This window comes from Chlamydotis macqueenii, chromosome 1 (assembly GCF_036417535.1).
Source record: "Chlamydotis macqueenii isolate bChlMac1 chromosome 1, bChlMac1.mat, whole genome shotgun sequence".
Taxonomy (NCBI): Eukaryota; Metazoa; Chordata; class Aves; order Otidiformes; family Otididae; genus Chlamydotis; species Chlamydotis macqueenii.
The window spans coordinates 56,887,866-57,009,761 of record NC_141556.1 but is presented as its reverse complement, the minus strand read 5'-3'; the positions used below and the strand labels follow the sequence as shown (position 1 = coordinate 57,009,761).

Below are 121,896 nucleotides of genomic sequence, written 5' to 3'. Positions count from 1 at the left end.
AAAACCAGCCTGGGAGCCAAAAAAGGTCAGACGCTTGCGGGAAAAATAGGAGCGCGGTGCAACAGAGGCACGGCAGCAGCCTGTGCGTGAGCTGTGTGATAGTGCGTGCGCTGTACTTATTGCCCTTTAGCAGCATATCAGGCTCAAGGCTGCACCCAGTACGATCCCACTGCCGCTTCCAGCATTGTATTCCAGAAATGAACTGGGGGGAAAAAAAAAAAAAGTTACTGGGAGAGTGATAAGCACTTTTGGGGACTAATGGAGCTGAATGACTGGGGTTGTATGGGACAGACAGGTTTGAAGAGTGGATTGCGAACTGCCTTCAATGGGTGAACGAAAAGTGAAATTAAACTTTTTTTAACGCTCAGCGGGACCGGGAAGGGAAGGAAGTTGGACGGCAGCAGGAGCAATGGGGGCCAGAAGTTAAGCGTGTTTCACGAGGAATAGTGACAAAGGCAGAGATGTGAGGGCGTAAGGCGAGGGGGGGATGAGCCGCAGCCCGGTGCCCCCTCCCCAGACCCAGCCTCCCTAAAGCCCTGGGGCCGCCGGGCCCGGTCCGGTCCGGTCCGGTCCGGTCCGGTCGATCGGCCGCCCGCTGCCACCGACACGTGGGTGCCCGCGCCTCCGCCAGCCACTCAGAGGGCGATATTCAAATCACTGCTGGGTGGCAGCCAATGAGGGGGAGGGGGGGTGGTCTTCCCCCCCCCCGCCGTTCTCACGGGCAGCTTCATTGAGGGGGGAGCTCGGCGGGCGGCGAGGTGCTGTGAGCCATAGGGGACCTGAGGTACTGGGGACACTGGGAGGTACTGGGAGCATTGGGCATGGCTGCATGCATGCATCCATCCATCCATCAGTCCATCCATGCATGCCAGAGGCTCTAGGGATCACAGCATTATCCTGGCAGTAGGCCCTAAGGGATGTGGGGAGCAATGATTTGCCCATCAGGCAGTGGGGTGCTGTGGGCTCCACTCACGAGTGGCACTCCGTGGGCAGGGGTGGGCAGCCGTGTTGGGGTGTTTCGTGCTGCATCCCTGACAGGTGAGTGCTTAGGCTCTCGTCTGGGTTTGGGTGTGAACGAGTCACAAAACCATGCCCCAAGGCGAGGATGGAGGCTGCGAGGTTGGCACCAGTGCAGGTTGCTGTATTGCAAATAAGTGCACTGACAAACAAAAATTAGAGCTTGGTTTTGGCATTGACAGTTGGCCCTGGTTGTTTTGGGGAGCAGCCATAGCCTTGATCAGCTGCTCTGACTCCAGTGTCCATGTTTAGGGGAACAGTGGATGCTGGACTCATCCCGCACTGATTTCCTGTCCTTCTGTTGGTGCCTCCTCCAGACAAATTAAGCGAAGCCCTCCCAGCACAGATCACAACCTCAAATCCAAGGACTCACTCTCAAACCCTGCAGGAAGGAGGAGGTGATGGTGGGCAGGATGCTTGCGAAAAGCCAGGACAGAAGTGTGGAACCCAGCTGTTGTGCTAACAATGCTTGTTGCCTCTCACAGTTTTGCAATTGACTGTCCTTCAGATCTCAGAAATTTTAGAGGGATCAACAAGTTTAGGAAAAGTCTCAGAGGGTTTCCAGATTTCCTAAGCTGCTTATAGCTATCCCTTTATGAGCAGCATAGTCAAGAAGAAGGGTTTCCTTTTTGTGCCTTTTAAGAGAGCTTGAAGGAAAAAAAAACTTTCATCAAACAAAATAGCAAGATGTGAGCATCATTCCCGCTGTTCGCAGGGACTCTCAGATTGGGGGGGGCTGTCAGCAGTCATTTGAAGGTGCAGTGCAGTGCTCCCATCTAAAAGAGCTCTGTGCTGGAGCATACCCTTTTATTATCTATAATTGTACGGATCTGACTGACAGCCTTGCACCTGGATGCCTTTCCAGTATTGCCAGCTGAAAGCAGCAAACTTCAGTCTGGGAATAACATTCCTGCTCCCACAGGAGCCTGAGGCTGGGGAACCAAAAGCTCTGGTCTTCTGCTGCTCTTGCTTCCTCCTTTTCCTCCTGGCTGTGCCCTGCCAGCAACCCAGCAGCCAAAGATCTTCGTCCCTGCTACGGACAATGTCTGGTTCGGTAGATGATGTGCCCTGCATGAACTTTGAAGCCAACATATTTGCAAAGAGCCTGTGCCAGCACTGCTTCCGAGCCGCAGGGGATCACCAGCACGCTATCCAGGTGAGCTCCTCCATCCTACCTGGAGGCTATGAATACTTTGTTAAGGGCCCCTTTGTTCCACCTTGGAACTCCATGTGCCTTTGTAGAGAAGGAAATCCCTAACAAAGGCTCAGCCAGGCTTTCTAGGTGTCTTTGGGGGAAGGTCACATGGGGAGTGAGTCTTGCCAGGCATGGGAATCATAGAATGGTTAGGGTTGGAAGGGACCTTCAAAGGTCATCTAGTCCAACCCCCCCCCCAGCCACCTTTGGGGGAAGGGCTGCACATTTGGTACAAGGGGCTCGATAGATCCCGGAAGGGAAAGCAGGGGTGTCACGGATGCAAAGTTATGAGGAGGGAAGAGGAAACTAGCTGATCAGGGACCCACCCTGGATGAATCTCTGCTTGATGCCTCCTGGCATTTACAGCCTGCCTCACCTAAAAAATGGTCCTGGTGGATGTTCCTGTGGCTCTGGGCTATTGTCGTAGGGCTGGGGCTGAGTCCTGTCCCTGGGGCAGCTGCACTGAGCTGTTCCTGGAGGGGAAGGCAGGAGGATAAATCTCAGGGGACTTTGGGCTGCTGAGACCTCGATCCAACACAGTCCCTTGGCTCAGGGCTGGATGCACAAGCTGCTTGGCTGCCTCTGACCGGGCAACAGCCGGTTTCATGTTCACGGAGGGTTTCGTGTTGTTTGCCATCCTCCAGGAGTGACTGGCCAGAGATGATGAAATAATAATGAGCCTTCCTCTCTCCTTGCCCTCTCCCTCTCTCCCCCTGGCCCCAGGCCCTCTAAGGTTACCTCAGCCCTTCGCCTGTGATCTGCTCAGAGCTGTCACCTCTGAGCGAATCCCAGTGCGGGTGAGACACTGGAGGGAAGGCAGCGCAGACGCCAGCTCCTCAGAGCCTCCCCCACTGCTGCTCATAAGCCCCACAGGTAACGGGGCTGGGGAGGATGCTGAGACGCCTGCAAGCCCTGACAGAGAGAGGCAGCGTCTGGGGCTACAGCTTCCTCTGCAAAAGTCTCCCTCTCTCTTGGCTCCATTGCCTCTCCCTGGGCTGTCTGGGTGGCGAGGGAGAGTGGTTGCCAGCAGCGTCAGCACTAACGCTGGGGAGAAGTTTCCCTGAGCTCTCATCCACGTGCACTGTCTCTGGGATGCCTGCAGCATTCAGCATTGAGTAGGAGCGTGCTGGACCTCTCTGGTCTCCTGAAGTAGTAGAAAAATCTCAACGGTGGGCTGGGAGACGCATCAAGAGCCCCAGACGCCAAGCTGCTCTCAGAGGAGGTAGAAGAAGCAGGTGTTTCCGAAGGGCGGCCTTCCTCCTCATCCTTGACGTGCTGACTGCACCATTCCACCCACTTCTTCCTCGCAGGAGCATGCTGTGGAGGTCACAGGGCACGATGCTGGCAGTGACGCAGACCCAGGTGGGCCTTGGGATGCCCTCCGTATTTTAGCCCCACAGTGTGAGGTATATGTGTGCGTGGGCCCAGCGGAGGGGACGGAGAGGTGAGTACCAGCCGGGAGCGGCGCTGCTCCAATGAGCCCCCTCGGTGGGAAAAACAGAGGAGGGGGAGAAGGAAGCCAAGCAGGGGGAAATCAGAGGCTTCTCCCTGCTGCTCTGCACACCAGTGCCTGGGAGAAAGGGCTGAGCAACCTGCACGCCATGCCCACTAAATGGGTTCTTCTTGGCTGTCCCATGAGAGGTCAGGGGGCCACCAAAAGAGTCTCCTTCATCCTCACTGCCTCTAGAGCAAGGCTGGTGGCCCCAGGGTGGGCTCTGCCAGCCTCTGTCCATCCCATCCAGTGGAGAGAGAGCCGGTGTGGCTTGGGCTGCCGGCGCTGACACCCGCCCCTGAGCTCTGCGGGCTGTGCTGACCACCAGCTGTCCTCTCTCCCTGCCCCACAGCTGGCACCAGAGCAGGGGATATCCCCCGCTCAGCTCCGGAGCTGAGGCTGAGCACAGAGAAACCGGCACCGACCCCAGCGCCTGTGCCAAAGCCAACTCCGCGCTTGCCAGGGTGAGATGGGGATCTCTCGTGGTTTGGGTTATTTTGGTGTCCCCAGTCCCCTCAGCCCTTCAATGCCACTTCTGCTGGGGATCAGCTGGGGGGGATCAGCTGAGACCCTTAGTCCCCACAAAGGAGGCTCTCTCCCAAAAGAGCACATGAGATTCACTCTTGTATTCTCCCATGTGGATTTCTCTATGTTGTTTCTTGCAGTGCCCATTGATGTTGGGTTGGGGTCATCTTATGGTCACCCAGCTCCTCTCCTGGTTCCTTTTCACCAGCAGGTTTGGGCTGAATGGCCTGTAACTTCTCATATATGCTCTTAGCTCCGTTCAGCCCACAAAAGCTACTGGTCCCCTTTGCAGAGATCTGCCCTATCTTGTCTCCCAGGACGGGGAAATGACCCGATTGTGGGACAACACTTTGGGATCAGGCAAACGGGACATGATGAGCTACGTGGGCTACAAGGAGGAGGTGCGTCTGCGAGCCCCGCAGGCAGACAGACCCAGGTGGGCTCAGCCCGTTCCCTCTGGATCCTGGGTGAGAACCGAAGCCCAGGGCTTTAGGAAAGAAATCTGCCCACTGAAAGCAGGTACACTTGGTTTGCTCCCATGTGAGATCCTAGTTCTGGTTTGTTTTTCACCCGAGGGTCTCTGAACTTCATGGCAGATCTCTACTTAGATTTAGCATCTCTTTACTCAGTTCTGGTCCCAGGAGGCGTTCAACACCTCCATGGGTGCCCTGCGAAGGCATGAGACCCAGAGTCTGTGAGATGGCACCTCTGTGCTGACCATGGACAGTGGGTCTTCTGAGTGTTCTCTGTCTGCATGGTGTGGTGTGCTCTTGGCTCACAGTGCTGTGTCCCAGCACTCCCACCCCACCTGAAGGGAGTCTGGGTTTTATCTCTGCCCTCCCGGACCATTTCTAGCTCTCCTCCGAAGACCTGCTTTGCTGTGGACGTGGTGGCATCCCGTGTCGCTCATGCCTCCCCCAGTAACAGCCTTCTCCCCGTCTCAGAGCGCCGTGCCACCAGTCAGAAGCCCAAGGAGAGCTGGCCGAAGCACCGCATAGAGAGTGGCTATTTCTCCCTGGAGCGCCGGAAAACCGACCCTCCCTGGGCATCCACTCCGCCACGTGCCGCCGCCAGCTCCTCGCTGGCCCACAGCCACCCGCTGGGCAGCGGTGGGCACCTGGCCAGCTCCCGGGTTCGGGAGCCCGGCGGGCACCCCGGCAGTGGGGGTGCAGAGGGGCGGCACGGGCTGGAGAGGCAGGAGTACTCGGTGCTGGCAGACCTGCCCAAGCCCAAGCGCCTCAGCCAGCGGGATGCTGTTGACCGCTGCGGCTCCCGCACGCTCAGCCCCGGACGGGTGGAGGTGGAGAGGATATTTGGCTGCGAACGCAGGTGAGAAACAATGGGTCTCCACAGCGGTCAGGGTTGGGGGATTGCCCTGCTATGCTGTCAGGGGGCCCCCACCTCCTAATCTCCATGCCTCAGGGAGAGAGCAGGGCTAGATGGCAAAGCTCAGCTTTCAGCTGTGCTTAAATTTCCCTGAAAGCAAGGGCTGGGTTTAGGCTCGGTGCCTCCCAGCCTGGGGAGTTCCCACATTGCAGCACGCAGGCAGCTCAGGCCATTGGAAAGGTGGAGCAAAGCTGCTCCACTGGAAGTGGAGGGAGCAGCCCACCCTCCTCATCCTCACACCTACCTCCTGGAAGCTGCAGGACGTGCTGCAGAGCAGGGCAAGTCACGGACAGGGGGAAGGAAAGAGGTGGTCCCCAGTCCCAGCGTTGGTGGCTCCCCAGGGATCCAGCGTGCACTGTAGGAGCTGTTCAGGAAAGGATGGGGGATGCCAAGCAGTACCCAGTGCTGGCTGGGTCTTGGCTGGGGAAGTGAGAGTGGCTCCAGCGTCGGTAGCACAGAGCAGGAGGGGACATAAATGGGGACTAAGGAAGTGTCCTGGGCAGGTAGGTGGGATGTGAAGGACCAGATGGAGGGAAGCTTAAGGAATAGCGTGAAGAAGATACAAGTGAGGCAGCAGGACACAAAAAGTGGGGTGGTTGAAGTGATGGGGACAGGGAGAGCCTATGGCACACACGGTGTGGGGCAGGCGGAGGTCTGCGGGGTCAGACTTAGGTGGTGCAGGGTCTGCAGGGGCTTTGCCTCTGAGCTGAGCCTGGCAGCAGCCAGACAAACTGTGTGTGCCCACAGGAAAACGGAGACCCTGGAGGCCTTCCAGGCCCTGGAGGAGGGCCGCTTGGACCGGCTCGATGGCAAGACTCCGGTGCCACCCAGCAAAGGCTGCCTAGTTCGGAGGCAGTCCAGCCCCAGCCTGCCCAGGGAGGTGAGGCTTGGCTATGTGGCAGGACACCATCCCAGCTCCCCAGACTGGGTTGCTTTTCCCTACCATGTTTTTCCTCTATTTCTGCCACATGCTTCTCTCTTCCATTCACCTGCTCCCCCTTCCCTCTATTCCCAGCCCTCCCCCTGCCATGGACTGGGACTCTTGGCCCTTAAATGGCAGCAGCCTTTTCACCCTTTGGGTGCAAGAGGCTGCTCTTCATTTCGGGCTGGCTCCACACTCGGCGGTGCAATTGCTGTCTGAGGAATTATTTAACCAAACCATCTCCCATCCTGTCCTGTTCCTGCTCACTGGTATTTATTTTTTTTAAGAGGACTCTCTGCTCTCTGCCATGTCCCTAGGGTCGTCAGCTCTCCTGGCACCTTGAGCAGCGCGGCAGAGACCCCAAGGAGCCCTTACGTTCCCCCAGCCCGGCTCGGCACCCTGAGAAGGTCAGCAGGCACCGTGGGGACCCCCCGCGCCCCCCCAGCACCAGCTGGCTGCTGGAGAGAGGCAGCCGGAGCCCGCGCTCCACAAGCCCAGCGCGCCGGCCAGAGAGGAAGGCAGGGGAGCCTGCCAGCCCACCATGGCGCTCGGAAAAAAGCTGGAGGAGCCGAGGGGAGCCTGGCCACCCCCCAAACTTGGAGAGGGGCCGAGCCGCCTGGCAGGTTGGGGGTACAGGGCAAGCCCTGGAAAGGAAGAGCCGAGGGGACTCTCTGCACCCCGCGAGCCTTGGGAAGAGTTCACGTAACAGTGGGCTGAGCCGAGCAGGGCCACCGCCACGGTCCCTTAGTCCTGGGAGACGTACGGAGAGCATGTGGAGAAGCCAAAAGGAGATCTCCCCTCCCAGCCCAGTGCGGGGGCCTGAGAGGCAACAGGTGAAGCCGAGGGAGCCACTGCACCTTGGGGGGCCCGCGAAGCCATCCGAATCCAGCTGGCAGAGCATTCAAGAAAAGCTGCCACCCTCCCACCCCGGGAAGGCCACCGTCAGTGACTGGAAAGGCCGAGGCAAGCCCCTGCGCCCCATGAGCCCAACACAACCACTGGAGCAGAACTGGAGGGGTCAGGGCAATGCCCACCAAGCGCAGGAGTGGGAGAAAGACTGGAAGTGCCAAGAGAAGCCCGTGTACCATGCAGACTTGATGCGCCAGCTGGAAAGGGACCGGAAAAGCCCCACTAGGTGTCTGGTCGTAGGACTACGGCCTGATGACAGCTGGAAAAGGCCTGAGAGTCCAGCACAGCAGCTGGAGGACAACTGGAAGGGTCCCGAGCATGCCCAAGACACAAACAACCCAGAGAAGCCGTTGGAAAGCGACTGGGGGAACAAGAGGCTTCTCATTTCCCATGTGAGTTGGGCAGGAGCCAGAGGTGATCGGGACCCTGCCAAGTGTAAAACTGGCAAGCACAGAGTGGGTGGGTCCACTGGGTCGCAATTCTGTGCACCCCAGCTCCTCCAGAACCCCTGCTTCTCCAGGGGAGCCGCGCTGCCTGCCTGGCACTGGGAGGGGGGAGGATGCTTCCCTGCCAGCCCATACTGGGAGGCAGATGCTTGCATCTGGGACACCCAGGTGAGGACTAAACCCCCATGACTTCAGCTCCTACTTTCTCCCCCTGCAGCCCCAGCTGAGTGGAGGCGCCTTTCCACCGCAAAGCCGCACCGGCTCCTCGGGAAGCCTGCAGCCACGTTCGGATGCCAGTGGGAAGCGCAACAAGGTATGGGCTAGGCCCTGGGAATGGTGTTCCTGGAGGTTGCTGTGGGCAGCACCTGGGTCTCCAGCACTTGATTTGAGCAGGACCAGCACGGTGCTGCCTTCCCATGACCTCCTGGGCACCTCGCTCACTAACACTCCCCTTTCCCTTCATCCTTTGCCCATTTCTCAGGTTGGGAAACTCTGGCACAGAGCCTTTTTTTAAAGCCAGAGAGGGGTGAGCAGTAGACCTGGAACTAAAATCTCAGCGTAGCTTCTTTCCTTCTCTTTATTATTGCCTGCTGCTATGATGGCACTGAGGGTTTCATGCGCATGGAGCTTTAGTGGCATGAAAGAAGATACGGCAATAGTGTTGGCATTCCTAGGATACCAAAAATGGCACGAGAGAGGCTTTGGAGGGCTGCAGAAAGCATCCTGGGAGCCCGTGTAGCTGGCAGCTGCACCCGAGTCCCTGCCTCCGTCCCGCTCGGTGTGCGTCAGCCGTCTCGGCCAGGTTGTCCCCTGCTAGGGCCTGGCTTTGTGCTTTATACAAGGACAAACCGCAGCCGGGCAGGAGGCTCCCAAAGGTCTCTGAAACTTGAAACAGGTGACATCCCTTCCCTCGCTTCCCTGCGCCAAGCCAGAGAGGAGCCCAAACCTCCGAGCTATCCCTGGGCAACTGGGGCTGGTTCACCCCCGCTATCCCAGGTTTCTTCGGCACCGAGCTCTGGGGCAGGCACCTTCGCTTTGCCTTGCGGTGAGAAGCATCGCCTCGGTGTAATTGCACAGCGCAGCCTGGCAGTTTGTGATGCACAGCCCCCCTTTCCCCTGTTCCTTTGGGACCCTCTCCAGGAAGCCCCCGTCCTCATGCCAGCTGCCTTTCAGGGGGCGCAAGAGGGGACCCGCTACCACCTCTGCTAAGATGGCAAATGGCTGCGTTAGGGGTTCATTTGGGGAGGAGTGGAGGATAAAACCAAGCAGCTTTAGGAGTGGAGGTAAGGACCCTGCTGTGTGCACACAGATGATGGGACTGCTGCAAATCCCTGCCTAAAAAAAAAATATATATTAAAAAAAATTCCCTTCATGAAAGAAAACCCTGCCTGGATAAGGGCTGGGCTCCCGCCCGTCCCTTCCTGGGCCAGCAGCGGCTCAGCCCGTCCCTCCCTGGGCTTCAACTTTGCCCGTGCCAGCGAGAGGGAGACGCGGCTCAACCCCAGCGTCGCCCCCATCCCCGGGCCGCCCCCGCCCCCCCCTTTCCGTGCGGCCCCGGCGGCTCCATTGGCTGCGGGCGGCCGGGGCGGTGGCGGCTGCTGCCATTGGCCTGCCCGGGCCCTCCCAGGAAGTTTGGGGGGCAGGAAAGAAAAGTTTTTTTGAGTTGGGTTTGGTTTTGTTCCCCCCCCCTCCTTTTTTTTTTTCTTTTTTCTTTTTTTTAATTAAAAAAAAAAAAAAAGAAGGGAAAAGGCGAAGCGGGGTGGGCGGCGGAGCGGGCATGGTGGGGCCGCGGGAGCCGCCCGGCCGCTGAAGCCGCCCCGCCGCCCTGGCTGCCAGCGCCCGGCCCCGCCGCGACCCCGGCCCCGGTCCCGGCCCCGCCGCCGGCCGCGGCGCCCCCGCCATGACGGTGAGTCGGGACCGGCCCGCGGGGTGCGGGGTTTGGGGTGGGGGTCGAGGGCGGGGGGTGGGTGCCCCTCCCCCCGGCCGCTCTCCTCCCCCTTGGCCAGGCCTTGGGGGGTCCCCAGCGGGACCCCCGCTGTCAGCCACCCCGGGGTCCCTCCGCTCCCTGCCCGCCCCGGGGCACCGCTGCTCCCCCGAGGGGCTCCGGCCCGGCCGGGTGCTCAAGGCTGTGGCCGAGGTTTGGTGCCTCTTTGCCTCCCTTCGTCACCGCCGGGTTCCCCTCCTGGGCTCTTCCTTGGTCGTTCATTAGCGTCTCTTCATTAGCGGGCAGACACCACCCCACCTACACAGATACCGGTAACGCCGCATGTAAGCGTGAACCGAGCTGAGGCTTGCCAAACTCACCACACTGATGACCGCAGTCAGATGGAAAATCTGCATCCCCCCCACCCACCGCCACCACCCCAGGTGTGGGGAGCTACTTGCTCCCTGTGGGAACCAGGTGCGGTTTGGGGACAGGGAGCGTCCCAACCCTGGGGCGAGCCTTCCTCAGTGCGGACATCTGCCGGCCTGGAGAGGAAGGCTGTTGAGCAGAGTTGGGTAATGGAGGTGACAGGCCGCCTGTGCCTGCTGGCGTTTCCCACGGGGATGGTGGGAAAGGGGGAGCCTGTCACCCGCTTGCTTTTTCGGGCACGTATAGATTGGGGAGCTGCTTGCACGCTTCAGCCTGGGAGCAGTTTTGCTTTCACCAAACTGAGCTGGAGAGGTTTTGCTTTGTGTTTTGGCCTGGGGCCTGCTCCTTGTGGAACGGGTTCCCTTTTTGGAGGAGAGGAGACATTGTGCTTTCCGGGAAGCCGAGAGCCCCTCGCACCATTTCAAGAGGTGAGAGAAAGTGGGGCTTCGGGACCCGCGGTCCTGAGGAGCTTTTGGGAGCGGGAAGAGCGGGAGGCAGGGCAATGGCAGAGGCCAGCGATGGAAGGAGCACAGCTGACCATTCCATCCTTTTCCTCCGACACCGAGCTTTTTTGGCCTGCGGTAGCTTCTTCTCTTCGGCTTCTCTGTCTCTGTGCCACCCAGGAGCCATTCTTTCGCTCCCACCCGATCCCCTTTCCTTCTTTGGTGTTTACATTCTTCAGATACTTGCAGGCTGTTATCACCTCCCCTGTAGCCCTTCTTCAGCCAGAGCAGGCAGCTGCCTCTCCTTAACCTGCTATTGTGAGCCAGTCCTTCCAGATCCCCTTCCAGTCTCCTATGTCCCCCCGGGTGCTTGGGACACCCTCCCGTGCCTCCATCTGGCCAGCTGCAGGGCTGAACATGTAACTCCGGTGGGTACGGATGCAAGCAGGCAAAATTGCTGCTGCCAAAGCCTCGCCATCTGCAGCCCCGAGCCGCCCTGCGTTTTGCCGCGCTGAGTTTCGCTGGGGGTGCATCCTGCCACATCCTCGCATCTCCGGCACCCGGATCTCTCCCAGCAGTTCGGCTTTCCTGGACGTTTCCTCCTCCTGCTCCAGGGCCATTTCCTCTGGATGGGGAGTTCGGTTTTGAACCCTGCTCTCTTCCCTGCCGGTATCTGGAGCTCTTTATGCCAATATGAGGAGGTTGGATTTGGTTGTGGGGAGGGGGAGAAAATTGGCTTTAAGTACTTTGTGCATCAACTGTTGCCTCATCCTATGGTACTGGCCCCGCGATGGCAGGAATAGTTCAAAGCCAGTTCCAGAGTTACAGCTCTGTGTCTGGGGTGGCAGAGAAAACAGCCGGTGGGGAAAACAGGAATCCTGTGCAATTCACCCACTTGGGAGAAGCCCTCCAAGGGGATTTTCTGGCCCCAGCACTGCATCGGGGGCAGCAGTTCTGGCAGGACTCGGTGCTGGTTTTCCCAGCAGCATACATCCTGTTAACGTTCATTATTTGGTACCTAATGCTTCGGGATTGTAAAAATGTTCAATAAGACAAGACCCAGCTGATCTGTAGCACAGTGCCAGCCAGGAATCCTTTTGCTCCCTCTCTCCCTATATTGTTTTTCGGCCTCCGCGGAGCCTGCCCGGCTCTCTTCTGCTGAGCACACGTGCGTCCCAGGAGGGGGGAGGTTGCGCTTTGACGTTTCGCCTCCTTTCCTTCCCTCCTGCCGCTCCCAGTTCGGAGCCGGAGCTGAAGTCACTGGATTGGAAGGGATAACGGGAAAAAGGGTGGAGTTGCTGCCATGGGGAAGGAATTAATTTTCGGGGTGCTTTTTCAGGGCAGCAGCGGGGCCAGTGGGACGTCCGGGTCCGTAGGGATGGGGATGCGTGCGTCCCCCTTGTGTCCGAACTGCTGGCAGTGCCCGTCACCTCGGCAGGAGGTGAGGCATGGGAGCCTCTTGTGTCCTTTCACTCGGGTTTTCCTCCATTCCTGGGCAGCTCAGAACACTTCTGGCTGGTCTGAAGCCGTAGCAGCCAGTGACCCTCCCCTTGGCGGGCCTCCCTGTGCCTGTTCAAACCAATAGCGGGAGCGCCGGGGTGGGCCGGCCGTACTGGGCTCTTGCTGCCCCATAACCTTGGGTGTAACCCAAGAGCGGCAGCTTAGGCAGATGAAAGCAAGGGAAAGGCTTGGCCTGGCTGTGCAGCCAGGGAGCTGGGCTCACGGGGCAGCTGCCAGGCTCGTTTTGGGGGTGCAGAGCGGCCATCAGCTTGCCGAGCCACCCTTTCTCACCAGCTGGGTCTCGATGATGGTTTTGTGGCGTGTGGGAACCACTGGTGGCTTCCACACAGCTGGCAAGTCTGGTGCAGACCCCACTGAGAGGTCCAGCTCTGGCACTGTCACCTCTGCGGCACTGTCCCTGCCCAGTTCAGCTGCAGAAGAAGGGACAGATGGCCAGACTGGCTTCCTGGGGAGAAGAAGCTAAATTATTTGGTGGTGCAACTTCTCTGGAACCAGCAGGGTTGGGAAGGAGGACCAGCTCGAGCCTGTTTGGCTGAGGGCAAAGCCAGGGAGAGCGATTCCCCTGAGTCAGCTCTCCGGCGCTCTGCCTTGAGAAGAAGATAAACTGGTTGGGATGCCGCACCGGTGGCATGAGATTAGGAGGAGGTGGGGAGTGGAGGGAAGCTTCTTTCTACCATGGGGTGGTCTGGGTGAAACTCTTTTTCCTCATCTTTGGAATCCGTGGCCGAGGCTGGACGAGAGCAGGCTCTGCAGTGGGAGGGAGCAGAAAGGGCTGAGCTGGAACAGAGGAGCCCCCAGCACCTCGGAGACGATTGAGTCTTTGAGATGGTTGAGTCAGGGAGAGGATTGCGCACTGGTTGTGACTCTGATTTCATCTCTACCCTGGGGCGCATCGTTTAAAGGCAACGTGTTTTCACAGCTGTTGAATTGCCTCCTCTATGTTTGCGGTGAGGGCTGTTTCATAGAGAGCTACTGGTGTCTGCAATAAATGGTCAGTGTGAAGTTACCTGAAGTTACTGGAGGGTTATGTAGCTCTGGGACACCAGTGGCCAGAGTTCGGACGAGGTGTGTCTGGTTCTTTGAGACTTTGCCTCCGTCTCCAAGGCAAGCCCCTCTGGTGGCGGTGGAGCACTCCCTTCTGCCTGCTCTGTCCCTGCCTCCCCCTCTCTGAATAAACACCTCCAAGGCACCTTGTGGAGACCTCTCTGCTGCATATTTTCCTTTATTTTTTTTTTTTAAATCTCTTTCCTTATCTCCTGCTTCCTCTTACAGGAATGACTGCCTGCTGCTGAGAGCTAAATCCAGTTCTCCTTTGCCACTGGATCCTACACCCCCATGAGTTTCCTGAAAGCGATGCCAGGCTATTCCCACCATCATTGTGCCACTGGGGACTCGCCTTCGACCCCCTGGCATCAAAAGCCCTTTTGTGGGTCGCTCCCAGACAGTAACCCTCTGTTTTGTCCTTTCTTCTCCAGCCGGATCTCCTCAATTTCAAGAAGGGATGGATGTCTATCCTGGATGAGCCAGGAGAGGTAAGCCTGAGGCAGGGCTCTGCCTGTTCCCTCTACCCTTGCTGCTAGAGATCCCCCATCGAGCAGCCGATTTCCTTCCCTCTCCCTCGCTGGGGTCACTCCCACTGGGAAAGACAGCGAGAAGCCTTTGGTGGAGGTGCCTCCCTCTGTGTGCGGGCACGGAGGTTGACCCCGCGCCCCTCTCCCAGCCGAGGGGCACAAGGGGGAGCGGGAAGGGACGTGGAGGAGGGGGAAGAGAAGGTTGAGAGGTCGTGGCGCAGAGCATCCCTCCATGTTCCTACGCTTCCCCCAGTAACTTCCTATCCGTTTCCCTCCTGTCTTTTCCCTTCCCTCCCCCTGCCTGATCCGCCTGCAGTGGAAGAAACATTGGTTCGTGCTGACCGACTCGAGCCTGAGGTATTACCGGGACTCGAACGCGGAGGAGGTAAGCACGGCCAGCCTTTGTCCAGCCTTCTTCTCCTTCCCAACCCCGTGCACGTGGGGCGAGGAGCACAGCCCTGGTGTGACCAGCACGATCCCGGGAGAAGCGGCAGTGTCCTTCCCTCCTGAAAGGAAACAGAGGTGTTGAGCTGCTCTTTGCCAAGGGGTGACGATGAGGATGGGTGTTGGAAGGCAGGCTGGCAGGGTGGCGAAGCCTGCGGGGGCTGTTAGTGGTGAGAGGTGAGGAGAAGGGGTGGCTCTATGTCTGGGCATCTCTGACGCTCTCTGTCCACACTACCGGCTGCCCCTCAGCGTAAAAGAGGCCGTGTTGTGCCAGGGAACTGTGATTGGCTCCCAGAGAACTATGGGGTGAAGGCAGAGGTGGCCTGCACTTTGGTTAGGGTGCCGGCAGGTGTTTGCACTGACATTCTAGTGGGTGGCTGTGCTTGCAGGCTGATGACCTTGATGGAGAAATTGACCTCCGCTCCTGCACGGACGTAACGGAGTTTGCAGTGCAGCGCAACTATGGCTTCCAGATACACGTGAGTGTCCAGCACCGTGTGGACACAGAGCAGCGGCACCAAGGGACACCGGGTGGGAATGCCTGCTCCCTCTCCGTGCCAAGATCCTGAGAGGCAGGGTGTGCAAACCTTGTGCCGGGACGGTGGCCCGGCAAGGCTGGTTGGTGACACGGGGGTGGCAGTGCTTGGGGACATGAGTGCTGCCTGCCTGCAAAGGAAGGAGGAGGAGGCTTTGTAGGGCTGGCTGAAGGCTGTGCTGGAGGTGGCCCAGAAGCCAAGCTAAACGCCACGAGTGTTTACTTGACCCGTTGGCCAAAGCAGCTTCTCTAGAGCCGCAGGGAGGGAGTGGTGAGCACTGCAGATCTTGGCGTAGCCTGGCTGACTGTGCTCTAAGTAACAACCCGTACCCTGGATCTGGCCCCAATACAGTTCTGTCCTCTGCTACTTGCTGTAGCAGCAGGAGGTAGCTGCTGAGGCAACACAAAAACCGGTATTTCTGTAGGTGTACGGGGTTGGGGACTTCATGGTCTGGGTTTTGCTGTGGCCCGCTGCTCTAGCCCAGCACTGGTGCCCAGCACCTGAGTGGCTGGATTGCACCGGCTCATGTTTGGCCAGTGTGCCAGCAAAGTTTCTTTTGCCTTTCCTTGGAGATGGTCTCATGGAGGATGTGTAACGGGTTTCCCCGCAAAGAGCGTGTCTCCACTCCCGTCCCTCCACTTTGCCCCAAGAGTCTTTGAGACAGTGGGTGGCCTCTCTAATGCTGTTCACCACCCGTGTGAGTGGGTGCCTGGGGGTCTTGGGGAGGGAATGGGAGCTGCCTGCACCTCTGCCAGGGGTCTCCACCGCCTCCCTGTTGCAGACGAAGGATGCCGTCTTCACCCTGTCGGCGATGACCTCGGGCATCCGGCGCAACTGGATCGAGGCCCTAAGGAAGAACGTGCGCCCTGTCAGTGCTCCGGACGTCACCAAGTAAGAGCTGCCCTGTACCACTTCTCCTCTTCCCCCTCTTGCTGCCCCTCTCCCCTAGCAGGCTGGAACTGGGAAGGCCGCTCTGGAAATCTAGCCACTTCTGGATCACCCTGCCCTCAGCTCCTCTTGAACATGGCCTGCATACACCAGCCAGTGGCAGGGGTTGAGAGCCTGATGGCTTCTGCTCGTGCCTCGCCCCATCAGTTTAGCCCGGTTTGTCCACCAGCATGGCTGGAACTGGGGTGAATCTTCCCTACCCCATGGAGAAACCCGTTTCCCAGAGGGATAGGATGCTACAGGCCCAGCTCCATGCTCAGGGTAGGGTTTTGTAAGGCTGGGCTGAGTGAGAGCTGAGCCTTGGGCAGTTGGTGGTGCCTCCATCAGTATCCTTTCCCACGTGGTGCCTCCCCTTCACCAGCTGCTGCTCTGGTTTTCAGGCTCTCTGACTGCGATAAGGAAAACTTCCGAAACTGCGTCCCCCAGAAGGGCTCACTCCGGACAGAGGAGCAGCAGCGGCCGGGCTCGGGCTCTGAGGGGAACTCGAAGGGCGGTCACTGGAAGGCAGATGGACAGCGCCATGCCTTTGACTACGTGGAGCTGTCTCCCTTGCCACAGGACCCTGGGAATCAGGGGTCCTCACAGAGGACGAGAGGGAGCTTGAGGATCTCCGACCGAACTCCCAAGCACGAGGAGCTGGAGCGGGATCTGGCTGTCCGTTCGGAGGAGAGGCGGAAATGGTTCGAGACCCCCGACGGCAGGGTCCCAAACAGCGATGGCCCAGCGGGAGACTCTTCCCGCAAGGTGGGGGAGCAGGACCTCCCCGCTCCCCCGCTCACAGAGGACCAGCGGATTCGCCTGAATGAGGAGATAGAGAAGAAGTGGCTGGAGCTGGAACGCCTGCCCTTGAAGGACTCGCGGCGGGTGCCCTTGACAGCACTGCTGAACCAGGGCAAGGGGGGCCATGCAGACACCAACGAGGTGCTGAAAAAGGAGGTAAGAGCATCCCTCCTCTCTGAAACTGGGATTCTGGTGGCCCCTTAGTGCGGTCTCTGGCAACGAGAGGCTCTGCAGAAGAGTAAGCCAGAGGTGCAGGAGATGTTCATTCTTTCTGGCTCCACTTTCCACCCCTCGAGCACATGGGAGCTTTTGCAACCTGGTAATGCAAGGCTGGAGACCAGCTCTCGCATGCCTGGAGAGGTTCCCCAGGCCATGTTTTGGTCCAGGATAAGTTAGGTGGTGGCACTGCTTTTGTGGAGTCTGTGTTTCCCCAGAGTACATCCGCAGCCTCTCTTCTGTGGCTGTTCCCAAACCTGCAAGTGCTTCACCTGCCAGCCTTTGAAAGCAGCCGTGCACTTGTCTGTCGTCCCAGCTACACGTGCAGCAGTGATTTCCTCCGGCACAGATCCACCTCTGGAAGTTAGGATATCTCCTCGCCTCCTTGCTAGCACTTAGCAGGCTGGGACTGACTTTGCCAGTTTGGTCCCTTGGCAGGCTGCCATTCCTGTGGGAAGCAGGCATCTCCGTTGTCTGTGCATGGTCCTCCCCATCCCTAAGCCCAGAGTTTGGATGCAGCACGTTGGTCGGGTCATGGCCCTTTTCCACCCCTAGCTAAGCATCTCTCTCCCCTCCCTGGCGCAGGTCCAGTCGCTGCGGGCGCAGCTGGAGTCCTGCCGGGCCCGAAATGAGAGCCTTCGGGAGGCGGCAAAATTTCAGGGAGACGGCCATGTGCCCCGGGGGTACATCTCACAGGTGAGCAAGGCACCGGATACAGGACCCTGGGATCGCTCCCAGTCGCAAACTGGGAAATGCTGGGACTCGGCTCATTGCAGAGCAAATATTGCTAATCATTGTGTTGCCATGGTGACCCTAACTGGGCCTACTTGTAATCAATGTTAATTACATAAAGGCTGGTGTGTGTTGCCTGGCTTTAAAGGGGCTGGAGTGTAAACGTGGAGGAGGAGGTGGGGGGGGGGGGGGGGGCAGTGTCGGGGAGAGAGTTAGGGGGAGAGGTGCAGGATTTGTGCCCCACTTTGTGCATGGGCACAATGCTGGCCTGGGCTGAAGGGATGAGCCATCCCCCCTCTCAGGAGTGGGTCAGCAGCTTTCTGCCAAGCGCCCACGCGTTCCCCAGTGGTTTGCAGCTTGCCGCATGTGGTTCTTGCTAACAGGGGCTCCCGAATCCCTTGTTAAAAGCAGTCCCTCAGCTCCTGAGAATCTCCTGTCTCTTCCAGAGCCACCTGAGCCCTGAAGGTCACTTTGACAGCCTAGCGCGTTTGTGTGCTGGGACGGCACATGGGAAAGGCTGCAAAGCAGAGTTTGCTCACCCTCCAGCCTCACACTTCTCTTTGTTTATTTATTTTCCCCGCCATGGACTCGTCCAAAGCAAGTGGGGTCATGTCCCACAGGGACTTCCTAGGGGGAGGCTGCTGTTCCACCATGCTATGGAGATTTCAGGATGTGCCCTACTTATTGAAAGATACTGGAGGGAAGGAAATTTGGGCTGGTGGAGCCTGTTGCAGCAGGTTGGCTGTACCTAGCCCAGATAAAGAAACCCGCAAGTCCCGTGGCGCCCAGCCCAGCCACTTACCAGTCGCTCTGTCATCTTGATTTAATATTTACAGCTCACAGGCCTCTTTATGGTCAAAAAAAGCAAAAGGAGTGGGGAGGAATGGTACCTTATCTCCTAATAACTTATCTCAAAAGGCCAGCGTTTCACATCTGAGGCCAAACTTGGCCTTTCCCCAAAGGGCTTGTTCTCTCTCAGTCTGCCGAGGTTTGCAGGCAGTCCGTGGACAGATCACTGAACTGATCCCTTGCCTTTTCCTCTCCTTTGGTCAATCTGTGGAGCTTCTCAGCTTCACTTCTCTCAGTAGGGAGGAGCAGCCAGCAAGGACTTGCTTCCCACAACGTGTTGTAGCACCCTTTGCCTTAGTATGAGAGGAAGGAACGGGATGGCAAGGGGCTGTCGGGGGACATGATGGTTTCCTGGCTCTCTGCTGGTGTCTTAGAGGCCCTGGCTTTTTAAAATAATACTCTGGCATTGTTTGGCGATGAACAAATCGTTCCTGAGGGGCTTGGGGCAGTGCTGCCAGTACCTGGAAGGAGAGCGGAGGCATAGCTCCAAGGTGGGAACCGCTTTGCTTTGCTGTAACACCAGTTAACCACAGCGCTCAGCTTTGAAAGAACCATCCCCTTGGTCTCAGAGCCATCAGAAAGGAGGGCGAGCTGTGTGAGGAAGATCCCTAACCATTAGGCTTTGGGGAGGGCTCTTTGGCAGCCTCCGTCAGGCCACAGGGCAGTACAGGGTGTCACTTTTCAAGGAGAAGAGGCTCAGTTTTCATTAATTCCCGGGGATGCTGCTTCATTTATAAGGCAGATACCGAGATGTGGTGCCCGCTGTGGATCTCCTCCAGCCAGGCAGTGCAGCCTGGTGGAGGGTCTGGACTGGGGTTTCAGGCGCATTATTCCCAGCTCTTGGCTCAAGAGGAATGCTCCTGTCTTGCTGCTTCAGTTTTAAGAAGAGCAAGAGGAACGTTTCTTTCTCTGCGAAACGCGAGGGGTTTGGAAGATGTGTGGCCCTATCAAATGGTTGTGTTCAGTGCTACCTCACTTTCAGAAGGAAAAGACCCTCCTGGGAAGTGGCCTCACTTCTCTCAAAGTGGCCCTGGACTCGGGTGAGGTTTGCAAAGGCAAACATCAGCCCAGCCAGGCACCTGTCCTGGCTCAAGTCCTTCCTCCTGCCCTCCTGGTGCCTCACCCCCTCCTTTCCCCAATATGGCAGGAGGCCTGCGAGCGCAGCCTGGCTGAGATGGAGTCATCCCACCAGCAAGTGATGGAGGAGCTCCAGAGGCACCACCAGCGTGAGCTGGAGCGGCTGCGGCAGGAGAAGGAGCGGCTCCTGGCAGAGGAGGCTGCGGCGACGGCAGCAGGTAGGAGTGGACACTCTGCTCACCTGGGTCACTCCCACTTCTCCCAAATGTCTCTTGAGAGAAACCGGTCGTCTCAGTCATTTGGAGCCACACTACTGACCCTACTGGTGGGTAGATCCACAGCCTGATCCCCAGTCTCCTGTCGTCCCCCTCTGCAGCCATTGAGGCACTGAAGAAAGCCCACCGGGAGGAGATGAATAAGGAGCTGGGCAGGACGCGAAGCTTCCAGCAGTGTGGCTCACTCTCAGATGCCCTCCAGAAGCAGCACCAGTAAGAAACCACCTCTCTCACTCTCTTTGCCCAATGCTGCCGCCGTGTGCCGGTGTCACTGCACCTCATCTGCAGCTGTAGCTTCCAGCTGTCCCCACTGCCGCCTCCCTGGATGCAGTGGGTGCCCAGTGGTGACTGCCAGGGCTGCTGGAGCTGTAGAGCAGGGAGATTTATCCCCTGCTTGGCCATTTTCCATATAGCACCTCTGTTTTCCCTATAGCTTCTTCCCTCTGTTGGCTTTATGGAAAGCTCTTCTGTTTCTCCTGCATGGCTTGAAGCTCCTAGAAACACCATGCTCATATGCGAAAGGATGGGAACTGAAGCCTTGGTCCACAGAGGACATTATTTTGTGCCAGTGACTGATGGGGGGCAAAAGCTGACCATGACGGGCGGAAAGGCAATGCCAGTGGCCGGCAAGGATTGCGGGGCAGTGATGAGCTGGTGCGTCTTTGACAGGTTGGATGTGGATTCCCTGAAGCGGGAGCTGCAGGTGCTTTCTGAACAGTACTCCCAGAAGTGCCTGGAAATCGGGGAGCTCACCCAGAAGGCGGAGGAGCGGGAGCAGACGCTGCTGCGCTGTCAGCAGGAGGGGAAGGAGCTCCTCCGGAAAAACCAGGCAAGAGAGGGGCTTTCCCTGCCAGCAGAGACCACAGAGTGCATTCTTCCCTTGCACAGCACAGCCCCTCTGTTAAAACTCACGTATTTTTTCATATTTCTTCTGTTCTGAGATTTTTAACATCAGAAAGAAAAAAAATTAAGAGTTAGAGGCTGTAGATGGGCCTGTCTTAAGTATGGTGTTAAATACATCAAGTGTATTCTTTGCTGCTGGTTGTAGGTGCCACTGTTGGGTACGGGCAGGGGGTTGCAAGAAGGCCTCTAAGGTTGGGCAGGGCTGGCATGGAGATGGAGGGGTCAGGACAGCAGAGAGGCCCGCACCATGGCTACCCTGACGTCTTTCGTTTTTTCCTGCAGGAGCTGCAGACCCGCCTCTCGGATGAGATCGGGAAGCTGCGAAGCTTTATTTCATCGCGGAGCTCTGGGGACCGCTCTCCGCACAACAATGAGCGAAGCTCCTGTGAGCTGGAGGTACGGGGGTGCCCCTGGGCTGCCCCGCTGCCTCCATCCCCACCCCGAGGGGTCTCCTCCTCACCATGGTTTAGACTTGGAGCCGGTGGGAGGGGGGTGCCGGATGGAGCGGTGAGGCCAGTGCAGGAAGGAGGTACGCAAGCTTCCCCTCTGCTCCTCTCCCAGGGCGCTGGTGCCGCTTCCTGCCCCGGCCCTCCTGGCCCTTCCTTCCTTTTCCACTGCTGCGCTTGCGCCAGGGCCCGCCAGCCTTTCTGAGGCGGCGGCTCTTGAGTCACCTCTGGTTCCTCTCCTCGCCCCAGGTGCTGCTGCGGGTGAAGGAGAATGAGCTCCAGTACCTAAAGAAAGAGGTGCAGTGCCTCCGGGAGGAGCTGCAGATGATGCAAAAGGTTGGTGTTTTCTGGGAGCCATTGAGAAAGCAGCAGAAGAGGGTGGAGAAGGGAGGGAGGGGAGCACCGGGGCTGCATGTCAGCAGGGTTTGGCTGGGTTTGATAGGATGCTCAGGCCAAATCTTCTTGTCCTCTGTACTCCTCATCCCAGCTTGCTCCCGAGCACATAGCAGCTGCGTGCTCCAAAGAGCACAGGCTTGTATAGACTTGCCTTGTACAAGGGAAATGTCACGGAGACTTTGCCACTGGTTTCATCAGGTGTATGTACATATAAGTGTGGACAAGCCAGGAGCCCTTCTTTCCCAGGTGGGAAGCCCAGATGAAGCCTGCCCAGCACTCCACTTACCCAGCCACCTTCTCTGTCCCCTGGTTGTCCCCTTGCTGGGTGGACATGTTTTGCTGAGCACCATTGCTGGGTGTGCTGCTCCCTCCACTGGCAGCAGCTCCTTCAGAGGGATTTTCAAAGACCCCTGCGAAAAGGGAACCTGAAAGAGGCTTTGAGACTCAGTGATGCTCCAGGAATTTATAACTTTCTCACTTAAACTTTTTGCCATATAAGTGGCTGGGACCAGGCCCTTTCAGTGACCTGCGTCTCTAGTGGGGTTTATTTTTCTGAAACGGCTGGCCTAAAGGCACATGAAAAAAACACATAAAATCCATGTGGCCTCCTCAACGTGATGCTGCAAATCCCTGCTGCTGCAGGACCAGCAACTCTGCCTTGCTCCCCAGCCCAGGGTTTGGGAAGGGCTGCCTCTGCGCTTTTCTGAGTGGTTTCTGCGTGTCCCGGATTGGGATGAGCTTCAAACCCAGGGCTGGCTCTCCCCTCCTCACCTGCTGGCCCTTCTCCCGCTGGGCTCTCCTTGCCACCCCCCTCCCTAATATCAGCCCTAAAACCTGCTGACCCTTCTCCCTCCCCTGGCAGGATAAGAGATTTGCCTCAGGGAAATACCAGGACGTCTATGCAGAGCTGAATCACATCAAGGTGCGCTCGGAGCGGGAGATCGAGCAGCTGAAGGAGCACTTGCGCCTGGCCATGGCGGCTCTGCAGGAGAAGGAGTCGCTGTGCAACAGCATCGGCGAGTAACGGTGAGCACTGGTGGGGGGACCGTGACAACCCCTGCGGGCGCAGGTTGCTGACACCCTGCTTTGACAGGGGGATGTAGCTGCCGGTTCCTCCTGCTCCACTCAGCGCTGGAACTTTTGGCTTAAACTCTTCCTTCTCTGCTTCTTGCATCCTCTCGTCCTGCACACCCAGCCCTCCTGTTGTCCCTGATCTCCTCCCTAGGTCCCCAGCCCTCTTCTCGCCATGCTGCTCTTGATGCTCCTGCAGCCGGCACCAAGTGCTGCTCAACCACACTGGAGGTGGGAGCCGGCCACATGCTGGCCTTCGCCCCATGGTGTGGGTGACAGTCTGGGGGCAGTTACACACTACCTACGTAGGTGATGTTTCTGCTGCATTCACCTTTGAAGTGGTTTCTCTATCACAGCATGGAAATTTTAGGTCTGCATCAAAGCAGCCCTGACAAGACCCAGCCTCCGCCCACATGTGCCCGCAGAGCATCCCTGCCACAGCTGGGGAGGGAGACAGGGTGATGAGAATGAAGGTGTCCTGTTGTCCAGAGCCCTTCTGCTTCTTGCTTGGATGCCGTGGCCGTTGGGGTTGGGGTCACCCTGCTCCGCCAGCACTTGCTGATGGGTGCCAAGCAGTGTCGAGATGAGTGGGTCTGTAGCAGGTCACCAGACGGTCACCTCCCGGGGTGCAGAAGGGACGGTGTTTCTGCACTCAGTGGAGTGTTTCTAAACCATTTCTGGTTTTCTCTCTCTCTAGGTCTGCTCTTCATTTGTTTATTTGTTCTTCTTTTGTATTTGCTCCGTTCCTCACTTGCGGGGAAGGGGAGGTTGAGTCCCATCTGTTACCGCCTTGGCGAAGAATCCAACCCTCCCCCAACCTCCTCACTCCCCTCCCAAAGCTTTTTTTGATGAACCGCTTTCACCTGCATACCTGAGCACATTGTTTGGACTGGCTCCTTACATGCACCTTCTTCAGGATTTTATATGTGAAAATTATATTTTATAGAGGTTTTTTTTTTCCCTGGGGAAGAGGAGGGGAAAAATTTTTACCACACCACCAGCATTTTCTAACCTGAGAAAGAGAATCTGGTTTTCTCCCTCTCCCCAGCCCCGTTGTTCCTGGCCACACAGCCACCTTCGGCACATATTGCCTTTCTTCCAAATGTCTCTGCGGCCCCCCCTGGGACGTACGGTGAGGACCATGCTCCCCTCCCGGCTTGTACCACCCCCAGGGACCTGCGGAGAAGACACATAAGCCATAGGAGGGAGCCTGCTGGGAGGGGCAGTCTGCCATGGACCTGCTTGCCTGGGACTTTTGAAAGAGGAGACCTTGGCAAGAGTCCACATGATCAAGCTCTCTCTGTGACTGTCCACTGGCTCCTTGAAGAACTTGAACTGGCAGAAGCCCAGAGCCATGGGGTCTCTCCTTTTCAGGGAAGAGGAGCTGTGAGGCTGCTGCTGCACCTGCCAGAGCCAACCTCCCCCAAGGTGGCAGCTGCTGCTGCTCTGTTGCACCCTTCAACTTTTAACTTAATAAAATCTTCCCCTTTCGCTGAGGAAAAATGTGTTCATCAAGGGGAACATGTCCCTCACCCAGTGTGGTAGGCAGAGGGTGGGTATTTTTCCAGGTTCCAGGCAAATAATCTGCTTCACCACACTGCTCTGAAAGTCTCGTGTGGACCCTCAGCCCTACGGAGGAAGAGCTGCACCAGGACTGCGTTAGTAAATCCAGTATTGGCGGGGGCAGATGGCACTGCAAATTCCTGGCAGAGTAAACAGCATGTATAGATCCTGGGGGAGATCAGAGGGATCACAAACACTTTCCTCCTGTTTTTGGGCGAAGCACGTTGCTTTTTTGGCAGGGTGGAGGACCCTGGGGGTGACTGCTCCTGGTTCAGCCCCATCTCAACATAAACATGAGCTGCTGCTCTGTAGAGAGACTGCTGGCGATTACAGAAGAGCCCTAATTGCGGGCTCGTGCTGAGGCTGGAGGCACTGTGAAGAGGGGAAGGCAAAGTGCTCAAGGAGGACCTTGGATGGAGGTGACGAATGCATCGGCGGGGAGGTTGGAGTACTGCATAACACAGGAATGGGAGCTGGGCGTAAGGACATGGCAGCTGCAACGCAGAGGGTTAGGGCAGCACGCCTTTGCTTGGCGTGTGATAGCATTTGTGGGCCCTGGGGCCCATGGGGTGCAGATAAATGCAGACCCGCTTCTCCATGGACACGGCTGCAGTGACTGCCTTCCCTTGGTAAGACAAGCTGCTTCGTAAGTCACAAATTCTGGTAAAACTGGGTTGCAGGCTTCTGTCACGTGTGTGAAGCCCTTGGGCAACCCGGTGGATGGTGCAAGAGGTGAGGTGCTGAGCTCAGCGGCTGACTCCCTGTTGCACCCGTGCAGAGCCAGAGCTTGCTCTGGCTGGGGCTTGGCCTCCAGCCTAGAAACCCTCCTATCCCTGCAGTGCCCAAGGTCCAGGCTCTTCCCTCCACCTCCCAGCAGGACATGGGTGTTACCGTTGAGTTTGGGACGGGGCGAACGTCAGCAACTGCTTCCAGGATGCAGGAGATGGTCTTGCCATGGAGGGATTGGTAGGGACCAAGAAAGGAGGTAAAAAAGCAGAATTCAGGGCATTGTGTCATGGGTCAGGGGATGTGTTTTAGAAAAAACAGCCACTGAAACAACATTCTGCATGGGCATACGTACTTCTGGGGCAGGAAATCCCCAAAAGTGGAGCACTGGGGGCAAACGGAGGGTGAGTGAGAGGTGAACCACAGACTGCTGCTGTGCACAGCGCTCGGCATGCTGCTCGCCAGCCCCTTCCTCAAGGGGTTCGGTATCTTGTGTTTGTTTGGGTTGGTTTGTTGGCGTGGTGGGGTTTTTTTTCCCTTCCTGACCGGGGGCTGCTGACCCCGATAAACGTGTCATGTAAGCACGGGTGAAATGTGTGGGCGCCTGACATGCAGCTGAGCCACCCCTCCTCGGGGCTCTGCGGCTGCAAATCAGACGTAGACGGGTAGGAGCGTCCCATCATCCCCGGGTGATGGGGGACTGCCGCCACCCAAACCCACACAGCGTTAATCGGGCAGCCCCCATCTTGCCTGTGGTGGGGCGATACGGTTGCCCTGTCGTCTTAGCATCGCTATCTCCTGGGTGCAGGGGAGCTGGGTGGGGGGAGAGGAGGCGACTAAAATACTCACGGGCAACAGGCACGATGGCCAGCAGAGCCCAAAAAAGCATCCCAAAGCGATGCCTGTACCCCATCCCCTCACTCACAGATGGGTTGGGGCTGCAAGAAACATCCCAGCCTCAAGTGCAGGGAAAACCCACAGCCATGTGGCACCTTGGTTGCATGAGAGCCAGCATCCCCACTCACATAAGGAGCTTCCCCTTAAAAAAACAGATTGTAATTCTTTTAAAACAGTCATAATTGGTCCAGCAGACAGAGGCAATGACCCTTTGCTGTTTATTGACATCGTTAAAGCCCGCTCTGCCATCAGTGACCACGCTGCATGCCAAGGGCTCAGGGCTGAAGCTCTGATGAGCACAACTGGAAAATCAGCTAATTTCCCTGTTTTGCCACTAAAAAGCACTGAAGTACTTGGATCTGAGTGCCAGCGAGGCAGAGTCCCACTGCTGGGGATTTTGAGCCTCTTTGAGAATGGAAACCAGGTAAAATAAAATGTCACTGGCGTTAGTCGCCAGAACAGGCGTCCTGTTACCCGGCGGATCCGTTAGCACATCCACGATGGATGCTGTTTGACCATTTAAGACGAAATCCGCAGCTGGAAGCACGTAAATCCCCACAGGGAAGGGAGGGGGAGGTAAATGGGATTATGGAGAGGATTCCTGTGCTGGGCTCTGTCCTCTGGAGTTGACTGGAGAAGCGGTATTTCCCAATCTCTGCTGCCTAATGCCAGAAATGGGAGGCATGGGAGGCCTGGAGCAGTTAGGTAGCTCTCCTTGAGGAGAAAAAGGGGTGCAGGGGGTAACCCACCCCACCCTGGGCACGGTGGCAGGTTCCTGTGACTGAAAATACAGGAAGAAATACCTCCAAGCCAGGCATGGGGGACTGGGTGGTCCGTGGGAATAATTTTTCCTGCCAGATGAGGCCCCCTCCACGCTGCCTGCAGTGAGATGCTGGTGGTGCTGGATCCCTCTTCCCAGAGGTGGTGGGGCTTGCGTTGCCTTGCAGCATCTGCATCCCACCTCCAGCCCCAGCATCCCAAACTGGGGCCAAAAAAACCCCCTCTTGATCCTGGCCAGGCATGTTAAGGATGCATGGGTGTAGCAGTGCAGGGTTCAAGGGGTGCTTTCCAATATCAATATCCCCCAATATCCCCCCTCCCCATGTACAACACCAGCAGCAGGCTGATGAGCTGTGACCACCCATATGCCTCCCCTCCACCGAGTTGCTTAGGGGCATGGGGTCTTCCCCCTGTTTTGACTGGCTAAAAATTAGGGCGCTAGTCCGGATGAATGAGTCAGAACCCCCACTTACAGGAGAGAGGTGCTTGCCCACCGGCAGCAGCACCCTCTGGAGGAGGCCGAGCAGCCCCAGTCGGTGACCGGCTGAGGTTAGACCCCTAATTTTCAGCTGGCTGAAGTTAGGGAAAGCCTCTGCCCTCTTCCCTCCCTGCCTCCGCCCTGGTCTTGCCTCCCCGTCACTGCGCTGCCCTGTTTTTTTTAAGGCTGGAGGCTCTGTGGTCAGCCCAAGGGGCTTGCACCCCCCTCTCCTCATCTACCCTCAGAGCCCAGCGTACGGGTGAGCCGCTTCTGACGGTTAAAAACTTGGATGCAAATAAAAGCAGATGGTGCCTTATCTGCGTGCGCCCGGGTTGCCTACGTGCAGGCAGCCAGCGATGGCAGTTTATTCCTGGCTCGGAAAAATGAGAGGTCCTCTGGCCGGTCAAAGTGTTGTACAGAGGCCACCAGAGCTCGCCGCTCGTGTGCTCCAAATGGGGGGATAAGCGGTGTTTTCATTAGGGCTCAAGCAAAAATTAAAAAAAAAAAACAACCCAAAACCTAGGGGAGGTGGGAAGGTGGTTATTCCCCTCTGTAATTAGGATCTCTTTCCTCTTAACAAAATGGAGTGGTTTGCAGGTGCTGTGAACCTTTCCCACTGCCCAAACGAAGCGGGGCATGTGAAAGAGTGGCACCGGGGCGGAAGGCACGAAGGGACGCCTGTGGTGGGATGTGCTCCTGCCACCGCTGGGAAAGCATCAGGGGACCGGGTGCCTCCTCCCAGGACAGGGGCACGCTGCCCTCACATAGCATGGGTGTGTGTCAGGGAGAGGGCGTCAAACTATTTTTCTTTTTCTTTTTCTTTTTCTCTTTCTCTCTTCTATTATTTCAATATTTATATTTATTTTTGTTTATGTATCTACTTCCATATCTATTTTACATATACTTCTGTGTGCCCCTGGCCAGTGGTTTTCATGCCCCCGGGCATCCAGGGCACATGGAGGTTACAGGAAGGGGCTATCTGTGTATTTTAATGCCCTGCAGAGGTGCTGGGGGGTTTGGAGTTGCAGAGGTTCACCTCTGAGCACCAGCTGGTGTTTCGGTGGGCACCAGGCCGCTGCACCCCTGTGTTTTTAAGAAATAGGGAGGAAAACATTATCTAAATCCTATGGGCAAGATGATGGTAGTGGCCACATTTAATCTCCCAGGAACAGCTGACCGCTTGCCCAGCCAGCAAAGGATGGCTGATGGTCACTGTTACATGTCCCTGCTCCATCCCCTCATGGAGTTGTGTGTGTCCCTAAAAAGGGGACAGCCTGTTGTTACTTGTGCCCCCTGCCACATGCACGTGAGGACTGAGCTGATGTCCCCGAAGCACCCAGTGGAGAGCAAATGGGGGATGGGGGCAGTGGCATTCGGCTGTGTGGTACTGCCGCTGAGCCTGTTTTGAGCCCAGTACTCCCCCTTTTCTCCTTGGAGTCCCCCCCACTGCATCCCCCAGTGTCCTCCCCTGTGTCCCTCCTTCTCCCCTGATGTTTCTCCCTATGTCCGTCCTTGTGTCCCCCCCAAATGTCCCTCCCTGACCCCCAGTGTCCCCCCTAAGTGTCCCTCCACTTGCCTTGATATTGTTCCGAGTGTCCCTGCCATGTCCCTCCCGGTCTCTCCAGTGTCCCCAAGCACTCCCCAGTGTCCATCCTTGTCCTCACCCAGTGTCCCCCAAAATGCTTCTCCTTGACTCCTCCATACCCCCCCCAGTGCCTCTCCTCCCCACCCAGTGTCTCCCCAAGTGTCCTTCCTTGTCCCTACTCAGTGTCCCCCCCAAATGCTCCTCCATGTCCCACAGTGTCCCCACCCAGCGTCCCCCCAAGTTCCCCTCCCAGTCCCACAGTGTCCCTCCTTGTCCCCTGACATCCCTCCCGGTCCCAGCCCGGCGGGTCGGGCCGGGGGACACGCAGGGACACGCAGGGACACGCAGGGACCCCGGTGGCGGTGGCGGCAGCGAGCGGGCGGGCGGGTGGCGCGCGGCGCGCGCCGCGCGCGGGGCAGTCCTCCCCGCGGTCCGCACCGCGCCTTTAAAGGGCGCTTGCGGCGGGCGCGGCTGCAGAGGCGGCGGGAGCGGCGTCCGGTCTCCAGCGTTACCGGTTGCGCTGCGGTTGTTCCCCAGCCTCTCCCCCTTCCCCAGCCTCTCCACGCCCAGAGGCGGGGGTGGTCCCGGGCCGGCCGGGCCAGGTTTCCCACCGTGAGGGGATAGCGAGGCGTCGCGCTTGACCATGATGGAGAGCCCGGCCCCATCTCCGGCCGCCAAACCCAAGCGGGCCAAGGTGGCGCGGCGGCCGGCGGCCCACCCCAGCTACTCGGACATGATCGCGGCGGCCATCCGAGCCGAGAAGAGCCGCGGCGGCTCTTCCCGCCAGTCCATCCAGAAGTACATCAAGAGCCACTACAAGGTGGGCCAGCACGCCGACGTCCAGATCAAGCTCTCCATCCGGCGCCTGCTCGCCGCCGGCGTCCTCAAGCAGACCAAAGGGGTCGGCGCCTCCGGCTCTTTTCGCCTGGCCAAGGCTGACAAGGCGAAGAAGTCCCCAGCCAGGAAGAGGAAGAAGGTGGCCAGAAAATCCACATCTCCCCGGAAAGCGGCTAGGTCCAGGAAAGCCAAGTCACCGGCAAAGAAGCCCACAGCTACCGCCAGGAAAGCCAAGAAGAAGTCGAGGGCCAGTCCAAAGAAAGCCAAGAAGCCAAAGACTGTTAAGGCCAAGTCGCTGAAGGCGTCCAAGCCCAAGAAGGCAAAGCGGTCAAAACCCAAAGCCAAGTCCAGCAGCCGGAAATCACCCAAGAAGAAGTGAGAAGTCTAGAGGCGTTTCGGTACTCTCCCGTTTGGTTTCTGTAAATAGCTTTTGCCTTTATTTTTACCACTTTCTGTTGCATTTTATAAAGAATCAATCTATTCCTGTCTGGAAATAGCTAAAACAAGGCAGTTAATGAAAGAAAAAAGGAACATCTTTGGTACGGAGAGTTCCAATTTTTAAGAGTTACTGGTCTGGGTTTTTATTTCAACGTCTCAGAAACTTGTGTGTGTCTGTTGGTTTTCTTTTTTTTAACACTGTGCTGCCTGTTGTGTGTTCGGAGTGATGGTGACGCTGTGAGTCTGTTGAGGCCGATCAGGATCTCAATTCCTGATCCTACCCCAGCTCCTGGAGGGTTGTATGTTTGTTGGGGCCGGGCAAAGATTCTGCCTCTGTCAGAGGCGAAGCGGGAACTCATGGCTGCGAGAGCCACAGCCTGCCCAGGAGGAGGAAAAGGGGCTCCCTGCTCCCTCCTCCACCGCCCCAGTCCCCACAGTGGGACGGAGGCGAGGTCTGCTGGGTGTGAGGTCTGGCTGGTGCTGGAGATAACAGGCTGGGTGATGGGGCTGCTTGCCTGCCTCCAGACCCGCTGCGACCTAGCTGGGTGGTGGCAGAGACCTCTGGGGCAGATGAGGAGGTGGAGCAGGGCCAGGCTCTGTCCACATCCGCTTTCAAGGAACTGGAGGTGTCCAACAAGCGGGAAGGGGTTGATTCCCAGGGAGAAGGGACAAACATGGCTACAGATGGCTTTGCTCCCTGGGGAGGCATGGGCCTGAGCATGGTGGTGGGCAGGCACGGCAGGGTGAGGCAGGACTGTGGGGCACGGCCTCGCTGTCCCCTTGGGGCTCTGGCTTTGCGCCCGGCCGGAGCTGGCACGGCTCCTGGCCCTGCCTGGCCTCTGCCAGCGTCTCTCCCTGGGCAGGGCTGGGAGGTCCTGACAGCTGGGGCTGGCAGGAAGCCTGTGGGCCAGCCCTGCTGCTCAGCAGGGCCTGACAGCCTCAGGCAGGAGGTGCCTAATCCCCTTTGGCTAGAGACATCTAAACTCCTTGGACATCACTATCCCCCACTAGCTGGGCCAGCATCTCTGAAATCCCAGGGGCTGTGGGTGCCCAGTCTCCTTGGGCTTGTTGTGCCTAAATCCCATGGGCCCTGGGGTCTTCACCCTCCCATATGGTAGCTCCCAGATCCATTGCCCTGATGATCCTGAATCGCTTGGGCAGATGATGCCTTAGCCTTTTAGCCATTGAGAATCCCAAACTGTGTAGTTCAGGGTACCGAAATCCTTGGTCTGGAAGCACCTAATCCTTTTGGGCTTTTGTTCCTAAGACCCTTGGACCAAAGCCTCCCAGACCACCTAGGCTGAAGAACTGAACCCCCTTTTGAGAGCCTAATCCTCCTGGACATGAGGAACTTAAACCACTCTGGATGCAGGATTCCCTAGTCAGCTCTAGTGGAGGATAGAGATGCCTGATCCAGCTGGACACTACAGTTTCTAAACCTAGTGGGCCTGTGGGTCACAAACCCCTTTGGTCAAAGGCGCTCAAGTTCCCTGGGTTTGACTACCTAATCTTCAGGTGGTAAGTCCTAAACCTCTCCAGACTAAAGGATTCTTGGTCACTTCAGCTGGATGCACCCAAATCCTACAGAATCATAGAACAGTTTGGGTTAGAAGGGACCTTTAAAGGCCATCTAGTCCAACCCCCCTGCAAGGAGCAGGGACATCTCCAACTGGATCAGGTTGCCCCATCCAACCTGGCCTTGAATGTTTCCAGGGATGGGGCATCAACCACCTCTCTGGGCAACCTGTGCCAGTGTTTCAAGGGTAACAGACCCTTGGTTCATTACCCCCTGTGGTGGGCACCTATAAACCACCTAGATGCCAGGATCCAAGCCACCCGTGCTGAGGACCCCAGGGCACCTGATGCTGCTGGGCTCATCGATCCTCAAGATCCATGATGGCCCGTTGCTCCAAAATCCCTGGGGCCCTAGGATGTGACCCTTCCCTATGTTCCCTCAGTCCCACGGATGGGGTTCCCTCAGACACCAGGGATCCCAAATAATCTGTTTTTGGGGTGCCTAAACCCCTTGGGACAGAGCCTTCCCCCTCCTAAAAACAAATAGCCTGAACAGCTCCCACAGAAGGCGCTTGAGCGGCTGCAGGCTCCGGGGCGGGGGGCGGAGCCACAGCCAACCCCCGCCCTTCTCCCTGCCGGGGAGGGGGGCGGGGACCCCGGCGGCCAATGACCATTGGCCGCCGGGGTCCCCGCCCCCCTCGCCGGCGGGGCCGAAGTGGGCGGGGCAGCGCAGCGGGATGTGGCGGCGAGGGGTGGCGCGGCTGCTGCGGGGCGGGGGGGCCGGTAGCCCCCGCTCCGCTTCTGTAGCGGCGGCGGCTGAGCTCCGCCGGCGGTTGGAGAAGGAGCTGGAGGACATCCGGGGCGCCGGCACATGGAAAAGCGAGCGGGTCATCGCCTCCCGCCAAGGGCCCCACCTCCGTTTGAAGGCCGGCGGAGCCGGTGGGTACGGGGTTGGGGTTGGGGTCGAGGGAGGGGGCGGCTTCTTCCCTCCCGCTGCGACGCCCGTGTTGTTTCTCCTTCCGTCCCTCTCTTTCTTCCCGCAGGGATCCTCAACTTCTGCGCCAATAACTACCTGGGGCTCTCCAGCCACCCTGAAGTGATCCGCGCCGCCGCGGAAGCCCTCGAGAAGTTCGGCGCGGGGCTCAGCTCCGTCCGCTTCATCTGCGGTACCCAGGTACTGAGGCGAGCATCCCCATTTTCAAGGGGCTCCTCTCAGACTCCCCTTCTCGGGACTCGCGGGCATGCTCGGCGCCGAGCTACACGTGGCCAGGTGGAAAGAGACGGCCTGCTAGCCACAGGTCTGGAATTACGCCAACATACACCGTTACGGCCCCTCAGAGAGCAAAGAGGTGAAACACCCCTCCGAATTCAGAAGATGAATGTCCGAATTCAGAAAATTAATTTCTTTTTCCCTCCCTTAAAGGTCAAAATTACAGCCGGCCTGACGTGAAACGTCTCTGCCCAACCCACCCCGATTTATCCCCGCTGGAGCCCTTTCAGAGCCCCAGCTGGTGAAATGCAGAAGAAAACTCAGAGCTGCTCCCCCGTGGGTGGGGAGCTTGGAGCCTCCCTGCTGTGCTTTTGGTGTGTGAACCCATAACCACATTTTAGGGATGCGTTTGCAAATGCTTTCTGAGCGCAGCTGACTTCTCCCACGCACCCGCACCTTTTCTGGAAGAAACCTGGCTGGTTCCTCCCCTTGCAGTCAGTGCCTGGCAGCGGCGGGCAAGTGAGAACTTGTGGCTGCCCCACCGGTGACACTCGCTCCTCTCTTCTCTTTAGAGCATACACAAGGACCTGGAGGAGAAGATCGCGCGTTTCCACCAGCGGGAAGACGCCATTCTCTATGCCAGCTGCTTTGATGCCAACGCTGGTATCTTCGAGGTTTGTAGGGCTTCCCTCGTGTTGTGCGTGGAGGAGGGAGGTGGTTGCGGCGTGTGCCCGCTGTGCCTTCCAGAGGCTCTGATGTGAGCTCTGTGCCGCAGAGAAGATGGCAATTGCTTCATCTGCAGGTGATCCCCCAGGCTCACTGGGGAAGGGGAGGGAGGTTTTGAGCTCAGAAGCCACAAGCAAGAGCCTGGCCTAAGGAATTCAGGGGATAAAGTGGCTGGGAAAGAAAGTGGAAAGTTTAGCAGTGCCAGGAGAGATGTGGCAGTTGCAGTCAAAAGCAGCCTTGTCCTCTGCACTGAGAGAGGCTGAAATCCAAGATGTCCATGAGTCAGCGCCCTGGAGCACAGGATGGTTCTTTCTGTTTGGTGCAACCAGGTCCTGCTGACCCCAGAGGATGCAGTGCTGTCGGATGAGCTCAACCATGCCTCCATCATCGACGGGATCCGCCTGTGCAAGGCTAACAAGTACCGCTACAAGCACATGGACATGCAGGACCTGGAGGCCAAGCTGCAGGATGCGCAGGTACGGAGGTCTACCCCCACTGAGATGTGAGGGTGCTCGCTTATCTCTGCTGCCTGCACCATAACTAGCCCCGAAGGGTGGACTCTGTGTTTTCCCGTGCGATAGGCATTGTTTTTGCAGATTGGCATGGGTGGGCATGCATAGGCAAGCAGCTGGTGGGGAAGCAGCTGGTTGCAATGCAAACCCCCCCATCTCGGTTAGATGTATCCACCCCCTACGGGAGTTGGACTATGTCCTGGTCTTCTTCACCGACCCCTCTCCTCAGGGTGATATCTTCACCCCTGGGGATGCCACTCTCCCTCCCACAGAAACATCGTCTGCGGCTGGTGGCTACTGATGGTGCCTTCTCCATGGATGGTGACATCGCACCCCTGAGGGAGATCTGCCAGCTGGCCCAGAAGTATGATGCCCTGGTCTTCATTGATGAATGCCATGCCACTGGCTTCCTGGGACCCAATGGCCGGTAAGGAGTTGTTTTACCCCTGTTTCTCCCCCAATTACCTCTGAGGCAAGGTGGTGATGGCCAATGTGTTTTTGTGTGGGGACTCCTGGAACCACTGTTTCTTGAAGGCTTCACACCCCATCTCTGCCTCAGCCCTCCCCTTCTGATGAGATAATCCTTTTGGGGCAACTGGGGTTATTGAAGGGAGATACTTCAGCACTGGTCCATCCCAACGCAACAGCCACTTCTCTGTGTTTAAGGGATGGTGTGACCATCTCCTCTGTCTCTCCTGGCAAGCAGTTGGACTTCCTGATTTCTGAATCCTTCTCCTCTCAGCTATCACTTTCAAATGCTTGGGTCTTTGTGGTTCCGTGGAGTTAGCTTGCACAGTTTGGTAATTCCCTCAGGGCAGCTTTTTCCTCCATCTGTGGAGATCTTCAAGGTGCTAGGCAGTGCGCCTGCTGCAGGCATTTGCTGAGAACAGACACTTCATGTGCTTGTTTTGTTCAGGCACTTGAGTGCCAGGCGCTCCATTGCATGGTCCTCCCTACTCTCTACTGGAAGGTAGAGACGCACGTGAGCCAACACCTGTAGGAACGAGCAATGGGTCCCTCCTCAGATGGAGGGATAGTGCAGGAGATGACAAGAGGAGAAAGCCATCTCTGAAAAAGCCAAAAGTTGCTCCATGAGGAGCTCCCTTCCAGCTCTCCCCTCTCTAGACAGATCTCATTTGGGAAGCTGGCAAGTCCACATCAAGCTGTGAAATGGGTGAGAAGTGGGAACTAATTCCCCCTTCCTTGGAGCATGGTAGCCATTCTATGGGCTGAGGTAGACCTTGTTGCTCTGTCCCAGTGGGCTCTCTGGTCCCAGCAGCTGCAAAAACAACTGTTTAACTGCTCTGAGGTGTGTAAGTGCACAACGGCTTGAGGAAGAGAGAACGGTTACCGAGTGCTTCATGAGTTATGCTAGTTTCAGGGTGAACCTGATGCTGTTGTCTACAACACTATGTTTCAAGGGAGCAAACAGCGAAGCTGGGTGGCCATTCCCTATCCTGCCTTTTTGGGCTAGAGGACATGAAGCTGCAGAGCGTGTTTGCCACATCTGATTGGTTTCACTAGCATATATCTTGACATGGGTGCTTTTGGCCTGTGGGCATTTAGGACAGCACATCAGTGATGTGCACTGCCCACCTCAGAGGACGTCAGCTGCTCTAGCCAGGCAACGTTTTTTCCCTGGTGCATGCTAATGGTGTGGCATGTCAGAGGCGTGTGCAAGACCTGTGTTGACAGCTAACGCACTGTTTGGACTATTAAACATCTGCGTGGGAGATTTCAGCGCTCTCCCATCTGTAAGGGATGAAGAACCCATGCTTTTACTCAGGAGAACCCAGCTTACCCTTTCTGCAGGAGAAGGGAAGGTCAACACTTAGGCTGAACTACCAGAGGGGGATGTTTTTCCTTTACCAGAAGGAGGGACACCAGAGACCTGGCTGGTGGTGCTTTGTTTCCTTTGAGGCATCAGGTGTAGAGCAGCTTCCCTGGTGTGTGCTGGCACAGCTGACCATGTGACATTCTTTTTTCTACAGGGGTAGCGATGAGCTCCTGGGAGTGATGGACAAAGTTACCATCATCAACTCCACTCTGGGAAAAGCTCTTGGAGGAGCTGCAGGTGAAGACATTTGCCTGTCCAAGGCCCTCTGTGCCCTAAAGAGCGCCACAGCATCGCTTTGATGTTTCCTTCCTCTGCCTAAAGATGGAGCAACAAATACACTTTGTCCTCTTCTACTGATGGCATGAGGATCAGTTTGGGACCCTGCTGCAGGGTCAAGGGAGGTCCTGCCATGTGCTCCTTCCAATGACATCTTCCCTCTGCATTTGCCTTTGGGGTCAAAGTAGAAACTTTTGATAAAAGGCCTCAGCTGTGATTCTTTTAGGCCTGGTTTGTACTGAAATTCCTGCTGTAGGTGGCAGATTGGTTTTATCGAGGGGGCCCCTTTGAACAGGTCACCCTAGAGTGCCTTGTCCATTTCTCTTTCCTCTGTCTGTAGGTGGGTACACAACTGGCCCCAAACCCCTCATTGATTTGCTCCGCCAGCGCTCCCGCCCGTACCTCTTCTCCAACAGCCTGCCCCCCGCCGTGGTGGGCTGTGCATCCAAGGCCCTGGACCTCCTCATGGAGAGCAATGCCATTGCACAGTCCATGGCTGCCAAGACCCAACGGTGAGGGGCCCATGCTGGGGTGGGAACAGGGGGAGAGGTTCATAAGGAATGAGTTGTCCACTTGTGTTGATTGTGTTACACCACTGTGAAGGCAATTTGCAAGTCACGGCCAGGGAGATGCTCAGGGGCAATGGCAGGATGTGCCTGTGTGTGGGACAGGGGTGACAAGGTTTTACTTATCCTCTCATTCTCTTCAACAGGTTCAGAAGCAAGATGACAGCAGCCGGCTTCACCATCTTGGGGAAAGACCACCCTATCTGTCCTGTCATGCTTGGGGATGCTCGGCTGGCTGCAGTGATGGCTGAGGACATGCTGAACCGAGGTGAACTGGGGAGGGAGCTCTGGATGCAGACACATACCTTGAGGGAAAGGACAGCCAGTGGTGATACCACCACCGTCCCTCCTCCAGAGGATGTTCCTGCATGAAATCTGTTTTTTTTCTGTTATCTCCATCTGCAAATGTCCTCCTGATCTCCCCCAGACGTTGCTGGCTTCACCTCCTTTCTCTTTTCGGGTGGGGGGGAGTTTACATTAGCCCTCTTGCCCTGCTATGCTGGACTCCATCCCCATCACTAGCCCTAACCATCATTTCCATGCTTGGGAGCAGATGCCACTTGAAAATTCTGAAGCCTGGAAATGGTTATTGAGAAGGGAGGGAGGATCCAAAAGCCTTTCTACCACCCATACCACCTCAGCCTCCTTCCCTCCCAGCCAGCTCTGACTCTCCGTGTGTTTCCTCCCCAGGCATTTATGTCATCGGCTTCAGCTACCCCGTGGTTCCCAAGGGAAAGGCGCGCATCCGGGTCCAGATCTCGGCTGTGCACAGTGATGAGGACATTGACCGCTGCGTGGAAGCTTTCACCGAGGTGGGACGGAAACACGGAGCACTACCTTGAGGGGCTAGCGAACACCTCCTCCAGCACCCCCCCTCTGCCCACGTCCAAGTGCCTGTGCTGGGGGAAAAGGCTAGAGCAGCACACTGCCAAAAGCAGGACCAGTCCTCAAGATGTTACAGCCTGCAGGGAGGCTGTGGCTGTTGCAGCGTGCTGGCAGTGGCGCTGGCAACCAGCTCTTGTGTCATTAAAGGCGTCCTGCAGTGCAGCGGATATTTGTCTGACTCGTTTTCTCATCCGGGAGCTGCAGCCCATCCCTGTCCTCTCTTGCTGTGACCTGACACTCTGCTGTGTCTTCAATGAAGCTTCAGTCCAGGTGCTGAAGTGCCACAGCTCCTGCTCTCTCCCTATTATTTCTGGTATGCCTGAGGTCACCTGCTTCCTCCACCTGTCCTGTGGGTCCAGCAGCATCACTCCAGCAGATCTACCTGCTCTAGTTCCCCACCAAGGCAGGGGAATTTCCCAAGCCCTTGGCAACCTGTGCCACCGGCATCTGGTTTGAGAAAAAGGGCATGGGCTGGCCAAAGCTCTGGTCCTCCTTTTTCGTCTTCCTGCTTTTGGGTGTTGGGTGCAAGGCTTGCTTGGTTCCCTAGGGCCAGCTCTAATGCTTTGCCCATCCCTGCGGTGCTCTCAAACCTGCCCTGGGAGCTGCACCTCTCCCCAGAGAGGCCACTGGGCAGCGGGCAAGCCAAAGCAGCAGAGACCAGCAGCACAGCGAGATGGCCGGCATCTGCCTGGGGCTGAGGCCAGGGGCAGAGCAGGTGACAGAAACCTGTAATTTTCCTCCATCAGCTGCAATTTTCGCACAGCAGAGAACACAGAGCAGGCTGGGATCTGTGGATTTGTTCCTCCAAGCCATGCTGGGGTAGCGATTTAGCACACGAGCAGGAACAAGTTGGTCCTGGGCATCTCTCAGGATTGCTTTGTTTACATTGGTTTTGCTCCAGATGAGGAATCATGTGTGTCCTGCTGTCTGCCCATGTGCTGAACTGAGTACCAGCTGCCTGCAGGGACAGACTCCAGCCAAAATAAAGGAGTGCCGTGCCTGGGTGCCAGAGCACTGGGTCACCTCAGCAAAGACCTGCTCCGAAAATGCTACCTGCTGTTAGGCAGACAGGGAGCAAGCTACAGGGCGATAATGTGTCTGACCTGAACCAGAGCCACTGCAGAAGATTACAGAAGTGAATCCAGGGTTGCAGGGCTTTACGGGATGCAGAGGGCAGGGCAGAAATGCATTTCCGTAGAAATGCACTGCCGCCAGACCTTGTTAGAGCACCTGGCAGTGTAGCTGTGTGCTGATTTTATTTAATTTTCCATCTCCACAGGGCCCTGAGCTCAGCCTGCTGATAAAGTATGACATGGAGTTCCCCCTGCGTGTGGCCTTCGTGTTGCTGCAAACCCTTTCCTCTTGTCAACAGGCAGTATTTTGGAAATGGGGAATGTCATGGGAGGGTTGTGCCTAAGCCCCTCTTGCAATCTGGAAGAGATGAAGATTCATCCAGATGGGCTCTGGTACAGGGGGTTTGAGTCCCTAAACTGAATCACTAGTGTTCTGAGCCCCATGCGCGTGCACCCCCTTGCCCCCCACCACTTGCACACCTCCATTGCACACCTGTACCATGCTCCCCTCCACCTCCCTCTTGCTGGTTCCCAGCCCAGGCCTCCCCCTCTCCCCATGGCTCCCGCAGGCAGCCCTGCTGACGTCTCTGCTCCGCTCAGGGCAGCCAACCCAAGCAGCTTAACCCTCCTCCAGCTTTTAAGTGCCCCCTCAATGGGAGAACAGCCATATAGATGTCTCCCTGCTCCGCCGCAAGCAAGAGCAGCAGCCGCCTCCCTCCCCTGCGATGCACGCACTTGTTCTTGCTGGCACACGTGGGCTCCCCCTCCTCTCCTCAACCCCTGACCTCCCTCTCCCCTCCATCTCTCCCAGGCCCCCTCGGCAACCAACCCACTCTGCGCTCTGGCTGCCTCTCTGCCCGATCCAAGGCCAAGCTCTGCAGCAGACTGCGGTTTGCATGGCGTGGAGAGCGCCAGGTCCCAGGGAAGGCAGGAAGGTCAGGCGACGGCACGCTAGAGATGAATAATGCAGTGCCCATCCGCTGCAGGCGTCACGTTAATACCGCGTTCCCAGGCAAAGCCTCCAGCTCTTTTATTTCTTCAAGGCTTTGCAAACCTAGGTCTGATCCGCAGCTCTTTGCAGCTTTTAGCCCAGAAAGCAGAGGACTTTTTGCTGGCTGAAATGTAGAGGCAGATGCCACTTTTCAAGGATGCAGTTCTTGCCCCGGGCTTGCACCCCAGACCTGTATGCTGCTCTGCTGTGCTCCCCAGTCCCCAGCTGCTACCCTCTACGCCATGTGGGGTAGGTGTGGGATCTCCATCTCTCCTGTTGTGCCTCAAAGTAGGGGACTGTCCCATCCCATCCCATTTCCATGCACACCCACCCCAACGGATGCTTCCAGCCCTGTGCCCCTGACCCTCCCCAGCTTCTTCCCCCCTCGCCGGGCTGCTCTGTCACAGCCCCAAACCTGCCCCCCTTTCCGCTAACACCCTCCAGCCCCTCTCCATGACACCATGTCCACCTTGAGCTGTAACCCACCTCCCTCTACCCCTTCCCTGCCGGCACCTCTCTGCCCTCGCTCCCTGCCCAGACAGGGATGACCCAGCTTGGACCGAGTCCGCTGGGGCTGATGCAAATGGGGTCCAAACCTGCTGTCAGGTGCCGCAATTTTCCCAATCTGCATCCTTTGCTGGAGATAAATGCCGTGCAAGGGTCTCCACCAGTGCTAATGCACTGGTGGGCAAGGGGCGAAGCAGCCGCGCCCCCCGCCACCTGGGGGCTTTGGTGAGAAACAGCAATGCTTGCAGCCCATCCCCACTTCCTTTCTGGAGGTTTATTTCTCCATTTGGGGGGTTTTCCCCCCGTCCCATCCCCGAAGGGTGAGTCCAGGTGGCCACTCGCCTTTTCAGGCTGTTTGGCTACAAGAATAGGCGCTGGGGGGGGGTCTCTCCACAGCCCCCCTCCCATTTCCCCCTCAGCGGCAGGAGCATTTGCAGGCGGCCACGACGGGGTAGGGGATCTGCCGCCAGGCGCAGTGCGGGGGTCCGGGAGGCCGGGGGGCCCAGCAGTGCCAGGCCAGCAGCTTGATGTGGGTGAGCTGCGCGGGGCGGCAGGTCATGCCGGGGGGCCAGGAGCAGCCAGGGGGGCCGGTTTCGCAGGCGGTGTGGCGCACCCAGCGGGGCCAAAAGACGGGTCCCAGGTCAACCCAGGCGGAGGTGAGGCGGCAGGCGGCCTGCTCCACCAGCCACTGCCGCAGGCGGCGGGCCACAGCCCCCGCCAGCTCGGGGGGCAGCCCCAAGACGGGGGGCAGCAGGGTGGGCAGCTCCAGCCCCTCTGCTTCCCGCCATAGCTTGCGGCGGTAGCGCCCAGCACCTTCCGCCAGATCCCGGCTCAGGGCCTCCAGGTTCTCCTCGGGGACGCTGCCATTGCGGCTTCGGGGCTCCTCGGTCGCCATCCAGAAAGGGTTGAAGGCTAAGCCCAGCAGCCGGCGCAGCCGCCCGGGCCGCAGGTGCCGGGGTTTTGGGGAGTAGTGGTAGTCATCAGGGGAGAGTGAGAGGCTGTAGGGCCTCACCGGGGCCGAGGGGCGGCCGCGCAGCAGGTGGGTAGTAGGGTCAGCGGTGCCAGATGGTGGCGGCAGTGGCTCCCGGGGTTCCTCTGGCAGCGGCGGTGGGCCCAGGGTGGCCGGTGGTGGGAGCAGGCAGAGGAGGAGGAGGAAGCAGCCACGGCGGGGACCCTCCATGACGAAGCGGCACTGCGACAGGCTGTGCCAGGCTGTGGGCTCTCTCGCTCCGCCGCATCCCCCGGGTTATCGCTGCGTCCCAAGGCATGGCCTTCCCCTTTTCCCTGGTTACAGCGGCTGATAGCAAACCGGCAGGGACACCTCGCTCCCTCCCATCAGAGGGACAGACAAGGAGGGGAGGATGCACCGTTCCTCCAGCCAGGCTGAGGAGCGCCACCAATGGGGCCAGCGCCTGCTCCTCCTCCTCCACATCCTGCCCCGTCGTTAGAAGAGGCGTCCAGGACCTTCCCAGTGAAGGGAAGCTGGTGGCCTTTGGGTCTTGCTGGGCCTTCCCAGGACTGGCAAGCTGTGCTCAGCCTCTGCGCACCTGGAAGTCTGCAGGGCACAGGTCCCATCGCGGGGCTGGATACGGTGGCGAGGCAGGAGGGCTGCGTGGGTCACTGTCACCCCTCAGCTGGCACATGTGCTGTCCTAGGCAGTGGTGAGGAAGCTGAACCTCTGGAGATGGCCTCTCTGGATGGCTTGTCCTCCCTCCCCACACTGCAGTGCCTCGGCCCCATCCACTGCTGGATGGAAACCAAAACCTGCTTTCCCCTTCTTCCCCAGGTCAGACATTGTGGGAGAGACATGATCTGCTCTGTGCCGTGCTACTAACAATTAATTAATAAAAGCTAGTAATAGCAATTAATTGCTTGTGCTCCAGAGGGTTTAGACCCATATCCCAAGGATGGAGCAGGGGTCAGGATCACCGTGGTGGAATACTTATGTTCCCCGGAGGTTTTTGGCCATACGTCCTGAATACCCAGCATCGAGGAAATCCCACTGGGGTCCATAGGACCCTGCCCTGCTCCATCCTCCCTCTCCCACCGGAGAGCAGCAGGCTTTTTCTCCACTGCCCCCTCCTCACTGGAGCGGGGAGCAGCTGAGCCTGCCGGAAGGCTGGGCAGAGAGGAGTTAACTCCAAACCCAACCTCAGGGAGAGGGGAAAAAAAAACAAGGAGAGATCAATGGATCGGCAGCAAGAACAGAGGGAGGGAAAAGGGGGAGTCAGAGAGAGAGGAGAGGGGCTCCAGAAGGAGATAGACTGTGTGGCAGCCAGAAGAGAGAGCAGAGCAGTGGAGCAGCAGGCAGGGGTAACAGCGGCACTGCCCAGACATCTTCAGTGGCCCGCGTTCTCCCCACCACCACTGCCTAGACTGGACCGGAGGTCTCTCCCAAGCAAGCAACAAAGCCACAGGCCCTTCCTCGCAGAGGTGAGTGCTGGATTTCCAAGCTGAGAGGTCGCCTCGGGCTCCCTAAGCAGGGGCACGCCGGTGCCCAGAGATGCCCCACAGCCTACGTGTGAGGTGCATGCCCAGAGGGAGACCAAGGTCCTCTGCTCGAGCAAGGAGCTCCCACAGGGCTGGATGGAGGAGCCAGATAGTTACCAGTAGGACAGGGGGGACCGCAGGGCTAGAGAAGCAGAGATGACTTTTTGTTATGATAGACGGGGGCTGCTAGAAAGGAGAAGTGGTGTGAGCTGAGGGATGGGGGGAGCATGGAGTGAAGGAGCTTGCATGACCCAAAAAAGAGTTAATTGCATGTTAACTGTTGCTAGATAACAGTGTCTTTCCCTCTTGGCTGCTGCTCAGCGAAGGACAACTTGTTCTAACGATAGTGCAACCCGGGGAAGGCTCATTAGGAGATAGGCTGCTGGCGCTGAACACGGTGTTGCTCAGGGCTGGAGGAAGTTTTGCAGCAAATCACAATACCTTGAGCTGCGGTAATAATACGCTCCTTCGCAATGGTCATTGTGTTGTGTTTCGGGCAGCCCTGAGGTCTTCCCGCCATTCTCTCCTACCTAGCACCATCCAAGCTGTGACCGCCTCTCAGCATCAGGAAAAGGTGCCCTTAGTCGCCTCTCCTCTGTGGAGCATAACTGCTGCACGGGGAGGAAGGAGCAGCCAGCTCCGGGGCGGAGGTGGCACAGGTGCTGTCTCCCTTTCTCCCTGCGCAGGTCCCCACAGTCAGATGGGGAGATGCCGGGAGGCTGGAATGCCTCCTCTGATAGCCTGGAGCTGCGAGCCGCAGGGTTTATCGTGCCCATCATCTTCTCCCTCATCTTCCTCCTGGGCACTGTGGGAAACGGGCTGGTGCTGGCCGTGCTGCTGCGGAATGGCCAAATCAAGTACAACACCACCAACCTCTTCATCCTTAACCTTGCCATGGCTGACCTGTGCTTCATTGTCTGCTGCGTCCCCTTCCAGGCCACCATTTACACCCTGGACGGGTGGCTCTTTGGGGCCTTTGCCTGCAAGGCTGTGCATTTCCTGATCTACCTCACCATGTACGCTAGCAGCTTCACCCTGGCTGCTGTCTCCATTGACAGGTAAGTGGCCCCTTCCCTTTGAGTCCCTCAGCTCAGGGACAACCTGTTTCCCACCCTTGAGCTAAAGGGTGCAAGAAAGGCCAGTCCTTATCCTGTCGAGTGTTCTGTAAGAAGCAGGTAGGGCTTCCCCAGAGGCGAGGCCAGCAGAGCTAGCCTCTCCAGCTCCATATGCTGTCTCCCAGCACCAAGCCAAGCTCTCAGCCTGGTTACTCAGCCCTGACTTGGGGAAGAGGAGTGCAGGCACATGCTGAGGTTTGGTGTCCACCATGCAAAACCAAGAACAGCAAAAGTTCCAGATCAGCAACACACCACAGGAGAAACACGGAGCCCTCTGGGTCCTGCTCCTGTTCTTCTCTTCCCTGGTTCAAGAGGCATGCTACTTGCCCTTCTTGAGCTACCACAGTAGACTGGGTGACAGAGATCCCAAACCTGCTGTCGGGATGGCCCTGATCTCTATGTGAAGTCACTAACCCTCTCTACCAAGAGGTGGGGAGGGGGAGAGCTGGGTGACTGCATGGAAAGGGGTGCACAGATGGCAGCTCCACAGGGCAGGAGTGATACCTCATCTCACCCATGTTGTTTGCTCCCTCCTTCCCGTTCGCTTCCTCACCAGGTACCTGGCCATTCGCTATCCACTGAAGTCCCGGGATCTCCGCACCTCCCGAAATGCAGGAGTGGCCATTGTAGCAATCTGGTCACTGTCGCTGCTCTTTGCGGGGCCTTACCTCAGTTACTACCAAATTGTCCATTACCACGGGGTGCCCATCTGCGTCCCCATCTGGGAGGACCAGCGCCGGAAGATTCTGGACATTCTCACATTTGTCTTTGGATACCTCCTGCCTGTGACTGTGGTGAGCCTGGCATATGCCAGGACCATCAAGTTCCTGTGGACGTCCGTAGACCCCATTGAAAGGACCTCAGAATCCCGGAAGGCCAAACGTAAGGTCACCAAGATGATTGTGGCTGTGGCCATTCTGTTCTGCCTCTGCTGGCTACCCCATCACCTGGTCATCCTGTGCTTCTGGTTTGGCCACTTCCCCTTCAACCGAGCCACTTACGCTTGCCGCCTGGCTTCCCACTGCCTTTCGTACGCCAACTCCTGCCTCAACCCCATCGTCTACGCCCTCATCTCCAAGCACTTTCGCAAGCGTTTCAAGAAGGTCTTCACCTGTCTCTTCTTCCAGAACAAGACCAGGAAAAAGAAGAGGAGAGTTGGAAAGAAAGTCCATGTGGTCAATGTGGGCAAAGGTTTCACCAACAGCACCAGAGGTTTCTACAGAGGCAACACTGAGGTGACCCAGGTCCCAGAGCAGAACACTAGGAAGAGGGACCCTGAAGGTGCCAGCCATGTCAGAGCATGGACTCACCAGCTACAAGATACCATGGTCTCTGCTCAGAAGGAGCTACTGGAAGAGGGAAGTTTGGCAACACCTGGCCATCCCATAGCCATGACCCCTCCAAGAGGAACTCAGGAGCTTCTGACTGTTCACTACAGGTGAACAAAGTGAAGAAACCTGTTTTCCAGCCAGTGAGTAGCCACTTCATTCCCAAACAGGCAGAACAATGTGGGGCAGAGGGGAATGATGCAGCAGAGCCACCAAAAGATTCTGTGGCAATGGTTAACCCATTGTCCCCACTCACCTTCACTCACTGGCCCACAGCATTCATATAGGAATGGCACAATCCACCCATACAGATGCAGAATGGAGGGAGGGACACATTAATGTGATGCTAGGTGACCTGGGTGGCATTCCTGCAACAGGTTTTAACGCCTCCATTTCCCAGCTCCCCAACTTGCTAATTTTGTGCAGCACCTTCAAGCTCTAAGAGGGAGACAACCAAAATGAAAATGTCCTGGTAGGAAACCCAGGCTGTTAAGAGCACATCAGAGCATGGGTGGGAAGGGTGGAGAGAGCGCACGGGGACCTGAGTGTGAATAGGGTGGCTAGCAGCCTCTCCCTGACAGCCCCAAGCAGTCAAATGCTGTCCCCTGCCCACATAACCTTTTCCCATGGGCTGGGGGCAGCCCTTGTCCCCCTCCATCCCCTTCCCTAGCACCTGCATCCAGATCAAATGACCTTTGCCACGTTGGCTGATGTACAAGGAAGTCAAACATACGTACCAACAGCTCGATGACACGAACTGTGCAGCACTCACTAGTTGTACCCAAATGATTTATGCCACAGCAGGTGAAGATGGGAAAGGCTTGCGTGCTGACACCTCTGCGTGCCTCCCCTCTGCACCTGTGGCTTCTCTGAAGTTCAAGGAGGAAAGGACCATCTGTCCAGTCTCTTCTCTCCACCCTGCCCCACCAGAAGTACTCATCGGAGGATGTTTCCTAAAGCTCTGTCTCACCTAGCTTTAGCTCTTGCAAGCAGATCCTGCAGGACACTGCCCCACTTCCTAACGCCGCTTGCAGTTCAGAAATATTTCCTGATAGCCATCCCCAGTTCTTCCTGAACAAACCTGCTAACTCCTCCTTCCACCACATTGTTCCACCCAATCTGCACCTCTGCTTACTTTCTGTTTGCCTTTGGCAAATTCCTGAGGGATTGCTGCCTCCTCTTTGATCTTTGCTTGCTACTCAGAGTTTCATCCCTTCCTTCTGGGGCGGAAGGACCTGTTGCTCTCTGAGCAGTGACATTATTCATCGATATTAGCCCCATGTGTGTGGTTTACTGACTTGGCCAGACAGTTTTTTCCACATGATGGTGATGATTGTGAGTGAATCGATGACCGTCAGCAGAGCAGAAGAAAGTAGCTAAGCTGCAAAATGAGCTGTGGAGCCAGGTGACAGTTGTGGTAAGGCAAAGGAGAAAGGAACAGACCCATGTGCACTTAGTTCTATCCTACCTCCTCAGTGCCCCTTTCTACCTGATGGAACGGGTTTCTAGGAGAGCATGAGGCCAACACTGCTCAGCAAGCTGGGACATTTTCCAAGATGGCCTCCGCTGTGGGACCCACGTCTGCCTGGAAGCGAAACTTTCCCCGGCTCTGTCCGTGCTGCCCAGAGCAGCTGTGGAGGAGCCTTTGTCTGAGGTAGCAGCTCAACGACACTCGGCAGCGGGGCCAGGCATCCCCGCGACCTGACCATGAGAAGGATGGGAAGTGCCACAGGAATGGCGTGGTGGGACAAAAATCATGTTCACCAGAAAGTGCTGGAATTTCTCCCCTGCTTGACCTGAATAAAACCCAGTAATTTCCTTTCCCTGCTGTGTTTGCTGTGTTCTGGATACAATCTCAGGCTGGTGCAGGGCTCTGCAGTTTGGGCTGGAGGCGGTGGAGGCAGTATGAACCGTCTGACCACAGTCTGGTGGCCCCAAGTCACCAGCAGGGCATCATTTGCTTTTTTTTTTGACTTTGCAGACACTGCAGAAGTGTACAAGAGAAGCAACTCCGAGGCTTTTAAGATGGATCCAGCACTGCTGGTGTTCAACAGAAAGTTGTAGGAGAGGGGGACTGAGCAGACAGAGGGAAAAGGAGGGATGGTGAGAGGAGGGGCAATATAAATGAGAAATGTGTGGGGCTGGGAAGGAGCCATCCACAGGGACAGAAAGCAGTGGTGAGGAGGCAGAGTGAAGTGAGTGGTTAGAAGCAGAGGACAGAAGGAAGGACAAAAGGGCATGAGGGAGGCGTGGAGCAATGTGCTGGCAGAGCACCCACATTTTGGCAGGAGTCTTCTCCCCACCTCAGCAGTGTCATGCTGCTAGGGAGCTGAGGTGAGCATCACTCAGTTGTGTTGGACCCCAGCCCCACGGCAACTTTTTCCAGCATTTTTTCTGCATTTCAGGCTGCCAGAGAAGCCCAGAAAAACACCAGCAAGCAAGGCCTTTGATCAGTGTAGCGCACATGTGAGGGAGGGAGCCGGTGGGATTTGCATTGCTGCAATGCTGTGATTTGCTACGGTGCCTGGCAGAGCCAGGTCCGGGCACGTGGCTGTCTTCACGCAGCTCCCATTTTGTCACGTAGTCATGACACGAGTGGAGAGGGGAGGGGGACCAAGCAGGGTGCTCAGCTTCCCCGGTGTGCCAAGTCCATGTGCCGCAGGTAACCACAGCCACCTGAGGCCGTCCTCCACAGGGACACAAGAGCTTTGCTGTGGGGACACAAGCTGTGTGCGCTCGCCTGGCTTGTGAGTGCAAGCTGGACGGATCCTGCTTTGTTTGCCAGCACAGGCTTAGCCTCTGAGCCTCAACCCTGTGGCTTGGGAGCTTTTGGTGACGCTGTAGGACAAGATCAGGAAGAAGCACTAGGAAGAGGACAAAGACAGGTCACCTGAGAGACCAGGAGGGGGAAAAGGGACTGCTTTTGCTCGCCAGGCAAGCCCTGAGGAAGGGAAAGGGACCAGCCCGTGCGAGGACCTCTGTGGTGAGGGGTGAGGGAGAAGCCTCCCTCAGCATCACATTTCCTGACCACATCCCAGAGGCTTCACTTTCCCCCAGGAGAGGCCAGGATTATCAGGCCTGCATCTTATCTGCACTGAGACAGTTTTCTGCTGGCAGCGAAAGAGATGAGCTCCTTCATTCAGACCCAGTAACGGAGCTCAAGCCTCAAAAAGCTCTTCAGCGACCCCCTCCACAATCCCACAGCCAGGTCTGGGATGCCTCAGCAGCAAATCATCAGACCTCCCACCATCCCAGCTCAATATTTACAGTAAAATTTACATGATTGCAACAGCTCTCCTTTTCCTTCATTACATATGGCGTTTAATTAGTGCTGTGTGGCTCCTAAGTGTGTAACTCTTAAAATGAAGCAGATTTTCACCCATAATGCCGTAAGAGCAGGTGAAAGAGGAAAAGCTTGGCAGAAAGTGTTTAGTGAAAGCAGTGACATTGTGGGACACTCCAGACTTCCACGCTGAAGCTGCAAAATGGTTAGAGACGGTCACAGCAGCAGCAGGTTTCAGAGTGAACATGCTTGCCCTGAATGGGGCAGATGGTTCTCCTTCCACGGCAGTTTGCTTCCCCCCGCCTCACTGTCCCCAGCCACCGTGTGCATGGAGATATCCCTCCTGGAAAAGCCCTACAGGCCAACTTTCCAGGCGGACACACAAGAACTGGGTGCTATGGCAGACTCCATAGCCTGGAAATCCGCGGGGACCGCACTCCTCACTTTCTAACTAATTAAAACAGCAGGGGAGCTAATGGTGGGGAGCCCCAGCTGGCAAAGAGAAGCCATTTACTGCCAGCCCGCAGATCAGCGGGACCCAACTGCCAGCGTGATGCAGAGTCACTGGAGGCTGCGCAGCCCTGTTGGTGGTGTCCTGAGCCCTGCATGGGCTGTGAAATCGCTGACGACCTCACTTGCCTCCATGCACCACGGGACCGGGAAGGCAGCTGGAGGCTGCAGTCAAAAGAAAAGGGTTTTTGGTCCCATCCTTGCCCTTTGATGCTCTCAGCACTGTAGGCATAGTATGGCGGGGCTGGGGGACGTCAGTCAGCAAGGGGCTTGCAGAACTGTGATGTGCAGGAGCAGAGCCATAAACCCCGCCCCCCCATTATTACTCTTCTCTTTCTGTCCCCTGCTTCTGCCTGCGTAAATCTTCCCTTACTGCTGTGTTCTGCCTGCTCCTCAAATTCCCAGGTGACGTGGTATTTCTAACCCTCGCTCAAGCTGCTGCACAGCTTGCTAGAGCTCAGCTGCAAGGACACCCCTTTTCCCGTGCGGAGGCTAGCCAAAGCTCTGCGCTGGGAATTATTTTTCTTTTTCCAGTCAAGCATTCGATGTTGCTTTCTGCACCTTGAGCCTTCCTCATCTCCTATCATTGTTTCTGATCACTCCGGCTCCCTTCCTCTGTGGCGGCTGCCATTTCTCTGCGGCTGATGCCTTTTGGAAACGTGTCCGGCGTGCTTTGCCCACCATCCCAGGGATGGTTAGTCCTGCAGCCACCCTTTGCATGCGATGCCATGGCTGGCGGCCAGCTCGCATGGCTGCAAGCAGCCTCGAGGTGACACTAATATCCGCATCATTTCTGGGTGTGAGACCCCACTTCACAGCCCAAAGTACTGGAAGGAGAAGGGAATGGTGGTCAGAAGCAGTGATGCAGCCGGGCGCTGCCTGTTCTTGCCCACTCGTGGCTGGGCTGTTGCTCACCCCTGGTCCTGCTCCTCCTGGTCCTGGCTTGCAAAGGGAGTGGATGAGGTCAGGACTGACGGCTGCATGTTGGGGTAAAGCCTAAATAACACACGACAGAGAAGACAGGGAGAAAACCTCAGGGAGAAGGTGCATTTAGCAAGGCAAGTGTCTGCAAGCCCTGGCTCCCATCCCTAAGCTCTGCCTCATGCTAAGCCCCAATTTTGGGGAGCACGTGAGCGGGAATGGCAGACGCTGAGCCTGGCTTGGGGAGGCTCTGGAGCCAAGAGGGAATTCCTGTCTACCCAGTAACAGCGTACATGCTCCAGCTGGTTTCACAGCTCAAAGGCAGAGCTGCAGAAAAGGTGTCATGTCCTTGATACAGGACCAGGTTTAATTAAAGCTGAAGGAGCTTGCTTGCTGCTTTCCACACAGCCTCCCCTCCAGACTTATTAGCATTCTACGGTCTCTGCTCCCAGCTTCTCGCCTTAATTAACGACTCCTCACTTATATTTTCTTTCCTACTTGTCATCGCTCTGGCTGACGAGCTTGGCTTTAACTCTGCAGCGGCCGATTTGCCACACCGGCTGAATGTAGCCACACTGGGAGCTGGCACAGGGGGAAGGGGACAGACAAGGGCAGGTCAGGGTTTTGTGGCTAGTGGTTGGTGCCAGTTCCCCCGCAAGCTGGGCACAGCCACCCTCTGAGGAGCAACTTAGTCCTGCCAGTCGCGTGCCGGTTCTGGCGCCTGGCATCTCCTCGGCGTGCAAGCCACAAGGCTGATGCTGCCAGGAGGTCTCAGACCTAGGTCTCAAGAAGTTCATGTGTGCATCTGGTAGCCTTGGTGGGGGTTTCCCTGCCTGCACACACGTGGGGCTGGGGGAGGCAGAAAAATCAGGGGAAGCTGTTACAAAGATGGCTTCTCATTCCCTGGCAGAGAAATGGGCTCAAGCGCTGCCCTTGTGCTCACGGGAACAGACACTCTGCAAATAGGCAGGTCAGCACTGCAAATGCACCTCGTGGCGAGACAGCCTTGCTGGCCAGAGAGATACCGGTGTGACAGGGGTGGCCAGGGCACGTACCATTAGCTATATGGAATGCTTCTTGTTTGCTTTTGGGTTTAGCTGCTGGTTCCCAATCCATGACCAGTCTTAGCGGCTTGCCAGCTGATCATTTTAATTCTTCCTACAACCACATGCTCTCTTCCCCTCTCAGAGGGGAAAAAGCCATTATCTCCTTTATCATCTCCTTAATCACTACTGCTGGCTCTTCCACCTAGTCTCCCTGTGGGCGAGCTCAGGCTGCCCAGGGCTGCTCCCCCATGCTGGCGTGGCACAGTGCACAAAGAAGGCATCTTTCCACAAGTACCTTTCCATGACAGAGGAGAAGAGATCTGTCTTGCTCGTGGAATGAGTGGAGAAAGCAGATGAAAGGGTGGGAGGCTTGCCAGAGATGCTTCATGGGGTTTCTTCAGCAGCACAGACAATTACAGTGATGGATTTGGAGTCTGCTAGAAAGGCAAAGGTGGAGGAAGTAATGGAGTTCAGATGTTAGCTCGATACCCTAGAGTTTAATTATTTCAGAGATTATTGATGTTTGCGCTTACTGCAGTGTGCGCTTTGCATTCGCTTGGATGGGCGCGTGGCTGCTTCAGAGAAAGGCCTTTTGCTTAATAACATCCATGCAGCTTTGTTGGGAGGCTTTGTTCAGGGCTATTGTTTCTGCTTTGGGTCCTCAGTGAGACGCAAGCAGGTTTTCAGTCTCCATTGCCCGGATGAGCCAGATCCTCAACCTGGCTGGTTTTGGTTGCATTTTACAGTACAGCAGTGGCTGCAAAGATGGGGAGGTTGGCTACTGGGTTCAGTAGCTGGAGATTCAGCATATCACTGCAGAGCTGTGCTCTGACTGAGGGGAGGAAATGGGGTGTATGTAGAGGCCAGGCATCAGAGAGGGGGATGGAAGGCCTTGGGTCAAGTCCTGGTTGACATTGTGGCCCCAAGGTGGGGGAATGCTCCACTGCTTGAGAAAGGGACCTGGAAGGTGTGTTTGATGGTGTAGCACAAGGAAAATTAGGAGGTTGGACTCAGTTTAATGGCAAAACAAATAGCAGAGGGAAACTTGTGCTACTGTTTTCTTTCTTCATTACTGCAGCAGACACCTCTGGGAGATGCAGAAAGCTACCACCACCTCACACCTCACCCTAGCTGTGGCCCAGGGTGCTAGGGCAGGGGGAAAAGCTGCTGGGAGAGGCCAAAGACTCTAGGCCAGGAGCAGGAGAAAAAACAGACAGTGCCAGTGAGCAGCTCTCAGCGCAGCGTGAAGCCACACTCTCCTCCCCTGGAACCTTTTCTTTCCTTCTTTCCCCCCTCAACATGTAACTCTTTCGAGATACAGCTGCTGAGCACAGCATGGCAGTCAAGGCTTTGGCATGACCAGCTGACGCAAAGAAACCTAAAACTTTTCTCAGTCCAGTGCCAAACACATGACATGGCTCTCAGCAGCCCAGTGCTTCAATCCCAAGGCAGGAAAGCAGAACCGACTGCAGTGATTCCTACATTATGCTTTCTCCCCCCCTCCCTGAAAACTAGATCCCCTTTTCTCTTTCTTATCTGCTGTACTTGCTAAAGCAGTGGCAAAACTTCCTATAAGCCTGCTCATTTTATTTACCCCAGCTCATTGTGGCAGTCTCTAGGGAATTGCTGTCTCCCTTGGAGACAGCAGTGCTGCAAAAGCAGCAAGGCAAACGCACCTGTCTGGCTGCAGCACCCCCAACATTTCCACTCCAAGCATACAGCCAGGAGCAGTCATGAAAACTCCAGTGCCAGGCAAGACAAAAGCCTGAAGAGCTGTGGACAATAACATCACATGTGTTCAGGCTAAAAGCTTCAGTCTGAGTCCCAGCTAGGTGTATTCTTGGTTTTGAGGAAAGCTTCCAAGCTGTGTCTAGTTAGCAGACAACATCAGCAACTACGGTAACTGCAGCAATAAAGAGCATTTCAGCTGCCTGCTCTTCGGGCACCTTAATGGTCTCCTCAGCAACAAGGCTGTTGTGCGCAGAAGCGGTGACAGACAGGTGTACACAGACACCAAGAGTGGGCTGTGAAGACAGGAAGAAGCAAGATGAGTAAACACTAGATACAAAGGTCACCCACTCCCCACACAAGAATCACCCTGGAAATTCTCTGCCCTGCCCAGGCGATGTCCCTCCCCAGCCCCCTCATCTCCTTGTTATCTCTTCAGAGCACAGCCATTTTATCTGGCACGGGCAAGGCACAAGGTCAGCCGCCTTCTCCCCACCACCTCCATTCTTGTGCGGGAGTGCAGACTGGGCAAGGCTGCTTTTCCTCCTTGCAAAACACCACTAGATTAAAAGTCTGGATTTCTTGGCTGCGGTAGTCAAGATCAGAAGGTGAGTCAACAACCACGCACTTCGATCTGCAAACAGACTGGTGTTTGAATTCAAACAAGTTTGTGTTGTCACTTCTACTTTTGGTACTGGGGTTGAAAGTAGCAGTTACCAAGTCCGGTGCTGTGCCTGGGGCCTGGAATATACGTAAAGACGGAGGAACGAGCCGCTCTGAAAAATGAGGTAGCTTGGCTGAGGAGTCTGAAAAGGCTGACAGCGTTTTACTGAAGTTCAAAATACAAAAGGTCAGATTGTCTCCCACCCCCTCAGTACCCTTTCCATCCGGCACATCATAACCAAGCACAAGTATTCACAGTGACAGCTCCAGCCAAACCACGAGACCATTAGTCCCAGCCATGGCCTCCAGTACCCCATGGATGAACCCATCTAAAAGCCATGTGTATTTCTGGTATCTCAGCTTTGAACACAGAGGTCCACATAGCCTCTTCCTGGACAAGAGGACAGATATTAGAGAGCATGCTGACCTGAAGGTCTCTGAAGAATGCTCCAAACTGTGGCTGTTGTATGGTTAAGCTCAATCCTAAGAATGAACGCTTCCAAACCAGCGATTCCCAAGCTGTGGGATGGGCATTGCCACCAGCATACTGTGTCATTTAAGTGTCGTACACAGGTGGGAACTCAGATTGCTCTTGGGCATGTTCTTGTCACCCTGCTGCTACTCAAACCCTACCAAAAAGATTTATGGATCCCTGCTCCAAAACAAAGCTATCTACATCTTCATCACCAACCACAGTGCGGCAGAAGCAAGAGATTAGCATGGGCAATTCCGTGTCCTTCATAGCTGCATCACTTCAGGCTCCCAGTAGAGGTCACAACTCATTCCTCACACTGCAGTCAAGGTCCTGGAGCAGCACCTCCCCATGACAAAGCAAGAAACATAATATGGGTCAGCTCTGGGTTTGGTTTGAGGCACCTGTAAATCCACCTCCATCGCAGCCCAATAATATGGATGAATACACGCCACCTCCTGTCGCAACTGGACCTGTTACCTGAGACCACCAATACTAGGAAACACAGAAGTCAGTTATGGTAGGGTTTCTTTTGCAAGATGTAGATGTCTGCCTAAAACTGCACTAGGACTAAGTCACGCTCCCCCCTAAACCTTATTCTTGTAGCAGGGCAGCTCTGACCTGCTAGCTGTCTACCTGGGTACTTTTTGCAAGGGTTTCACGGTGGTATTTAAGCGCTAACTTGCAGCAGTGATTTAAAAACCAAGGTCGGTAAAAGCTGTTAGTCTAGTGATTAAAAGCTTTGTAACCCATTTGTAACCAGACAGATTCTCTACCCTCTGACCGCAGGCTCTGGGGAAGGTTAGGATTAAGCCTCAGTGCGTGTTTCTCAAGGCAGTACGTTTGCTCAGCTGCCAGCATGCAGAATTAAGTGCGTGGTGTTCTCGCAGCACAAAGCCTTCTGTTGTCCAAAGCATCCACTTTCTCCCTCATGCAATCAAGTACTGCGGAGGTGGTAAAAGGTGCCCGTTCCAAGCATTTCTGTGACGTTGGCCAGTTGCTGAGTGCACTAGTCAGGGCTGGTGACTGCACATGGCATCAGCCGCCACCTACATCAAGATGAAGAGCTTAGGAGAAGGCAGAATATCTCTGGAAGGGGTCTCCTATTCAGCACCAGCCCATCTGATAAAAAGAAGAGCAGCTTTTTTTTTTTTTTCCCCCAAAAGTCTCAGCTACAGCACTCTGTTGTCTCTGTTGTCCAAAGCTTGCTGCCTCCCCAGGGGACAGCTGTGGCAGCACCCACGGGGACAGTCTGAGCACCACCGGAGAGCAGATCTGGCAGGAACAGCCGCTGGCAGCAATGTTTATTCAGCGATCTGGGAAGCAAGCTTCAGCTTCCTCTTCTTCTCTCTAAGGCTTCTCCTGCTGCATCAGGATGATGATTTGGAAGCCCATTACCTCTTCTCCATCTTCTGCATCTGTAGGCTGAGTGACGTGAAGCTGGCCAGGAGGTCTGTCACCTCATCCACCTGCCAGAAGAATACAGCTGGCCATTAGGCAGGGGAATGCAGCTGTAGAGTCACCCACCACCACAGAAGAAACCCCCACATAGCCGGAACCACCCCTGCACCAGGACTGCCAGTAATGCTCACACTGAGCTTATACTAGGACAGGATCCCTTTGGTCCCACAATTGTGTAGGAGGGCTCCTGTCCTCACAATCAAACAAGTACTAATCTAAAGCAATGGGAGCTTCTCCCCATTCCTCAAAGGGTCAGTGCTTGACCTCCACCTCATGCAATTTAGCCAGTCCTTTAAAATAGAAGCATGTTGCTGCATTACCCAGAACTCAACAATGGTATCAGGGCTGTTTCCTCTAAGCCTGTTTCTAAGCACCAATCTTTTGTAGGGAAAAAAAACCCCAAACAAACAACAAAAAAAACCCCACCAAACGGGCCCTCCAACCCTGTGTGGTTGTGCTGATCCCAGCCTTAAGATGCCCGTGCCCTCAGCCCATCTGATCTTCAGCTTTTCTGCTGAGCTGCTAGGCACAGCGATGCTTTCTGCATTTTGAATTCCAACTGAAAGACATGTCACGAGTCGTCACGTAACTTGCCCACTTCACTCAATGTGAGCAAGAGCACTTCTATAACCACGTCTTCAATGTCACCTTGTTCAAGCAGTTGCATCCTCCTAAACACAGGAGTCACTACACAAATAGGTGAGAGTCACAGTAGCTCAATGCTGCCTACCTGCTCCTTTGTGCTAGTCATCTGCAACCTGGAGCAGAGGTCATCCAGCTGTTCCTTTTGCTCATGCCTCCCCAGACGCTCCAGGTATTCCCGCAACATCTGGATAATCTGAAACCAACAAGCATAAGAGGCAAACTGCTGCACTAGGCTGGGATGTTTTTACAGGAAAGATTAAATTGCAGTTAAATTGCCAAGCACAACCTTGACGCTGCGGTATGTGGCAGAGTCCATGACCCACAGAGAAAAAGACATGCAAAGCAACTGGAGAGCACCAGTGGCAGCATCGGAGCCCAGTGAGTCACCAGAGGCGTTGATCAGTCACAGTTAGACTAGTCGCAATCCCCGTGCCTGGTTTAAGAACACGGAAGAGAGACAAGCCCAGCTGAAGAAGCACAAGCTTTAGCCCTGAAAGCACCGAGCTCTTCTTTATGGCCAGCCAGCTTCCCTCACTGTGAGGAGTAGGAACTTCCCACTCCAGCAGGATCTGCTTGTGCACCAGGGATGAAAAAAATCTTTGTGGCTCCTGTCTGGTTCCTGAAGTGAGGCTCACGCCTCATGCATTTGTGATGCAGCCCCGTGACCGCTTTCCTATCCCTTGCCTCCATGTATTGGAGCAGGGGAGAATGCGCTAGAAACACAGGAATGTGAACACCATGGCTACAGCCTCATGCTGTGGTCCCTCTCCTGCCACAAGGGATCCGTCTTACATGGTGGCTGAAGAAAAGAAAGTGCTCCATACAGCCTGAGAGTTAAGACATGCAATGCATCCTTGGCCTACCAGAGCCAAGAGAGGTCCTGCAAAAATATCAGAGTTGGGAAAAAGAAGGGTCTCTGAAAATAGAAGAAAAAAGTCAAACTCTCCCCAGAGCAGCTACGAGTCTAGAGACAGGTATTTATATAAAGTGTGCAGGAGACTGCCAGGGGCTGCACCACCTTACCACATCATGGGACTGTTTCTTTTACCTGTTTCACTTCAAGGCGTACGGCCTCCAGGCTGTGGGAAAGTCCTTCCTGCAGGATGCTTAACTTTGATTTAGCAAGGTGCAGTGGGGTTCTGCCCGCTCGATCCAAGGCATCAACTCTGGCTCCTGCAAGATGCGTGACAAAGGACAGAAAGTGAGGTCTGTCTTCAAGACTTAGTGTCCCCGGGAAGTATCAACAGGGGCAGGGCAGGAAAGGGAGAGGCTGTAATTGTTATAGACGAAATGTTACCTCCCCGCAGCAGCGTGGTGATGACAGGAACGTGGCTCGTGCAGGCAGCTGGGGAGGGAAAACACAGGAGACACAACTCAGAGGTACTAGAAAGCAACAAAGGAGCTTCTGCTCAAGCGTGGAGCTTGCTGCTTCCTAAAGGGCTCTTTGCCATGGGAAAGAGGAACAGCCCAACTGTCAAGGGTAACCTCACATGGAAGCCTGGTTACTCTCTCTGGAACAGATGTTGTGCTCCTTGGGGCTGCCAGAGGGAGGGAAACGGATTTTCTTTACCTCTGATCCTTAAACCTTCATGAGGAGTGAAGGTAATGAAATGCAAAGAGCCCCTCCTAGGTCCTTAAACCTGGGGATGCATACTATGATGCACAGGAAAGAGGAAGGTGGAGAGGAAAGAAACAGGAAGGCGGCATTCACCTCACCTCTCTGCATGCAAAGCTCACCTGTGCAACACTTACCCAAGTGTAAGGGGGTGTTTCCCAGCCCATCTCTCTGGTTCGGGTCAGCCCCATGGTCCAGAAGCAGTTGTACTGGAAACAAGGAAACAAAGCCAGGTCAGTCCCTTCCCTTTGCCCCACACGTCAGGCCCACACAGGCCACCACGCTGTCTTAGGGATGTCTCTTCAGCTCATCAACTTCCTCCCACAAACAGGGGACAGAGGTTTGTGCAGCAATGTAGAAGGAACAAGCACAAAGCCAGGCAGCACCACTGCCCCTGTGCTCCCTGAGGGAAAGAACTGGGACTAAGGACACACTTCCTTCGGCATGAGTACTGCCCTAGAGCTGGGAGCTGCTGCTCCCTCTTCAGCAGAGGGATGTGGCAAGCCCTGGAGCCAGAGTTCAGCTGGCAACTTTGCCACAAAACACATGGAAAACAGCAATCTCTGTCAGGTGCTGAACTGAAATAAAGAGCATTCTTCAAAATCTCGGCCACAGAGAGGCTGGAAGACAGAACTCCCCCTCCCCACTCACCGATGTGATCGTTGCCATTGCAGGAGGCAAAGTGCAGGGCTGTCCGGCCTTTGTCATCCGCGGCACAGGGGTCAGTTCCATCCTCCAAGAGTTGCTGCACTGACAGCGCCGAGGAGGAGAAGAAAGCAGGTAAGCTGAAGGGGCACTTGATCAGAAAGGGGTAATGCTACCCGCTCTCCTGCAGTTCGAGACACACTCTGCCACTTGCCAAGTCAACTGGACTTGAACCAGCTCCAGTGAGCATCCTCGCTCAGCAGAACCACCCTAGGCAGTGTACCCTCCACTTCCTGTTGCAAGCTTCACCGGCTTCCACATACTGCCATAAAAGATAAGCCAACAGCTGTAATGGCCAAGGCTAAGGATTCATCTAGCTAAACAGTCAAGCTCCAAGGACAATGAGCAGCAAATGCCTACAGAAGAGTATAAAAAACTGGCAAGGGCACAGGGCTAACTCTCACTGCCTTCAGTCCCCTGCATCTCAGGCACTTCTCAAGCCAGGATTAGCATCCTGCTCTTACTGTCCCTCCAAGGGGTTTCTCCGTAGATTTGCCTGGTCTTTTGTTGCATCTGTATAAACTTTTCACATCAACATGGACCCGCAGTGAGAAGCTTCACAGCGTAACCACATGCAGGGAGAAAAACCACCTCTTCACACCTATTTTGAATATCCCCCTTCTTAGATTCATCTGGAACTCCTAATTTTCACCATACTAATGGTGGCTACTGTTTGGGAAGCAGGCATGTGAGTGCACCAACCTGCCAACAGCAGGGCAGATACACCCTCAGGAGATGATGCATTGAAGTGAGCTAGTGACCAGCCCAAGCAGCCAAACCATCATCTGCTCACACTTGTTCCCCCTGCTTTTCCACCCAGTTCCTTCTTCAATGCCACCACTGGCACTTTCTTGCAACCTGAACTACCGCCTTTTCTCAGGTAAGGAGGAAAAACTTGCTCACAGAGAATCTAGCGTGACTCTCCAGTATTGGGTGTAACAAAGGCAGAGAGACCAGTAAAGCTGGAAAAAATTAGGGACGCAAAAGTAGCATCTACAGCAACATGCGTAAGGGTAACTGTAAGGGCTGTTACTCCTGTTGTTTTGAGATTATCCTGGTGTAGTAATCAGTGCGTAAAATACAGCTCATTCCCTAGCTGCAGAAATACTGACAGATTTGCTGTACTTTGAGATCTTTACTAGCATATCCTGCAACTGACCCATATTTGGGACAAGAAACTAGATAGCTCAGACCACTGAAAGTCACCATTCGTCTCAGCTTCCAGAGATCAAATTACAGTCACATTTTAATTTCTTCCTGTACACCTATTGCTTGAAGTGTGGTACAGAAGTGAAAGGAACACCTGAAATGATGGAAGTGGCATTAACAGGGGACGTTTGACACTCCAGAAGAAAGACAGGGAGACTGATAGTGCCACCGGTAAGAACCATTAATGGGGAATGCTTTACCTAGCCCTTCCGCGAAGCCAGCAGGAAATGACGTAACCTCTCCCACCCAGTGCCACCACAGGAAGTAGCAAAGATTTTCACTTGTCGATGAAGACTAAATTAATCGAGACACTTCCTCAAGTTGCAGAGTACACAAAACACAGCAAGATTGTAAACAGGGGAACCTACATATCAAATACAGGTGTAAAACTCTAAGACGGACTGAAACCAAGACTTTCATGAAGCCTGATTCTTTCATTCTTCCTCTTGACTTGGTGACTGAAGCCAAGCCTTTCTGTACTGACAGGTGAACTCTGTCCATCGGTTCAGGAAACAAGGTGCATTGTAGAGCCGAAGGGTGAAGCACGCCCGACAAACCCAAGTTCTGATATACTGGGAGTGTCTGTAAGTCAAACCAGGTTCCAATTCTGTTCACAGAATGGCCCAGTGAACACTTAGGCCAGCACAGCTGAGGCGATGGTACAGTCTAAGGAGGGACAACAGTAAGGGCAGATGATATACACCAGTATTGCTGCTGGACACTTCATATTAAGCCTCACCTGATCTACAGTACAGAGAGATAAAGGGAGTCACAGATAGGCCATGAGCCTTCTCAGAAGCCACTGTGAGAGGCAGAGTCCAGCACTGGTCCTGGTTCTGATCTACTGGGTCACACTGTCTCACTACCGCGGGTATAGCTTAGGCAAGCATAACGTTCCACCTCACCAAAACACTACTCTTTTGCTGCTTACAATAGAGCAAAAGTTACATACCAAAAAAGCTGGGACAGTGCAGTGATGACGTAGCTTGAGACAGCTGGAAAACTAACACTATGAATCAGATGCAGTGAAAAAGTGAATACTATAACCAGCCTCATTCTGCTCGGAGAACGAAACAAGGCTCCAGAAAAGCAATTTCTAGATTTGCAGCATCTAAAGCACGATGTCTGCAAACTATCTCCACCCTCCTCCTCCTCTCCTAAAATAAAGGTCCTTGAAAAAGCTGCCCTTTCAGGAAGAGGTCCCAAGTAGGACTGGCAAAAGTCTTACCCGTGTCCAAGTCGTTGCTATTGGCAGCTTCACGCAGCCTTTTCAGAGCTATGGAGAAAAGAAAGGAATTAGCACAGAGGAAGAAGCAGCGTTTCCCCACGGAAACATTCCACCCTGGCGCTCCAGCCCAGGTGCAGGGCCCAAACCAGGCTGGTGCTGGCTCAGCCCAGGGAAGGGGAAGCAGGAGACCAAGAAGCCAGGTCAGAAGCGCTCACCGTGGCTCTCCTTGCCCGTAGGCCCCAGCCGGCGGTGCAGGCGGGCGGCCCTGCGCAGGCGGCAGGCCGGGATCTTGCCCGCGGGCTCCTCCTGCTGCCACAGGACGTGCAGGTAGCCGAGGGGAGCGCCCGGGGCCACTCCCAGCGCTGGCTCTGGCTCCGGTTCTGGCCCCGCACCGGGCGCTGCCGCGGCCCCGCCGCCGCCCTCCATCCCCTCACAGGCCGGGCCGGGGTACGGGGGGGGGGAAGGGGAGGGTCGGGTCGTCGCTATAGCAACGGGGCGGGCCGTGTCCTCTCGACCAATCGAAGGCGCCGCACCCCTGTGGGTGCAGCCAATGGGGAGTTAGATGGAGCGGGCAGGAGGAAGGCGAGGAGAGAGGCGGAGGCGGTGCCCAGGAAGGGCTGACGGGAAGGCACGCTTTCCAATCAGAGTGGGGGGCGGGCCATAAACGCGCCAGGCCCATCGCAGCTCTGCAGGCTGAAGACAGATAGGTGTTTCAACCAACGGAAGGGCGCAGCCCTGCTACCCAGCCGCAGTCCTTTCCGGCCGGCCGGTCCGAGCCCCGCCCCTGGTCCCACCCCCTCTTCCTGCCCGGTGCGCGCCGGGCCCGCGTTGCCGCCCGGAGGCCTTTCCTCGCCGCGCCGCCGCCATGGCCTACCCGGGGGAGGACTACGACAACGAGGTGCGGGGCGGTGCGGGGGTCCCGGGGTGGGGACACACGAGTTGGGGTCGCGTCTGGGCTGATCGCGGTGACTCGCTGCCGCCCTCTCTCTCTCTCTCTCTCTCTCTCTCTCTCTCCCCGCAGGGCGCCTACGACCCCTACGCTTACTCCAACGACTATGATATGCACACGGGTGAGTGCGGGCCTCGGCCGCGCCGGCCCCCGGGGTGCGCCGGGCCTGCTGGCGCCCGGCTGGGCCTGTAGGCAGGGGCCAGGACGTGCGACGGCTGTTGCCTCACTGCTGCTTTTCCCCCCTGCCCCCCCCAGGGGACCCGAAGCAAGATCTGGCCTATGAGCGCCAGTACGAGCAGCAGACCTACCAGGTGATTCCCGAAGTGATCAAAAACTTCATTCAGTATTTTCACAAGACGGTGTCGGATCTCATTGACCAGAAGGTGTACGAGCTCCAGGCTAGCCGTGTTTCCAGTGATGTCATTGACCAGAAGGTGTACGAGATACAGGACATCTACGAAAACAGGTACAAAGCCATCCTTCCTGCAAGGAGGAATCGCTGTTCAAACTGTGGCGAAACTGCACCCTGCTCTTAAAAGGAAAGTCTGACTGCTACCTGTGGTGTACTAAACTTGAGCTTTCTCTAAAATACAGCATGATATTTGATTTGATTACTGGGGAAAATAACAGATACTTCCAGACCATTAGGTTAACATAAGTATAGGTGAGTTCTGACCTCTCCAAAGAAAAATACCAATCCTGCGCTTAACAGGTCTGGAGGAAGCAAAAAGTGACCTCAGTAGTGCTAGTTAGGCAGTTTGCAGGAAGCTGTGAGGTGTAGTTTTTGTGTTTCTTCCCTGCCTATGCTGCCATTCCTGCTTGTATCTGTGTCACCTGGCCATAAAAGGAATGTGAAGGTAACAGACACAACTGTTCCTGGGGAAGCCTGGCAGAGAGAAGGCTCCAGGGAAACCTTACAGCAGCGTTCCAGTACCTAAAGGGGGCCTTCAAGAAAACTGAAGAGGGACTTTTGACAAGGGCATGTAGTGATAGGACAAGGGGATAATAGTTTTAAACTGAAAGAGTGTAGATTTAGATTAGATATCAGGAAGAAATTCTTTACTGTGAGGGTGGTGAGGCACTGGAACAGGTTGCCCAGAGAAGTTCTGGATGCCCCATCCCTGGAAGTGTTCAAGGCCAGGCTGGATGAGGCTTTGAGTGACCTGGTCTAGTGAAAGGTGTCCCTGCCCAGGGAGGTTGGGACTAGATGATCTTTAAGGTCCTTCCAACCCAAATCATTCTATGATTCTGTGAGAACTCCTCCATGCCTCAGGGATAAATTGAAGACACTAATTGCTTAGTTTGTGATTCTCATTCTTTGGTTCAACACTGGACTTAGTAAAAGGGGATGGTGGAGGTGGTCTACTTCCATCAAGTCCAAGGCCTCTATATTGTGATCTCTAACTCCAAGGCTGTCATACTGATAAATGGTTTCTGATACCACATGTGTGTCTATCTTTCAGCTGGACAAAGCTGACAGAAAGGTTTTTTAAGAATACCCCATGGCCAGAGGCCGAGGCCATTGCCCCTCAAGTTGGAAATGGTAAGTCTTTTACTTTCTTTTGGCTTGTCAGAGAGAGAAGGAACTCAATCACTTTTGATACATGAGTGAGCAGGTGCACAGTGTTGCTGCTGCCTGTGTCAGACCACTCTGGCAACTCCTTCAGCAGATGCCTGGCAAGAAGTCAAACTTGAACGAAGTATCCTTTTCTGCCTCCCTTTATTCCTGTGGCAGGAGGAGCATCACTGGTGTACCCGAGAGATCCAGTTGCCCTAAGCTTTGTGGGTTCCTAATGTCTAGTTCTGTCATCTTTTCCAGATGCTGTTTTCCTCATCCTGTACAAGGAGCTGTATTATAGGCACATCTACGCCAAAGTCAGCGTGAGTGTTTGTCCTGTGTCTTCCTGTTGGTTGCATGCTGGCTTCTCCGTGCCATAAAACTTGCCAAATTTTGCTGCTAGCACAGAATCAGTAGTTCCGTAGTTTTTGCAAGACAGGATTTGATGGATTTATGAGCTATAAGTCAAGTTGCTTTTAGAGTAGCTTAAAATTCTTACCTTTTGTTAGTTTGGTAAGGATTCGCTGACTGCTGAAAAGCGAGAAAGACCTGACTGTCTTTCTGAGGCTCATTAGCTGTTGCCTCAAGCTTTATTGTAATGAGGGTGCAGGTTCCATGGCAGCTTTTATGAATCAGAAGACCTGGTCCCAGTTTTCAGGAGGCTATTATTACTGACATCAAATGTCAGTATGGCTAGTGAATTAGGGAAGAACGAGGTGTTGGGAGGTAATTGAATTTTCTTTTTGATAAAGATGTAGTTGCAAGACCTATAGAACGGTCCATTTTGTGTTTCTTTGTGGCTCTTTGTTTTTCAGGTTAGCAAATGAGTGAGAGGGAGTGTCACAAGAGGAAGGTGCATTATTTGTGATTAAAAAACCACATGGGGTCAGAGTGCCTTGCCGAGAGGGAAACATGGGCACAATAAAGGATACGGGAGAAGGAAATTGAAGGAATAACACTCTATAAAACAAACGAAACCCCACTGGTTTTTCTTAAGCTAATTTGAAGTCAGCAAGAAAATCATAGTAGTTCGTGGTTCTGTACAGAAACAAGCTGAACAGAGGCATGACTTATGGGGTAAATAATAGTAACTGCAGTTTTGCTGTGAACCAGAGGGTGGAGAAGTGGGGACTTTAAAAAGGCTGCTCTGTTAACCCCAGTTGGGCTTTAACAGGAGAGACTGGTTTCTCAAGCTGTGCTGTTAGTGGTTCTCAGACTGCCCTTGAGTGTCTCCAGGTGAAACAAGGAAGATGATTCTAGGAAGAGTGATTCCCTACTGTGTTTTCTGGTCTTTCAAAGCGTTTAGAAATACTGTCCAGAAGCAGAATTGTTGATTTATTAAGGCCTCTCATGAGGGGAGAATGAAGGAAAGCTGTTGAAGGTAATAGGAAGCTCTTAAGTGTCAGCAGCAGAGAGGAGGGTGAGGAAGATTAATGCATCTTACATGTATCCTGTTCACAGAAGGTCTGAATGCTCGGATGTTCTGGGAGAAGCTACCTGTATGTGAAAAATCAGCCCTGTTCTATGGGACAACAGTGATACAATTTGAGATTTTCTGGGTGGTGCTGGTGGGTGTCCTGGTTGAATATTGGCTCTAACTTTTCTGAAATAGACCCTCTACTGCTGTGACTATTGACTGTCCTTTTTACACTGTTGCCCATAAACTCACTGCTGCCAGGCTTGAAACTAAACAGAGTGTGCTCACTTCTCATTGCAGGGGGGACCAACGCTGGAGCAGAGATTTGAATCCTATTACAACTACTGCAATCTCTTCAACTACATCCTCAGTGAGTTGCTGCTATTAATCTCTGGTTTGTGAATTTTGGAGCAGGAGAGTGGATGGAGAGGGCAGAGCTGAAGAAAGGGTCAGAAGAACTGGAACATATTTATTTGTAGGTCATATAGGGAGAAGTAGTCTACAAGCTTTCCATATGTTTGAGGTTATTGAATGTAGAGCACTTTACATCACTGCATTTAAAAGCACAAAAAGCACAAATAGTTTCCAGTGCTTTCTGAAGTACTATTAAGAATAAAACTTATTTAGCTTTCTGTCTTGCTGAGAACTACTTCACCTGTCTTTATTAAAAAGCAAAATGAAGCTGTAAGCTAGAGAAAACTTGCCATGTTTCACAACTGCTTATTGTAGTTGTCTCAGCTTGGAACAAATTCTCTGCCTGCAGAGAATAGATTGGTTAGGATGAACCCCTGCAGTCTGTGGGCAGCTTCTGAGAATCACTGCTGCTGAGCAGTCGCACTCTAGAGATTAACCCCATACACACTCATAGTCTTTAAAAGTGACAGCAGTTGAGATTGCGAAGCTACATACCACCAGCCTACTGGAAGCTTCATTCATCTGCTGCACCTCCCATTTCAGGGAAATTCTTGTGTTAATTTGTGTATTCCTCCAGTTCTACCACTATTCTTGCTCAGAGTGTGAAGCCACTCGTCCCTTACTTTTGTTCTTCTGCAGATGCTGATGGCCCTGCTCCTCTGGAGCTGCCCAACCAGTGGCTCTGGGATATCATTGATGAATTCATATACCAGGTATTTGACAATAGGACTGGGCCATTTTGGGGTGGCCTTGCCTCTATTAGCGCTATAAATTTTCCATCTCCTCCTTCTCTGTGATTTTCATAGCTAGGTCAAAAAACTTTGGTTAGCTCTGTTATTCCTGGGACACCAGGTAAGTGAAGTGAAGTGAACGTACAGATTTTTAAGTTAAGGGAACTCTTTGAGGAGTCCTGGACTTATACTGATATTTCTATTTCAGTTGCTGCCTAGGGGATATTTTTTTAAACTCACTTTCATTTCTGCCTGACTTGTGCAAAGCAGCCTGACTAAAGTCTGCTATCATCACAAAGACCTTATGAAGATACTTCAAACTAGTTTATTGTGTTCTGTGGTTTTACTTTAGTTTTATATTTCTTAGTAGGGCCTTTATGCTTGCTCTGAGAGACTGCTGACCTGAGTTGAAATAATCTATGGTGAAATATTTTTCCACTTGCTGTTCTGAGTGCAGCAATACAGATCTCAAATGCTTTTGGTTTCTTTCTATAGACTCCTTTCTCTGTAACTTTTTGTTATAGACCTGCCTGGAATTCCTCAAGTGCAGTCTTGTCAAGCTTAAGGATGAAAAAGGATGTGTACATCTGTAGAAAAAAAATGTGTGTGTATGCAGAATCTTCTGACTTGGTCACTCTCTTTGCTGCCAGTTCAGACAGCAAATTTCTGTTTAGTTGCCTGTCCTAGTTGTCTAAGAGATCCTTCTCTGCTTCTTTCTGTCATCTGGCATTTTCCCTCTGCACTATATCATTTTTTTCCCTAGGTGCTTTAAAGGTGATGTAATTTGCCATTTTGGTTGCCAGGTGATCTCAGACGAAACTTTTTTCTATGCGACTTGTAGCTGATTGCAGTGCATTTGTGTAATCAACTTGTAAGCTTAGTGCACTTAGCTGAACATCTCCAAACTGGCTTCTCATCATCAGATCTCTGCTTTTTCCTGTAGTTCCAGTCTTTCAGCCAGTACCGCTGCAAGACAGCCAAGAAGTCTGAAGAGGAAATTGATTTCCTTCGTTCCAACCCCAAGATCTGGAACGTCCACAGTGTCCTTAACGTGCTGCACTCTCTAGTGGACAAATCCAACATCAACCGGCAGCTGGAGGTCTATACAAGTGGAGGTGAGCTGGCTGGGTGATGCCAAGCAAGACTGTTGTCTGTGCTGCCTTGCTTTGGTTTGACCGAGCTTGGTTAGCTTTGTTTGAGAGCTGGATCAAACCCTTAATCAGTGGGTGGATTGACTGGGAACAGGTTCTGTTGGCCTTATGTGAAAAGTGGTGGTAATTACACCTGAGGTCTTGCTCCCTTTGCTTGTCAACATAGAGGTGTTGGAAGGAGAGCTTGCTTCCTTGGAGGAAGGCATCATGGTTCTTTTTTTTCCCAAGGTGACCCTGAAAGCGTGGCTGGTGAATATGGTCGCCACTCCCTCTACAAGATGCTGGGCTATTTCAGCCTGGTTGGGCTCCTGCGTCTGCACTCCCTGCTGGGGGATTACTACCAAGCCATCAAGGTTCTGGAGAACATTGAGCTCAACAAGAAGGTAACAGAACATGTTTTAAACCCTCCCTTGCGGTTTTCCAAATGCCTCTCTTCGAGCATGCTGGTGAAGGACTGCTGCAATGACTCTTCCAGCTGAGGAGCTGTTTGTAGCTGTTCTAGTTGTCAGGAATTTGTAGGTGAACACAGCTGGAGCTTTGGCATTAAATCAAGCCATACGATAATGCCTGATGCTGTTGCAGCACAAACGCCTAGTTTTTTAGGAGGTTTGCTGTGTTATGCAAGGCAGTGTTGTTACAGGGAATATTATTTGAACTGTAAGCGGTAGCTAGCTGAACGCATCATTCTCACCTTGGTCAGTGGCTCATTCTTTTATTTTTGATTCTTGTTCTCACTATGCCCACTCCCACCTTGCATGTTTTTGCCCTAGAATTGGGTGCTGCGTGTGGTAAAAGTGGCTAACACAAGTCCAGCTGCAACATGAACTTGGCCCAAGGCTTGGCACAGACCTATGTATGTGCTGTCTGGCACAGGATGTGGAGCGAAATAGGGGGAAAGGGAACTGATCAAAGCGGTGTTAGACACAGTGCAAGAGTCCCCTGCTTGCAGGAAGCTCGAACTGGAAAACATAGGAAATGGGGTGATCTAATAAAACAGTGAGGAAGCTGCTGCAGGGATGGGTGGGAGGTGAGGTATGCTGAATTAACCCTCTCCTTTCTATATTTGGGATGGGAGTGAAAGCAGAGGTGGCTGGATTCTGGGTAATGAGCCGTTTGCATCAAAGCTGGTTGTCTTCCCTCTAACGTAGTGTGTTGATCCTTCTCAGAGCATGTACTCCCGGGTGCCTGAGTGCCAGGTGACCACTTACTACTACGTGGGCTTTGCGTACCTTATGATGCGGCGTTACCAGGATGCCATCCGTGTCTTTGCCAACATCCTCCTCTACATCCAGAGGACCAAGAGTATGTTTCAGAGGACAACCTACAAGTACGAGATGGTAAGAGATAGAATAGGTCTAGACTTCTCAAAAGAAAAAGTGACTGTCTTCTTTCCTGCCCCTCCTCTGTCACCTGATAACTTATGTCTAATAGCGCCACCTTATTTTCCTGCACTATACTGGTGGTGGTGACTGGGAATCCTTTGATCTTTTGCCATGTGTGGCAGTTTTTTCTCTTAGCTGCGTTACTAGTTCCTTTGGTTGTTGACTGTGCAGTTGCCCCAGCTCCATCTGCACTCTCCCTCTAAGCAGTGTTGCTAATGAATATCAGCTGCTCATTATCTTCTTGTTAATGCTTCTTCAAACTCAGTCCTGTTCCTAGTCCAGTCCTGCATGTCAGGTTACTGCCATTGTCGGGTGTATTTCCACTGTCAGATAATCATTCACAGGCTGTTTTAATTCAGCATGGCTGAAACAAAGCTCCTTTCTCTTTCCACCTAAGCTGTCTCTGGTGTCTGTTTTACCCCCTGCTGCTGCTGTCTCCTTTTCATCCTTGTGATTCATTTCTAACTTTGTGTAGCCAAATCCTGCCGTTCTTAATTCCATGACACTTCAATAATTTGGTATGTCTGTTTCAGCCACACAGCTGTCTGTTTCATCCCACACTCATATAAATCTTCCTTCTCAGTCTTTTTTCACCAATCTCTCTGATAACTGTCCCTTACTAGGAGACGGTTGTTAAGCTATCTGCTTTCCCTTCTCCTCTGCACTTTTTTGCACCAAAGAAGTCAAACCTGCTTCTGGCCTTCCAGGTTCCATATGGGTCTGGATACATTCTGCACTTTACTCTTGTCCAGCCCTCTTTTTCGTTGATGAGAGCTTTGATATGGCATTCATCTATCTACTTTGCCCAGAGGCACTGCTTCTTTGTGCTGTGCCCCTTGAGCATTAGAACCATCAATGCTCTGGGTAAAGGGTCTGTCTTTGAAAAATGCAGCTCCCAGCTCCCTCTGGCACCACATTGACAAGCTAACAGGTTCTCCTCTCTTCCTCAGATTAACAAGCAGAATGAGCAGATGCACGCACTCCTGGCCATCGCCCTCACCATGTACCCCATGCGCATAGATGAGAGCATCCACCTGCAGCTGCGAGAGAAATACGGGGATAAGATGTTGCGCATGCAGAAGGGTGATGCACAAGTCTATGAGGAGCTCTTCAGTTACGCTTGCCCCAAGTTCCTGTCCCCCGTAGTGCCCAATTATGACAATGTGCACCCCAACTACCACAAGGAGCCCTTCCTGCAGCAGCTGAAGGTATTTGCTGATGAGGTTCAGCAGCAGGCCCAGCTCTCCACCATCCGTAGTTTCCTCAAGCTCTACACCACCATGCCTGTGGCCAAGCTAGCTGGCTTCTTAGACCTCACGGAGCAGGAGTTTCGTATCCAACTGCTTGTCTTCAAGCACAAGATGAAGAACCTCGTATGGACCAGTGGCATATCTGCCCTGGATGGGGAGTTCCAGTCTGCCTCTGAAGTTGACTTCTATATTGACAAGGTTGGTATCTGCCCCTTGCTGGCTAGGAAATTCCTTCACTGAGGAAATTCTGGAAGTCACAGCACCTGGTTTTGCTCCAGTCCGTGGGAAACATCCCTTCCTTCTTTGCCATGTGAAGGCCTTGGCTGCCCACAGTGAAGCTGTAGCCCTGCTTAATAGAAGTGTCAGTGGATGAACAGTGATGGGATATCGCAGGCACGTTTGGCAGTCATTGTACTCAGGAAACAAAGGTCCTAAATATCTTCCCCGGGACAAAGGGAACTGTCTGTCAGTGTTCTTGGGAGGTGACAGCTGAGTGACAGTGCTGTCAGTGTCTCAGGTGGGATTGTCAGCTTTGTAGGTCTCTCCCGCATCTCTCCTTTGCTTGACAAAGCAGCGATCTTGCTTGATCGTGTTACAGATCCATTTTTCACTGGAGCAGCATTTAGCCCTGTCTGCTCTAGGAGGAATCTAAATACAAGGTATGGTCCTTTCACCATTCTGTCCTTGGAGCTCCAAGCAGCAGGAAGTGCTGGAAAATCTTTTAGGACTTAATTTTTGGAAGCAGATAGCACCTAGTTTCTCGCTAGGAAGCAGACTAGATTGCCCCTTGCCGTTGGTCCTTAGAGCAGATCTCTCCCTGCAAGGTCTCATGCTTTGTCTTCCCTGTTTGTCTGAACCAAACTGACTTCTGTCTGACTGCCCTGCATTGCAGCCTAGCTCTCCTGGTGGATGGCATGACTCTTGGCTGCTAGTAGAGGGAAGCAGAGCATGAACCAGCATTGAGACTGCTGTGAGAGAGACAAAAATAGGCAGAGAGTGCAAGAATGTGGGAAGTGAATACAATGTGAATTTGGGACCCATCCTAGGCAAAAGTGTGGGGAAGGCAGCCCACGCAAAACTGAATGGTTGCTGTGGGACTAGCACAGGTCAAGTACGTGTGATAATGAATCAGAGCTGGAGTGAAGCCCCTTTGATTGCTCCTCACATTTGGAGTGCTTGCTGTCTGTCTGCTAGTGCAGTCCTTTTCCTGACCTCATGCTGTTCCCTCCCCAGGACATGATCCATATTGCAGACACAAAGGTTGCTCGACGCTACGGGGACTTCTTCATCCGCCAGATCCACAAGTTTGAGGAGGTGAGGCCTGGGCAGGAGAGCTGTGTGGCTCTGTAGGAAAAGTGGGGCAAGCATTGGGCTGTGCAGGCGCTGGAGGAGTCATGCTTGTGTGAGACAACTGCGCGATGCATTGCTGGGGTGAGCCTGGGCTCTGCAAGGCACTGGGCGAAGGCAGGTGGTTTAAGCAGCAGCTGCTGGCCTTTGAAGAATGGTATGTTTTTGTGTGAGAAGTGCTCATTTGAGCCACAGTGGAAAAAGAGGAAGGTTCTACTGTCCAAGGGCACTGACTCCATTGTCTCTAGACAATTTTTGTGTTTCTAACAGTAACACAACCAAAATCCTGTCTCTACCCTCCTAACTATGGCTCTAGAAAGCAGCCTCAGAGATTTCTGGAGCACAGATGACTTCAGTGTTGTGCACAGCCAGGAGGTGACGTTCTGTCACTGCTTCAGTCTCCTGAGAGAGGCTGCTGTGCACTGGAAACTTAGGCAGCAAAATCCTGAGATGTGGGGACTTAAGCAGTACCACTGCTAGAATTTTGCACCCTCTCTTCTCCCCACATCTTCCTCTGCTGTCTTGGAGAGGAGGGAGTTTTAGTAGTTCCCCTTCTACTTTGCACGTTTCCTGCACTTGCACGAGGGCTCTTTTTGTCAGCGAGTTGGAGAGGAAGGAGCAGGGGTATTGGATTAAGGATGGTGAGGGAACAGTAGGGTATGTCAGTCACTATGTATTTTTCTGACTTTTGCTTTCTCTAATTCCAGCTGAATCGAACTCTGAAGAAGATGGGCCAGAGACCCTAGAACTTCTGTGAATGCGAAGAAGTGGGTGGGAGAGATTATTCTCTTTGTGGTGAGGAAGGGGAGCTCAGGGTTCTGGCATTTCTGGAATCTCCTGTGACTCCGAAGGGCTTTTATACTTAAACAAGCTGACTCATTTGGCTCAAGCTATCCTACAAAGGACAAGACATCTAATAAACTAGTGGAATTTTCCTGGTGAGCATTCAGTATCTGATGATTTGTTTTTCCTCTGTGGAAGAGTGTAGTTGCATCTGGAGACGCGGGGAGCTGCTGTTGGTTTGTGCTCTCTTTGGTCCGTGCTGTTGCAGGTTACAGTGAGGAGCAGATCTCCTTCTGTGCTCTGTAAAGGCACTGCACACAGCAAACAGGGAAGGCTGCAGAACTGATTAACAGGGAGAAAATGAGCTGTTCCACAGTGTTTCCACAGGATATGGAAAGAGATACAAGCTAGTATTATTCCTCGTAGTTCTTGCTCCGTGCATTGAATAAACCTGAGTTGTATTGCTTTCCTAGAAAGTTGCATTTTTGCCTACCCACCCCTCTTTTTTTTTTTTTCCTCCCAGTTGCTATGAAGTAGAAATGGTCCAAAGTGAATTTACATGTTTTTAGGGGAAGGGGGAGGATTTTTTTTTGTAAACATTCAACTAATAATTAACTTTGGTTCTCTGATGAGATGGCCTTACTGGAGGTTGTGTTTTATTTCAGCACAAGTGGTGCCCAAGTCCTGGCCCTTAATTTAATGGAGTTCAGTTTCTCTAGAAAACTCCTTGAGCGCATTTAATTTATTAAAACCCTTTAAATGCTAATTTTCCCAGCTCTCCAGCTGCTTTGGGTTCTTCAAGGCAAACTTGCAGTGCCTTGAAAGAGAAAAAACAGTTGAAAACTGGCCCTATAAAGGGGAATCAAGGACCGGTAAACATTGGGGACGAGAATGCAAAGAATGAATCGCATCTCCCCTGCCCTCCACACCCTCTTTCCCCTCTCCTTTTGCTGTCTTTAAATAGTTTGATGTTTGAGTGGTAGAAACAGGTGCAAGAGAAAAACCTGCCTGTGTAATAGGACAGCTATACAAAGTGTGCTTCGTGTGTATTGTCTGCCTCTCTGTACCTCTCCCTGCCCTTCCTTTCCACTGAGAGAGGGGTCCTGGCAGTCCAGCTTGGCTTCCTAAGCAATTCTCTTTAGAAGTCAGGAATAATTAGCCTTTGTTGGATTATACACCATGTTTGAGTGAGTGTCAAGTTTCTAGTGTCCTAGATACTGCTCAGAAGTAAAATGTGTTTCCCACCACAGAGTCCTGTAACTCGGGCAGGCAGGGTACAGGCGGCACACAGTGAGATTAAATGGGCAGCTGCTGTTGGCCTTGTAGCTGCTGTCATTGATGTGCATGCCAAGAACTGACTGCCTCCCGTTCTGAAGGGTTTGGGGCAGCCATATCATTAATAAATGAAAGGACTAAGATGCTGCTGCATTGCAGCAGCCCACAGGAGCTGGGTTTGTACCAAGAAAATCCATTCCTTTTTATTTTTAGGGCTGTCGCTTTTGCTTGTGTGTGTTTACCAGCAGCAGCCCTGTGAGCATAGCTGTCAACAGCAACTCTCCTCCTACTTTCTTGTTATCTGAAGCCTAAATCTTTCCCAAAACATGTGCTAGGATAGATATGTTGTACAACAGGAGAACCTCTGGCAGAGCAGTATCTCCATGATCAATTCTAGTTCATAGCATAGCAAAGCCATCCAAGTGCTACTGGGATTTGGTCTGTTTTTAATCTGTGATTGGCATGTTGGAAATACAGACTTTTAATGCATATATGTATCATCTTAAATGCTCCAGCAGTTACAGGCTGTTCTCAGGTATGTGAGTAAGCTGCTGCTCGTGCTTGTGTCTGCCAGAGTGGCTTCCAGAGGATGCACAGAGCCCATCCGCCGGTCTGCCTGGCTCCACGCCTCGTCTGAGGGACCGCTGAAGGTTAACTGAGCGGGACTGGCACTTGGTGGAACAAAGCCAGGAAGAGCTTGCAGCTCTTCCACGGGGTGGAAAGATGGGCTCAGTGAGCCGCGGTGCCTGGCACTGCTTGCAGCTAGAGGAATGCAGGGTGTTCAGCAGCATCAACAGAGCCCCGCTGCTGCTGGAAAGGGAGGCGGGGTGGGTTTGTTAGAGCTCAAGCCTTGCCTGCTGCAGCAGGGTTTGGTTACTGGAAGTGTTCTCAGGCAGTTCTGGTCAAAATGGTTTTATCAGAGGGAACCACAGCACAGGGTTATCTACTCTGTGCCTCTGATGTGAAGTCGTGAAGGGAATGAGTGTGATTATGGAAAAGACATTTAAGAAAACATCCCCTGATCCTGCTGTCCCTTAGGATATGTCAGGAAGACGCTGTCAGGCAGGTCTGGGGGATCCTGAGCAGCCAGCTCCGTCCTTACAAAACCAAGACAATACTTCATTTCCTCTTTCTCTACATAGTAGCTCTTCCAATGATTTACATCGTAGCTTATTTCAGGCACTGAGGGGAGGGGGTTGCACAAACCATTCAGAGAGAATTTGGTTTTCACTTGTAACAGCTCTGGGGCCATGAAGCGACAGAATGAAACAGTGGAGTAGAAGAAGGAGGATGCTAAGCATGAGGTCTGACTGGAGAAAGAATATAGAGCCCATTAAAGAAGAAAAATTTTGAGAGAGGGAACTCTTACTGATTTGGGACTGCCAGCAATAAGCTCAACATCTGTGTGATGGATCAGTCTTCCACAGAGGTAGCTATTGCCCCCCTCTTTGCCTAATTGGAAGTGAAAAAAAAAAGGGTTAGCAAAATAAGGTGACATTTAATAGCGTGCTTTCTCCCTGCCCCTTGTCACACCATCACGCTAAGGATGCAAGCCAGCTCTCATGACAATCTATCTCCGCGGTGTCGTGGGTTCCTGAGATTGTATCGCACTCTTCCTCCACTTCTTCCAGGGCTTCCTGTGAAGTGCTGCCTGCAACTCCAAAAGTCCTTCTCTTCAAAGCCCTCCCTGGCCCTCTGCCTGCCCTGGGAGGCACCTGCATCCCACACGAACTCCGCTGCCTGATGTTTCCACGTCCTCCGCTGCCGCAGCTTTAGGCCCCCAGAACTCCTTCTGCCTCGAGCAGGATCCAGAACTGAGGTTGCCTGGTGGTTTTTTGTTTTTTTTGTTTGTTTGTTTGGGTTTTTTTTTTTTTGTTTTTTGTTTTTTTTTTTCTTTAGCTGAAGTTAAACTTGAGTTCATTCCCAACTATTCTCAGCTCCTGCTTGCAGTCCTCACCCTTCCTTCAGGGACGGAGCCGGGGCGGGGGGAAACAGGCTGCAACTTTTGTTTTGGGCTTTTTGCTGAGAATTCAGCCTTCCCTGGCTTGGGGAGAGCCATGGGGCCGGGCGGGGGGAAGCAGAAAGCCCTGGGGCCTGACCCGTTCTCTCCCCTGTTTCCTACCTGCCCCGCCGGGGCTGCTCTGTCCCTCCCCGGGGACCTCGGGCTGCCCCGGGACCGGCAAGCCCCACCCCCTCACTGGAAGCAACGCCTCCAGGCTGGAGGCCACGCCCCCCCGGAAAGCTCAGCCCCGCCCCGGCCCTGGGCTCGCGGCGGCGGCAGTTGGAGCGGCAGCCCCGATGTCGGGCCCGCGGGGCGCCCTGCAAGCCTGGTGCCGCCGGCAGTGCGAGGGCTACCGCGGCGTGGAGATCCGCGACCTCAGCGCCTCCTTCCGCGACGGCCTGGCCTTCTGCGCCATCCTCCACCGGCACCGGCCCGACCTCCTGTGAGTGGCAGCGGCGGCGGCGGCGGCACAGGCCGCGCAGCACCGGCCTCGCCTCGGCCTCGCCCGCCGGACCGGCTGCCGCCGGGCCCGGCTCCGGCCTGCGGTCCGGTCGCTGGGGGCAGGAGGAAGGGTGGCAGCCCGGTGATGTGGGTTGCGGGGTGGGGCCGGGAGCCCCGTTTCTGTAAGGGTTGGGCCATCCGTGCCCCTTTGCAGCCCTCCCGGGGGGGCTGCCGAGAGGGGTGGGGGACTGGCAGGGAGCTGGGGGAGGTGAAGGCGCTGTAGGAAGCGGCTCCGGGCTGGCAGAGTCTCCCCGTGGACGTGGGGAAGTTCACAGGCAGAAAGCATAGCGGGGGCTCCTTGGCCTTCCAAAATAGTTGGGGTACCGGAATGAAGGATGCCACGTTTTGGTGAGCGACCTTCTGACCTGGGCTTGCAGACCCATTAAGGTCGGGGTTGGCAGGAATCGCATGGTTTAAGGCTGAAGAGAGCACAGAGATGGGCTAGGTCCCTAAACCCAGCTGGGAACAGTGCCTGTCAGGGAGGAGGCATGGTGCTGGCAGCTGGGCGTGGGGGTGTTTCACCCCTGCGAGAGGTGGGCATTCCCACTTCCCGAGAACCAGAGGCATGTCCGGCACCCAGACATTCCCAGCTGCCAGAGGCAGCCACTCTGAAACATGGAGAGCCCTGGACCAGGTCACTTCTCATGTTTGCTTCCAGCTTGTTTTTTGTGGGTGCCACACTGAAAGCAGGAGGCAGCAAATACCATCAGGGATATCGAGCCTTGCAAATGGCTTGGAGTTGAGCTTCCTCCATCAGCCTCCCTTTTGCAGGCTTGCTCTGAGAGGGAATGTGAGTTTCAAGGGGCAGCTGGTGAGTTTGGGATTGCTTCGGGGCACGGTGTCAGGCTGGAGAAACTGGCTGAGCTGCTGGAAAGAATCTGCCCCGACCTGCCACAGTAATCTTGCGTGCTGCAGCGCTGCTGGCAATCCACCTCCCATCTGCTCTGATCTTTGGTGGCCCTTGCGATGTAGGTAGGCATCGCCCCACCTTGCCGTGCCTCCAGCATGCACGCGCTCCCTGCCTGTCAGCAAAGCCCAGCGGTGTGTCACCTGTCACGTTCTGCTCTGAGACTGCTGAGTCTTCCTCTGAGGCTGCCTGAATTGACCAAATCTTCTCTGACCTGGCCTCAGGATAGCCTTTTGTCCTAACAGCAATCTCTAGCAGGCAGAGGGTTGACAGTGGCTCCACTGTGGAGCTGCAGTGTCCATGAGAGGGCAAAACAGGCCTGTGTTCTTACAAGCAGAAGCTGAACAGGTAGGCTAGAAACTGAACTGCTGCCTGCTGTGTTTCAGGTGGCTGCCACAAAACCCTCAGTGTGGCATTCGGGAACCACCGAGAGCCAAGATGTACGGTGGCTTTGCATCGCTGTGGGTCTTGAGGGAGCTATGTGGTCTTGTGTGCGAGCAGCTCCTGGGTGGTATGGCTCGCTCTGATCAGCTAGGATAGAGCCTCTGAAAACACTCCCAGTCGCAAGGCTGGTGGAGGGGAAGAAGCAAGTTAAGGACAGGAACACTTGCAATTACTTTGTTTCTGAAATTTTAATTATTTTTTTTTTTTTTTTGTAAGTGGCACGGTAACTGGGAACTGAAGAGCAGAGGCTCAGCAAAAGCTTACGATAAACACCACTAAAACCACCTGACACTTTCCCATTAACCATATTCACCATCCCATTAGGCAGCAGCCGCTGCTCTTAAGTTCTCAGTGGGCTTAAATCTGCTCCTGGCAGATGTCCTTACTAAATGCTTCACAGGTCTGTGAATGCTGCACAAGCTGTGTTGCAGAGACAAAGCCCAGGGCCTTACAAGGACATGGCATGTTGTAGAAGGATTTTCAGAGAGTGGTCAGGAGAGTAGCATCATTTCATCTGATTCCAGCTTCTTCAGCCTGTCCCGATTTGGTAGTGGGAAGATTGGATCAGAGGCAGTAAATCTCCTGACGGCAGAGGAAAAGTGGTTGCCCTTCTTTTCTTCTAAAGTGCTTTCAGTCAGCCCGGTAATGGGACTTGGCAGGGATCTGCGAGTACGTTTCTGGCCTTGCGTGATCTTCCTTTGTGCGGGGCTCTCCTGGCCTGCATGAGACATCCGCGCTGCTCCCCAAAGGCTGAAGTTCCTCTGTACTCAGCTGCTTCCCCGCTTCCCGCTGGCTTCCCCTTGGGTCGCAGAGGGGAGGAACGAGCACATCCGTAGAAGAACTGAGCTGGAGCTCTCTTCTCTGCCTGTGTGGCACTGCTCCTCTGGGCTTTCTTTTGCTGCTGTGGTGGCTGTTGGTCTGTCCTAATTGTCTGATCCTGCCCAGACTCCCCCCTGTTGCATTGCTGTGCTGGTATGTGATGCACTAGGGAAGAGGCTGTTGTGAAAGGCCGTATGGGTAAGAGAGGCTGAGGACAGTTTTCCACATGACCCCTGATTTGAACAGAATTGTCTTGGGATAAGGCAGGTGGCATCAGAGGGATGCTCCCCTGGAGAGCTTTGGAATAGCTCCTGGAAACGCTAGACGTTTGGGGTTTTTTTTGACACAAGTAAACTGAAAGTCCTCAGTGTCTACTGAATCTGGATGAAGGTACCTTGAACTGACCACCAAGGATGAGGGTCATACCTGTGGGACCTGTGTGTTGAACCATGAAGCTGAAAGTCCCTGACTCTAGCTCCGCTACTGGACACATCTCGCTTGGTTTCACTGCCTCTCTCTCCCAGTCTGGGAAATGGGAAACCTGGGTTTAGCCTCTGACTGCACTGCTGGCTGTGTGATCTCGAAGCGGGACATTTAATCTCTTCTTTTCCCTTGTTGGTTAAGCTGGAGGCATCCAGGACAACTTGACAGTGGACTGTGGGGATTAAAGAGTTTGTTTGCTCAGTGCTCTAGAAATCTAAAGCATGAAATTAGTGTTTACAAGGCATTTGCTGCAGCTTAGTGAAGCAAAAAGCATCTTTCAGCATTCCAAGCTGTGCAGCCTCCCCAGAGCTCAGGGGAGGTTCTTCGCATTTGGGGGCATGAAGAATAAGAGAGCATGGCACGTGTCTTTTGAGTGCTGAGAGAGATGGAGGCTTGAGGAAAACAGCAGATGAGAGCTGTGCCTTAGAAACGCTGTTTTGTGTCCCTGGAGCTGTGGGTTTGGTTACAAGTGGGATCGCAAATCTCATTTGTTCCTTCCCATGTACTGTTTGCATTTCCCTGACAAGACCTGGAAAGCTGAAGGGCTTATTATGCTGCAGTGCCGTTAAAGTACTCATGATTTATATTTGAGGAATCCAGGAATTTGCTCTGGTTTTAGCTGTACAGCGCACCCTTCCCCCTTCCCTGGGTCTGCTGTGCTCCCTGGCAGCTGCCCTAAACCCCAGAGTGCTTAGTGGCTCTGTATGTATCTAATTAGGTGAGCGCTTGGGATGTTATTTGCCTGGAAATACTACTCGGGGATATGCTATGATGCTGGGGTTTGCTGAGTCAAGACAGTTGTTCAGCAGGGATAGCCAGAGTCTCGCCTCTTCTTACATCCAATCCCTTGGACCAGTGTGTTGTCAGGAGAGGAGCCTGAGTGGGGCTGGATGAAAGGCTGCTGAGATCAGGGCAAGGAAATAGTGTAATATAGAATCATAGAATGGTTTGGGTTGGAAGGAACCTTAAAGATCATCTAGTTCCAGCCCCCCTGCCATGGGCAGGGACACCTTCCAGTAGACCAGGTTGCTCAAAGCCTCATCCAGCCTGGCCTTGAACACTTCAGGGATGGGGCATCGACAACTTCTCTGGGCAACCTGTTCCAGTGCCTCACCACCCTCACAATAAAGAATTTCTTCCTGATATCTAATCTAAATCTACACTCTTTCAGTTTAAAACCATTACCCCTTGTCCTATCACTATGTGCCTTTTTCAAAAGTCCCTTCCCAGTTTTCTTGTAGGCCCCTTTTAGGTACTGGAAGGCCGCTATAAGGGTTCCCTGGAGCCTTCTCTTCTCCAGGCTGAAAAACCCCAGCTCTCTCAGCCTGTCTCTGTAGGTGAGAGGTGCCCCAGCCTTCTCATCGTCTTTGTTGCCCTCCTCTAAACTCCCTCCAAGAGGTCCATGTCCTTCTTATATTGGGGGCTCCAGAGCTGGACACAGTACTACCAGGTGGGGTCTCACAAGAGTGCAGTAGAGGGGGAGAATCACCTTCCTTGACCTGCTGGCCATGCTTCTTTTGATGCAGCCCAGGATGTGGTTGGCTTTCTGGGTTGAATCACACATTGCTGGCTCATGTTGAACTTCTCGTCCACCAGCACTCCCAAGTCCTTCTCCTCAGGGCTGGTCTCAATCCATTCTCCGCCCAGCCTGTATTTATGCTTGGGATTGCCCCAACTCATTTGCAGGACCTTGCACGTGGCCTTGTTAAACTTCATGAGGTTCACAGGGGCCCACCTCTCCAGCCTGTCAAGGTCCCTCTGGATGGCATCCCTTCCCTCCAGCGTGTTGACCGCACCACACAGCTTGGCGTCGTCAGCGAACTTGCTGGGGGTGATGTGCAGCCACATGTCACAGAGCTGCAAGATGGCAAGTTCTGGTCTTTCTGCAGAGGAGGCAGTTTGTAGAGAGGAAAGGGGTATGTCTGGGGTGACTTCCCCCATGCCTGAGGGGCCGTGTTCCTTGCACGTTGGTACAGGGAACGTACTCAGAGCTGCAGGGATGCCACGCGATAGCAGCATGTGGGAGTGCTCATGTCAGGAGTGCTGGAGCTCACCGTGGCCCTGCTAGGCATGTTTGGAGAGGGAGCTGGAAAATGCAGCAGAGAGGAAGTGAATAAACTATGATCCCTGGGGCCTCGTGCTGATGGACTTCAGTATCTCAGGTACAAACCGAGAGTCTGTAGTCCCACATTAGGGGAAAAAAATCTCCTATTCCCTTGTTGCTTGGTAGCCTCCCTTTTACCTCTTGAGCTTCACGTCCTCTCTGCTGACATCCACTTCCTGGTCAGATTTGCTTTGGTTTACTAAAATGGCTTTGGTTTGCTGGAGTAGAGTGGAATGGACATGATGGTTTGTCTGTCAAACGATACTCTCCCAGGCCAGGCCACGCCACCAAGGAGTCTTCGAGCTTCCAGCTGCACCACTCCCATATCCTGAAAGTGAGGGCTTTCAAAATGAAGGTCATGAATGTTTAGAGGGCAGTTGATATATCAACTCTGCTGTCATCACTTCTCCTGTGTTCCCAAGCTGGTCTTTTCTTTAAAAGGGAAAAAAAAATACAGCAAAGTTAAAAGAGTTCTCTAGGAAAAGACTAAGGGGAGAAGACATGTCCCAGTGGAAACTAGTTATAAATAAAAAAAAACGCACTAGTTTTCACATCAGAGTGACAGCTGTGGCTGAAGCCTTTTCTCACCAGCGTGTAGAGAGAGAAAAGTTGCGGTGTTTTGAACAGTCTGAGTTCAGTTTCAGAAGAGTGCTTAACGCAGAGCTGAACGTCCAGCCCATTTGCTGCATCTCCGCTGCATTTGCTCCCGCAGCAGTGAGCGGCTGCAGTCTCATCTATCTGAGAGGAAACGGCACCAGCAGCAGCCTCTTGCTTTTGAACGGAGGAAGTGTAATTTTATGGTGGCCCAGGCCGCTGGGAAAATCTTCCTGAGCTCATCACTGACTTCCTCTGCAGCATTTGGAAAAGCACACAAGGGGCTTCGAGAAGGGGCCGGTTGCCCTGCAGTGTGGTGGGTGTTACAGGAAAAGGCAATAAAATCCAGAGGGATATGGAGGAAGGGAGGGTCCCACAGCCCCTCTCTGCGGGCGCATGGCTGAGGATTTGCCCTCTTGCCCAATTCCTGCAGAGCACCTTTGGAGTGAGGGACACACTCCTCTCCTTTAATCTGAATTGTCTTTCTGGGTTGGTCTCCCAAGCTTTGGCACCTCTCTCTGAGCAACTGGAGTGGCTTCACCTGACCCTAAACCTCTCTGAGTTGTGTCCTCCTCTGTGAATTCAGCCTGCAGGCACACCGAGCTGCTGCGTGAGGGTTTTTTTCGGTAGCAAAGCTGAGATCCTTGGCAGGAAGGGGCTGTAATCAGTTTAGCATGATGCTGTTTTCACACATTATACCCACGCGCACTTGCAAAAGGCATAACTAACTCCTTCCTGTATTTCTCCTCCTCTGTAGAAAACCTGCAGGCTGCTTTAACCCTCGACCCTCTGCTCCTCTGACGAAGGCAGCTAGTCATTCCCTGTGGCCGGGCTGATTCGATCCCCCAAAGTGATCCAGGGGAACAAGTGAAATGCCACAACGTGCCCAGATCGGGAACTGCTGGCGTTCCTCTCTGTGCCCTGAGCCCCTTGCGTTCAGCAAGCTGCTTCACTATAAAGGCTGCAGCTAAGGATAGTTTGCTGTGTACTGCGAGTGTCAGGAGGCAAGCGAGGACAGAAGTGCAGTTTAAGACTTTCTGAGTCACCCGAGATTGTGGAGTGACCTCGAATCCCGTAAGGTGGTGCAGGGAGGTTTGTCAAAGGACTCTCGCAGGCAGAGGAGATCTAGCACAGGTAGCTTGCTCTCTTGAGGTGAGGGACCTGCTTCCCCATTCTCCTCCTGCTGTTGTGCTAATGGCCTGGGAGGGGCAAGTTCGGGGTGATGTTATACACCCTTCGATGCAGCGGTGTGCTGTGCTAATCAGAACGTGGTGCTGGTGTTTCTGCAGCCTTTAATTGCGAGGGCAGAAGCAGTGGGTAACGAGAGACAAGAACAACATTTTAATTTCCTGGTCACCACCCATTTGGGACTTGCTTTCTTTTTTTAATCACAATTTCCCCTTGGTTTCTTTGTCTCTTTATGACTTGAAATCTGCTTCGCCAAGGTTTTGTTTATCTAGGGACTTATGTGTTAAGTTGTTGTAAGGTTGGCTGTCCTGAGAACCTGCATGTAGTGGCATTGGTGCACTTTTCTTCTGTACTTCATAGGGCTTTTTTGTGCTTTCTTGTTTCAGAGACTTTGATTCTCTCTCCAAGGATGATGTCTACGAGAACAACCGCCTGGTAAGTCTCCATTATTCAGTGCACAGAAGGAAGAAGGGACATGGGAATGACTTCACAGAGGTCCTGTAGTCTGGGAGGACTTTGTGACGATGGTGAGGGTGTAAGAAAAATCAGTGTTTGTAAGTAACAGGCAGGAGCTTCTCTGGAAACATAAAGGAATCTGAAACATCAGCTTCCAGCCTGTGCTGGAGAGAAGATAAGATGGATATCCTGATAGTTGCCAAGACAACATCTCAGGTGAAGATTAAAGTGGTGCAACATCTTGACCTCAGCCATTCTAGACTTGCAGGCAATTGAAGCAAGACGTTAGTTTTCCTCCAGGCATAAACAGAGAGGAAGGTCATGCTGGACCTAGGCTGTCCTGCAATGTTCCCTTCCTGCTTGGGACAGCTGGAGCCAACAGCAGAAGCAGGCTGTGGGGAATGGGGAGTTGGCCAACCCTGGGGGCTATGGGTAGGACAGAGCAGCAGTAGCCTTGTTGGGTTTTTTTGCTGAGAGAAGACCTAATTGCTGCAGGCTCCATCTGAGAGTCTGTGGAGAGATACAACCTTCCCAAGGTGACTTTAGCTAGGCCATTTGGGTTTTCAGGATTAGGGCTCTCCAGGTGGGTCCTGGCCACACCGTTTCCTAGACCAGTTGTCCCCTTTCAGCCATTAGCAGCTATCTTTTCCTATTCAAGAGTCACGCAACAGGTTTCTTGTCTATTAGTGACCCCTAAGCTGGGGTCTCTCCTTGCTCCCTGCTGCTTGCAACCTTGTGCTCAGCAAGGCTCAGTCCAGAGAACGTGCGTAAAGCCAGGCTGAGCAGAGCTGGGTGTCCACAGAGGGCATTTTACAGCCCCAGTTACTGCAAATATCCGTTTTCATTTATCTCTGTGTTCCCTTTCTTTAGATCCTACACCCTGCACGGCATCTTGTGCCCCAGAAACCAGGCACTTCCAGTCTTTACCCACACCCTGCACCTGATACCTCTCCATTCAGTGTGCACACCACTCTCATCTCCTCCTGATTCACTTTCTCTTTGATCCCTGCTGTACTCTTGCATCTCCCCTCCCTTGCAGATAAATGTGGGTACACTGCCCTTGGCACAACAGTGGGGTGGCCAGCGTATGGCCAGTAATCCACATACACCGCTAAGTGGGAAGCTCTCAAACAGCTATTTTGCTCCTTCGCTCCTTCCTTTCAAGTAGCAGTGAATGCAATTGTAGGAGCTATGTGCTTCTTATCACAATGTCCTTGTCGTTTCTGCTCACTGAGACACAGAAAAATGCTGAAGTGGCTTGTGCCTGGCAGGCTGCTGGCTGTTGAGCCGGGACGGCTGTATTAACTGTTGAAGGGGAAGATGCGGCACCCTAGAGCATGAAAAGATGGGCAGAGTCGGTGTTTCTGTGGAGTGAGCATTTGGGGTGGCCAGGGACACTGCTCAGTAGAGTTGGTGTTTGGCTGTGTCTCTGGAAGTATCTGCCAGCCCTAGGCCCTTCATGATGCCAGCCAAGGCTCTGCCCAGCTCTTGCATGAGGGCACTGGTGGTGTGCCTGTTTCATATCTTGAATAAACACTGTTTTTTTTTTTTCCAATGAAAACTGAGGTCTCCTGAGAGTTACCCTCCCTGTCCCAGTGCAGCAGCCAAATGCCAGGGCCGCTCAGGTGGGAGCTGCAAGGGCAGCTGAAGTGACTTGGAGGAAGGGGTAGCTGCAGCAACTTGTTCCCTTGCTTCTGATGCCACCTTTCCAGTCAAGTGGCGTGTCTGGGAGCCTCTGTCCATCAGGGATGCCATAGGCTTACTACTTAACCTTCCCCAGGGTCCTTTCAACTTTACTTCTGTGTTATTTTTCAGAGAGCATCAGTTTTCTCTCCTTAATGCCTCTCTCTGCTGTCCCTGCAGGCCTTTGAATTGGCAGAGCGGGAGCTGGGCATCCCAGCCCTGCTAGATCCCAATGACATGGTCTCCATGAAAGTCCCCGACTGCCTCAGCATCATGACTTACGTGTCTCAGTATTACAACCATTTCAACAACCCCAGCCAAGGTGAGTGTCTTCCCACCCCTCTGGCTTCCAGTTTGCCCCCACTTGAGTACAGAAAACCCAGAGTTACCTTGTTTTTCGTCCTTCCTATGGCAAATGGGAGCCATGTGTGTTTGTGGGGAAGGGGAGAGGAGCTGGTAGTACCTGCCTCTCCTGGATCTTGCTGGTGCCAGTGAGGAAGGCCTGGAACAGAGAGTGGAGTAGGGCGAGGTTTCACAAGAGGTGGGAAGTGATTTAACAGCCCAGACTGTGGAAAGAGGAACGCCTTTCTCCTGCCTCTGTGCTGCATTCCTGCCAGTTGGGTTGGGCCACCACCCCTGGTGCTCATCAGACTCCTTTGAGATCTGCTTTAACCCACTAAAATGGGAGAAAGCTAGATAGACAGCCCGCCTACCGCAGCTAATTTTTATCACATCGAGAAGTGTAAAGCGACTGGAGGACAGAGGGAGGAGGGCCAGGGTGGAGTGTCTCAAATCAGCTCATCTATCTTTGCAACTGCAACCTGAGCTGAGTGCTGCTCTAAGACAGCTCTGCTAAGGCATCCCTCCTGGGTGGAGATGAGGGCTCCAGGTCTCCTCTGCTCCACTGTCTAGCCACAACATCCGATAAATCTCTTCCACGTGCGTATGCTTCTCCAGGGATGCTGGCCTCCCAGCCAAGGACTCCCACTGGGGACCGGTGTGTGAGTGCCAGCCCTGACGGGCAAGGGTTGCTTCACAAACCTGCTGACAGCCAGGAAGCTCTGGGGCCCAGTGGGTCACAACAATACATCAGCAGCTGCCCGGAGTGCTCTGGGCTTTAAGAGTTGCTTAGGGAGTTGGCTACAAGGCAAGCCAAGTAGCATTGGATGCGTAAATCAAGTCACAGTGAGAGGCTGGTGTCCCTGGGCCACAGAAGGGGATCCACAGCAGGGCCTCACAGCTGACCCATTATTAGATTGTGTTTGTCTCTTTCACTTAAAATAGGCACTGAAGTGTCAGGAGCGGCAAGTCCCATCCTATGTCACAAGGCTAGATGACTTTTTTTTTTTTTTTTTCCCCTCCCCTTCCCCCACATGGGTGGTGTGAGTCACTGCTTCTCTCAGTGCCTGACCCTCCTTGCCTTCTGCCTCCAGCCAGAGTCCCTCCGCCTATGAAGCGCCCAGCTGCTGCCTCCTCACCTCCTCTCCTGTCCCACAAAAAGCCCGTGGCTGCGGCTGAGAGTCCCCCGGCACCACAGGTACCAAATTTCTTGATTCAAAGGCAGCCTGAGGCAGTGGTGCTCCCTGTGCTGCGAGTGAGGAGACGGGAGAGAGCCCATCGCAGTGGGATGGATCTTTGCAAGGGGCTACCCGTGTATTTTGGGGTGAGAGGGGTGTTTGGGATTTTGGGGGACCAAGCTGAGAGAGTGATTTCTCTCTAGGAGTCTGTGGACTGAAATTTGTCTGTGGCACACAAGAGGTTGTGTGAGCTGGTGCCGGACGGTTCCTTGAGCCCCCCAGGGTGCAAGCACCCTCTTCCTATGGGAGGATAATCCTGTAGAGGAGGAAAGAGCAGGAATGTAGGATTAGAAGAGCAGAAAATAAAATTTTTCTTTCTTGGCCCTTTATTTCAGGTTTTAGCAGATGCCTGGGATGGCACATTTTCCAAAGAGAGAGTGTTCCTCTTTCAGGTCCCTGCTGCCTGGGGTTTAGATTAGTCCCTTCCACAGCCCTTCAGCCCTAGATAGGGGCAAGGCACTTTTTGGGTTGGCCCTTTCTAATCTGGGAAGAGGCAGCCTGCCTGTGCCTGAACTCGAGGGCAGCTGTTCTGTGCGTTGTCAGACCCTGAGGTCAGCCCCTGAGCTGTGCTATGAGCCTTGCACAGAGAGCAGCTGCTCTGGAGGAGCCGTGGGCTGGGGAGCAGCTCATGGCCCCTATCCTGAGCTCCTCTTGCATTGTATCTCAGGACGATGCCCCCTCAGACCCGTTGGAGCAGTCCCAGCGCACCATGCTTAGCAGTACCTGCGCAGCCTGCCAGCAGCACGTCCATCTGGTCCAGCGCTACCTGGCTGAGGGCAAGCTCTACCACCGTCAGTGCTTTAGGTATGTCATGGCCAGGCCAGGTGGGCGGCCTCTCTCCTCGGCAAACTGGGGGTCTGTGGCCAGCTGCACCCTGTCTTTGTATGTCCGTGTCCTTGAGCAACATGCAGTATCAATGACAGTCGATGAAATGATACTGAAGAGGGTCCCTTTGCCTGCCAGCCCCCTGTCCCAGAGGTCTGGCTGCCCCTTGTGTCCAGCCCTGTGCTGCTTGCTTCCCCTGCTCCCTGCCTCCCTTGCTCTCTTGCGGTTTCCCACTTCACTGGCTTGGGATCCCAAGTGTGCTTCTCCCACTACCATAAATCAGGATGCTCTGCCTCTTTACCACCTGCCTACCCAGAACCCCCACCACCTCCACCTTCCAATGAGATCTAAGCCAGGACATCATCAGCCACATCTCCTTCCACCTACACTCCACATCTTCAACTGGATATACAGGCTCCCGCGCTGCCTGCGGTAGTGCTGCGCTCTCAGGGGAGCATGTGGAGAGCTGCAGACTTACCAAACTGAGGAATGAGGGATTAGACGTCAGTAGCTCTGTGGTTTCTCCCTGGGTGCAGGTCCTTACCTGCAGCACCTGTGAAGTCATTTCTCTTTGCTTTCCTTGCTCTGATGATGAAGGGATGAGATCTCTTCTGTGAGCCACAGGACAAGAGCTGGCAAGCGGGCAGCTGGCATCTGTAGACAGAAATATTGAGACACTGGGAAGACAGAGGAGGCCTCATTCACCTGTATAAACAGTTCCTGCCTCAGCCAGCCAGGGATGTGTCATAGAAACAGTGTTGCAGGAGGGGAGCTGAGCTTCCCATCGGCAGCTGGGGCAAAAGCAGGAGCTTTCGGGTGCAGGTGCAGCATTGTTCATGAGCCAGGAATAGGAGAGGTGCTGTGTCTGCTTTGGCACAGTTCATGGCCCTTCAAACTGAGCAGTGAGATCCCTGTAATTTTATTAATTTTATCCCAAGCATTTTGCCTCCTTATGCCTTTCTTGTTTATCCCCGCCCATCCCCACCGCTGATTCATGGATGCTATTTGGTCAGGAACATCCTGTCATCCTGTGGCAGCATCTTCTGTGGGTTGATGCAGATAAAACCAGAACAAACCTCTTTCTCCTCTTGTTCAAACTTTTCACCTCTTCATTTCATCATACCCGTTTTCTCTAGAGCCCCTGCATCCTCACACTTCTGCTCTGCATTTCAAAGGAAATCCCAGTCAACTGGACACCCAGAACAGAATTCCTCAGCAGGATTATCTGCTTGCAGTGTAGGGCAGCCAGCTACTGCGAGTGCCAGGTATTCAGACAAGAAGAAACAAGTTTGGTTTTCATGGGAATGCTTGATCAGCCCCTTGCCCTTGGCTGTCTTCTGTGTATGCTCTCCGCCTCCCTTTGCAGGTGGAAAAGGGCTGACTGGGTTCCCAGTGCTGCATATTATGCTTGTGCCTGGAGGGCTTCACTGGGGAGGATTCAAAGGCTCAGTGGGGAAGGAGTGGATGATCCAAGGAGGTGTGATCCAAGAGAATGAAGGATGAGAAGGCTGTTAGCTCAGTTTCAATAGGCAAGGCAGGGTGTAAGAACTTTACTGCGTTGTTCCCTCATCTTTCCAGCTGAATGCCATGACCCTGGTGTGGAGGCCATAGTCAGCACCAGTGAGAGTGAGCATGAGACCAGGCTATGCTTGTATGCTGCTGCTTCTGACTACTCTTCAAGCCTCCAGTGTAGGGAATTTCTGAGTTGGAAGTGGTGTCATTTTATTTACTACTCAGTTTGAAGAGTTTTGTTTTACATTTTTCCTTCCACAAATGTATCTGACGGTCCTTTAACCCGCCTGGACCCTGGGCCCCCGCAAGGCAGCCTGTAGACTCCCTGTGCCAGTCCTGAACCAGCTGCTCCCTAATTCCAGTTGATACTCCCTGTTTTTTACGTCTGTGAGTGACTGATCTTTCTCCCCCTCCCAGGGCCACCTCTGATCTTGTAGGTCTCTCTCCTGTCCCCCACCAGCTGCAGCTTTTCCAGGAAAACTGTTGGTTTCTACTTTTCCAGGTCTGGATACCATGCCGTATCCCAGTACCAACTGTTGCCCTTCCATATCTATTAAATCCTTTCCAAGTTGAAGGAGGAACCCAAATGCATGCAGTATTTGAGTTGTGAACTCCCCATGGGTTCACGCAGTGGTCTGGTGACGTTTCTCTGTTCTTCTCCTTTCCTGAATGACTTCCCCATGACTGCCCTAGGATTCAGTAGCAGGCATGGGAACTAGCTCCACGGCCCTTCAATGATCTCCCAGGTGGTGCCTTGTCTTTCTTGAGGGTAGGATGGTGTTCCTCATCTCACAGGGCTCTCCCTTCTCGTTGACAGGTGTAAGGAGTGCTCCAGCACGCTGCTCCCAGGGTCGTACAAGCCCGGGTCAGAGGCAGGGACTTTTGTCTGCACGCAGCATCGTGGTAAATTGGCCTTGAGTGGGAAGGCAGAGAGGAGACCCAGTCCAGACCGATGGTCGCCAGAGCTAAAAACTGAAACTGAGGCTGGCAGTGTGGGTGAGAACCCCCTCCCCACAGGAGCAGAGGTGGGGAAGGATGACCAAGACTCACTGGAGAGCACGGCAGAGACCCAGATGCCTGCAGAGGGGCTAGCGGAGAAGGACAGCACGCCCAGCAAAACAGAGACAGCGATGCCTCCTGCTCATGCAGGCAGCAGGGCGCCTGTCTCCCAAACTCCTCCCAGACCTCCCCTTCCCAGCAAGCCCACAGTGCTCACTCAGGACAAAGCCAGCTCACTGGATGGACGGCTCAGAGACACACGGCCTACTCCTGCCCCAAGAAGGGCCACTGATGCATCAGCCCTCCCCCCTCCGACCTCTCACCCTGTCCCCAGGCCCAGGTCCACTATCCAGGGCGAGGGCAGCGAGTGTGGACCTGGCATGGTGAACGGTAAGAGAGCGCAGTCATGACAGGGGTTACCCTCCACCTCCCCAGCAGCCGAAGTGGTTGGCTGCAGGCTGGATGAATTTCATTCCCTCTCTGCAGCGTGATGCCCTTCTGCCTCTGAATAAATCTCAGGCACCAAGCCTTTGATTGCCAGCCATCGCCGTAGCGGGGAGAGCAGCGCTAGGTTTCATGCCTGCCTGCTCCCTTCTGTTTCTCCAGAGCTCTCCAGGGAGTGCTGCCAGTATGGAGGAAAGGTGGCAGTGCTAGAGCAATTCACAGGTGTGGGGACAGAGGAGCGGGTTGGTTCTCCAGGTGCAGCTCTTGAGGTGGGGATGGAAAAGCAAAGGGGATGTTTGGGGTTGCTGGGCTGCACCGACTGTGGGAGAAGCATCATGAGGTCTTCAGAGAGTGGGAATAGCCAGCCTCCTATGGGGAGATGTGTAAGAGGAACCTTTTGTTGATTTAACCTCTTTCTTCGTGTCATTTTGGTGTTGTGACAGTCTGACCCTGTGTTTTTCTAGGTAGGGTACCTGAACCCAGCCCCCCTGTCCCAAAACCCCGAGGGAGACCCTGCTCCTCTGATCGGTACGTCCTTCTGTTCACAGATCACCTGCAAACCCCGTAGCAAGGTGGGGCTGTGGGAATGGCTCAGCTGGAGTCTCCTTTCCCACCTCCATCAGCATCTGCTCTTAGGAGGACGTAGGCTATGATCAGGTCCCTTCCCTTACCTAACAGGTGCCAGCCCAGCGCAGTCAGACTGACAGTGTTTGTCCATATCTCCCAGAGTCTTTGTCTTTTAGGGTCTGTAAAGAGTTTGGGGCCTTCAGAAGGGTGTTTCTGTGGCATGTGCAGACTGCTAAGTGCCTTCTGAAATGGCCGTGCTTCTGGGTGCTCGTGCCCTGTGGAGGGTTTGTCCCAGGAAAGGTCTAGTGCAGGAACACTATGAGTGCCTGGCTGCAACCTTTACACCTCCTGGGCTCTTACCCAGCAGCCTGCTGGTGTTGATTCATTCTTGCTTGCTCTTAGGACTGCTTGGCCTGCTTGTGCAACCTCTCATTCACTATGGCCAAGGAATGGGTGCATGCAGCAAGTGGTGGCCACTTTCCTGAGGAGCAGTGATTCACTGAGCTGTGGTCCACGCTTGCGGTGGGCTGTGCCCCTAGAGGAACAGCGGCACTTTCCGCTGCAGGAGTTAGCGAGTATAGTCGGATGATAAGGTGACAGACAGCCCTCTGAAATGTAGGAAGGGAGTGTGACCACAGAGAGCAGGTATCTGATCTCAGCTTCCCATCCGTTTTCAGCCTGAGGAGAAGAGCTGGGTATAGGAATGGTGTTAGGGAGGGAAGAACAGCTGTGCCCATAAAGCTGAGTCTTTAGCACTGCTGTAATATTCAGAAGCCAAAATGCTGACCCCAGCAGGCAACTCAGGCAGGCTGTAGGTTTGCTCACAGAGGATGAGACACTTTGTGTCTGGGGAGGGCTAGGGCCACCCTTGAATGAGAAAGCTGCTTCTGCATGGGAGACATCCTGTTCCATCCGTCCTTTCCCCTGAGGGCTGAGTCCTTCTCCTGTGCCTCACCATCCCAGCTCGTCTCTGCTCTTCCATGACTCTTTCTCTTCTCCCAGTGCTGGAACTGCTGCGAGAGCCAAGGACCCGCCATGGATGGCCTTAGTGCAAGCAGAGCCCAAGAAGAAGCCAGCTCCCCCTCCTCCTCCAGGCAGCAGCCATGAGACTCCAAGTAGGACTTCGGAGGAGGAGGATGGAGAGGAGGTGGGGAAAGCCAGGAGTGAGGAGAGCAGGTCTGATGCCACAGACCCCAAACCATACAACCCCTTTGAGGAGGAGGACGAGGAGGAAGAGGAGAGTGCTGCCGCCCAAAAGAGCATGCCTGAGCAAGAGCAGAGTGAGACTGCTGCCAAGCCTCTCCACCCTTGGTATGGCATCACTCCCACCAGCAGCCCAAAGGCGAAGAAGCGGCCAGCTCCACGAGCCCCCAGTGCTTCCCTGCTAGGTGAGCCTCCCCCCGACTCTCTTATCCCTCCTCTGCAACCCCTGTGCGGCCCCTTGGAGGCTCCCCCTTCCCAGGGCACCTCTGCCCTGGGCAGGCCAGGCCTTTATGCAGTGATGGTTGTGCAGGGACTTGTGCAACCCACATCCACTCTGCCCACTGAAGCACAGCGTTTGCAGGCAAGACCTTTGCACTGGAGGGTCCCTTCTGTCTTTTCTGAAGACAGACAGACACTGGTTCCCTTTGCACTCACCCCTGCCCCCAGTATATACGACTTTCTGCTTCTCTCCTGGCTGGCCCCCTCCTTTCCAGCCTGAGCTCTCCCTTTGCTTTGCAGCCCACCACCCCATCTCCAGGCTGTCACATTCTGAGCCATCATCCTCAACCCCATCTCCAGCCCTCAGCCTCGAGAGCATCAACTCTGAGAGTTCAGCCAAAGTGCTGGGTGACACCGATGAGGCCTCATTGCCCAAAAGCTCCTCCGAGCCCACTGTCCACACGCCGACAGCCACCAAGACCTCTAGCACTGATGTGCCTCTGGCCAGCATCTCCTCCAGCGAAAGCCCTGCTGCCCCAGCCAGCCTCTCCACCAACTCCTCCTTCTCCTCCTCCAGCGAGCTGGCCAGCTTCAGCGGGGAGGCGCAGCCCACCACCCCACATGCCAGCAGGAGCGTCTCCACCGGCAGCTTGAAGACCAGCCCCAGCCGACTGCCCCCCAAGCCTCCTGCTGGGGCTAGCCCTACACCCATCCTCATGGCTTCAGATGGGGGTTCTGGGAGCCCTAAGACCCCCTCCTCGCCCAAGCCACAGCTGAAGGTGAGATAGTGACTTTCCTCCCATCCAAATCAGACATTTTTCTTCCCAGTCCATCACTCAGTCACAGTGGAGACCATGAATCCAGGCTTGCCCTTTAGATTTGGTGTGTGACCCCCTGGAAGCAAGCCTCAGGCATGTGCTCCTTAAATGGTGGCTCTGCTCATACTCTGCTTGCCCCATGTGCTAGAGAAGAGGCAGGATGTCGTGTGCTCAGAGCAAATAGAAAAGGAACCATGAAGGAAAATAGTTCAGCATGCTTGTTAGAAGCTGGGGAACTGATGCCGAATAGGAGCATGGCTGTTTTTTTTGTCTCATGGCTGGGCTGTTGGTGGAGATCCATGCTGTGTTCCTCTTCTAGGAGGGTGTGGGCCAGGACAAACCCTAGGACTGCCCTGTCTGCTCACTCCCAGCTGTTGGGATGCTATATCCCTTCCCTTTCCCAGATCCTCACCTATCTCCTTTTGTCCTGCTGCTCCAGTCTTCCTGCAAAGAGAACCCCTTCAACCGGAAGCCATCTCCTGCTGCCTCTCCCTCTGCAAAGAAACCTCCCAAGGGCTCCAAGCCAGTGCGTCCTCCTGCACCGGGTCACGGCTTCCCACTGATCAAACGCAAGGTAAAAGGGCTCTGAGGAGCAGGGGAGCAAAAGCCAGCTCTGTACTATCCCCCAGGGTCATAGCTGATGCATGTGTGGGTAGGGGTTGCACAGGTGACTGTGGCTGGGGAGGATGCTGTCTAGGCTAGACCCCGTTGATGGCAGCACTGTGGTCTCCCTTTGCTCCAGAGAGCAGCAGGGATTTCAGATCCACGCTTAGGTGGAGCGTTCTGTTGTCCTCCCACCCCTTTTAGTGTTGATCAGTCTTAGAGTTACCCCTGGAAACTGGAGGTTGATGGTAATGGAAGTCCCTGCCTTGTGGTTTGGCAGGTGCAGACAGATCAGTACATCCCTGAGGAAGACATCTATGGGGAGATGGATGCCATCGAGCACCAGCTGGACCAGCTGGAGCACCGTGGAGTGGCCTTGGAGCAAAAACTTCGCAGTGCTGAGAATGGTATGCAGGGTGGGCTGTCTGGGTGTGGGGCAGGATGGACCCTAGGGCTGCCCTATGTTCAGCCAAGGAGTCAGCAGTGGTGACTTAGTCCCTGTTGATGCTGGGGTTGGAAGAGCACAAGGGGCTGTGCTGGGCTTCAAGGATGGTCACAGCCATACAGCCTGGACATGGAGATGTCCCTAGAGTGGAAACAAATGGGACAAGAGATGAGGTCTCTCTGGGGCTCAGGAACAGGCTGAGGTCAGGTTGAATCTGGCCCAGTGCCCCTCTCCTGGCTTGGCAGAGCCTGTCCTGCTGCAGAGTGATGGGGTCCTGCAGGGCTGGGGATGTTTCTGAATTGTCCCTTTGCTTGGCAGACAGCCCTGAGGACAGCCTGCTCGTGGACTGGTTCAAACTCATCCACGAGAAGCACGTGCTGGTGCGCCACGAATCAGAGCTCATCTACATGTAAGTGTGCGCAAGTGTGTGGGGAGGCACTGATGCTCTTGCGAGGAGCTCTGTCTCAGCTCTCCCGAAACTGGGCTTCCAGGGGAGAGCTGGACATGGCCTCCTTGGCTGGAGAAAGGAGGGAAAGAGGGTGAGTGTGTGTCCAAACACACTCAGAACTGACCCACTGCAAGTCACCAGAGCCCCTGCAGCATGTCCTCCAGGAAGGCCTTGAGCAGCCAGTGCTGATCCCCGCTGGCGCTCAGCTCCCTGTCCTTTTGGCTGGACAGGATAAGACCAGCATCTCGGTGGTTCTTTCCAAGCTCACCCAATACTTTGGGACAATGTTCTGCCTCTCTGGAGCCTTGCAGTGGTTCCTGGCAGTGCCCTCTTCCCTTGCAGCTTCAAGCAGCAGAACCTGGAGCAGCGGCAGTCGGACGTAGAGTATGAACTGCGTTGCCTCCTCAACAAGCCAGGTAACGCATGGCTCTGGGTGCAGTTACATCCGTTTCCCCCCTGGGCTTCATCCCTGCTCCGTCTTGGTGGGTCTCAGGCAGAGGGACGAATCTTTAGGGCTGTCGTGCTGTGCCCCATCTCATTGCATGCCCCAGTCTTGTGCAGGGATGTCCTTCTTTTGTCCCCATGGGATGCCACCTGCAGAGCTCTCCCTCCACAGCACCGCTAGCCCAGCTGGCCCTGCAGTATGGCAGGGTAGCAGGGGATCGTGCCAGGGGATCTCTGCCCCACAGCTCTGAATTTCAGAGCTCCTTCCGCCATTTAATTCCCTGTTCTTCCTCGGGGTTTGGCTGGGTAGAGAAGGACTGGACTGACGAGGACCGAGGGAGGGAGAAGGTGCTGATGCAGGAGCTGGTGACCATCATTGAGCAGAGGAACGCCATTGTGAACTGCCTGGACGAGGACCGGCAGAGGTGAGTGGGGTGGGCTGGGGGAGAGGGGAAAAGTGTAGCCTGTCTGACTCAGTGCCACATGAGCAGCTCGTGGGGGTGTCCCAAGATGTCCCTGTGGCTGACGTCTTTCCCAGGCTTCTCAATTCTTGTCTATTTGAGTGCCTTGTGTGGGAAAGATGGGGCAGTACTTGCAGCACATGGGATTTATCCTGCTGGGAGCAAATGCTCAGAAGACAGTGATGGATATGCCCCTCCATGGCTTATTAGTAGGAGGTTCTCTAGCCTTAAACAATACAGCAGCTGTTTTCAGGGCTGAATTGCTGACCTATTTCCCATTCTTTCTTTCAGAGAAGAGGAGGAGGATAAAATGTTGGAAGCCATGATTAAAAGGAAAGGTAAGAAACAGTCGGGAAGATTTTTTTGAGCGATGGTTTCCCTGCTGACCCCAGTGAGGGGCAGCATAAGCCGTTCATGAAACCGTGTGCAGAAGCAGAGATTGAATCTATTCTGTGTAGACTCTGGAGACTTTCCTGTAAGGCTGTTAATGTTTGGGGCACAGTTCTGCTGCACACCGCTCTTACCACAGAGAGAAGTGTGCATACAGTGGAGGGCTTTGATTCATGGCTCTCACCCTTGCCTCTGTTGTCGTGCATGTGTGTGTACAATCGTGGGCATCCCGCAGTAACAACCTCCCTTTGCAACCCCAGAATTTCACAAGGAGGCGGAGACCGAGAGCAAGAAGAAAGGCAAGTTCAAACCCATGAAGGTGCTTAAGCTGCTGGGCAACAAGCATGACTCCAAGAGCAAATCACCCAAGGAGAAAAGCTAGAGAAGGGCAACACCAGCAGTGGGAGGGATCTGCTGCCCGACTGCCCTGGCTTCCCTGCAGCTGGCTGGGATGCCTGCCAGGAATGGGGGGGCTTGTCTCTCTCCACTCCCCTCGCCTCTCCCCCCGCTCCCTCCCCAGCCACCGGAGCTGCTGCCCCGGAGAGACGCCAGCCCTCTGCCCGGAGTAGGGAAGTCCAACCAAAGCGCTCCTCTTCCCGAGGCTGTGGAGGAGCCTGACCGTCCCCTCTGTGAAGCCTTGCTAACAAGGTGAGGAGAAGATGGATTTGCTTTTCGGATATGTTAGCCCATTGGTGTTCTTGTTATTAACTGAGAAGCAAGCCAAGGAGTTTGGTGTTTGCGGGAAAACTTGCACTAACTGCCCCCCGTCCCTTCTCCCGCTCTAACTGTGACACTTCCACGTGCCTCTGACCTCTGCCAGGAGGGGACTGGGCCTGCCTGTCCCTCCCTGCCCACCCATTCTTTTCTCCTTCCTGTCCCATTTTTAACTTTGGGAGAAAAATCTGGCATTAGAATCGAGATTCTTTGGGTTTTACTGGGCCTAAACTAAAATGTTAAGAAAACACGCTTGCATCACAAGGCTCTAGAGCCATAGCCAAAAAAATAACTGGTGCCCTATTTATTTTGAGCTGTCCCCTCCCTCGAGCGCCAGGGCTGAGAGGACCCAAGGGGATGGTGTACAGATGCTAGGACATAGCTCACGCGCCCTACTCAGGACATCTTACCCCCCCACTGCTGCTAAGCACCGCTGACTCCGCTGCCTTCAGTGGGAGGAGGAACGTTCCTTTTCCAGGCAAGGGCAGAAAAGCTCAAGACTGACTCAGTGCCGGCAAGGGGCACTAAGCTTGTGCCCCTGCTCACCAGTGCCGCCCTTGAGCAGCTGGGGAGAGGCACGGGCACAACTGACCTTTACCCGGCTTCATCTGTGTATACTTTTAAAAGTGTGCAGGGGCTGGCTGGTTATTTTTTACACTTCCTTTACTAGATGAATTCAAACTCGCCCTAAAACTTTTTAAACCCCTTATTTTATTTGTCGTGTGTGTGTGCGTGTGTGTACATTGGAGGAGGGACTGGGGGGGTGGTGTTCTTCCAACCATCCCTTCTTCCTTCCATTTTTGTTTCCTGCCTTCTCCTCCGAGGCGAGGAGCTATTTATTGAATTGTTGGATCAGTCTGAATTAGAGTTTCATGGGTGTTTGGTCAGTCAGCTGTTCGTCATGCCTTCTCATGAGCAAATTAGACGCAATCAGCCCCCAGCAAACTGCTGCAGTCCCTTCTAAAAACCAAACAGGCTTTAGCCAAAATGCTCTCAGAGCAGTGCCTTGCAAGGTGGCTGGCATAGCATTCTGGAAAAGGGATCCTCGTTTCCCAAAACCTGAGGGACCCAAAGCCCCTCCTCCATCCCAGCGTGGCTCCCATGGCTGGCAGGTGGCAAACTCAGCCCCAGGCTGGTGACGCCATCTCGCTCTTGCCATACCCCAGCAGGCTGATGAGGGGAGGGGAGATCCCAAAGCACAAGTCTTCTCCGAGGAGAAACAAATCCACTTTAAAGCCTGTTGTCACGTCAGTGTTGCCAAAGGCCATCGGGATCGCTGCAGCCTGACACCCCTTGGCCTCGCGCCCGGTCTGAACTCTGATTTGTAAATTATACTGTACTAACTCCGTGACTTCCATTCACCTGAACAGAAATAAAAGAAACATTGGATTTAAAAACCGGTTGCGGCTTAGGTTTCCGATTCCTTTGTGCACTTGCTCTGTCCCGGGGACAGGGCATGCTGCCTGGCTTCGGGGAGTGGCTGAGAAGAGTATTGCTAAGAAGCAGATGATGGGATCTTAAGGAAACTGGGAGGCGGACTTTATGCTGGATTTGCGCAAGAATAACAGGGCATCGGGCTTCAGCCTGCTGGAGGACAGAGGTGGGGTTATGCGTGAGGTGAGCAAGCAGCCATTTCCAGGCTCTGTGGGAGACCGGTGGCTGTGCTGCATACCATGCTTTCAGGAACCAAAAAACCACAGTAAGACCGCAGCAAAGAGCAGCAGGCGCTGGACTGAAATCCCCTCTCCCTCCTCAGCGCAGCTGTCTTCCTGGTCGCCTGCCCAGTTCAGCTGTCGCTGAGAAGTTTGCTGATGCACACAACTGCTGACCTGCAGCAATGCCGGAGGCTCGTGTTTGCGCAAGGCCGCGTGGCTGCATCTTCCTCCCCGCCGTCTGCCAGCACAACCATTCCCAGAGTTGTGGGGACAGGAGTGGGTCGTAAATGTGGGTGGCAACACGCATGTTAGGGTTGTGCTGTCACAGGAAACCTCCACCTCTGGGTGGATGGAAAGGAAGGACATTTTTATCTATGGATTGCTGTACTCTGAGGCATTGCATAGGCAAAAAGAGGTTCTGCTTTGTTGTGTTTTGGTAGCTGCTGCTGTGTGTTTTCATCTCTTTAATATTGTTGAGCAAGAAGGGATCCAGTGCGTGGGTAGGATTTTACAACAGCTTGCTTCTGTTACCAGTCAGGTACAAATTGCTCCTGCCTTCTGGCTGTAGGCAACAGGCGGTGCTGGTCCCTCTTCAGGCACAGGCACAGACCAGCCCTTCAGACTCCGATGCTGAGAGTCTGGGAAGAAGAGGTGGGAACAAATTGCACTTGTGTTTTTCCCCTTGGCCTAGTCGTGGGGATCAGATTTGTTCCCAGCAGGGAAGTCTTTTGTTGTGCTCTCTCTCATTTCCTCACATCTCTTCTTGTCGATGATCTCCATCTCACGCATTTTCTGCACAGGACAAAGGGGAAGTGCTGAGCAGGGAGAAAGCTGACAGCTTTTTTTTTTTCCCCCATTTTTTGTCAACCCTAAGAACAAATGTTCTGTTTCCCTGATTAAGTTACATGCAGAGGTGGAAAGAAAGGCTGGAAACTTCTGTCCCCCATTCCCCAATTCACGCCTGTCCCGTGCTGTGAAGGGGAACACTCAGTCCTCTGCCCCCTTCCCCGCTCAGGTATCAGAGCAGACTCCGCTTTAAGGTTTCTGATGTTAGGGCTTCCCTCCACGCACTGTATGGCCAGTGCCGCCAGGACCCTCACGTACCTGTGAGATTTCAGTGAGGACAATCCTTTGATACTTCTTGCCCTGTCCCAGAGCTTCCATCTCTGCCAGGAACTCCTTCCTCTCCTGAATTTCATTCACCACTGATGGATAAGAGAAAACACTGTGGATTCAGACAAAAAGCAAGAAAACACGTTTCTGTCTCAATCTGAACCCCCGATTTCCTAGCTCTGCTTGAACAGCAGTCCCACCAGGGGAAGGGTGATGTCTGCTGTGACACTCGTCTTGCTCGTGTCATCAAAATACCTCAGTAGTCCCTTACGCAAGGGGAAACGTCCCTCCTGCCCAGCTTCTCACTGCTCCCCATCTTGCAGGAGTAGTAACTTCCTAGGTTTTTTTTTGTACAGACAATTCTCTGCTGCTTGTGGGCAATTTAACCAGTCTGTGGATGGAGACAGAACCTGCTTAAAGCCACTGAGGTTCACGTGGGTATTTCAGATGCGTCAAGGACAACGCTCAGCTTGCGACACGTTTTGGAGCACGCATGAAGCCAGGGACCAAAGCACCCTTTCTATACACGTTACTCTAGCATCGCCCATCTTTGTGCTGCCTGGCTAGCGAAGGGCTGGGGTCTACACGCACGTTGAAGATTCAAGCACAGAGAGGTATTAGGCAGAGTTTGCCATCGCAGAGTACTCTGTAGGCCAAAGTCTACCCCTGGTTAAAATTCTGCACCACATTTAAGCTTTGCTAGCATAACTGCTCTGATCTTGGAGTGAAAGAAAACAGAGCCCAAACCACGGTCAGGCTGGCAAGCGTCCTGGTCTATGTTGAGTTATGTGGGCTGGAAAAAGGACCCGCAGTACCTGGGCTTCCTGCCCAGGTCGCCCTGCACGTTCCCCAGGGTGTTCCCTTGCCAGTGGAGTTCATTTTGTGTGGGCAGCCCAGGGAGCTTGAATCTGCCAGCAAACCGCTGTGAGGACGGCTGGATCACAGCATCACAGCAGCGAGGCCTTTCTCTTGGAAACTGGGCTTTGTGCCTCCTTCCGCAACAGGCTTCAGGTTACCGGCAACACAGCCTGCCACCCCAGCCCTTGGAGGGAGCCGGCTTTCCAGGCTTCCCGCCTGCCTTCCTCCAGGGTACGTAAAGACATACGTTCTTCAAACCGGTCAGGCTCAGGTATCTCCTCTTCCTTTGTCTGAACCAGGGTTTGCTTCGTGTTGTGCTCCACCACATCCTTCCCTGTTGCTAAGATGTTTTGGAGCCTTCGCTTCTCCTTTTCCAAATCTCCTGTGAATGTCAAAGGGAAAAAAATTATTATCAGCCTGTATCCTCAGGGAGGAGCCCGGCCACACCACTTCCCTGCTAATGATGCCAGAGGAAGTGTGAACATTAACAGCCCAGCTCCAGACTGAACTGCGCAAGCACCACACAGGTGCACCAGAGGTGAACATCCAACCAAACTGACATCAGAGGTTTGATTCACATTTATAACCTGGAAAACTATGCAGTGCTCCTTTCTTACAGAAGGGCTGTGCGAGTCCCTGTCACCTAACGTGCCCCTAGCCAGCCGGCAGAAGTCAGCGAGCGCTTACGGCAGATGTTTCCTCAGAGATCCCTCTTTAAAGCATCTTTGAAGACAGAAAATATGAGGATGAAGAGCAGTTAAGAAGCTCCCTGCTGATACTGACGTTGCAGGCAGGGGATGAGCGTAAGGGAGAGGGACTGGCTGCCATCATTTATGTGTTAGCGATGTTTACCGACTTACGCCTTGCCTGTGGCTTGAATTTCTCTCGGGCGTAGGCGTCCCCTGCCTGGCAGACCTTGGCAGGTCGGAGATGTGGTTTAGCCAGAAACTTGCTTGGCTGACAAACTGGTGGGGAGAAAGCAGGTGCTGGCTCTTTGCTGGATGCAGGGTGGCAGTGGACGGGCAGGGTATCTCCTCCTGGAAGAAAACCCAAAAATAATGGTCAGTCGGACAGAGGAGCCTGGATGGATGGCTGCTGCCAGCAGCAGATCTGCCTGTTGATCCACTGTGGCACCTCGGGTGCCACAGATGTCATCCCCTGGTTGTTGACACAAGACAGGCCGTGGTTCCAGTGACGCCATTGCGTCTTGTTCCCCAGATGACCCCTGGGGACACCTCGGCCCCGTACGTCCCCACGTGTCAGCAGCCACCACGCTGCTGTTTCGGAGCGCTCTCCCACCCAAACAGGCTGCGGGCGAACAGCGAGCGGCGAAAGCTCTTCATCTCCACACAGCAGCCGGGCGGGAGAGCGAGAGGGCCGCGTTTCGCGCCGCCGCTGCTCACGTTTCACGCAGTCCATCAGGTATCGCCTCTGCAAACGCGTCAGCTTCGACTCCTCCATCATCACTGGAAAACAGGACGCAGGGGGTGAAGACGGTGGCTCAGGAGGGGGCCACCAGCGCTGGGCCCGCCCGGTTCCCCTGCTCCCGCCCCGGGGGATCCCCGGTGGGACACTTCACGGGGGGTGGGGGGGCAGCGGGACAGGCCGGATCCCGGCGGTGCGCGGGGAACGAGGAGGCCGAGCAGCCGGGCCCAGCGCCAGCCCCGCTCCGCCGTTACCTCTCAGCAGCTCCCGGGTGCCCGGGCTGTACCGGGCTGGCCCGGTAGCGCGACCACCGCCGCTGCCTCCCGCCACCAGCGCCGCCGAGGTCCCGCCGCGGCCCGGTGCGCCCCCGGGCTCGGCCATCGCCGGCGCTGACGTCACGCCGCGGCGCTCCGGCGTCTCCATAGCGACGAGCGGCGCCCCCGGGAGGGAACCGAGGGGCGCCCGGCGGCGCGTCTCCCTGGCAACGGCGCCGTGGGTCACTTCCGGCAGCACCCGGAAGTGATTTCTACTTCCGCCGGGCAGGAAGACGACGGGAAGGCAGCATGTCTGACAACGAGGACAAGTGAGAGCGGGGTCGGCCTGGGGGTGGGAGGGGAGGGCGAGGCAGTGGCGTAGCGCGCCCCGGGTCGGGGGGCAGCCCGTGGCGGGGGCGGTCTGTACCGGCCCGGCGTGGCCCACGACGCGCGTGTCCCTCCCGCAGCTTTGACGGGGACGACTTCGACGATGTGGAGGAGGATGAAGGCCTGGAGGACCTGGAGAACGCGGAGGAGGTGGGTGTCCCGCGGGCCGCCGCGCCGGCCGGCCCAGGCAAGGCTCTGCCGGTACCGCGGGCCCGCGTCGCTGGTCGGCGGGGCTGGGGAGGCCGCGGGGGCTCTGCCAGCTCCATGAGGCCTCGGTGGTGGGCGCAGCTGAGCTGGGGCTCTGGTTTGCTTTCCCCAGGAGGGACAGGAGAACGTGGAAATCCTCCCCTCGGGTGAGCGGCAGCAGGCAAACCAGAAGCGGATCACCACCCCCTACATGACCAAATATGAGAGAGCCAGAGTCCTGGGCACTCGCGCCCTCCAGATTGCGTGAGTATCTCACTCCGTATCCTGAGGGTTGCTGCAGCTTCTCCCTTCCCTGTGAAAACTGCTTTCCTACTTCCTTAAAAACTCCTGGATCTCGTGTAATCCCTTACATGACTGCTGAGCTTGCAGGTCACCATCTTGGTGAACACTGAAGCGCAGGACCTTGGAGCTCTTCGTTGCATGTGAAGAGTCTGTATCTCTCGTGGGCTGAGACTCTGATACCTGTGCCTAGAGAGTGGGGCATTCAGCAGCTGCAGTAAACTTTCTGAGGTCACAGGCAAAATGAGTAGGGAATGTGACAAGCTGGTCCTGGTTTCTGGGTTTCATAAGGGAGCCAGTGTGGTCTGGGAAGCTCAGAACTGGTTTGCAAAAGCCAATGTTGGAGGGAACGATGCTCCAGAACATCTTCAGTTGATACCAGAGGGCTGTAGGAGTTGAGAACAGAGTAACCAACCTGAAATCTGTTTTAAGTGCGGTTGCATTGTGGCAAGCTTTAAGTTTTTTTAGAGTATTTGGAATAGTAAGGCCTCATTTATAATAGGTAATAACATTTAAGTGCTATTTTAAGTGCTGTTTAAGGTTGACTGCTCTCAACTTCGTCCATTTACTTACCTAGACTTATTTTAATAATATGTATCAAAAAGTTTAGTGCTTTTTGAAAAAACTGCCTTGTGAGTGAGATTATTGGACAGTGGCAAGGTTTGTCTGAAAGCACATCTGTTTTTCGTCTTGGTTGTATTCACCCTCAAAATGATGCCTTTCCTCTGCATCATTTAGAAGCTCGTAGGTGGTGATCAGATCTTTCCTTAGTCATCACTTTGCAAAACTATTCTTTGCACAGTCTTCACTCTGAAGCTATTTTTTGCACATTCTTTCAGCTGGTGGAAGGCCAGAAAAATGGGGGAGACAAGATGGGCCAGTGCCAGGCCTTTAATGCAGAACACCCCGGCGCCTGGTTCTGCTTCACCTATGTATTCTGCCTTTGGTGCTGAACCTAGGCCAGCAGCAGCCCCCAGTGGCCTTGTCCACGTATAACGTGAGCTTTCTTTGCTGCCGCTGTCTAGTGGGCAGATATCATGACCTGTGTTTGCTCTGCTGTTACAGCCCTCTGCAAAATGCTTAATTTTTTTTTATTCCTGGAGGTAGAGTGCATTGTAAATCCAGCCCCTCACTTTCCCCCAAACAAAGCCTGGAAGGTGTGAGTAACTCACGACGTAAGATATGTGCTGGATTTGTAGGAGGCATGCTCATTTTACAGTGTTTCCACCCTCTTCAGTGAATTAATTTTAGAACCACTCTTTTCCTCACATTTACGTACAGCAGAGGGTGACTAGAACAGTGTGGATCTGGCCAGCCCTTCAGCACCAGCTGGTCAGCAGAGGCTGAGGGATGGGTCAACAAGAACAAGTAAAAGTTCAGTCCATAACCACTTGGAGAAAGTTGCTTCCTGAAGGGCATAAGAGAGCAAATCAGATTTGCCAAGGTGGCGTCCCACCCTCCTGCTTTGCTGGCCGTAGTCTGGGTGACATGGGTAGGCACGCGCTTGGCTGTCCCTCTTCCCTCTCTGTGCGTTTGCTCAAGTGATTGTTGATGTTCTGTCCCAGGATGTGTGCCCCTGTGATGGTGGAGTTGGAAGGAGAGACAGACCCCTTGCTGATTGCCATGAAAGAACTCAAGTAAGTCCCAGACTTTGGTGGGGAGTGTATTGATTTCCATAAAGCCAGCAGTGCTCTCCTCGTCCCAGCATTTAGCAGCTTATTCCAAGACAACTTTGTCTTCACTCAGTAACAGTGAGCACTACAGTTGCCTTCCCCTCTTTCACCTTGAGACTTCTCCACTGCTGCTCTCTCCCATCCTAGTTGCTCGTGCCAAGTGTTGATGGTTAGTGATCAGGAGTGCTCTGACCTCTTTGACTTCGAAGTCCAAGTGTTCTTTATTTCTGTGAGGGGAACCCAAGATCCTCATCTTTCTGGAATTCTTGGCATGAGGGAGCTGCTTGGCTACTGGAAAAACAATAGCCCTGAATGTGATCATTAAAGAAATTTAAAGTCTGATATGGTTGAAACCTGATGCCCTGGTTAGATTCCAGACTGTCTGATTACATTCTGCTGACTTAAATCGACTTCCATTAAGTTAAATTGTGCTCAGCATTTTCTTGCTTTCTAATTGGAAGCACTGTTAGCAGGTGCTGTGCTCCGCCCCAGCTGTACCAGATGTTGGTACCTGAATAGTGCCTATTTCAAATAGCCTCCTTAAAATGTCACTGATATTCTCAGGGTGCAGAATACTCTTCAAGTGTCAATTTGTTGTGAAGGCTCTCAGAATTCTGCCACTTTTGTAGTATCTTGTGGGGAAAACTCTTCCATCAAGCAAAAAGTGGATTTGTTCTTCAAATCCCTTGATCTTTTTTTTTTTTCTTCCCCTGCACCCCCCCCCCCCATATGTATGTTAGGTGCTTGGTGTTGTCTCATAGTGAGTTCAGATCACAGGGTGCAATTCCTGCAGTAGCAGCGGAGAGCTGACCTTCTGTAGGTCTGTGGTTGTTTCAAATCTAAGGGTGCTCAGTGCTTTGCACCTACAAAAGAGAAGGTTCTTGGGATTTGCCTCTACTGTATAGTACCAAATCACTGATGCTACACAGATCTCTCAGTTAAACCTGATGAGCTTACTGAAGCCACTAAGCTCTGCAGTTCCCATTGCCTGCTGCAGTGGCACAGCGAAAGCTCTGGCATTTCTGCTCACCTCTCTGTTCTCCCTTCAGAGCACGCAAGATCCCCATAATCATCCGTCGTTACCTACCGGACGGGAGCTATGAAGACTGGGGTGTGGATGAGTTAATTATCACAGACTGATCAGCCTCCAGCCAATATTTTGGTTCTTTCCTTCTCCAGAGATGTTTCTATTTTTGTTGATTTTTGTGTAAATAAATTATAAACCTCTCCATTTTAAGCTAAATGTGTTCGGTGTTTTTTAATTCCCACCTTCTCTTTCATCTCAGTCCTACAGGCCCAAGAGAAGACTTTCTTACTTCTCTCTACCAGCTTGGTCACTATTCTTTTTCTGTGTCATGGGCTAGATTAGTAAGATTAGGGACCCAAGGGCCATGCTTTTCTTGCAGCTTCTTTTTTCACCTGTGAACGCCCTGCCTTTTAGCTAGGCCGAAGACTGCAATAACTGCTTCTTCCTTCTCCCGCACTGCTCCTCCCTGGTTGTAAGACTGATAGCTAATTAAACTCCTGCTGTAGAAAAATGCTTTTGCAGGCACTTTGGCTTCAGAAAGACTCCAGCCCTCCACCCCGTCCCTTCTTTAAAAGAGAGTGCTGGGACACCTCCGTTGCTTCCCCCTAGACAGTTGGGCCTTTGTGCCCTGAGCAGGTTGCTGTGGAAACCCCCAATTTCCTCTCTGGCTGGGGCTGACTGTGGGGCTTCTCAGGAGTATCGTAGAGCAGCTCTCTTCAAATCACCTATTGTTTCCTTGCTCCTGCTGCTTATCAGAAGTGGGGATCCCCTTTCAGTGGCACTGCCCCAGCCGGAAGCGCAGTCGCCGCTCGCAGTCCCACCAGCGTGGCAGTTGTAGGTTGTTGCCGCGCTTGCTCCTCGTACAGCCCTTTTCTGACACACAGTGGAGCTGACGGTCCTGGATGTGTCCCGCTTTGCAGCTGTCTCAGTTGTACGTACTCTGGTGGTTCGTATGGTGGCACAACAGTAGTTAAATCCTAGAGTTCCTTTAATCTGTAGCGTGATGAAAGATCAGTTGTTTGTCCCCTTCGGGTACCTGCACTCCTGCCTCTGATGTGCAGGGAGGTTACACGCTCAAGTCAAGAGTTGGATGGATGCATTGCAATCTGCGAGGGCTGCCAGCCACTGCCTAGTTTCCATCCCTTGATCTGTGTGCCCCAGCGTTCTTGCTCCGCCTGAGGAAGATCTGAGCTCTTGGACAGAACACACCAAGTCTTTCTCCATGATCTTATTAAGAAGTGCTCTCAGAATTTTTAGGTTTTTGCTTTAAAGCGAAGAAGGGGGAAGGTGCACCTCACCTATGGTTTTTGCTTTACATTAATTTTTCTCTTTATGCTGGTCCAGAAAGAATATTTCCAACTAGCCTGTGCTAAAGCTTGTGCTTATATATGAAGCGTGCGTTCTCCGTGCTGTATGCGTGGTTGGTGCTTGCACGTGAGCATCCGTGTTCCAGAGGGACTTTATATCCACCTGCCTGGGAACTCAGCTCATATAACCAACCACGAATGTCATTCTCTCACTGCTCTCTGTAAAAGCACCAGTCCATCCTTCCTCTGTTGGTGTGCACAGGAGGGGCTGGTTTTGGAGGTGATAATGCAAGAGCTGAATGGGTCCCTGGGCAAAATGATAGGTCAAAGGGAATGTGGAGACGCTTGCAGGTGCGGGAAGGGGGTCGGCTATGAGGAACACAAATGCTTCCTGGTCCAGGCCATCCTTACCAAGAAAAGGTTAATTTGCAGCACTGTGGCCTTCAGCCTTCTCCCCCCACCCTCCATGGAATCCTTTAATCACGTTGGTGCGGTGAAATTTCAGCCCTGAAATGGTGCCTTTGTGCAATCATTTTGGCGTCTGCCATGGAGTGCGGGGGTCGTTTTCTTGTCCCTTTTTTTTTTTTTTTTTTTAAATGGCTTCTTTGTTCCCTCCCCTCCCCAGCCTTGCATCTGTATCAGATACGATTAAAGGGATAGGGAAGGATGCCGGGCCAGCTCCTGCTAGGCTGCAGGAGGAGTGGTTAACCCCTCTGTTACCAGTGGCATTCTCAGTCCTGTCTTAGTTGTGAGGACTCTCCTAGATGAGAGGAGGCACCTCCTTTGACTAGAGAATGCCTAAGGCAGAGCCCACTCACTTTCTTAATTTGCTTTCCGAAGAGCTGGAGAAGGGTACTTGTGCATGGGTAAGAACTTTCTTTTCCCACTCTTCTGTTCCTCCACACCATGTCCCTTCTGTCTCCCCCCCACTGTGATCAGCTCTCTGACCCCTAACTCCCCTATAGCTTCCCTTCTTCCCCACACATGCTTCTGACCAGCTCAGCAGTGCAGTAGTTCCCTTCTGGACTCTTCCCACAGCCTGCAATTTGGGACGGAGATTTCTCCTCCTCTCCAGTGAGTGGCCACAGTCCTATTTTGCATGGAGTACCATTGTTCGACCCATTAAGCCATTCTGCTGCTGTTGCTCTTGGCCCTGCACAGAACTTCGTCCAAATAGTGCTGTGAGTTTTAAAAAGCTTTGAACGTGTTCCACGGTTCCTAGACATCCTGCTTACTCTACTCGCCCATAAAGCATTTGGTGAACACAAACTCACTGGATCGATCACACGCGTCAGCATTGAAACCCTTTGGAATTTGTAATTTGTAATTCTTGTGGAGTCTCTGTGTTAATTGGGATCCTACCGTGCTACCATTGGCCTTCAGAGATGTTCCTAAGCTGACCGATATCTGCTGTACATTTTCTATCCTAATATCTTCAGATAGCCACCTGACTACACCCAGGATGTCTTCTTCAACAAGTAAGAAGATGTCTACATCTGTTCTTGAATATACTGTCTGTGTGTGTTTGTATTTAGGTTCTTGCTTATGGAAGGCAACAGGCTGGGTGGTGGAGTTTCTACAGAGAAATTAATGGTTGCTTCCAAATTACACAAGTTTGTGTATGTTGGGAAGTTTTGTTTTTGAAGGTACGTCATCTGCCACCTGGTGATGAGGAACCAAGACGAGAAACCCCACGCTCCTGTTCTGGAGAGCACTAACAGTCACACTAAGAAATTCTTGGATGAAGCACATGCAAAACAATGCTGTTAATTGCATGTGCTGAATCTTAGCTGAAGGGCAGTGTTACTACATTTCTCACTAAAGTAATGACTGGAGCTGGAGCGTGAACAGAAGGTGAGTTTCATCTCTGTGAAGGAGCCAGTCAGAGTTCTGCCTGTGTCCTCTTCATGACAGGCAGAGGAAGGCCATGCATAGTGGTGTGATGTGTGGTGGTGGTGTGACCCATCATGCACTTACTGGGGGAAAAAAACCGAGAGATTTGCAGGAAAGAGGTCAAAAAAACCCAGACACGTGAAAATGAAACTTTTAAGTTTATTATTCCGTATGTTTAATGCAGAGTTAATGGTGCTAGGACAGCATAGGGACTGGGGAAAGGGAGGTGGGGGAGGAAGGTGCTACTTGCATAAATAAGGGGACAGGGCTGGAAGAGGTTACATGCGTACAAGGAGCAAACATTCTACATGATCTTTTCAGACACCACGAGGATAAGTCATCCATAGCTAAGGGAGGCAGGAAGGGCATCTGACAGTCATATCAGCAGAGGGATCGCTGGGCACTGATCACAGTCCACATTTGGTCAAAGTATTTTATCTGGAATATCCATTGGAAGGTCTCACAATGTGTCTCTGTGATCAAGTGCCAGGAGTAATTTTTTTCCTGCAGCAACTTTTGTGCCAGTTCACTCCCTGGCATGACCAACCACCCCAGTCCAGGAGGTGACAAAGGAGAAGTAAGCAGACTGTCCTCAGGTGTTGGCCTGAAAAAAGGAGGTTGATCTGACCACGAGAGCTTGTCGCTTCCAGTTTGAAACCCAAAGGGGAAAACAAATTCCTTTGCACCTAAATAGTCTTCTTTTCTTTACACTCATCCAAGATTGGGTGCGTATCTGCCTTGCTTAAAGCCGCAGGAGTATCTTTCCATCCTCAGCGTAGGTAGGAGGGAGGTGTTGACTGACTGGAAGACATGATGAACAACCAAGCAGGGATGCATACCCCATCAGCCTGAGTTTGGAGTGGGGGTTCAAGGAGAGTATTGGAAGCAACTTGGGATGTTGGGAAGTGCATAGTAGCTTTTTTTGGTGCCTCTTCATTTCAGGCAGGCACAGTCAGACGCGGAAGAGCAAGTATCAAGTTTGCTCAGAGGTTGTTGGGGATCCTGAAGAGATTAGAAAAGACTAGAGATGCCAGAGATGCCAGACATAAATGGGTGATGTAGAGTAATTGCAAGAAAGGAGGATTCACCCACAGCACCTTAATGATTCACTAGTCCTTCCCTACCTCTCCTGCACATATGTTCTGTGATATGACTGACACTAAGACCGAATATGACTGAATAAATGCGATTCCTGAGTCCTACGTGTTGTTCAGGCAAGCCTTAAAATCTCCATGCAGGAAAGAGCGTGGGATTAAACGGAGACAGGATGGAGAGAAGAGGCGGGGAGAAAAGCTAGGATGCAGCTGTGGAAATCAGCAGGGAAACAAGCGTAGATTGGTCTTCCAGCGGGGTTCAAGATTCATGTATGTCTGAATCTTAGGCAGGACTGCTGCACGACACTGATCGCGAGGAAGCCAGCCGTGCCGTTCTCCCTACTACTCCTCCCATAACAGGTTCACCAAGGCTGAGCAACCACCCTTCACCCGCAGCAGGTGACAAAGTGTTGGCCATTGTGGCCTGTTGGAAACACTTACTAACTCCCTGGAGCAGTTTCGGGAGGGGAAGGAAGGGACAGTCTCTCTCACTGTACAGTCCAGGGTGCGCACAACGAAACCCACCACGGACCAGTCACTCCATGTCTAGAATCCTCCTCATCTAGAAGGCCAATAAGGTGTTGCAAGCCAGTCGCGTGGCCTGCGTGAAATTGGTAAAGGGCGAAAGGGCGAAAAACCTTCCTCCAGGCGAGTGAGCCAGCGATTGCCGGGGTCAAGAAAGGCACTTCTGTATACTCAGTGGGTTCTGGTGGCTGGATGGCACTGAGTGACCTCGGAGTTCGGAGGCTCTTCTGCCTGTGCTGATTCTTCGGAGCCTTTCCGTCGCTGCTTCGGTCACTGTTCCCCGTTCCCTACGGTCTGGAGAGAGTCGTATACACGGGCTGTTCCCAATGTGTGGGGCTATGCGACTGTGGCACGGATGGTGCAGGGTCAGAGATGGCAGTGTAAAGGGGACGTTGGGAAGGTCCCATATAGGAGAAGGCAGAATAGAGGCCAGAGGCTTGGGTGGAATGGCTGTAGTAGGGTCCTGAGGGCTGGTGGTCTGGGTAGTCAAACTGTGGTCTTGAGATGGAGGGGAAGGCTGAACCGTAGTGGGGCAGACTCAGGGATGTGTAAGCTATCTGGGAGGTGGAGGGCTGATCAGTGTAATGACCTCCAGGGGTGGACCCCTCCGTTTTCACCTGGGCCTTGGAGTCCACCACCGATGAGGTGGCAGTGGACAAGGAGACTCCATGCTGCTTGGAGATCCAGGCGGAGTGTCCGCTGGCTGCAGCCAGGGCGCTCCCAAGGCCATAGCCAGCAGCCGCTGCTGCCGCGTAGCCTCCAACATGGCCTGGGTGGCCGGCGTGTCCGTTGGGCGGCAGGTACTGGTCGAATTCGTTGACATCAAAGGTCTCCATGTTGGACATCACTTCATGGCTGATCTCCCCGATGTCCACATTGCCAAAGTCAATGTGTGGCTTTCCTCCTTCCCCCAGGGAACGCCCTTCTCGTTTGGAGTCAGCTTTGCCTGCCTGCAGCTCGGTCTTAGGGGTGGTAGGAGGTGTGGGGGGCCCATGGCTCTGACCTGCAACGTGAAAAACATTTTGAGGAGGAAAGAGAGAGAAGAGGTGAGTTACTGCTTTATGCCTGGCTCTACACACAGCCTAGCTCCGCTCCTCCTAGTATGCCAGCAGCTGTCCGGCTGGAGACTTCAGTGGAAGGAGAGAGAAATAGCCAGCCAAAACCAAACCTTTTTATATCATCTTATGGAAAAAGAGGGAAGGTGCAACGATACTTGCCTGACCAGAGGAATGCAAGTGCCCGTAAAACTTAGGCACGTCCCTGTGCTGCTGACTCCAGCAGAGTGTGTTGGGTCAAGAGCAAGGTGTGAGCCATATCACTAAGGCTTTCACCGTGATGACTTGTCTTTTTTGAGCCTCCAAGTTGGCTGTAAACTGTCAGTAGATTCATGGAGACCTGGAACTCACCTGAGGAGTGTTCTGGATGACCATCAGACATGGGCGACCCTTCACCAGGATGCCTGTGGTCCAGATGGGCGTTCTTGTAGTGGGCCTGGATGGCAGCAGCCCCGCCAGCCTCCCCCTCCACCTGGCCTTCACCTTCGCCCTGCGTGGCCTTGCCGTTTTTCCGCCGGCGGGGCTGGTACTTGTAATCAGGATGGTCCTTCTTGTGCTGCATCCTCAGCCGCTCTGCCTCTTCAATAAAGGGCCGCTTGTCACTTTCGTTCAGCAGTCTACAGAGGCCAACGTGGTAAATAAGAGAAAAGGAGAAAGAAAGGGGCAAGTACATTAAAAAACACCTATACACAGCATCGTGGGACACAGCATGTAAATCCAGATGTCAGGGTGTTGCCCCATTGAGAGTATTTCCCAGAACAACAGGGAGAGCTTGGAAGCGTTTTAGTGGAGACCGCAATGCTTTCCTCCTCGTTGTTAATTATTAAACCCTGGGTGGTGCTAGCACTGGGTGCCCCTTTCCCAGCTGCGTGATGCTTCTCACCTCAGTAAGCTCAGCATCTTCTCTTACGTTGCCCAAAGGCAAAGCACAGCCGTTTACAGTCGTGTAAAATAAGGCTAGCAAGCTGCTTTCAAAGAGTTTGGGCAAATTAAGGGCAGTTGGGATCATCCTTTGGATTAAGGCAGTGTGGCACACCCTTGCTACCTGTCATGCTGCCTCCCGCATGTCTCTTGCTCTTCCCCAGACTGTATTTATTCCAGTTTAACCTCCCACCCTTCCATAGGCTCTCCTCCAAGTTTGAGGCTCTGCTGAACACAAAAGGCAGGAATTGGTGTTGGCTCCACAATACCCACATTGCTGCATGGAGTTTGCTGGGCCTTTAAGCATCTTGCAATATCCTAAAAGGGAGTTAAAGAAAATTTTGAAGATGGGGGAACAGTGTGTTCTGCCATTCCTGGAGCTCCTGCTCACCTAAGACATGGATAATGCAAAAGCCTGAAGCACAAGGGACCAGCCCGTCTTGAACTTAGCCAAGCAGTTGTAAAAAAAAACCCAGCTACTATATTGCTAGCCTTGTAGAAATAGATGAGCTTTGGTCTCTGGATGAAAGAGACGGCAGAAATGTAAGCTCTTTCTCTGTATTCCTGCCAGATCATGAGCTGCTCTAGTTAAGATAGGCTCTCTGAGGAAATGGTGAAATGTGCGGGCAGGATGGCTCAGAGTACTTGAAGATGACATCAGCCTCATTGCTCAAGCCTTTAGCAGCGTCTCGGTTGGAAGCACTTCAGTTTCATTTTATGATTTTCCCCCTCAAATATTCTTGTGACTCAAGTTCATCCTGCTTCCAACCAGAAACCAGTGCTCTCAGAAGGGACCAGTCTTCCCATGACTTGCAACTCCAACAGCTATTAGAAATGGCAGGGCTCCCAGATGGCAAAAAATATTCCACTTATGAGATGTCCACGCCCTTTCCCCCTCCAACAAAAGAACTACCTGGGAATAGGGCTGTGCCAGCACCTTGGTACCCCTGAAGCACTTAGCACTAAAATGTGACCAATTCTGTTAAACTGTAAGCATTGAGGAAGACACAAAGGCCTGAACAGGCCTGAAAAACTGAAGACCAAGAGGAGACATGGCTCAAGGAGCACAGAAATAAATCTGGCAGGCGATCAAAGGAGTTGCCAACAAATAATGAGTAGGTTTCGAAGCACCACCTTTTCTCCCTGCTCCTTGCGCAGACCCCGCAGCTGGCAGCCAGAAGGTCTGGCTGGAGCCCCTTATGGTGCTGACCTGGGTTCACTCCAGGCAGCCTGAGCAGGTCGCAGCCGCACACCGCATTCCTCCACTGCCTTAATCTTGGAGATTAAAGCAACTGAGCCACCATGAATCCAGCACCAGCTTTCCTGTCTCCCTCCTGCACTGTACACCACAGTCACACATCCAGGAGGACTCTGATTGCTCAGCCTGCGCTGCTCCAGATGGCCATCTGAGGGTTCCGAAGGGACAGCCCGGCCAACCCTCATAGGCATCATGGACTAGGAGGCGACCTTACCTACAGAAAACTTTCATCCTTGCAGAACGCCCCACCTCCATGAGAGATGGAGAGTAGAGGCAAACCCTGCAGCCTTGCAACCCAGGATGCTTCACTACAAGGCAGCCGGGCTCCAGCATCCCTGCGCTCCCAGCTCACATGGTGCCAAAGCTAATAAAATGCTGCGGTTGGGAATGAAAGGTCTCTTTCTATGTGGGCACCTCTTGGAGCCAGAGGGCTGTAGGCTGCACAGCCAGCTTTGACCTGCAGGGCATACCGCAGGGTGAGCTCAGAGCAGAGCTTCCCATGGATACCAAAGCTCAGCCTCCCAGATGCGTCTGGTGGATGACGTGAACCAGAGCCACTCGAGGCTATGCAGGAGTCAGATCCCTGCCCTCTGAGCTATGCCCGAGTACCTCACCTTCTCGCCCCTTCACAGCAGCCCACGGGCAGTGCCACCAGCAGGACAGTGGCAAGTCCAGTCCCCGTGTCTTTGCCTTCTCCTTCCCAAGGCTGCCTGCTCCCTCTTCCCTCCCCCTGGGATCAGAGCTCAAATCGGCTTTAGCAAAGTGAAACTGGTGCGAGCAGGCAAAGGCCAGGAGATTTGGGGGGATTTGGATTTCACTTGCTTCCTGCCCTCCCCCTCCTGCCCCACACTGCTCCTCAGGGAGCAAAGGAATCTCTCACGAGCAGAGAAGTTATGGATCACAGAGCAAAGCCCTTCATGGAGCTTAACTGAGCCCTCGCCACCTGCCCCGCCACCGAATGCTCACCTCCAAGCCAAGGGGAGGCTCAGGGCAAGAGCATCCAGCGCCCCACTCCGGGAGGAGAAAGAAGGGCTAAAATCTTTCCGCTGGCCTCTTGCAGCCTCCCCTTCTGCCGCCAGACGTTGCACCACGCTGCGTGCCAGGCAACTGGCTCGGTGGCCAGAGGCCAGAGGCCTGCGCTGGGACTCAGCTGCCGATGAGTCAGTGCGGCGGTGATGGGGTCAGGCATGGGGGCTGATGCAAGGTGAGGGCTGGCTGGGAGCAGAAAGCAGGCGGGATGGGCTCTCCTACATATCTACAGCCCGGATTTTGTGGGCATGACCCTATTCCCTGGGTGCTGCCACACCCATGCAAAGATCCCTCCATCGGGTCCCCTTGCTCCTCCCTACTGAGCCTTCCTCCCCTTATTCCTGTGCCTCACTTGTTTTTGGCCCTGGAGGCGGTGCTGGCTGGCATTTTGGCTGAGAGTCATGCCGACATTTTCAGCAGCCGGCATCCATTTGAGAGTTGCTCCCTGTCCCACCCCGGGGAAGGAAAGCAGCCAGGGTGAGTTTTCATGACTGTCAAGCATGGAAACCCTCCTTTCTTCTTTTTTAGTACTTTCGGTTCGTTGACTGCACCCCTCATGCACCCTAAGTCGGTACAGACTGGGAGAGGTGGATGGGGCCGTAAGCCCCCGGCACCACACTTGGGGGCCAACACGGCCATTGAGGTGTGTCCTGCAGCCCTTCCCAGCGAGGGCTGGGGCCCATGGAGGACATGGCGGTGGCACAGAGCCAGCACAAAAAGCCACGCTTTAAAAAAAGCCCAGGCCATTGCAGTCCGTTTTGCAGAGGAGCACGTGGGACAGCGCTGGGGTTATCGCTTAATCTGCTAGCGGCCTTCCAAGATTTCCCAGCCTCTGCCGTCCCCACCCAGCACCAGTCGCTGGGGACCTTTGGTTTAACGGTGGTCTGCAGGCAATTCCTGTGTTCACCACCGCTCATCTCTCTGCCTCTTGTGCCCATTTTCTGTATAATGGGCAGAGCAGCCCACATGGAATTCTGTCGCTCACATTTTCCAGAGCAACTAGCAATGTAGGCTGTAGGGTTTGGGTGGCCCCTTTGTAAGAATGGAGATAATACACCGTCAGCCAGGGCTCTTAGCAGGAACCCTCGTCAAACGTTTGAAATCAAGCTGTCCAGAGCTAAAGCTGGCTGCTCACAGTTGTACCAACACGTAGGAGCTATACCTTGGGGACAGCACAGGTGAGGGCAGCGGGAACCTCAATGGTGGAAAACTCAACCGTACCATGACTGGAAGGCGAAGCCCAGGGCTACTCTCTTGGTAAACTTTGGGCCACCTCCCCTGGAGTTTTGTGGGCTGATATTTCCCCCCCAGCCTCACAGAAAGACACACACATGTGGTCCTACCCAGGCCAGACACCGGCTGCACCCAGAACCCAGCTTACCCAGCTGTACTGTCCCCGTAGGGGCTGAGGTGGCTTGGAGAGCCACAGCCGGCGCCAGGGACACTCGGATAGGAGACACGTTCAAGCAAAGCAGACGGGTGGCAAACCCAGCAGCATGCAACAGCTCCAGACCTCATCGCGCAAGCTTATCAGCCTGACCCACGCTCCCTGGCCTCATGGCACCCTAGGGAACACCCAGGGACCTCCACCATTGTCTAGCGGCAGCGTCCCCCTGCTCTGAGTCCCATGCAGGCAGAAGCGGGAGCCATGTCCTGGGAGCAGGGAGGCAATCGGATGCATGAATGTGGCCACGGGCCGGGGGCTGTGTCTCTCTGTGCTCTGAATGCGATGTCTATGGAGGGTTTCACTGCTCTGCTGTATTTTCAAGGGAAATTTTCAGTGTCTGGAGGGAGACCGTTACTCTAAAATCTGGCAATATTTTGCAATAAAGGAATGATACCTTGAAATAATACTTCGGGAACAAAAAAGATGGTTTCACCCCACATGCACCCCGCTTCCAGCACAGCTTCACAGTCCAGAGGCTGGCAGCAGAGCCCCAGGTGAGAACAAGTGCCATGGTGAAGGGAAGGCAGCGGGGAACAAAGCGGGAAAGAGCATCAGATGAAACAGCTGCAGTCACGCTCTGACTTCGACTTCCCAAAGAAATCCCTTTGCTAGGGTTACACTAGCCACTGGTGGGTTGGGGTAGATGGGCTGATGTAGCAGAGGGAGAAGCTAATGCCCAAGGGCTCGGTTCCCTGTGAGCAAAGAGGTTTGAAGCCAGGGGAAGACCTCAGCATCAACTGCTGGATGGAGTATGTTTTGTTTCTGCTTGGAAAAATGTCTTTTGGCCCATCCAAGACTGAGGGATTCTTCCACAAATTGCCATGAAGGCAGGAGGGAGAATGAGAGGGCCTGTTTGCGTGAGCCTTGGTTCGCGTTGGTTGATGCAAGGCGAGCTAGGGGAATGATACTGGGGACTTGTGGCAGCAAGCGTTTCTAACAGGCTGATGGGGTTATCAGCAGAGACCGTCCGATGGAAAAGAAGTGGCACAGCCAGCCTGACATGCTTGGCTTGGGCGTGACGGCTCTCTGCACACCTGTGGGCCGGCTGCGATCAATCACAGCAGCCTATCAGTCTGCCAGGTGAAGGAGGAGCGGGTTTGGGAGGGTACATAAAGGACCCGAGGATCTGCACAAAACCAAAATGAAAATGGGTGCAACAAACTGGTGGGGCCAGAAGGACGAGCGTTATGTGTGCCGGCAAGAAGGGAGGGCATCTCTCTAGCTGCAAAGGGAGATGGGGCTGGTTTGAGCCAGCATGTTGCAAGAGAGCCTGCTACGGCCTGGAGTGTTGCAGGTATCTTCCTTTCTGCTAAGCCTCAGCCCCACTTTCTAGCAAGGTCTCTGCTTGTCCATCTTGCGGCACCTACACGGTCTGCCAAAACTGGGACCATCCTGGGAAGGATGGCTGCGGAGCTCTGACTGCCTGGCTCCTTTCCTTTGACCGTCCTCCTCAGCCGTAACTTGGTTTCCCACTCACTCTGCGGCACTGCATGGAGAACAACCCCTGTGGGCTTTTGGACCTGAGTCCAAACAGGCTTGAGCCAGCCACCCGTGAGTTAAGTTGGATGGGGCTCAGCCCAGTTCCTGATAGTGCACAACTTGGCCCAATGGAGAGGGTGAGACCATTACTGGAGAAAGAAAACAAGATGTCCCCTGACAGTCAGGCAGGAGAGGACCAGGATGAGAGTGTTGTGGTCAGGAACAACTGGGGAGATTAGTGGGAAACGTGGAAAGGGCTATGGCCCAGGTTGGAGCTCTGCTGAGGAAGCCTTCACTACATCCAACAACCACTCTTGCCCCAGTCACCCGTTCCATCCCACTAAGTCTCCGTTCTTCCACATGACCGCATAGTCCTCCTCAGGACACCTCCAGACCTCAGCCCTGGCGCTCCCCCTCTGCCCGCCCACTCTTACCTCCAGAGCTTCCCCAAGGTCTTACTGAGCTCAGCGTTGTGGAGGTGCGGGTACTGGTCAGCCAATTTCCTCCGGGCAGCCTGTGCCCAGACCATGAAGGCATTCATGGGCCGCTTGACGTGAGGTTTGCTCTTGTTACTTCCATTGACCCGGACGGGCATGGGTACCAGGGTCCAGTCATAGCCGCTCAGCACCTGGCTGACTGCCTCACGGATGCACACCGGGAACTTGTCGTCGTCCGCCTCCGAGTCTTGGTTTTCCTTTTTGACCTTCCCCATCTCCCCATTCCCAGAGCCGGTGAGGTGTGGAGAGTTGTCCGATGCCATGGAGGGTCCTGGTGAAAGGCAGTGGTGATCTTCAGAGCCCACCGGGCTCATCTCCACCTCCGAAAGGTCTTGATCATCGGCCATTGTTGCTCTTGAGCCCTTTTGATATCCTTCTTGATATCCTTCTTCTCACTGGGGAGGGGAGGGAGGAAGACAAAAACAAAGGAAAGAAAGGAAAGAGGGGCAGAAAAAGAGAGAAAAGGAGAAGCAACCACCAAATCTGAAAGGGACTCCAAGATCTCTGAAGAGCTGACCACGAGACAGGGGCCACTTGATAAAAGCGCAAGCAAAGCAATTGCCGTGCACACCGCAAAACCCGTGATCAATGGGGGTGGGGATGGGTTGGGGCCCCTGATTAATTAGGATATTGCTCCCTATCTCTGCAATCGTCTGGAGCTGACATGTGCGGAGGGGCCTGCGGCAAGAGGGATAAGGGGGGTTGGGGACCTGAAAGGAGAGAGACATGGACTGTCCTGCCCAGGCGCAGCTTCCCACAGGGAGCGGGATGGCGGGGATGGCTGTAAAACTTGTGTGGGGAAGCGCCCCTTTCTTTCAAAGACATGTGGTGAAATGCCAGCACGATGCCTGGGGGGAAGCATGGCAGGGGGAGCACTGGCACCATATCCAAAAATCAGAAGGGACCTATATCTCAGCTACCGGGGAAGCCGAGCGGGCAGCACCACCGGGCAGGGAACCAGGCCCGACCCCTATCCGCACCCGGAGACCCCGATCCCAGCTGTGGGAAAGTACCTCTGTGGGGACACCCCATCCCTCACCCTCCTCTCGCAGCTCATAAATCAAAAACTTAAAATACATATACAGCGCACGCCCCCCACACACACGCCTGCCGATGTGTGTGTACGCATATGCGTATTCACATTCATGTACATAGACTGAGAGATACAAACCAAATTTAACTTTGGGACAAGCCAAGGCTTCGGGTTGCCTGCCCCACACACTCCTCCTCTCTCCTTCTGTCTGCAGTCACTCCTAAAAGTCCCTGCTGCCGTGCAGCAATTCCTTGCTGTTCCTTTCCCTTGGAGAAAGAAACACTCCAAAAATAAAGGCCTCTCTATCCTCCTCATCCAGAAATTAAAAAAAAAAAAAATTGAAAAAGAAAAAAAAGAAGTGATAGAAAAGCATGCCTCTGGCTTAGTTTAAAAAGAGCCAGCGCAGAGCAAGGGCTGCTATTTCTCCAGTTTCGGAGGGCGACACGAACCCTCACTGGGGAGACCGAAAAAAGTAAGAGAAAGTAGAGGGGGAAAAAAGCACGAGAGAACGTGTGCGCGCCTGCGAGTGAGCTCAGGTAGGAAAACTTACATTGCTGGCTGGTGTGCCGGGCAGATCCCGCGAAGGCTGTAATTTGTATCCCAATAGCCCCCCTGTTCTCCGTCCTGGCCCCAGCAGCGTCAGGGCGCACGGCGTGTGAGGAGGCTCTCAGGCGAGTGCCATTCCTAGAGGGAGGCTTGGTTTTTACTAATACCCCAGCTGGATGCCTCTAGCTGGCTTTGCTGCTTAGCACCGGGGGAGGGAAGGGCGGAAGGTGGAGCCAAGCGCTCCTCAGAGCCAGAATACAGTCGGTCAGGGATGATGGGGAGGGGACGCAGGCAGCCCCCCACCCCGGCCACCAGCACGTTCCCCGCTTTCCCTCAGTGCCAGCTTCTTCATGGGTTGTGCTGCTCTTGGTGGCATGGCTGCCCCAGAGATGGTGCTGGAGGATTCGGCCCCGGGGCGGTTTGGGGTGGTGGGGTGCTGAAGGGACCTGGGGTGGTTTGGGGAGATAGGTACGCACCCCAGCACTGGGATCTCCCTCCTTCCCCCTGCTAGCAGAGTTACTCCTGTGGGGTCTTGCTGTCCTCCGTGTGCCAAATGATTCCCTGAGTCTCACCGGGACCCTGCTGTGCTGCAACAAGTTGGCCCAGGACCACAGGGTCAAGATGCTGCCAAAAGGGCATCCTCATGTAGACCTGAGTCTGCAGGGTGGGGAAGGGAATGTATGAAGTTAGAGGTGTCCTGAGGATGGAGGACATCGGATCCAGGGAAAATACCGTGCTGCTGGACAGTGGATACTAGTTTGAACCTTAGGACTTTTGCATCCTAGGGATGGGCTTGTCACAACATGTTCGTCTCTGTGAGGTCTTGCCAAGACAAGCAGGCTCTGCTTCCTCAGACGTGCTAAATTGCTCCTGAAGGGAAATGTGAGGCCTTTCATGAGGAAAGGGAGGTCTCCTGACAAGGCCTCTCACACTCATTCTTGCTGCTTGTGCACTGGGACACATAGAGGATCTCAGCACTCAATGGGTTAGGATGTTCTCCATCACATCTTCCATTCTCCAGCTCAAATCTACCAGATGCCTCTGGTAGTTGGCTTCTTCAATTTCCTTTGTCACTGGGGCTAGTATAGACCAACACCAACCCTGTAACCAGGAGAGATCATCCATGAAAAATCTGATGATCTTCCCAAGTCCTCCTGAGTTAGCAATGAGACAAACCAACTCCTGCCACAGCTGTTTGCTGGAGAGCCAACCTGAAGACACTTCAGTGCTAAGTCAGAAAATAGAAAGAAATGAATGGATGTGACCCAGGGAACCAGCCTCAAGGGATTTCAAGAACATTTTCAACTCTTGTAGCAGATATTCACTCTCCAGAAACTTTGTGTTATAAAGACCCAGCAAAACCACTAGCTAGCACCACATGAAGCATAAGCGAACCAGTCCCAAGGATGATGCTGAGCACCTGAGCTAAAGCCCTCAGAGCAAACCTGTGTGGCTGGCCGCTGCCCTCGCAGACCTGGCTGACAGCATAGGGCCACTTCCCTCCACGTCTGCCATTGTCTGGAGTAAGTAAAGCTCTGAAACCATAGGGTGGCTGCAGGGAGAACCTCACTAGAACCTCACTAGTGAGAAGTCTTTACTGAGCAGAGCTGAGAGGGGAAACGGCTGCGTGCCATTGGCATCAAGCAGGCAGAGGTGTTTAAAGGTGCCTCTTGCATCCCTCTGAAAAACCTCTCAAGGGATCATCTCATACCTTCTTCTTTTCAGCATTACCTACTCCAGAAAAAATATGGGCTCAGATACTCTTCCTCATATGCTGCCTTTTTCCCTTTGGAAGAGAGGAATGTGTGTGCCTTTCTCTTGGATGCCAAGAAAACCCAACTGAGGGCCTAGAAAAACAGCATCGAGGCTCTGCTTCCTCAACCAAAGCAGCGGCTGGTGAACCTCAAGTCTTGCAGTATGGGATGAGTTCTCTCACCAAGAGAGAAACCCTGGTTGTGATTGCCGCAAGGAGGGGGTCTCACTGCATAGACAGGGGCAGTTTGGCAGCTCACCCTCTGTCTGGCAGACAGATGACCAACAAAAACGAACAGGGCAAGGTCACTTCATACAAAATTGTCTATGGCCCACTGGATGCAGAGTCACTGATACTGCAGAGCTCATGGCACCTTCCCCTAGCCACCAAGGGTCATCCTTAAGCTGCAGGGACCCTGCATATGAGGTGTAGGAGAACTAGAGGGAGAGTAGGGTTGGTCTCCTGTCCCACAGGGGATAGCCACTGCCGAAAAGCACTGCCTTGCTTGATCCCCTGTCTGCAGCCTGGGACAGGGAGGAAGAATGCCACAGAAAATGGCCAGAAAATGATGTTTATTTGCCTTTCCTTCAGGTGGCTCATTCCTGCGGATCCTATGGGAAAGAGGCAATGAGGCAGGGAAGGATCTGGGTGAGCCAAAAGAGTGTCTGACCCACCACTCCTAACTGGGGCAAGAAAGGGATCAAACCCAGAAAGGCTTTCAGTAACCCACAGGGCTCTGGACTGGTGTTCATCCCACTGCTCACCATTCCCATCAGAAGCTCCATCAGGACCCAGACCTGAGCTGGGTCCCATTTGTGCCTTGTGGGAAGGGCTGTGAGTGCCTCAGCTGCAGACAGCGACATCCTCAAAGGAGCCTGTTCTGGCCACACAGTCTCTGCAGTCTGTACTCTCAGTGTCTCCCCACATTTAAATGGCAGGGAAGGGTTTTTTCCCTCCATTCTGTCTTTCTCCAGTTCTTGCTTTCTGTCTCCTTTGGTCCTGCCTCCTCTTTCTGAACTTTCTTTCCCTGCAGCATCTTTTTCCCCGTTTCCAGCTCCCTTTCACAGCACTGACTGCTCGTATATCCTTTTCCAAGTCTCTTCTGTCCATGTGTTGTCTCCTCTCTTGTGCTGCGAAGAGGTAGATGTAGGAGAGCAAGCTGTGGAAATTACACCTCTACTGCAGCAAGAACAGGTGTGACACTTCCTCTTCAGCTGAGGTGAGAAGACAGGCAGAGGGGAAGGAGAAGTGACCATCCCTGTTTCAGGAATCACTGGGGTGGCATGTCTCTTCCTCCAGTCTCTCCTGGGAGCCCTTTTCAGAGACAAGGACCCTCCAAGAGCCACTGCTGGCCATAGCAGCTAACATTGCAGAAGTGGTCTTTCTAAGGACCTGATGATTGGTCCTTGGGGAAATGCTCATACAGCAGGTTTCCACTCCTTCTTTTCAGCATATATGCCTATGGATGAGGTGTTCCAGGTCCATGAAAAGGGACAGTCCTCTGCGGACAAAGGATCTACCAGTAATGGTTTTAAAATAGAGGGAGGTAGATTTAGATTAGATAATAGGAATTTTTTTTTTTCACTGAGGGTGGTGAGGCACTGGAACAGGTTGCCCAGAGTGGATGCTCCATCCCTGGAAACATTCAAGGCCAGGTTGGATGAGGCTCTGAGCAACCTGATCTAGTGGGGGATGTTCCTGCTCCTTGTGGGGGGTTGGACTAGATGACCTTTAAAGGTTCCTTCCAACCCTGACCATTCTATGATTCTATGATTCTATGAGCCGGAGACCTTGAAAAGC

General features: G+C 54.0%; 11 protein-coding genes across 15 annotated transcripts; 7 read left to right on the top strand and 4 right to left on the bottom strand.

Moving 5' to 3' along the window:
* The first annotated feature begins 1,957 nt into the window (after window positions 1-1,957).
* Window positions 1,958-25,834, top strand: TRIOBP (TRIO and F-actin binding protein). Of its 2 annotated transcripts, none has more exons than XM_086753278.1 (19): window positions 1,958-2,173; window positions 3,523-3,656; window positions 5,085-5,558; window positions 6,363-6,495; window positions 6,855-7,838; window positions 8,110-8,205; window positions 13,685-13,741; window positions 14,097-14,165; window positions 14,614-14,703; window positions 15,542-15,651; window positions 16,089-16,644; window positions 17,290-17,400; window positions 19,433-19,580; window positions 19,739-19,850; window positions 20,307-20,466; window positions 20,823-20,936; window positions 21,236-21,322; window positions 22,245-22,408; window positions 23,151-25,834. In XM_086753278.1, the coding sequence occupies exons 1-18, from the start codon at window positions 2,060-2,062 to the stop codon at window positions 22,404-22,406; spliced, it is 3,711 nt and encodes a 1,236-aa protein (XP_086609404.1). In that variant the 5' UTR covers window positions 1,958-2,059; the 3' UTR covers window positions 22,407-22,408; window positions 23,151-25,834. The 2 variants fall into 2 exon arrangements, with proteins under 2 accessions (XP_086609404.1, XP_086609398.1); XM_086753272.1 differs by having other exon boundaries at window positions 1,986-2,173; window positions 23,502-25,834.
* A 3,118-nt stretch (window positions 25,835-28,952) lies between these two features.
* On the top strand, window positions 28,953-29,883 carry H1-0 (H1.0 linker histone). The gene has a single exon (XM_010129756.2). The coding sequence runs from the start codon at window positions 29,126-29,128 to the stop codon at window positions 29,696-29,698; it is 573 nt and encodes a 190-aa protein (XP_010128058.2). The 5' UTR covers window positions 28,953-29,125; the 3' UTR covers window positions 29,699-29,883.
* Window positions 29,884-31,987: 2,104 nt separating this feature from the next.
* On the top strand, window positions 31,988-37,451 carry GCAT (glycine C-acetyltransferase). The gene is made up of 9 exons (XM_086753237.1): window positions 31,988-32,211; window positions 32,316-32,446; window positions 33,055-33,156; window positions 33,538-33,684; window positions 33,993-34,147; window positions 35,712-35,794; window positions 36,174-36,345; window positions 36,546-36,667; window positions 37,090-37,451. The coding sequence occupies exons 1-9, from the start codon at window positions 32,010-32,012 to the stop codon at window positions 37,239-37,241; spliced, it is 1,266 nt and encodes a 421-aa protein (XP_086609363.1). The 5' UTR covers window positions 31,988-32,009; the 3' UTR covers window positions 37,242-37,451.
* A 364-nt stretch (window positions 37,452-37,815) lies between these two features.
* Window positions 37,816-41,047, bottom strand: LOC147602115 (noggin-like). The gene has a single exon (XM_086753231.1). It carries the CDS (start codon window positions 41,033-41,035, stop codon window positions 40,271-40,273), a length of 765 nt encoding a protein of 254 aa, XP_086609357.1. The 5' UTR covers window positions 41,036-41,047; the 3' UTR covers window positions 37,816-40,270.
* Window positions 41,048-41,053: 6 nt separating this feature from the next.
* Window positions 41,054-46,612, top strand: GALR3 (galanin receptor 3). Its single transcript, XM_010117505.2, has 3 exons — window positions 41,054-42,288; window positions 43,032-43,403; window positions 44,017-46,612. The coding sequence occupies exons 2-3, from the start codon at window positions 43,054-43,056 to the stop codon at window positions 44,900-44,902; spliced, it is 1,236 nt and encodes a 411-aa protein (XP_010115807.1). The 5' UTR covers window positions 41,054-42,288; window positions 43,032-43,053; the 3' UTR covers window positions 44,903-46,612.
* A 6,462-nt stretch (window positions 46,613-53,074) lies between these two features.
* On the bottom strand, window positions 53,075-60,715 carry ANKRD54 (ankyrin repeat domain 54). The gene is made up of 8 exons (XM_010117504.2): window positions 60,490-60,715; window positions 60,275-60,322; window positions 57,784-57,882; window positions 57,270-57,341; window positions 56,815-56,862; window positions 56,566-56,690; window positions 55,603-55,710; window positions 53,075-54,880 (listed from the first exon to the last, which is right to left on the bottom strand). Exons 1-8 carry the CDS (start codon window positions 60,698-60,700, stop codon window positions 54,806-54,808), a joined length of 786 nt encoding a protein of 261 aa, XP_010115806.2. The 5' UTR covers window positions 60,701-60,715; the 3' UTR covers window positions 53,075-54,805.
* Window positions 60,716-61,057: 342 nt separating this feature from the next.
* EIF3L (eukaryotic translation initiation factor 3 subunit L) lies at window positions 61,058-71,418 on the top strand. The gene is made up of 13 exons (XM_086753195.1): window positions 61,058-61,172; window positions 61,296-61,344; window positions 61,479-61,689; window positions 62,687-62,766; window positions 63,043-63,104; window positions 64,499-64,568; window positions 65,252-65,325; window positions 66,287-66,458; window positions 66,723-66,877; window positions 67,661-67,831; window positions 68,827-69,324; window positions 70,360-70,440; window positions 71,181-71,418. Exons 1-13 carry the CDS (start codon window positions 61,140-61,142, stop codon window positions 71,217-71,219), a joined length of 1,695 nt encoding a protein of 564 aa, XP_086609321.1. The 5' UTR covers window positions 61,058-61,139; the 3' UTR covers window positions 71,220-71,418.
* A 1,784-nt stretch (window positions 71,419-73,202) lies between these two features.
* Window positions 73,203-95,724, top strand: MICALL1 (MICAL like 1). Of its 4 annotated transcripts, none has more exons than XM_086753136.1 (16): window positions 73,203-74,358; window positions 81,960-82,008; window positions 83,893-84,034; window positions 85,146-85,249; window positions 85,957-86,093; window positions 88,444-89,015; window positions 89,534-89,597; window positions 90,639-91,024; window positions 91,359-91,837; window positions 92,316-92,450; window positions 92,760-92,886; window positions 93,243-93,333; window positions 93,715-93,788; window positions 94,127-94,241; window positions 94,569-94,615; window positions 94,928-95,724. In XM_086753136.1, the coding sequence occupies exons 3-16, from the start codon at window positions 83,950-83,952 to the stop codon at window positions 95,047-95,049; spliced, it is 2,538 nt and encodes an 845-aa protein (XP_086609262.1). In that variant the 5' UTR covers window positions 73,203-74,358; window positions 81,960-82,008; window positions 83,893-83,949; the 3' UTR covers window positions 95,050-95,724. The 4 variants fall into 4 exon arrangements, with proteins under 4 accessions (XP_086609262.1, XP_086609254.1, XP_086609246.1 ...); XM_086753128.1 differs by lacking the exon at window positions 73,203-74,358 and adding an exon at window positions 74,793-74,975 and having other exon boundaries at window positions 91,419-91,837; XM_086753120.1 differs by lacking the exon at window positions 73,203-74,358 and adding an exon at window positions 74,793-74,975.
* Window positions 95,721-100,947, bottom strand: C1H22orf23 (chromosome 1 C22orf23 homolog). Its single transcript, XM_086753161.1, has 6 exons — window positions 100,687-100,947; window positions 100,411-100,473; window positions 99,868-100,044; window positions 99,255-99,389; window positions 98,141-98,241; window positions 95,721-97,828 (listed from the first exon to the last, which is right to left on the bottom strand). The coding sequence occupies exons 1-6, from the start codon at window positions 100,853-100,855 to the stop codon at window positions 97,724-97,726; spliced, it is 750 nt and encodes a 249-aa protein (XP_086609287.1). The 5' UTR covers window positions 100,856-100,947; the 3' UTR covers window positions 95,721-97,723.
* POLR2F (RNA polymerase II, I and III subunit F) lies at window positions 100,903-104,469 on the top strand. Its single transcript, XM_086753174.1, has 5 exons — window positions 100,903-101,015; window positions 101,154-101,223; window positions 101,393-101,523; window positions 103,125-103,196; window positions 104,282-104,469. The coding sequence occupies exons 1-5, from the start codon at window positions 100,996-100,998 to the stop codon at window positions 104,370-104,372; spliced, it is 384 nt and encodes a 127-aa protein (XP_086609300.1). The 5' UTR covers window positions 100,903-100,995; the 3' UTR covers window positions 104,373-104,469.
* A 3,129-nt stretch (window positions 104,470-107,598) lies between these two features.
* On the bottom strand, window positions 107,599-118,515 carry SOX10 (SRY-box transcription factor 10). The gene is made up of 4 exons (XM_010123808.2): window positions 118,348-118,515; window positions 116,702-117,159; window positions 110,485-110,750; window positions 107,599-110,081 (listed from the first exon to the last, which is right to left on the bottom strand). Exons 2-4 carry the CDS (start codon window positions 117,109-117,111, stop codon window positions 109,366-109,368), a joined length of 1,392 nt encoding a protein of 463 aa, XP_010122110.1. The 5' UTR covers window positions 117,112-117,159; window positions 118,348-118,515; the 3' UTR covers window positions 107,599-109,365.
* Between the last annotated feature and the right edge of the window lie 3,381 nt (window positions 118,516-121,896).

What these genes read in the sequence shown, in the direction of transcription:
- TRIOBP (XM_086753278.1), top strand. Translation starts at nt 2,060, where the DNA reads ATGTCTGGTTCGGTAGATGATGTGCCCTGCATGAACTTTGAAGCCAAC. An exon ending in TCCTGGATGAGCCAGGAGAG is followed by an intron (nt 13,742 to 14,096) that starts GTAAGCCTGAGG and finishes ATCCGCCTGCAG; the next exon opens with TGGAAGAAACATTGGTTCGT. An exon ending in GCCCTCCAGAAGCAGCACCA is followed by an intron (nt 19,851 to 20,306) that starts GTAAGAAACCAC and finishes CGTCTTTGACAG; the next exon opens with GTTGGATGTGGATTCCCTGA.
- H1-0 (XM_010129756.2), top strand. Translation starts at nt 29,126, where the DNA reads ATGATGGAGAGCCCGGCCCCATCTCCGGCCGCCAAACCCAAGCGGGCC.
- GCAT (XM_086753237.1), top strand. Translation starts at nt 32,010, where the DNA reads ATGTGGCGGCGAGGGGTGGCGCGGCTGCTGCGGGGCGGGGGGGCCGGT. An exon ending in TTCCTGGGACCCAATGGCCG is followed by an intron (nt 34,148 to 35,711) that starts GTAAGGAGTTGT and finishes TTTTTTCTACAG; the next exon opens with GGGTAGCGATGAGCTCCTGG. An exon ending in TGAGGACATGCTGAACCGAG is followed by an intron (nt 36,668 to 37,089) that starts GTGAACTGGGGA and finishes TTTCCTCCCCAG; the next exon opens with GCATTTATGTCATCGGCTTC.
- LOC147602115 (XM_086753231.1), bottom strand. Translation starts at nt 41,035, where the DNA reads ATGGAGGGTCCCCGCCGTGGCTGCTTCCTCCTCCTCCTCTGCCTGCTC.
- GALR3 (XM_010117505.2), top strand. Translation starts at nt 43,054, where the DNA reads ATGCCGGGAGGCTGGAATGCCTCCTCTGATAGCCTGGAGCTGCGAGCC. An exon ending in GCTGCTGTCTCCATTGACAG is followed by an intron (nt 43,404 to 44,016) that starts GTAAGTGGCCCC and finishes CTTCCTCACCAG; the next exon opens with GTACCTGGCCATTCGCTATC.
- ANKRD54 (XM_010117504.2), bottom strand. Translation starts at nt 60,700, where the DNA reads ATGGAGGGCGGCGGCGGGGCCGCGGCAGCGCCCGGTGCGGGGCCAGAA. An exon ending in TACGGGCAAGGAGAGCCACG is followed by an intron (nt 60,323 to 60,489) that starts GTGAGCGCTTCT and finishes TTTTCTCCATAG; the next exon opens with CTCTGAAAAGGCTGCGTGAA. An exon ending in CAATGGCAACGATCACATCG is followed by an intron (nt 57,342 to 57,783) that starts GTGAGTGGGGAG and finishes CCTTGTTTCCAG; the next exon opens with TACAACTGCTTCTGGACCAT.
- EIF3L (XM_086753195.1), top strand. Translation starts at nt 61,140, where the DNA reads ATGGCCTACCCGGGGGAGGACTACGACAACGAG. An exon ending in TTGATGAATTCATATACCAG is followed by an intron (nt 65,326 to 66,286) that starts GTATTTGACAAT and finishes TTTTTCCTGTAG; the next exon opens with TTCCAGTCTTTCAGCCAGTA. An exon ending in ACATTGAGCTCAACAAGAAG is followed by an intron (nt 66,878 to 67,660) that starts GTAACAGAACAT and finishes GATCCTTCTCAG; the next exon opens with AGCATGTACTCCCGGGTGCC.
- MICALL1 (XM_086753120.1), top strand. Translation starts at nt 74,830, where the DNA reads ATGTCGGGCCCGCGGGGCGCCCTGCAAGCCTGGTGCCGCCGGCAGTGC. An exon ending in CCCCAGTGCTTCCCTGCTAG is followed by an intron (nt 91,025 to 91,358) that starts GTGAGCCTCCCC and finishes TTTGCTTTGCAG; the next exon opens with CCCACCACCCCATCTCCAGG. An exon ending in TCCCACTGATCAAACGCAAG is followed by an intron (nt 92,451 to 92,759) that starts GTAAAAGGGCTC and finishes GTGGTTTGGCAG; the next exon opens with GTGCAGACAGATCAGTACAT.
- C1H22orf23 (XM_086753161.1), bottom strand. Translation starts at nt 100,855, where the DNA reads ATGGAGACGCCGGAGCGCCGCGGCGTGACGTCAGCGCCGGCGATGGCC. An exon ending in CCTGATGGACTGCGTGAAAC is followed by an intron (nt 100,045 to 100,410) that starts GTGAGCAGCGGC and finishes GTTTTCTTCCAG; the next exon opens with GAGGAGATACCCTGCCCGTC. An exon ending in TCCTCACTGAAATCTCACAG is followed by an intron (nt 97,829 to 98,140) that starts GTACGTGAGGGT and finishes TGTCCTGTGCAG; the next exon opens with AAAATGCGTGAGATGGAGAT.
- POLR2F (XM_086753174.1), top strand. Translation starts at nt 100,996, where the DNA reads ATGTCTGACAACGAGGACAA. An exon ending in ACTCGCGCCCTCCAGATTGC is followed by an intron (nt 101,524 to 103,124) that starts GTGAGTATCTCA and finishes GTTCTGTCCCAG; the next exon opens with GATGTGTGCCCCTGTGATGG. An exon ending in ATTGCCATGAAAGAACTCAA is followed by an intron (nt 103,197 to 104,281) that starts GTAAGTCCCAGA and finishes TTCTCCCTTCAG; the next exon opens with AGCACGCAAGATCCCCATAA.
- SOX10 (XM_010123808.2), bottom strand. Translation starts at nt 117,111, where the DNA reads ATGGCCGATGATCAAGACCTTTCGGAGGTGGAGATGAGCCCGGTGGGC. An exon ending in ACCTTGGGGAAGCTCTGGAG is followed by an intron (nt 110,751 to 116,701) that starts GTAAGAGTGGGC and finishes TGGCCTCTGTAG; the next exon opens with ACTGCTGAACGAAAGTGACA. An exon ending in TCATCCAGAACACTCCTCAG is followed by an intron (nt 110,082 to 110,484) that starts GTGAGTTCCAGG and finishes TTCACGTTGCAG; the next exon opens with GTCAGAGCCATGGGCCCCCC.